Source organism: Pseudochaenichthys georgianus, chromosome 4, assembly GCF_902827115.2.
Source record: "Pseudochaenichthys georgianus chromosome 4, fPseGeo1.2, whole genome shotgun sequence".
NCBI lineage: Eukaryota > Metazoa > Chordata > Actinopteri > Perciformes > Channichthyidae > Pseudochaenichthys > Pseudochaenichthys georgianus.
In genome coordinates this window covers 22386350-22526484 of record NC_047506.1, presented here as the reverse complement: position 1 = coordinate 22526484, position 140135 = coordinate 22386350, and the positions used below count along the sequence as shown (strand labels likewise).

The window sequence follows — 140135 nt, the reverse complement described above, 5'->3', positions numbered from 1 at the left end:
CTAAAAAGCCCCAACAATTATAATAAAAGCTTACTACTACTGCTTTACTTTGCATTTGTGTATGTTATTATTGTTGCATTATCTTAACATGTGTATTCCTGCATGTGCTACTTCAAATGTTCCCAACTACAAAGAGTAAGGGCATTATCAGCAGTCTACCCAGCTCAGTGCTACCTCACCACTGAGACTCAATAAGGTTAGTTAGGCAACATAATAACCCTAACTAATTCAGCCTGCCTGGCCCTCAGTGGGTCTCAGTGGTCTTGCTGGGTGCTACAGACAGAGATCCCAGTCCCCCGTGGTCTAAGGCTGGGGACCCCGGGTATGTCTATGCTGGGGGCCAACCGGCGGCTCTGATGGATCAGCTGAGGGCCGATTATAGATGATCGAGCTAGGCCTGAGGGTTAAATATGTGGCGTGATGGATGGTAAACCCTGCAGAAAGACTCAGGGGAGATGGAGACAGAGGCCTGCACACATAACTGCATGTGGCAATACACAACATATACTGCAGACAACGTGAACAGGAGTGTGATCGCTGACGACATTGGAGCATCCTGGTTAAAACGAGTCACCTCCCCAAATGGATGTTGTACCATATTACTTTCTCTAATTTTTTTAAATGTCTCAGAGTCGTTCTCTTTTGACTCCAACATGATTGCACTAACAACATATATAAATAAAAAGGGAGGATGTGCACATGCACCTTTAAAGTATAACAATCTGTGGGGTGATTTTATGGAATGGTTTGGAGCAAGAGTTAAAACATAGCACAAGCATAATTCAGTTTAAAAGGATGTACAGAAACACTTTTTGGGAAAACTACGAGAATGAAGAGAGGTGATGGAAGATGAGAAATGATTGTAAATGTATGTATAAATATAAATGTAAGTAGGAATAACTTGCATAATGATTTAAAGGGCAATCATTGATCAAGTAAGAGGTGGTAATTAATAAGCATTTGCTTCCTCCTGCTCCCTTTCAGACACATATGATTTATTATTATTATTGTTAATATGAAGACTTTTCTTTTGTTGAATATATAAATATTATCATGAATGTGTATTTTAACAATACGGTATTCTGTTTTTGACATTTGTTATTTGATATTTTTTTAATCTGTTCGAAATAAAGATTGAAATGAAATGAAATGAAGGTTTGGGTCATAATAAACAACAATAAAAGGTAAATAAAAGGCAAATTAATAGTTATGTTTCTACTTGGGAAACAGCAGATGAGAAAATCACAAACACTTTTTGTGCATTTCTTTTTTTTTTTAGAAGACTGAAATGTTATTCTTAAAAGAATAATTGCTACACTGTTAAAAAAAAGTGTAAAATAACATCTTGGTCTCTTGATGATCAGCAGATTCTCTGTTGCACAATGCTGATGCCATTATTTACTCTTTACATTCTAACAAAGCATGCCACATGTTTATGCTTTCTAACCACCTTGCCTGCAGTGTTCTGTCAGCCAATTATATTACCTAAATATTGTATGGTTTGCAACTATCTAACTTTAAGCTCATGTGGACCTCTGTGAACAATGTCATGAATCCTGAAGAATGTTATAGTTACATTATCCCAGCCGTGTTCCTGTGTCAAAAACATAAATTATACATTAAAATGTTCAAAAATGTTTGGGTATTTTGCGTGACTAGCATTGTGGTTGGGTATATGTATGTGTATATCACAAGTAGCAGGAACCAATGCCATGGGCCTTTACAAAACAGCACAGCAAACAAACAATGATACAAATATGGTATGCATCTTAGATACTAAACTAAATAGATGGGGGCATCTTAATAGACTAAAACTAAAATGTATTCCACAATAAAACCATGCAAAATGTGGTTGGAGAAAACCAACATCTCTTCTAAAAATCACACCTTTAAGAGACAAAAGCAGATAGAAAATGGCTGAGCCCAGACTTATCTCTTCATGCTCTTAAACAGAACCAACAGGGGTCATCTAATGAAGTCCTAGACTGTGTGAAGGGCCAGACTTGGCCTGTGGACATCACTTTGGTTGGCCCTGGGCTCGAGGATGAGACCTGGGGAGAGTTGATATGAGGCTGTCACACTTCCCATAGATCAGTCATTATCACTAATCCAGTCACAGCACTGGGATCAGCACCAGGCCCATTCATCTAGAACCGTCATTAAAGAGCTAAATGAGAGCTGCCTCTGCTAATGAGGTAATGAGAAATTCTGTGCAAGTGTGTGTGAGTATGTGTGAGATCTGGGAGATAGTGAAAGAGAGAGCAGAAAGAGAGAGGCAGATAGAGAAAGACAGGACAGAAAATGAGAAGCTTAAAACAGTGGTTCCCAAAGTGGGGGGCGCGCCCCCCCTGGGCTGCGACAGGGGAAAAAACATTAAAAAAAAAAATCATAATTTGAAAAATTATTGATTGTGTGTGTGTGTGTGTGTGTGTGTGTGTGTGTGTGTGTGTGTGTGTGTGTGTGTGTGTGTGTGTGTGTGTGTGTGTGTGTGTGTGTGTGTGTGTGTGTGTGTGTGTGTGTGTGTGTGAAATGAGCAATTTTGTGTGCGTGCACGAGCGAGAGAGAGAGAGCGCACCGGTACCAGAGATCGTTGTTGTTAGCTTCTGGTGCTAGCGAGCTATGCTAACAGATATAAGGAGTTTTTTCAACAACAAAGTGGAGGAGAGTCCTCTCCTGTCAGACTGAGAGACTCAGTGAGCTAAAGGACTCTCTCAGTGTTATCTCAGTGGGTCTCAAATGTTTTGGTCACCATTAATATAAACAATTATTTCCGAAGCACACGTTTATATGATCATTATAGTTATAAAAAAATAAGAGAATAAATGAAAAACAGGTATGAAATACTATATGACAGTAAAAAAAGAATAAAGTTTAAAAGGGTGATTTGTAAAATATCCATAGAGAAAAAGTAAATCTGTTTACAGTTCTGTTTCATATGGGTGTTGAGAGAGGTATCCATAGATCTCTTAATTTTGCTCTCAAAATGCACCAGATTGATGCATTTAACTTAAATAAATCTTCCCGGGGGAGCTTGCCCCGGACCACCTATAAAAATAGCACTTTACCCCTGCTTACACCTATATGCCGTGAGCTGATTGTCGAGCCTTCATTGTAACTGTTGCGGGTACGTTGTGTATATGCGTGGGGAATGTTGCAGTAGAAAATTCCACTGTAGCGACCGGTACATTAATGGGAAACCCTAAATGTTTGAGCACCCTCTATGAAACGTCAAGCTACCCCACAGCACCCCCAAAATAAATCTCTGGCGCCGCCACTGAGCCTGACTTGTTGTTGGGGGGGCCCGACTTTTTTTTTTCTCCAAAGGGGGGGGCCTGACAGAAAAAGTTTGGGAACCACTGGCTTAAAAGATACATTTAAAATCACCCCAAAAAATACGCTCATACATAAAAACAGAGAGAGTAGCAGAGCGACATATCTATCTGAACCATATTGGCAAGAGAGCAAATCAATTTGCAGCTTCCCATCAGAGGGACTGGATCATTCACCCGGTTCTGTTTACTGCTTTCCCTTGCCACACGTAAACAAAAGCCAGAGTTGTACTTGTTTGCAATCGCTCTTTAATTCGACCCAGCCTCGAGTGCATTTATGCAGCCGTTTTCTTCTGTTAATTGCAATACCACCAGGGTAAACATTATTGTCCTCAGACATATTCCGGCCCAAAACAAAGCACCACTGAGGCTGTGTGAAGTGGGGTTGTCGTGCTTTGCCGTGTGACATAAATCAATTATGTATGGCTATGAAGCACCAAAATATTTATCTTGCCCATGGTATATATAGCCAAGGCCTCAGAAAACAAATAGATGTGTGTATAAAAGGAGCACGGGTGTAAACAGCAGAGTGGGAAGAAAATGTACGACCATCCGAGGAAGGTGGTGAAGTTTGGAGAGAAAGGTTTGTGAAAAGCCTGTCATTGATTGTAAAATGCACATCAAACAGAGAATACATTAGCCAATGCCTTACAGACCTGTTTGCACTCTCTGGCACTGACATCACACAGAGGCAAATGTAAATAGAGATCCTGGTCACATGTTCATATTTAAACTGATGGAGCAATAGTTAGATAACACAAAACATAAATTCAAATCACAAATAAGTTCTGACCAGGGGTGGTCCCAGACACATGTGGCCACAGGAACATCAAGAACATAGATTAGATGCCATTTGGATCAACTATGTAAACAGTTTAAACATGTTGTAGATATCCATTTGTGGAATACACACAAATCAAAGTGTTTGCAATATTCTCAAAAAGCTAGTTTTTAGGATGAATGAATTTATCCATTACTGTAGCCAGTTTGGCATTAGTATCCTGGTAACTAATTAAATAAACAAAACAAGGTATATTTCCTGGCACTACATTTTGCCCTGATGTATACGATGCAAAATAGATGCAGATAAACAAAATGTCTCGTACATACTGTAGAGCTCCCACCGGGCAATTCATTTAGTTCTCAGGTAACCCGTTACCTAGCAAAACGTTCACAGAATACTGGGAACAAATTTGAGTGAAATATGAAAATATATCCCTGAAAAATAAATTATTCAGTTAAAATTCAAGACAGACTATTCAACTGAAGATATATTTGTTTTTAATGAATGCACACACACACACACACACACACACACACACACACACACACACACACACACACACACACACACACACACACACACACACACACACACACACACACACACACACACACACACACACACACACACACACACACACACACACACACACACACACACACACACACACACACACACACACACACACACACACACACACACACACACACACACACACACACACACCCACCCATTCGCTCTCTGTCACTCACAGGGACTTCTTAGTATGTCAGACATGACGCCCCTGGGAATACAAACATGCTGGTCCAGGCAGGTTTGTCTTTCAGTGTTGAAGTGAGTCGTGTAAGACAAGAGGAGAGTAAACGGAGAAGGAGTGCAGTGACAATGATTTTCCACTAATCCGAGGATCAAACACACACAGCTTAATAGCCTCCTGTGTAGGGTTGGGTATCGTTTGAATTTCCACGATTCCGATTCCGATTCCGATTCTACTTTTCGATTCCGGTTCTTAACGGTTCTCGATTCCGATTCTTTGAGGGGCAGGGTAAACAAATGATACATGCTTCTTCCACCAAAAAAATTACATTTATTTGAGAAACTTTTACACAGGTTAGTTTAAAGTAATATTCACATTAATCAGTCTATTTATATTCACTGCTATGTAACTTTAACCTGAGAACCACTGAAGCTGCAACAGTCCAACTTTTAAAAACAGTTCTTGTTGAGAAAAACAAGCATATCTGCCTCTCAGGCATACCGGGAAGAAATGTTTGAACATTTTGAAGTAAAATGCTTCAATCTGGTGCACACGCAGAATTACTAGAGACTAGATCTTAGGGGGTACAACTCTAAACACCCATATGAAAAAGATCAGTTTACATTTTAATAATTAAATAACAAATAGCCTACATGTAATGCATTTTATTTTTGTTGTTCATTCATATCTTATTTTACTGTTTTATTTATGCATATCTTTTTATCTCTCCAGTTTAAAACGATATGTCTGGTTTACTGTCCTATAGTATACATTGGAATGATTTCAAACCTGTTTTATCCCAATAATTATAAAGGAGAGCCTTGGAAATATGTGTTTACATAAATTGTGATCAAAACGTTTGAGACCCACTGAGATAACTTAGACTAAAGTGAACTATCTAAACCCTCAGAGTCCTTTACCTCACTGAGCTGAAGTTATCAGCCTCTCAGTCTGACTGGAGAGGACTCTCCCTCCACATCATTGTAGAAACATCTTCTTCTTCCGTCAGAGCAGCTAGCACCAGATGCTAATAACAACAGCGCCGGTTCCAGTGCACCCTCCCTTTCTCCCTCGCTCACGCGCACTTTGGCTGTGAGCTGCGGTTGCCAGATAAGCCAACATCCCCCATTTTCATCACTTGCAGCGCCCATCGTACAGGGCAAATGAAAAGTGTAACCGGGGTGAAAAGGGTGTTACATTTACTTAATTATGAATGTTGTTACATCAAGGCCGAAAATTAGGATGAGCACCAACGGTCAAAACATTTATTTTTTCTCCCAGAGCTGTCAGCGCAGCGCCTCCACAGATCTGGCGCCCTAGGCGAACATTTATAATGCCAGTGCGACGGGCCGGCCCTGGTCTCAGGTTACACTGTAGGAAATGTAGATACAACGCTACATTTCCCGCCCCGCCGCAGTCATGCAGCAGGCTACGGAGACCGGCGAGAAACATTTCCTCAGGAATCGAAAAGCGGAACCGAAATTCACATTTCTAAATGATACCGTTGGAATCGAAATGTTGGAACCGGTTCCGAACCGGAACCGGTTCTCGGTACCCAACCCTACTCCTGTGTCTCTTGCTAGCACCAATAGCAAACATGTGCACGCTCTTATGCCAGCAGAAACAGGCAAATAGGCAATAAACTGTTCCTGAAGAACTGACTAGAAAGTATCCTTTAAGTTGATAACTTGATTTTCACAGGAAAGTGGCTGCAACATTTACGTTAAAACAAAAGATACAAAGGATTCAAGTCAGGATGCTTTCTGTTGCTCCTCTGTAAAGATGTTGACAGGGGGATTTTGCCATGTTGGTCTTGATTACTGGCTACCTACTATGTGGAGACTCGGATCGTTTGAAAATGCTTATCTCTGAGTCCAATCCAAAGTAAATATAGGAAGAAGCCTTCTTGTACCCGGGCTGAGAAACATTGCATTATTTATTTTTACTTTAGGTTTCTAAAGAAAGCTTACACTAACTTGGTTGCCTCAGAGCATGTAGGCCCACAATGAGCATCAATGACCGTGCAGCATCACCCCTTCACCTTCCTCCTGCCGTCTCACATATAAGTCCACGCTGAAGGGGGGCGTGATATAGTGCCTCATCACCATGCTAAGTGTTTACAAATTGTTTTGGTCCTGTTCGTGTGGGGGTTGCATTTGGGATTGGCTGCCCTACGAAGGCTGTTGATCTCTGCATGACACGCCGCCCTTATGGTGTTGCACATGGCCCTCCATTAATAAACAAATGAAGGGCTCACCCTGGAGGTCAGGGAGCTCAGCTGGCCCATTTGCCACGGACGATCTCTCGGCTCACGGGGATCCAAAATGGCCACCCGCCGCGTCTTCCTGTCAGACGGCTGCTAACCTTGTCTTTGGTGATGGGCAGGAGGGCAGGAGAGGGGGGGGGGCTGTAGGGTGGGGACACACAAAGGGGTCCATGAGTTGCCCTCCCCTTCGCTGATTAGTGTGAGTGACAAAGTGGAGCAGAGAGTCCACTCAGGCCTTCATAATAAATCTATCAGGGAGTAATAGAATTCCATCAATCCTCGCTCTTCAGTCTCCCTGCCCTCCCTCCTGCTCCCCACCCCTCAGGGGGTCACCATGTCGGGGTGTGTGTCTGTATGGTGGTGGTGGTGGGAATGTGGGGAGGGGGGGGGGGGTCCAATCCTCTGGGATTGTACAACTGTTATTATTCAATTACGCTCCCTTTTCTTCTCAGTTAAAAGACCATGATATCATTATCACTTAATGAATATATATAATTGGATCTTGGCTGCCGCTTCCCCTGGTCTGATGAATACCACTCACTATTCATTCGGCCCCTGCTCATCCTCCTTTACCCAGCATCCATTTCACCAGGCTGTGGAGCTGAAGAGGATGATGGCGATGATGATGCTGTCAATAAAGGGAATTTAAAGTAATCTCAGTGCTCATTCAAGGTTAAGGTAAACAAAAAGTGTATTTAAATGAAACAAGTTCCCGAACAAGTTGTTGTATTTATTTATGTATTTTATTGGAAAAGAGGGGAGGGGGTTTCAACAACCTTAGTTTTCAAAGGCAATATACAGAACCAGAATCAAGTTAAAATTACATTACTGAATAATCGATAACAAAAGGCTGGTTTCTGGCTTCTTTGCACTCTGGTTATCACCAAACACATGTTTAACTTAACGAACAAGGGTTTTATTGCTGAAACAATACCTGCATTCTATTTTGAAATGTCCATGTTTTGTTTAATAACCCCATGGCAATTGACAGTGCAATCGTTTGCAGAAACTCATTAAGACCACAGATAGGATCTGGATGACATCTTCTTCTCCATGATGGCTTCACATGAAAAAAAATTGCTTAGGAAAATCCTCCAGCATTCATGCAAAATAGATGGAGGATGGAGAGAGTTCTACAATAGCTCCACCATCACAGACTGTTCCTATTTAAATGTGTCTCCTGGTTGGCGTGAGTGTGGACAAACTCCCAGAGGACATTAAGAGAAGAAGGGGGACACCTTGAGAGCCGCAATTGTGACAGTCATGGCCATCAATACCTTCTCAATCTGCCAAGAAACAATGAGAGAGGGGGGGATAAAGACGGTGATGAGCAACACTAAAAACATTGATTTAGCATTTGTCCACTTCATTTGAAGTGAGACAAGGGGGCGACAGGGAAGGGGGGGGGGCTTTGAAGAGGCAAAATCGGGGAGTGTTTAGCCTCCCATTCAGATGTCGCCCTCTTGTTGGAAAGCAAAAGCAACCGTCCCTCCCCTCCGCATTGTTGAGGGTAAATGTGCCATGGCGGGGGTTGATCATGTCTGTGTAAATCAGACAGGGCGAGAGCGTGTGAGGCGGTGGGAGTGTGTGCATGTGTGTACGGACACGCTCGTGTGTGAGGGAGGCCTGCAAGCTCAAGGATGGGTATGGGGCGTACATCGTCATTAATCCTGCTTAAAGAAGACAGTGTTGGCAAAGTGGCAGCGCCCCGATCCAGCTGCTCCCCCCACAGAGACATTCAGACACCCTATCTGACCCCCCCCTCAAACACACCCCCTCATGTCTTTCCACCCGTCACCCCCTCACCCCTCCATCCCCATCAACTCAGCCTTCTCCACCTTAGTCCCAATTTCCCATCACTTACCCACCGCACACCGCCCAAAACCCAGAACCCCACTCTCGTTCACTCACCCATTCCTGCCATACATCACTCCAAATTAAATTTACATTAGACCCTCCTCTATCAAAGAAGCCAAAAGAGAGGCAGGGAGGGAATGAGATAGAGGGGCTGACATCATTACCCGGCAGCAGAGCACATGACCGTCATCTATTAAACCCTTTTATACACATGTCTCAGGATTTTACCAAAGTTCATGCATACCTAAGTGCAAGTTTGTGTTAAAAATTAAAAGCTCTTTTAGGAGGACAAAGGAGTTTCTGAACTGTTGACTTTGAGAGGGGCTTTATTACCCCCAACCATGGATGTCTGGTATCGCTATAGACAGCCCCCGACCCTTCCTCTCTCCCCTGAGTTTTTTCTCTTCCTTCTACCTCTGGCTCCCACTAGCTATTCTCTCATCTTTGGGCACCATTGGGTGGACTGTCTAAGTATGAGACAGAATATTGAAATGCTATGCTAGAGTAAAATACTAACTCTGAGCCAGAATGATTGGGGTTGTGGATGGTTTTCTGTGGTTTTTGCCGTCAAATATTGAATATTTACATACACCACATACACTATTGACCTCATATATGTCCGAACAAGAGATGTGTTTGTCCTCCATAGCATTAACTGCAACTTAACTGTGCAGGAATTTGTACTTTTGTTTTATCATGTGGTATTGTGCCATGTAGGGCTTGATGATGTAATACAAGACCTGTGTTTTTTTCTTTCATGTTCCCATACCCTTGATTCTCAGGATAATTCTGATGGTATTTATATTTATCTTAAGAAGTACCTTTGAATGGCCAAAAACAACACGTTGATCCTTCTAGCTATTATTGTCTACGTAGTCAATGCCTGTTCTAGCTTATTTGTTGGTGCCCTTGACTTCCATTGCGGTCCAAAAATGATAAATGAACCAAACAATTCCAAGTTCGCGACTCAGCAATGTATGATTTACCAAAACAGCTTGGCTAAGAGATGAGACACAAACCAGAGAAAAGGTAGGCTCAAAAGAAGTTGAGAGATAGACAAATGGCAGGGTCATACTATTGAATAACTGATTCGAACAACAGTCTCTTCTTGAAGATCTTTGCGGTATTACTCTTGGTTGTTAAAAACTTGAAAATATACTCAAACCCGGGCTACTTTTCACAAATGTGCTTAGCTGGCCAATCATGTGTGAGGTGGGTGTGAATGTCGGATGGTCATTTCGGCAGGTTACAGAAATGGTCGGGCACTGGACATTGATGCCAGCTTCCAACAGTTCTCATTCATAACACTCCGTTCGATGTCTCACTATGGGATGCGCTTCATCGCGGAGCAAACAGAAGCATCAATCTCATTACGCCAATCCTGATTGGCTGGTGATCTTGACGTCAACGTCAGGGAATCACCCCCTATAAGTAGCTTGCGCCACGACGCATGCGTCATTCAAACAACTCTTCTCGCTTCAGAGCACATCTCTACAGTAGCCGGACAAGCTTAACTGTCCACAGACTGAACCCAAATCCAAAACATTTCGGTCGACGGGCGCTCGCCGGCTACTCCTTCTGCTTCGCAAGAAGACGGTAATACTAACGCCAGTTAGTATTAAAATCGACCTCGCCGTTTCTTTCCCCGGAAAGTAAGGTAAGGTTTTGATTTTTCTTAAACTAGCTACGCACCTGTTGCGAGCTAGCTTCCCCTTACTACCGACACCACGGTAGCGAGGACGCTTCTCTCTCACGGAGGAGAAAAGGATTAGAAGTATATTGACACACCAGTCAATATTCTTTGAGAACAAAGGACCCACACTGTCCCTTTTTCTCCGGATTAAGGACGGGTTGGTAACACTTTTCTCTCAACGACGTACCTGTTACGAGCGGGTCCTCTCCACGCCACGAGGCGAACAAGATGGGCGCCTCTCCCCCTCACACCAGAGGAGTCAGGGACTCGGAGGCTCGGTCATGCGGCTGCGGGTTGAAGATAGCAGGCACAGACTCACACCAGGTGTGCTCGTCCTGCCTCGGGCTGGAACACGCCCAGGAGGCTATCTACAACCCCGGCTCGTGCGGGCATTGTGCCCGTTTCACCCGAAAGAGCCTCCACCGACGGCTAGCAGACCAAGCTAGCTTGTTCGAACAGGACTCCCTCATGTCCACTGATTCGCCGTTTGGCAATCAAGACACAGGGGCATCCGCCGCAGAGACTGAGCCCCTCACTGTGTCGGTCTGGGGCTCACTAACAGCGGCAGCTGCGGAACCGGGATCCCACGCCGTGTCAGGCCGGGACCCGGTGGCGGCAAGAGACGCGGGAACGGAGCCCCACGCCTCACCATGGTCTCGCCCGCGGATGATGTCCTGGAATTAGACTACATGGAGGACGAAGAGGACACCTCTGAGTCCCTCCTGTCTGATTCGGATGAGCAAGAAGAAGATATCTTCATGTCATCGGCTCAAACGGCCAGGTCCCGTTACGAGGGGAAACATTCTCTCCAAGCAACGAGGACAAGGAGGCAACTCCTCCCGGTCTTCCCGGAGATGTTGGATGAGGTGTCGGTCTCGTGGAGGGACCGACCCTTTAGCAACAAGGCCCCAATCCAGGGTGCCTCCTCCCTAGACTGTGACGGTATGGAGAGGCTCGGCCTGCTCCCAGTTGACCATGACTGAACGGTCCTACAGAGCCGCAGCGTTGTCCGCCAGGGCTCTGAACGTTTCCTCACTGCTAACCGCATACCAAGCGGAGCTCTGTGAGGATATGTCGAGTAATCCTGGACCGGCCGTTCTGGACGAGTTGGCCGCGGTCACAGACATTTGTCTCCGTGTCCAACGCTGCGCCGTCCAGGCCACGGGCAAAACAATGGGGATCATGGTGGTGCAGGAAAGAGCTAGATGGCTCAACCTCACCAACCTCCCAGACCGGGAAAAGGAGGATGTGCTTGACATGCCCATCGTTCCCGAGGGGATTTTCGGCTCCGCTCTTGCCTCCATGCAGAGGAGATGCGAGTCGAAAAAGAAGGAGGACGAGGCCCTCTACCTCTGCCTCCCTCGAAGGGCCCAGCCGCTGCCTTCGCAGCGGCAGCCCTTCGTCCAAGCTGCCCCGAACCCTGCTCGGTTCAAAATACCGAAAACGCAGAGGTCGCAGTCCGCCCCGAGTCCCCAGCCCAGGCAGGGGACGAGGGCGAGCTGGCCTAGAAAATCTCCGGTTCCGGTTGCAGCCCAGGCGCAGCCAACCCAGAATTTCGGCCAGCAGTCGAGGAAGAAGAAGCGAGCGGCGTGACAGCCCCCCCTTCTCCCCTCTGTGACAGAGCTGGAAGTCTACGGTTCCCCAGCTCTAAATGTGTTCCCGCCGCCTCGAGAGATGCCTCAACACCATCCTCAAGTCCGCATAAACACATGTCACACACTTATTGATTTTTCTGTCATAAAACATTTTCCGCTGATGCATCCAGGCTTCGAGCCAAGGGCGCAGCTCGGAAAAATGAAAAGAAAAACAATAAAAACAATAAACAGTCCGTCAACTGTTCCCCTTCTGAGAGCAGCTACGGCCTCTCTCAAAGGGCGGACAATTGACGGGTCTCTGAAGGCACCACCGTCACGCGCATGCGCAGTGCCGGCTGGGGCTGTAAGGGCACCACCGTCACGCGCATGCGCAGTGCCGGCTGGGCTTGTGAAGGCACCACCGTCACGCGCATGCGCAGTGCCGGCTGGAGCCGTAAGGGCACCACCACCACACGCATGCGCTGTGTCGGTGGGGATTGTCGAAATGGGGCACCACAGTGCTCAGACACTGGAGGGCCCCATAACACAACAAATGGAGACTCAAAGGGGAAGAGACGTGACATCTCAGCTGGCTCTAAGGAGCATACAGCGGGAGATGCTCACGACATCTGCTTGGGTTTCTCAAGACAGTTACACGGAGCTACAGACTCCAAGTCACCGTCACCCCCCCCTCGCTTCTCGGGCTATCTGTATTCACAAGCCCGGGGAGAGTCAACCCATATTCTGGAGAGAGAGATCCTCTCACTCCTAGAAAGGAGGGTTTTATCTATAATGCCCGCTGAGCAGAGTCAGATTACGCAGACAAATGTCCTCGTAAAGCACCTGCTCAAGATGGGTCTCATAATAAAACTAAACCCCGTGCGCCATGGCGTGCGGTGACTGTAAGTGGAGGGTGTTTGAGGAGTGGTGCCTTCAAGAAGGACACATCTCCTTTCAATGTCCTGTCGGGGTGATTTTATCATTTCTTCAGGACTTGATCGATAAACACAGAGCTTTCTCCACGATCAAGGTGTACCTGGCTGCTATTGCTGCATGCCATGTGGGCTTTGAGGGTAAGACGGCAAGCCAACATCCTTTGGTCTGCCGTTTTATGAAGGGAGCTTGCAGGCTCCTCCCTGTCTCCAGGTCACTGGTGCCCTTATGGGACTTGGCAGTGGTTTTAAATGGGCTCAGAATGACCCCATTTGAACCCCTGGAAGGAGCTGACATGAAACATCTGTCACTCAAGACAGTGCTGTTACTGGCCCTGGCATCCGCCAAGCGGGTCAGTGATATTCATGCGCTGTCTGTACATCCTTCATGCACTCAGTTCGCCCCAGGGCAAACGAGAGTGTTGTTGAAGCCCAACTCTGCCTTTACACCAAAGGTGGTTGGTTCGTGTACCCCAATTGACATTGAGGCATTTCCTCCGCCGCTGGTTTCCTCCGGGGAACACCAGCAGGATCTGTTGTGTCCAGTCCATGCTTTATGCACATATATGGACAGATCAAAAGAGCTTCGTCTTAATGACCAACTCTTTGTGTCCTGGGCTAACCCTCACAAGGGCAAGCCTGTTAATAAGCAACGGCTCTCCCACTGGATTGTGGAGGCAATTGCTTTGGCCTATACGAGTCAGAGTTTGCTAGCACCTTCGGGTATGCGGGCTCACTCGACTCGGGGCCTGGCTACATCCTGGGCTTTGTTCAAGGGTGTTTCCATCCAAGACATCTGTGCAGCGGCGAGCTGGTCCTCGCCGCTCACTTTTGTCTGCTTTTACAGGCTAGACGTCTCCGCTCCAAGTGTGGCCCGAGCAGTGCTGGGCACCTTGTTGAGTCGGGACTCTACCTGTTAAGTTCTGGTTGGTTGGTGATTTTCGAGATAAGCTCGTCTGGCAATACGGGAGCTACAATATCCCATAGTGAGACATCGAACGGAGTGTTATGAATGAGAACTATAGGTTACTTACGTAACCCCACTACTCAGAGTAACATGAAGTGGTGAAGCGAGAAGAGGTGCTTATTTTGAATGACGCATGCGTCGTGACGCAAGCTACTTATAGGGGGTGATTCCCTGACGTTGACGTCAAGATCACCAGCCAATCAGGATTGGCATAATGAGATTGTTGCTTCTGTTTGCTCCGCGATGAGGCGCATCCCATAGTGAGACATCTCACTTCATGTTACTCCGAGGGCTGGGGTTACGTAAGTAACCTATAGTTTTCAACACTCTCTGTGGACAGATTTGATTTGGTAGCAAAATACATATTTTGATATGATGACTAGCTTTAGTTGTATTGTGCAACTTCCTCATGTTTAATGTTGCATCATAATTGTCTGCATCATCCTTCAAATTGTTGCATCGTGTTGTGTTATCTTTTAGATGCCTAATGTTCTGCTGCACCATCATGTGTTGTGTTGTTTTCTTGTGCTAGCTTGTAGTCTCTCATGGCGTGTTGTGCTATCTGGTCGTGTGTCAGATTGTGTTGTACCGTGTCACGTTGCATTATGCTGCAGCATGTCGTGTTGTGCTCTCTCCTCTCAGTCTTTATCAGTGATGTATTAGGACAGAGGGTTACCTCCCCTCACCGTTGGGGATATATTTGCATTGGAGCGTCTGAAAGCAGCTGGAGTGAACCAGCTCAGTAAAGGCACCTGAGTGCTGAGCGCTTACTCTTTAATTGCTTCATTATCGTCTGTGCTAATCCCTCTCCAATTTCGACACTCTCATTTTCCACACTAATTTGTCCCGGTCCCTCTCCGGCTCTCTGCTCACACAGTCCGCAGCGCTATGGCACCTATTTGCTTTCCAAGGCAATGATAACAATTAATGCAGCAGTCGGCGGCGCTTGTTTCATATAAACCTGTTTTCAGCCAACTAAACAAGGGGCTGCTGATAAACAGACTCCGGAGCCAAGGCGGCGCAGAGCTTCACAGCACCATTTGTCTCTCTAATTATGCTTTAATTACAACTGTGTATGCTAATACACTAAACATTTGCATAGAACATTCACACAACTTTCTGCTTTCTCTTTAGGAGTGTAGCAGAAGGAGGAGAGATAAATAGCTCCGGTGCTTATTGAAAGAGGCCTGCACCGTGTTAAATTACATGTGGGAATTGTTTAGAATTAAAAACAATGCCACAGTGCTTCCTTACAAACGGTTTACTTTATATTGTTAGGTAACAGCAAACAAAGTCGGAGTGATTAAAGAATTAGGTGGAAATTCATTTCTTAACTGCAAAACATTGTGGTACATCTTACAGTAATAGAAGTGATCATAAGCTCTCTTGACAAAGATACGTGGTGATGTTTTCTCAAATTAACTTAAGTGCAGAAGATTGATGTCATACCCCAACCGTAGCAACACAATGTATTAAATGTACAGTTTATTATCGCTATGTTAGCCACCCTTCGCTCCATGTGTTGTCATTTGCTAAGGGTATAACTATCAACACTTCTGCATTTAGAGGTGGTTGGATACTCTTATGACCTTTAATATACACCTAGCATGTCACAATAGTGTTCTTCGGTAATTAAACAACTGATCATATTTTGGCTCTTGCTACTGGCATTTACTTGACATTTTTTGCTACTTGGCTTTCTCAGGGTCAGCCTCCCACTAAAGCCTATTGCATTTTTCCAAATCTACAAGTATGCAAGATCTGCTAGATCCGTGTGAGCCATTTGTTGTCCTCATAGGGTGCATAAATAGACTTTGTGCAGACCACCACATACTTCAAATGTGTTGAGAAAGGCAACAACTACAAGACACAAAAGGGCTCTAATTCAGAAGGTGGTATACACAGAACACTATAAACTCTTAAGTAGTGTTGATTACATTTTTAAATATCTCAAAAGATCACCAGACTTTTCTTCATCTTAACACTATTTCATCACCTTGTGAATTGCAGTTGACCAAACAATTTCACCTCAAGGTCCATTAAGCATCCGCTTTGTAACTTTTGGCAGATGGAGGATGCCCAGTGTTCACGGAAATACAGATGTTCACATTTCTATTTGATGTTGCGAATTAAGCATTTAAACTATCTATAAAAAAATCCATCTGTTGGCGGCGATCGGTTGATTTGATCAGAAAATAACAGCTACTAAAATTACCTTGAGGTAAGATTGCTTTGTCAACCAATTTATATTTTGTGTGCTTGGTGTTATATATTATCCTCCTTTGCCTTTTACTCACCTTTGTTCTTTTCTATTTTATTCTATGCCTTTCTCTGCACTGCCCCACTTTTTGCTCCAGCGAGGCGTTCAGCTACACACCTAACTTAACTACATGTCATTGAGTCATTAACATACAAATGACCTGCAGTTATCCTGTGATCGGGGCCCTCAAATGCCACCAAATGCTAAGGAACCACCATTTACAGATAAGTAACCCAGCCAGCTCTGGTAAGTAATTCCTCGCCTTGCCGTTTTGGCTAAAATCAAGGCATTTAATTGGCCATTAAGATATAGGCATCTGACAGTTAAGGTTAGTGGTAGAGGTGATGATGACAGTGGTAGTAGATGGGTGTAAGATGGAGGCATAGACTATGAGGAAACACATATTCACGCGCTGCAGTGGTAAATACGACACATAGCCCACTCCTTTGTAATTGGGGTGATGATCCGTCTCTATAGGATGCTCTCATAGCCGATGACTGACTCAGTCCACCCTCAACAACAGTCACATGACTGCCTCTGTCACTATTTCTGGGAAGAAAAAGTACTTTCCCTACATGACAGCCATGTAGCTCGCAACTTACCGGAAATCTATTATGATTTTATTTTTTATTAAGAGTTTTAGAGATTTAGCCTTTATCTTAAATGTATGACTCTATTCAAAAATATAAATTGTTACTTTATCATTAAACACTATATTTCTTTTCTAGGTTTACCACCATAAAAACAATAATAAATCATCTTTAAAGATTGACAAAACAATATTATATCTTAAATGATGTTCCTCAGCAGATGAAGTCTTCATATTTTCAACTGAAGTGTAAATGTTAGAATTGTAATTTATCTGAATACTTAAGTTTCGTCAATAGTTTACAAGTGGCGATTGAAATCTCGATCTGGCCCTGGAAACTTGAATTTGAACACATAGATTAACGACAGCAACAAGAAGTTCATGTGATATGATTGAAAGCCACAAAAAAGCTCCATGTCAAAGATAAATAATGAATGTGGTCAGATGTTTTAGTCAATTCAACATTCTATAATATTATATGTTCATTTTGTATTAAACCAATGAACGTGGTTTAAAAAGTATTTTTGCAGTTTTGTATGATTGCAAAAACCTGTGATAATATTATGTTTGTGACAACACTATTATTATAATAGTATAGTAATTGAACAACATCACAATGAAAAACGTTCAAAGAGCTTGTGATCCCGAGAGCTACACTTAAAAACAAGCATTTACATTGAAAACAATGAAGGCCGTAGCATCACTGCTGTTGACAATAAACCAGGACGGATTGCAGGTTCTGCCTCTTGTCTTTTATTGCATTTTTTGAAAACAGTTCCCCACACTCAGTGCTCAAAGGGACATTGTGTGTGAGAGTTGGATCAATATATATGTGGTGACCTAACCCCTCTGTCTGTCCAAGCAGGAAACCTAACAGCTATGAAGTATTTCATCTGGACAGAGCCGTAACCTATAACCCTGAGTGCAGCTAAGCCCTCCTCTCTCCACCAGGCACAGTGGAAGTTGTTGCACACTAGTCTCAAAGTTAGTGCCAATTGAGGCCTATGTCTTATTCCGCCCTTCGTCTTCGTCTTTTGCAATAGCACAAACACATTGCACACATCAAACGTCAGGATCAAACTTGCAGACATTTTAAAGCAGATTTAAGCTAAAGTAAGTTGCACTGCAACAGATGTTATCATTGCAATGTACTTGTGTCCCAACATACAGTTTGGATGTATCATTTTTGTAGATAGAAGTCTATGGGATTTGTAGCAATGGATATGTAACGTAAATGGAATTTCACTAATGCTTAACTATTGGCTTTGATTCACTTTACTGATGTGGATTGGTTTCAGTTGCAAAATCTAAAAATAATCCAGGACGTTTAGCACACTAAAATGTTGCACAGCTGGCTGTTCTAAAATAGCCTACAATGAAAATCACCATCTATGACCCCCTCATTCTAAATTGTAACTGAAATGTATTCATCCAAGAGCTGCAGCAGTACAGCAAACATTTAAGCGAGTCTTCTTTTTTGGCTTCATCTCTCGTTTCTGTCATCAAAATTGAGATAGCAACTCAGAGGAGGACAAGACAAAATCAACTGTGAAAACGGAACAAATAATATTTCCCTCGCACATCATCTATCTGACCGAAGGCAGCAAAAGGAAAGGAGAAAAGGGGGAGAAAACAGGAAAAATCTTGGCCTGCCCGCCAATCTTTCATTCTCTCTGTGCTCATCCATCCTGAGTGCACCTCTTAATTTGGTCCTGCCACAGACTGGGCAACAGAGACCTTCAGCCATTGGAAACAAATGATCTGGCCAGGGAGGGCCAACAACTCACGGCCGGCGGGCGCTGCAACACTACTCAGCTGCTGGGATTTACTTTGTATTACTGGAGTGGTTTTTTGGGACATTGTTGTTTTCAAGATAATTTATCCAATGATCAAAAACAAGCTTTCTGGGATATTGTGTATTCCAACAAAAGATACATCCTTACATAAAAGTAACCATGACTAAATAAAAATGAAGATGTATTGTATATGAATAGTTGCTTTCAAGATTTAAAGTAGATTGTATATACAGGTATAATTTAGCTTTTTGATTGTAACAATTTTTTTTCATTTGAATTAGGAAGTCTATTGGTGATAATTAGCGTTGGTGACAGTCATAAATTAATTTGATACTTTTAACAAAACAGGTGGTCACAGCATCAAATAGAACAGTCACACTACACAAAGATCATTCAAGTTAACAATGAAAACATAAAACAGATGCATGAATGTTTGTCTGATGACACATACTAATTAAACACACACTAAGATGAAAAGAGAGTGGGCTCAGACACGTCTCTGTTCAGTGAGTTCTGTGTATTGTCGTGAATTGCTGGGTGGCCACATGGTGACACTTGTGACTCTATCGATGTCAACCTAATTTTACAGTGAAACCAGAAGCCTCGTGTCATCCTCATGTGAGAGTTGAGTAAGAGTCCTAGAATACACTGGGTAGATGATACCACACAGACACACAGACATATGCAAGTACACACACATGCGGAAAAAATCATAACACAGACGCTTGCACAGTGTGACGCTTTTACACAAGGTGCAAAAGAATAGTAACTTTACTCTGTATACAAACAAACACATGGTGACCGATATTTCTCCTGGGATTACAATGGCATGGAGCGTGACAAACGCCAGACGGACACTAGCACAGGGTGAACTTTGTGACTCTGAGGGATCATGGGACAGATGCCAGCTGAATGGACCATGTCAGTGCGACCAGTGTAAGGACATACAAGTCCCCAGTGCACTTCTACTTTAAGTGAACCAGACATTTGCCTTGATGCAAGGTGGCAAAAAGCTACTGTGGGTGGAATACACTCTGTGGAACTCAAACCGATGGCAAAAAGTTTGATACTAAAGACAATTCATACAGTTTGGGATTGGTATTTCCTTTATTCTCTCTATAAAGAAAGACTTTGCATATTTTGGAACCAAGAAAAGCAAGAGGTCCTTCTTCTCATTACCAACACTTTTATCAGATCAATTTACAAATCTGGAGGACATTATACACACATCTGTAATCCCCCTTTTGCTGGTTTAATATTGTACCACAGACACTTGAAAATGCAATGATTTTTATTGTACAATGCCATGTCTTTTTATGCTGCTGCAATGCAAACATTTCCCAAATTGGGATCAATAAAGTACTATATTAGCCCTCTTATCTCATCTTATCAACCCACTTTACAAAAAAGAGAACAACCTAGACATGTCAATAATGAACAACTATATATATCAAACCTCCTATCTTTTAAGCAATGTTATTAAAAAAGTAAACTAATTATTGCCACTAAACAAATAGTTTGATGTTATTTAATGACATCAACTTAAACACATTCATTGGTAGAATTTCAGTCTTGGTATCATTAGATCTTAGTGATGCGTTCGACACGGTGGACAACAACATATTGCTTGACTAACTAGAAAACTGGGTGGGCCTTTCTGGCACAGTAATCAACTGGTTTGAATCCTACTTAAAGGACAGGGACTAATTTGTGGCTATGAGTAGTCACACATTTGAGCTAATATGACTTGCAGAGTTCCTCAAGGCTCCATCCTGGGGCCTCTTCTCTTAAACGCTTTCACTGGCTCAGATTTAGAACAAAAACCAAAATATGTTGCCAAACACACTAATGAATATATCCTTATCACTCTGGGACTATGGTCCTATTCAGGCACCAAGTAAGTGTATTGCATGGAAGCCAGAAGAGGAATGATTATAAATCAGCGTTCAGCTCTAATTGGCAGTGTTAAAACTCACAGGACAAGCCAGAAATCTGAGTGTAGTCAAAAGTCAAAGTCAGCTTTATTGTCAAGAATTCTACATGTTGTACATCCAGAAATATCGAAATATCGTTTCTCGAGGTCCTACAGTGTGACATATATACATCAAACAACAACAACAAAAACAAAAAGGGCCTATATAACCGGGGTATACAGTTTAAAATGTTAATAATATGTTAAAGTGTTCAGCGGAGATGGCAGAAAAGTGACTGGTGCTGGATGAGGGAGGTTGTGTGTGTGTGTGTGTGTGTGTGTGTGTGTGTGTGTGTGTGTGTGTGTGTGTGTGTGCGTGCGTGCGTGCGTGCGTGCGTGCGTGCGTGCGTGCGTGCGTGTGTGTGTGTGTGTGTGCGTGTAGTCATGGACCCACACCTGAACTTAAAGGTGGGGTAGGTAACTTTCAGAAACCGGCTCGAGTGCACTAACATTTGAAAGTACACAGCCGAAAAGAATCCGCCCCTTCCTTCAGACTTCCTTACAGAGCACCTCCTCCAACACACATGAACGCGCACATGATGTCAGCAGACTGGTGAAAGTGGCCGCCTGTTGCTGGCGAGTCATTGAAGTACTGCTGCAATGCACGCCCAATGACGGCACGCCCAATGAGGGCACGAGATACATGTGTGCGTGCACGAGATGGAAGGCTGACAGACAATCCAATCTGTTTAGACGGGCCGGCTAAACGGATTGGTTGTACTTTTTACAGTATTACGGCTTCCACAGATGACATTTTTTTTAATGGATTTTTTGTCAAAGCACTTAAGATATTCATTGCTATCGGGATGTTAAGAGCATTCCATGGAATATAACAAAAAGTGTATCTCGAGCCGGTTTCTCAAACTTACCTACCCCACCTTTAAGCAGCTACGATAATACAATTATAAAAGTTAGCCTACTATAAACTTGGGAAAATAAAGCATTAAAGGACTTATGTCTCAGAAAGTTTTGCTTTTTACATCTAGAAAAAAAACCTCCCGGATACTGCGGGTTCGGCTGAAACCCTCAATTCTTTTAAATCAAGGTTGAAGTATTTCCTGAATGCCTTTTGTTAAATCAAATCATTATTAAATACACACATAATAGTAGTGTTATGCTTTTAAACAGATTGGCAAGGTAACATTAGCAGTTAGCTCAAAGCATCAGCACCTATACATAACATATAGAATATTGTTGCACGTTAACGTCCTTCCACTTCACATGTCTCTTCCTTTTCAATTGAATTTCAACTTCAACTGAAGTTCCAACCCAGTCTCATAAAAAAACGTGTAATATCTACGTTGGTCCACAACGTAGGACGTAGTATTTCTATGAAAACGCCTCTGAAATTGTAAAATGCCTACGTTTTTTTTCACCACTCATTCCAATGGCTGGCGTCTATGTCACGTGATCTTCACATTTCTCCCTGCAGAAAAAAAAAACATGGCCGACATTCGTTTTATTCTTGGTGGAAAATGCCTATTTTAAGGTTAGTTTGGCCATTAAAATGCCCTTTGATGTCATTTGATGCGAGAAATATGAGTTGTTATTTCAGATTATGTGTGCAGTGGATGTACATGATCTTTAGTTTGCTAGTTATTACGAAGATTACTTCAAGAAATTGTGTCTATACAACGTTTTCATTGTTACCAAGGTGGTTGCTAGGGACGCTGCTATCGATATTATTTCTGTTATGTTGGGTAAAATGGTGTTATCTTTATTGCTACCCCCTTCCCCGTCAATGTATAGTGTTGGTCCACAGTGCAAACGTATTAGTTTAACAAAATCCGCATCTAAAATTGTGGCATAGTGTGGTGCCGAGAGATGGGAGTCGGAGGCGGGGTATCAAAGGTACAAGCTAAACTTTTATTTAGCATCTCAAAACACATGTAAACAGCTTCATGCCGGCAGACCGGCGGAGACAGGAAGTCCGGCTCACTAAAATGTCCGTGCAGAACAATACCCTAACCCATAGATCCGTGGGTGAATAATGTCAATCACCGCAATAGATACGTTATTTTCCCCTGTGCAATTCTCCATTTACTCAACAATAACACATAATTATCCTTGTGTTTATTTATTTCTTTGATTAATAAACACAAGTTGGAGTCCGTCAGGACCGAGGGTCGGAGCAGCTCATTTGCTTTACAGAATATTACACCCGGAAGTAAGTATTCTCTCCGCTTCGCTTGACAAACCCCCGTGATAGTCCTCAAGCTCTGTGATTGGAGAGTATGCAGAGCGTCGAACAGCACTTGAAATGGGAAGGAACCACGGCAGACTGTCCAAAACTGGATTTGAACGGGTCCACCGCGCCCCCCCCCTCCCCCACCCCGTCCCCAGAACTACACATGCTGGCTATTGTGTGTTTCGCAACATGTTCTCTATCTATGGCACGTCTCTACTGGGAGTTGTAGTTTTAAAAGACGTTTTCATATTTCCCATAATAAGAAGTTGCCAGTATTAAACTGTGTACATCCTTGGAGGTTTAGGGGATAGGAAACACTCAAATTTAAAACATATAATTAATAAATGGGTGAAAATTGCTTGTGCCCATAATGGGCAGCATTAATATATACCCACACGACAGCTAAGGTCAGAAGAGCTTTATTTAACAGCTGGTCTTATGTGTGTGACCCCTCCTGTTGTTCATTGATGAGCCTGAAACATGCACTTGTCAAGGTTCAGAGGCACATTGTGCAAATATGGCAGTAGCCATCGATCATCTTAAGATAAGATATACTTTATTGATCCCAAGTTGGAAACATTTGCGTTACATCAGCATGTGTATAGTTGTAAATATGCAGTGGTGTTTATTTGTAAATCATTTAGTATAATCACACAAATTCTGTGTTTTATATTTAATAATTCTGTGTTCTTTATTTATTGATTGTTCAATACCTGACAAGGCCGGAGATGAAAAACTTTGGTCACAGGTTCCTCAACAGTGCATCACAAGACATCTTTCAATATGTGTATCTCCACCATTAAACTGTCGTATTCTGCACATTTCTTATACTATCTACATACATCTACATACAAGAGTATAATACATATGTATAATATCAGTTAAAATAAGTGCTTCAACATAGTTAACATTGCTGGAGGTATGCACAAATATTGATAGATGTTTTGTAATGCACTGTTGAGGAACCTGCAACCCAAGTTTTTCATTCAGTGCAGAACTACACCACAGTTGTGTAGGCCTATATGATATGTCAATAAACCTTAGAAAATCTTGAAATCTTGAAAGGGATGTGCAAAATAGTCATTATATACAATCTTTACTTAACTATTAGTAGAGAATAACGAGTAATGAATATACTTTATAGGGATTCTATTAATATCTAATAATAAAAATAATGAAATTCAATAACATGCTTTAACCACTAGGTGTCCCTTTATATCAGCTGTGCACCTTTATGGTGTAAATACAGCCTATCTACCAATTGGATCAAATATAAAAGTCCGCCGAATTAGTGTTGATACTGCAAGGAGACGCATTGTGTGAAAAGAAATGTAAGATGTTGTTTAATTGTTGATATATTTATGATTCACGTCACGTTTCCAGTGTTGGTGGCAGTTCCTCATGTTTGTCTATAGGTCTTCTCATCAGGGCTCTATAAATACTGAACTACGGCAGATATGTAATATTGAATGCAGCCGAACCGTGTATTACAATGCCGTTATGTGATGACTTTCAAAGAGAAAAGCAAGTACACTCGGAATAAAGTGTTTTCGGTCTGTTTCCGGTATTTGTTAATGACGATGTGATTGTGTACTGGAATTGTACAGGGGAAAATAACGTTTCTGCACCATTTTAGATGCGGATTTTGTTAAACTAATACGTTTGCGCTGTGGACCAACACTATACTTTGACGGGGAAGGGGGTATCAATAAAGATAACACCATTAAACAGTTACACAACATAACAGAAATAATATCGATAGCAGCGTCCCTAGCAACCACCTTGGTAACAATTAAAACGTTGTATAGACACCATTTCCTGAAGTAATCTTCGTAATAACTAGCAAACTAAAGATCATGTACATCCACTGCACACATAATCTGAAATAACAACTCATATTTCTCGCATCAAATGACATCAAAACGCATTTTAATGGCCAAAGTAACTTTAAATAGGCATTTTACACCGAGAATAAAACGAAGTTCGGCCATGTTTTTTTTTTTCTGCAGGGAGAAATGTGAAGATCACGTGACATAGACGCCAGCCATTGGAATGAATGGTGAAAAAAAACGTAGGGATCTTACATAGGGATCGTAGGGATCCTACGTTGTGGACCAACGTAGTTATTACACGTTTTTTTGTGAGACTGGGTTGGAAGTTCAGCTACTTAATCTGAATGCTTTTTAGATTAACTGAAACTTGCAAAAAGAAATAAATTATCCTGAAACCTGAAGTGTTGCTTACACAGCTGTTATTTCAAATGTGGCCTCAGTGAGTGTAATGACATTTACTTTACTGCTTAGTAGGGCTGTACCCGAATATCCGAATATTTGTTCGTTGGAGTACTATTCGGGTTTCAATTTCGTAATTCGGATATTCTTTTTAATTTTTATTTATTTGTATTGAAATCTCCAATGTCAACGTAAGAGCTTGTGCCTCTTCGGGGGGTGCTAACACTTAACCATAAACGTTATTGTTTACTTTCTCCGTCTTTATATGTAGATATGACTTTTTCTCCTTTAATCTCCGTCACGTTGTTTCCATAGCAACAACAACAACAACAACAACAACAACAACAACAACTATGTAATGTATTATTGCAAAAGGCCACTGCAAACACAACAGGCTTTCAATCATGTGAGATGATAATGGTCAGCAGCTCACCTCTCAGATGCTTTTGATCGTAGAGTTGTGTTTGGACGACAGCAGCAGCCTTAGAGGAATTCCTGTCAGATGACTTTGGTTTCAGGCAAATACAATTTAAGTTAAGTGGAACCGTCTTTGAAATAAATCAAATGTTTACAGAGCGATTAATGGGCTAAATTGAGAGGAATCTTGGGACAATAACCAAGGGTCATGGAAGTTTACGCTCACTATGTCCACTGTAAACTACGTGGCCCACAGTTGTTTGATGTAGGTCAACACTAAGTTACAGAAGTGATCCCAGCAAGATAAATGAGTAGCATTCGACTCTCACTTTGAGCTTCTTGAACTTGCTGGACTGACATGTTGTAAAGTAAACTGCTGTGTCCTGTACAGTATGTTTAATCTGTCTTTGGTCTGTGAGATTTGTATGTTATTGATTAACTGAGTAAACATTTGACTGCACACACATTTTCAAGAAAGTGCGAATTACAGTGGCCCTGAGAGCTCAGTCGACTGCAAGTTAAATAAACAAATGCAAGCGGACAAAATACAATCAAAAGGAAGAAAACCTTCCCAACACAGTTACAAAATTGAAGTTGAAAAATAAAAAATGGTAAAACACAAGAAAATACTGAGAAAATTCAAATGTTTTAGTTTGAAAATCAATAAACAGACATTTTCAAACATTTACTTCTGTAACCCAGCAACAACATAAAACATCATTACTTATCAATCAACATCCTATATTTGATTGGATCCCTGAGACTATTTGCAGACAGTTCTCATTAGATTTTTATGTTTTATAAAAATCCTTTTTGCATGACAAATAAAAAACACACTGTGTGCTGAAGACTAAGTTACAGATAAGGAATAGAAAACACATTCATTACTTAAATGAACCAATAAGATATGTTCATGTACTATTCCAATACAGAACTGATGAATTATCAACAGGGCAACCGGTTGGCTTGAATCCGATTTTTCTCTTTATTATTCATTGTTAATTGTTTGCTGTGGATAGAGAGCTCTCTTAGTTTCCCTCTCTTTCTATTCAGTTTACATTCCTGATGGGGAAAATCCAGAATTCGTAATGAAGAGCAAAACATTACATATGCATGCAGACATTTTGGATCGCTTGCAGCTATAGTCTTTCAATGTTCCCGCTGCATGAATCTGCACCAACAACTACTGTAAGGGCCAAAAGAGCACGGAACAGAAATGACATATGTTACAAAGTTCAAAATGTATGTAACTTCCTCAATATTATCCTTGACTGGCTTGCTTTGTTTCAAATGTGTTTCCAAACCATGTACACAGATGAGTGACCTAACAGAGGAATTCCTTCTGCAGCTCAATGAAATGACTTATGCGGGGCCAATGTAATATGTGGTTTTGCCCAGACAATACCGGGGTTTGAGCAGATCTGCTATGCCCTGGAGCTGGGTGATGAAGAAGAGCAACACAGAGAAGAATGGGGCCGTTGTGAGCCTCTGAAAGTTTGATGGCCCCTTTGCAGGATGCAGAAAAACCTAAAAACCCAGGAGGACGTGTTTCCCTCTGTAGGGGAAATAAGACGGGGAGCATTGCAGAAGTGCAATAGAAAAACACATTAAAGAGTAAGTTTGCGAAACTCATACTGCTCTATCATTTCACTAAAATTCGCACAAATTGATAGAAAGTCATATAACATGAAAGAAGGACGTGGCTTTGGCAAATGACTACAATTTGAAAGAAGATTTAGAATAAAGTCACAGACATTGTTGCACATGAATCTACTTCAACAAATTGAAAACAAAAATGTTTCACAGTCTTAAGACAAGTCACAAGTCATTTATTTTACAGCACATAAAACTTGTAATTCACTTTGCAAAACACAACAAAATGTGTTATGGAGATTTAAAAGGTTTGCAAAATAATTGTCATTGGGAACTCCATCGCCAACAATGTGGTTGCTTTTGATAATGTGTAGAGCCACATAGAAGTTAAGAATAGGATGACATTATGTTGTTTGGCCTGTTTAGGCAACCTTTGATTTAATGTTCGTTACCAATACTGCATCCCTAAACTATACCCCATGGAAGCTCAGCGCCTGCACACAGTAACCAGTCGATTCTCTGATTGCATTTTAGCACATTAAGCTCTTTTGTAAACATTTGATAACATTCAAAGAAGGTGTAAGGCTGCTCCAAATGACATTAGGTCCACTAACACAAGTCATCTGACAGGAATACCTCTAATTTCTAGTATAGATTGTTTTCATGCTGAATTCTAACATGATAATTACATTTGCTGTTCTAAGTTGCTTTCTCAAGTCCAGTCACATGTTCCCATTAGCCGTTTAGCTTCCCCTTTAGTTCTTGCGTTGAGACATTACATGCCGACACGAGGCAAGCCAAGTGACTATAAACCGCAGCACTTTGATGATTTTGAAACATGTTTAAATTATATAATTAGCTTAATTCCCCACAAGCTCCTTCAGTGAACCAAATGCCACGGGCTGAATCAAAGTCAGATGTTTTGTTTGCAATCAGTATAATAAGTAAAAATAGTACAAATTTAAAGTTTATCCAGCAGTTTCTTTGATCTTTTTGATTATTAAGATTTAAACTCAGGTGGATAAGACTAATCTAAGTGTGGTTAATACACAACTTGGTGATTGATAAATTGTTTATAATGAAGCATATTATATTGATGTATTTTGTGTACATTTTCCATTGGCTGCTTCTGCATGTGGGTTTAAATTGTATATAAAAGATTAAGAATGCATTATTTGTGAACATGCCCAAGGCTGCCAAATATGACTTTAGCAAATTTAGATTTGCATCATGGATCACAGATAAGCAAGGAATGTTTCTTGATCATTTTATCAGAAAAAAACATGTGCAGGTCAAAAACAAAGCCATGAGGTACACACACACACACACACACACACACACACACACACACACACACACACTCACACACACACACACACACACACACACACACACACACACACACACACACACACACACACACACACACACACACACACACACACACACACACACACACACACACACACACACACACACACACACACACACACACACACACACACACAGTCACACACACACACACACACACACACACACACACACACACACACACACACACACACACACACACACACACACACACACACACACACACACACACACACACACACACACACACACACACACACACACACAGTCACACACACACACACACACACACACACACACACCCTTGAACTCTCACTGTAAAAAAAAAATCAATCTACGGTTCTATCAGTTACGAGATGTTAGCCCCTTTAAAAGGGAAATCCTCACTGAATTAACTACCGCCTGCAGCGCTGCACGTCCCTGGATGTGTGCACAGTATGCCAATGTTGAGTTGACCAAGTGACCAGCAGAAAGATATTCAGTGTGAGCCCGCTGCCAGGTGCCATTACACTTCTCCGTCCAGCAGAGAAAAGCAGTCCCACAACCCACCATCTGTTCCCCGAATGCCCTCAGCAGCTCACCGCAGTGTCCTTTCTATTTTATTTTGTCATCATAATTAAGGGACTTTTGGTTTGGGTGTGTATACCAAAATCGTGTTGCCATCTTCTGAATAAAATCTTATGTGTGTGGCAAAGTACTTGTGCAAAACAGTCTGACTGATGCAAAAATATGAGACGTTTACTCCAAAAACACTTGTTCTTGTGTCCTAGGAAGAATGCAAAAGGCTACTTACAGATGCACATTTCACATTTACTGTAATGCATTCAGAGGTATAAAAAGGCCTTAGATTACCATTTTAAATTGTCAATGCACAACAGGTCACAGTCGTGCATGCAGAGGGTTCATTTTTGACACTGATTCATATGCAAAGACTGTCTGGGTTTTTATTTTAAAATCCCACAACACTCTGAGCATTGTGGTCACTGTGAAACATATTCCAAACAACCGCCTCCGTCACTTTTCATGCCAACTCTGAGTCATCCTGACTTACACATCCAAGCAACAAGGACCCCCCCCAAAACCGCCCCATCCCTCCTCCGTTTCCTCTGACAACAATATCTGCTTATGATCTTCCTTATGGACAAGCACACAGTCCTCACACAGTCACAGAGCGTGATTTACAACGCAGCCTCAATGTGTGGCGGTAGTGAAAGCCCCCCCACCTCCATCAAAGGCGCTTCCTCCGGCAACCGTGGCAGAGCCCACTGCCTCTGGAGCCCCTCATTATTACATGCGAGGGGGGACTTGTGATCTTTTTAATTATTCTGCACTTCATTTCTATCCCACCATTCAAAACGCAACATGAGAATTGATTGCCTCAAATATCCATCTTTATAATCTCCCCCAGGCCCATAAATTATCCGACTTTGGGGCAGGGCGGACGAGCCGTGCAGGCACAAGCAGATCCCTTTCAGAGCCGAGCAGAGCCTCGTCCCTGCAGTGTGCGGGGGGGGGGGGGGGGGGGGGGGGGGGGGGGCTGCTCTTTGGCTCGCTGAAAACGGGAGGGAAAAAAAGTACACTTGTTATCTTGTGAACCCTCAAACATGTAAGATAGGAATCTCTTGAATGTCAGCGACAGAAATGGAATTAACAAGAGATCTTTTTATTGTCACAGAAGGTCATTAGGCTGCCAATCGGGGTAATTATGGAAATGATCTCCCCAGCTCTTTGGAATGTTTTCCTGCTTCCATAAGGACTTGAAAGTGTTCAATCAGCCTCTCTCGTGGGAAAGTTCAGCCATAACTGCAAGTGTACCAGCAAAATCAAATTAAGCAAAGAGATTTCATTAGTATTTATAGCCCCGAGGCATTTGTAAAAGTATGGAGCAGCAGAGTAATGTGGGACTGTGGAGGAGAGAATTATTGCTTAATGACAAAGGCCATACCTAGAAGACATACACATAGATAATGAATAGGAGGCATTGATTGCATCTTTAAAGAGGATTCTTGAGGGAATGTAAAATATTGATGCTTGTATGGCTGACTTTGGACTTGGCATGGGTGTGAAGGATGTAACTTTGTTAACACTGTTTGGTTGTTAAGTTTATTATTAAATCATGTTTCGTTTCCTATTTCAAAGTATGACTAAACCCTGGAATATGAGCAAAATCACCTAAATCAAAGTTTGAGTTTATATATATAGCACCTGACTACATTTACTCAGAATGTGCTTAAGTATACATTTGAGGTACATATATTAGATTTCCAAATATTTTATGTTTTCAGCCTCTTAAGTTTGTATTTGCTGTTTTCTTCTATTAAATTACACTGAACTGAATCTTTTTGAGGATTTGACTTATTTGACTGTTCACACTGTTAATCTGACTGAGACCAAACATGCTCAAAGTAGATCTGAAATTAGTCATGAATGTTTTCAGAAAAAAAACAAGAACATGCTTATGAAATATATCTGTCAGTAACAGAGAGGGACATTTAAATTGAAATTAAAAGTGTAAATGATAACATTTGCAACTATTTTCACTAGTATATTTTGAATATGAAAATAACTCCTGGATAAATAGAATGTGTTACTGATAGATACCAATATGAAAACGTCACTATGACTGGCAGTCATTTTTTGGTATCACACATTTTCTTAGATTTTATGTTATATATGCAAATCAGCCACTATTCAGTGCTATTTTTGGTTCATTTAGGATAAACGTAGACACAAATAGACAAAACACGTACACATAAACACCTAAATGTGTATTTCAGATGTTTGTTTCTCCGCTTCTATGAAAGAAGACGTATCACAGAAGCAAAATAGTCCAGAATTGACCAGTGCATAAAAAACTAGGATTTGCCTGGGGTGCATGTCTTGCTATAAAAACCCAATGTTAAAAGATAACACCAACCCAGGGAAAAATAACACTTTTGTAAAGCTAACCTCATATTGTGTCTGTTATTGACCAGATGTTTGACCCTGCAGTTTTTGGACAGAATGATGTTGAGTGTAAGAACATTATTTGAATCTTGAAGAATAAAAGTCTATTGAGTTTTAAAATAAATTATCTTATTTAGTATATATACAACAATGGATTAGGTGAGATCAAATATACACCTTTATATTTCCCTTTGTCTAATAAATCACGTCATTGTCTGCATTAGAGATTCAAGACTAACTGAAATGAAGTCAGAGAGCTATGTGCACTAAATTGCAACACCTGATTTGAATCATTGGGTCTATTCAGTCCACTTAACCTCAGCGTAATTGACAATTTAAAGGTGCAATCCTTAATTTCAAGAGACAGCACAACGACTTTGATTAGATTGTGGGATATGCACTTCCCCTCTGGATTAACAGACAAGGGCACTTTTTATTAAGCAAATAAGGGGATGTAGCTACACATTAGAGGAAAAACATGGTTTTAAGATGAATTAGATAATGTGCGATAACATCAGGCCTTCATGAGAATAAAGCACATTATAGACTAAGAGTAATGTTCATTTGAAATCTTTAGGATATATTGTAAAATATGACCTTTTTAAACATCTTGACAGATTATGTGAAGGAATATTATTATGGGCAGGGCCAACACATCCTCACTCCCAGGTCGGTCTATGTTGACGTTATGTCACTGTGCAGTTAGGAAATCACATCCCAGTGCAGGCAGGGATGTAGGAGGTAATTTAGTGTGATGTTACATATATATGCATCAATAGGCAAGGGGATATTGAGTTCAGGGGTCATACTGGCTGAGACTTTCCTTTAGATGTCAATGATGTGAAAAGCTGCTTAGATTAGTGCAGGGGGAGTCACAACATGAATCAAATTGGACACCTTTTATGAAAACCATGCAGGATTTTATTGTGGATATGTTTTTTGTAGACAAGTTATAAGGTTTCCTGTTGGATAGATAGAGTGATAGGTAACATACAAGATTTCCTGAAAGCGATTTTTAGATAATTTCAATCGACTTTTGTTGGATTTGTCTCCATTTATTAAACACCACCACTAACACCCTTGGCAGTATTAGCATTGTTTACTATCGTTTTATGCAGACAAAGACGTGGTGCAAAACCAGGCTGCCTGTGTTTTGACACGTGCTAAATGCCTGCTAGTGGGCCAATTTGCACAGTTTACAACATGAATCGCTACCCTCTCACAACACGGTGATACTGATGTGCATTTTTCCAGCCTCAATCTGAATGACAAAAAGCTTACAAACTGGGTGACATTGCAAGTACTTAACAAGTACACATTGGCATGGTAATCCGGCTGCATTTAGCGGGAGGTGTCAATTTCCCACCAGCACCCGCGAGCAGCCGCAGCCTCCCTGGGGGCCTCCAGCTGACGGACAGCCGGAGGAGAGGCGAGGCGGCCGGGTGGAGGGGCTGCGAGGGGACGGTGCAGTGATTTCAGGGATTTGCGGATTTGGGCAAACAATTATTATTTTTTATTAATTCTGAGTAAAATATGTGTTTGTACCGTCTTGCAAAAATATTCACCTGTGATTTAATAATTGTTTACCTTATTCTGAGCTTGTTTTTACGTTTGATAAGATTGTATACAATTATTGTTACAAACTAATTATATTTAAATAATCTACCTTTACAAAATTATTTACCTTAGATTCTCCATTATATTTACCCTAATGATAGATGGGATTTGATATGTGACCATTTGTGTAATATCTTGTTGTTAATGTATTAGTGTACTTATCATAAATCTCCACATTATAAATCCAGAAGTTTGTTTATAGACAGCCATCATAATCATTCATTATAATCTAAAACAATTAGGGAAATGTACAGAACAACATACAAGGCGCAAACGAGCCTGGAAATGTATTTTAGGCCCTACTGCCCATCCAAATATTGAATATGAATATTCAATATAGACAACCACTGACCCAAGTGTCCAGTTGTTCTCTGATTCTGTTAACTCTGTCCGTTTCTGAAATAAGTTATATATTTGTTCTGCAGCTGCTACAGCAGAAACACCTGCAGACAAGAAGGTTAATCAACTTACTTTCTTCAATTTAAACTTGCTTTATTTTTCAAAGCTCATCATAATATAATTGATCTCTTCCCAAAAATATGAACAAAACGAAGAAAATCTAAAAAGTGTGTTAAAACGTGAGGTCTTATCACCTGCTGCAATCTGCTGCATGCATAGTGTCTTTACAGACGCGTCAAATAGATGTGACTTCAGACAACAGGAAATCAGACTCGTGGATCAGTGTCGTGTTTTGGGGCTCTTTGTGCTCTGTTGTGTAGGAGAGATGTGCTCCGGCTGATCCTGCAGGTTAAAAATGGGCTCCATCATTTTGTTTGACAGACGCTCGCAGGTTGATAGAGTGGATTCCTTGAGAAGAGCTGAAAATGGTGATTTCCAAAAAAACGAATCAGTCTTCCTTCTAGGGTTTTTCACGATCCACACGATCAACCATGAAACATTAAATTCTAGGAAAATATTTAAATAATTTGATTGTTTCCCAGCTGACTGAAGTGTGGTTCACAGATATGTGAATTGTTTTAATTTTTGGAGAACATCTTGTCTTTATTAAATCTGACAAGGTGAGGAGTTGGTTACATGGTGTAACATAATTAACATAATGGTCGTGATTACAGGCGCGCTAACAATGCCATTAATTTATCATATCGTTTTACTAGCTGCTGCCCCCAACTGCCCTCTCACCTAATTAATTAAACGAGTTGCTTTCAGAAATCTGCTTTTACAAACAGCTGATTTCGATGCAAGAGACAGTGTTTTCGAATTGTAATTATTTCTGGCATCACTTATCATATGAAGATATGATGTAAAATATCATGTTTGTGTTATCTGAATTCATGGACGCTTTGATAACACCGAGTATTTGATTAAAATGTATTTTAATGACTAATCATTCAATTCTACTTTTTTTTTTTTGATTGAAATTACAGTTTAAATATTCTATGGTTGACATGAGAGATATTCCTAATCTAAATGAGTACCTCAGTGCAGAAGAAATCCAAAGATTAAAGTCCCATATTTATACTTTTTACATTTGGTCTTAATTCTTATATTAATTCACAATATAACGTGCCCTTCCCAAGTAATCATGTGGTTGCATAGAAGGAGAATAAAAAAAATGGATTTATAGAGTAAAAAACGTAACAATAATCTCACTATTTTCAAATGTCCTCAAAGATATATCAATATTTTGATCATTTAAACTGCCACTTTGATTCTTGTCTGCAACCCTCACCTTGCTGAAGTGTCTTTGAGCAAACCCTCGCCCTCTTATGCAGGTGACCCTGACCTCTGACCCCTGAGAGACATGATGAGTACACAGGGGGGACAGAGAGAGAAAAAGCCTCGCTCTCAGGAATCAGCAGAGCGTCACATTATTATGATCACAATTATTTGTTCGGTGACCTTGCAGGTAGTTTGCAGGGATCACATGTGGAGACTGTTTCCTCTCCATCACCTGAGCTGCTGCTGCCTCCTCTCTTCTCTCGGTCCCTCTAATGGTTTCATGCAGGAGCGAGTTGGCTTATTATACTAAAAGGTTTTGTCGCGCTAAGCCGTGCATGTGTGCTTAAAACGTACATTTCATTAACAAACTGCGGAGGTATAAAAGCGGATTTATGAGGCTTCAAAAGATCACAGGAAGGACGGGTTTGAAACCCCCTCTCGGTGCTGTTGCAGGCAGGTTATATCAGCAGTTACGCCGCCTTTCACACAACACTGCGACTCAGAGATTTCTTTTTAAAGGAGGCTGGCAGCACCTGTGTCAGCGCGCGCGCGCACACACACACACACACACACACACACACACACACACACACACACACACACACACACACACACACACACACACACACACACGCACGCACACACACACACACACACGCACACACACACACACACACGCGCACAGGGAAAGAGGTGTGTAAAAAACAGTGGCTATAACCTTCGCATTCCTAAAAAAATCCTTCAAATTAGGAGACATGCATGGGCCATAAAGCTCTTTTACTTTGCAGCTTACAATTCTGCGTTTTGTATATGCACCCACAATGAGGGTTTCGCTACATAAGGTAGAAATAGACTTCTATTGCCCAACAGGAATGCATGATATGTGTCCAATCAGAAAAGGAAAGCAACTTTTCGTTTAGAACTAAATCCTCTCAAACAAACAACCTTGAAAAGGGGGATTTCTCTCCGATTAATGAGCCTGAAAAAGCAAGAAAGATAAACCTGCCTAAACTCACACGCGCCCTGCGGATAAGCAGGATAAAAGTTGATGTAGACTCTGGTTTCATCTGCTAAGTAGTCCGTATTGACGGACCTGCGGATCACACAGGTCACCGAGAGATTAACAAAAGGAGAGTCTATTCGCAGGACACGTTTTCCTCCTCTGACCCATACGCGCATTATTAATGATAGCGTTTGATTAAACCCACTTTCAACCGGAGAGCAGAGGTGGCGGAGGTTGCGCGTGAAGCAGCACCTCTGTGCACTGCTAAAGGCAATTGATTGGCACTCCCCAAACTGCAAGACACAAGAATACAATTGAAGGGATTTTAAAGCAAAAATATATAAATACATTTAAGAAAATGTGCTTTAAATAAATACACATTCGATTTTCTTCATGTGAGAAAAGTAATTACTTTTAATTATGGCATAAAAAGTTGACGTGTGAATTATTTAAATGTGATAATATCAATAATAATATTAATACTAGGATACTTCCTAAATTATAATCTTCTCTGCCATGGTGTCTTAATTGGACATAAATGACCATAGGAAAAATAATCGTTAATACAACCTAATTTGCAATAGTTATATTTTAATGTATTCAAATAAAGCTATTTCACAAATAACTGCTTTGTGCTGATTATAGATATGTTCATTAACCTGCTACAAGACTTCCGATAAAAATCAATTGAACGTTTAAATTGCTTTTGTCACATCGGAATATCTCTGCATTTAATGTATTGTTAATTTAGGGCACAGTCTTCAGTCGCTTTGAACGTTAGCTGAAATACGAACTCTTCTCTTAGCCCTCCCAAAGGTTCTCACGCAGCGGAGAGAGCCTCTGTGTCCTCTCCCCGATCCCCACTCACCTTCATGCTTTGAATAAATGCTCTCTTTGCATTCACCCGCTGACCGCATTTCCTACTTTTTTCAAATGTAAAATCGGACCATGATTGGGGTCGTTAGCACCTCTTCCAAACTCTTAAGGAAATGCTGTATTCTCTCCTTTCATTGTGCTGCCGCATGCTGCTGCCGCTGCTGCTCAATATTCTTCCCACCTTCTGCTAATCCTGCGGGAATAAATAGACTTGAATTCATGCTTTGCATTTGCAGCTTGGATCTGAACGGCGAGCAGTGAAGCTCAAAATCAATGCATGCATGCACCAAAAAAAGTAAATAAAAATGGTAAACGCTTACGCATTGACAAAGTCTCCAAAAACACTGACATGCACGGGGAATGGTTTAGAATTAGTATAAACACACTCACAAATGCACAATGTCACAGTTTAAAAAGCAAATACAAAACATAAACTAAGGGCTCAGAGAACTTAGCTGTCGTCGTCTCCTTTCTGCAGCTTTCAACAGAGTTTGTATTAGCAAAGTTAAAGGTTTGGATTGTTTTTACGCAGCCACGTTAATGCGCATCAGATCTTTCAATCATGCAGGCCAATTTCCTCTCCCCCTCCTCCTCCTCCCTCTGCCCCCGTTAAATGGTCTATGACGGACGAACACAAAAATCAACGGAAAGCAGCATTGCTGATGTCCCATTGTTGACAAATCCATGAAACAACTCCAGTTTGCATGGTTTAACAGAGAGGAGAGGAGGGTGGAGGGAGGGACGAGAGGAGAGGAGAGGGGGCGTCTGTCGTCACCAAACCACGTGTCCTCCACTGATAGTATATCTTATACTGGGAAAAGTAATCTATCAGACAGTCCTTTTAAAAGCTCGGGCCTTTAAAAGCAGCATGTGTCATCTCGACTTGGTTCTCCAAATATCACTCCTGTAGGAAATATACGCACCGAGAAGGGACGTCGGAGCGCGAGACATCTCCAAACAACTTCGAGGCAAGACGCGCAGCTTTACACAGGCCTGCTCACTTACCGAGTGGAGAAATATTTGAAGAAGTTGAAGTTTCGTTTGCTTGACTGGCTTGCTGCCGGTCGTTTAGATTATTTTGGAGACACCGGATCTCTTGACAGGGGCGAACAGAAGTCCAGCAGACCCGCCGTGTGTGCGCACTGCCCGCGCTGCTCTCACCTACAACTTCACACCCGGCTGCTCGGCTGTTTTGGCTCCGCTCGACTTTAGTGTGAGGAAGCCGTGAGATGACCCTGTCTGGAGGCAGCGAAAGAGCCAGCGACATGTCCGGCCAAACTGTGCTCACAGCGGAGGACGTGGATATCGACGTGGTGGGCGAGGGAGACGAGGACTGCATGGAGAGGGGGGACAGCGACTGCGACAGCCCGGTGGGAGGCATCCTGCACGACCTCCGAGGAGAAGCGGGCGACGAGGACATGGAAGATGAAATTGAGGTGGAGAAGGAGGAGACGGGGTCTGGTGGAGGGAGTCCGTGCTGCGAGAGCTCCGGGGAGGGAGAGACGGGCACTAAGGGAGAGGGTCAGGACCAGAGCTCCACGGGAGGAGGGATCCAGAAGCCCAAAAACAGCCTGGTAAAGCCGCCTTATTCCTACATCGCCCTCATCACCATGTCCATCCTGCAGAGCCCCCAGAAGAAGCTCACCCTCAGCGGCATCTGCGAGTTCATCAGCAGCCGCTTCCCCTATTATCGGGAGAAGTTCCCGGCGTGGCAAAACTCCATTCGCCACAACTTGTCACTCAACGACTGCTTCGTGAAAATCCCCCGGGAGCCCGGCAACCCCGGCAAGGGCAACTACTGGACCCTGGACCCGGCTTCTGAGGACATGTTTGACAACGGCAGCTTCCTCAGGAGGAGGAAAAGGTTCAAGAGAGTTCAGCCGGACATGCTCAGGGACCAGACCGCGCTCATGATGCAGAGTTTCGGTGCGTACAGCCTCGGGGGCCCCTACGGGAGGCACTATGGCATCCACCCGGCTTATGCCCATCCGGCTATGCAGTACCAGTACATGCCGCCTATGGGTCACATGCTGCCCCCGGGTGTCCCTCTGATGTCCTCCGCGGAGCTGAACAGAAAAGCGTTCAACTCCCAGCTCAGCCCGAGTCTGCAGCTCCAGCTCAACAGCCTGAGCACGGCGTCCATGATCAAATCTGAGCCTTCGAACAGACCGTCTTTCAGTATAGAGAACATCATCGGGGTGTCCAGCGCCTCCTCGGTGTCCCCGGCCTTCCTGCGGCCTCCGGTCTCCGTGCAGTCGGCCCTGCTGAGCGCGCAGTCCCTCTCTCTGTCCCGGACCTCCGCCGGGCTCTCTCCCATCCTCAGCGTGCCGTCAAATCTCCTCTCTGGACATGTTTTACCCTCAGCAGCGGCGGTGTCCAAGTGGCCTTCACATTGACTTTAAAGCCAGATAAATAGACTCTTATTATTTTTATATAGAGACATTATTACGGGGGGAGTGTGATCAGCACAAATCAATAACACTGGACTCGGTAGCAAAGACTGTTGAAACAGAGACTAAAAGAAAAAGAAGATTTTTCTGTACAGGTAATATTTGTAAATATTTGTAAAAAGAAGAATGATTGTACCTGTCTTTTTTTGGTTGCTGTTGGAGATCTGTGATAATTATTTTACATTTTTCTTTTTTGTAGCGTATCAGAGCTCAACTGGATACAATTGTGTTTCGTTTTCATACAAGACACAAACAAGCTCTGAAAAACAGTCTGTTTATAATTAAAAAACAAATATATGTAATTCTATGTAGCTATATTGTGTTGTAAACTGAATTTATTTGTAAATAAATCTAAGACAGAATTAAAACCATTTTTTCATTATTAACATTCATGAATCGTTTGATGGCAGACTTATTTCTAGAAAAACAATATTGTTTTAAAACCCTCTCATAAAGACACAGTAAAATAATATGAAAGTCCATTTTAATTTGACATGAAGGATAGTTATTTTTAAATATTCTTATCCAGTGCATATTGTGTGATTACATGTACGAATACAAATCAATTTCAGGCTTAATAATCAACCTATTAATATCATCCAATTGTAACGATGTTTAAAGTCTGTTTTTGTAAAGTTACATTTTAATATTTGTAGTAATTATACAATTCTAAATAATTGTCTGGAGTAACACGAGACATTGAATTATGTTTGAACCTTTTCAGTATTCAATGTTTTCCAAGCTTAGAATTGCCGCTTTATTATAAGATCTACAAATTATTTTTAGACAAACAAACAAAGAAAAAATTAAAGGAACAAAAAGGACTCAGATGTATAGTCTGTCTATATGGATTCAACATTTTAAATTGATGTTACAAGAGGGGATCATCGTATAAAAGGGAAGTCGTTATACATCCTGAGATTTAGTGCAAATAAAGTGTGTGTCTCTCAAGACAGGCTTTTTGAAGAGAGGTTACGTATTTAATACAACATCATATTTTTAAATAAAAATATATACACTTATAGGCCCGATAAGACAACCTAATTGTTTAAAAAATATATATTTACGGTTGTTTTCTTAGTAATGATCTCTGACTGGAGGTCAGGCTTTAATCCACCATTACATCACTGCTGGTGTCGTTTTACAGGATATTCTGCGGCTTGGCTTCTATAAAGGTAACAGCTTCGCAGTTGTGTCTGGCTAATCACTTTTACACAAACAGCAAATGGTGATCGGGTTGGTGCGTGTGTGTACGTGTGTGTTTGAGGGGGGGTTACAGGCGCTATATTTATCTGATCCCCATGAGAAAGAGAAAGGAGCCTCTCTGCTTCAATTCACTTTCAGACACCGAAGAAGGTGCTGATGATGCAAAAGGCTGCTCCAATGTCACCATGGCATTTCTTTCATTCATTCTCATTATTACTGGGCTATTATTATTGCCCTCATTCTATTATCAACAGAAGCATATATAGCCTGAAGTATTTATTGTATGACATAATTCGTTTTAATGCAAAACCAAACTCGTTTCACACATAAATAAAACGAAATACAGATGTAAAAATCATCTTAGCCATTACCATGTTTTCCCAAATTTTAAATCAAGGAGGTATTAAATATCAACACTCATACAGTTTAAGGAGACATGAACATGACGTCCAGGCACCAGGGATCTCAGTGTGCAGAATATAATTCAGATTAAAAGGTGTATAGAAAGCAATGTGGAATTTGGTCTTTTTGGGGAAGTATAGGCTATCGAAAAATAAATCCCCCCAAAAATGTACCAAAGTAAATAAAAAATAAAACTTGATTATCTTGTTTATAATTGTCATTTAAATGCTGTCTCTGTTTTATTTGCTTCCTGTGTGAAGTAACGGTTTCAGCCTATAAACTCTCATGCTCTCATGCGTTAGAGAGCCCGCGGTAAACTGCAGTGTGATGTCTCTGTGTGTTTGCATGATGCTGCACCGGGAGCACGGTGAGGCCGCAGGCTGACACCTCCAGCCCCGCGAGGAGAGGACAGCCGCCAGGGGGCGTTCACTGACCCGCAGGGCTTTTCATCAGGGGTATCAAAAATCTGAGAAATATTTAGGAAGACACATCAACCTGAAAAGATGAAGGATAAACCTTCCCATACATTACATCTTTAATTTTTAATTTTGTCTAATAATTACGATGGTGTAAACCTTATAAACATATTTAAATAAGAATTTGCAGAATTGAAGGGATACTGAGTTCAGTTGTTTCTTTTAGTTATTATTTTAATATGATGATGATCGAAATACATTTGGTAAATATTTGTATCTGCCCGTCTCAGTAATCACAGTACCTCTAATGCCTTATCCTGGTGAAGACCGATTTCAGATGTAATTTATCTTTGAGTAGGGCCACTGAAGATGTTAATGTTAATAAGGTTGATAAGGTTTCAGTTACAGATGATGTTATACAACGTTCAAATATACCAGATTACACGTGACTTCAATTGGAAAACATTATTCTTCAACCGAAATAGTGTTACAATATGTAATACAGGGGAAAACTACATATTAAAATAATATTTGCATTTATGTTAATATTTACCCATTACTTTAGTTTGTGTTTGTTTAAATCAATTGAACCACTGCTCTTATTAATTAACCCGTTATTAAAAGTAATCGAAACAAAAGCAGTTTTTGGTGTTTCACGTATTCATTTCGCAAACAAAACAAAATGCCGATTTGATGAATGTGCTCTTTTGCAGAACAAACATTAGACTGACCCTCTCGATATTGACCCATGCAGCTGCACCACCTTGTGCACAGGTGTATGGAGTCTGGCCTGTGTTCCCACAGCTCCAGCAGACAGGCTATATTAGTCTCTAGCAACAGTCTTTCATAAATAAAGTCCACTTTGTGGGTTTGGTTGTCCACTTTTTAAACCAACAGAGCGAGCTTTAGTAAATGAGCCACAGTTGAATCAACAGTTAATACACGTTCATTTAGATAGTTAAGATAATGTTACATTGGTTTGAGTGCAAGATAAGTAAGGGTTATGGTTATGATGTGTGTCTTTAAGTGGTTTACACACCATATCAATCAGATCTTCAAGTGGGAGAAACGTAATCTAAACCTTAGAAACTACAGATCCATAGAAACTCGCTACATACTACAGTTAAAATGTTCCAAGGACACTTCAGTGAAAACTACAATATCTTGGGTATTGGGTTTCTCTCAAACCCTACAGAAAAAAATATGTTCAAATGTTTTGGAGCTTTTGTTTAGTTAAAAGGACATTTGCGAAAGTTTTGGATAGATGAAAATACATAGAGCCAAAAATATAATAGAATACACTTGTTTTCAGTATAGTAAGGGGATGATCAAAAATGACCTCTACGAAGGTTATAATTTGTAAGGAAATACAAATATACCTGAAAAAAGTATAGCATTTCTATCGGGAATGTAATGCAGTAAAAAAAATACAGACAAACACACGTTTTTAGGAACTGCCTGAACACTGCTTTGACACTGGAGTGGTATAAAGAGTTCAGATGTGAGTCAAACACGCGCACAGAGGAAGTATGTGTCCATGTAATCATAAGCTTACAACTTTACTGTATGTAATGCTTATTCCACAGTGTGGCATGTCGGAGTGACTCAAGTGCAGCTAATCTACTGATACTGTACGTCTCACTGAGCCATTTTCCAATGAATTGGAGTTTGTAGTCATAGAAAGATATATTTTACTATATTCATTTCAGTCTTAACTTTTAAGCCAACATGGATGAGAATATATTATCAATTGATTTTTACTAGTTACTTTGTTTCTAATGTCAAAAATACTCTTTTAAAAGATAATTTCCCCCTATTTTCTGTGTTAAAACTGTGAAATAAAACAACATCCAAGAGAATAACATGACAACTCATCGATCAAAGGTATCGCTTGTTTCAGAAAAGATCCACCAAGCTTTTGTAAAATGAATCCTATGCAGGACCTTGGATCACATCGTGTGAAGATGGAGGGACCAGCTATTATGAAGCCGAGCAGTCCCATTTCACATGTTCAATGCTGGATTGTAAACATCCTGGTGATAACCCACATTAATGTGTTATCTTTGACCTTTACATCAGAGAGGACATGTTGAGTGTCAGTGAAAAAGACTGACACAAAACACTGTGATAGGGAGTTTAGGGAGGCTATAAAAGGCCCAGACAGACATTACATTCCTGTAAATGCACACCATGTATACTGGTGAATTTTCTAAACAATTAATTGATGATGCAAATTAGAGCATATTTGTAGTGAAGAAGGACTGCCAGGACTTCTTAACACTTCACAGACACACTTACCCCTGGACTTTTAGAGTCACTGTAATGTGAATGTGTATTTCTTTTTAACAAAATAGTGAGTTTTGTATTATGGGTTGCATTGTTCTTATGTGACAAAACATCAGAAAAGACGTGTGACTTGCTTTAGCAAAATGTGACTTATCATATGATAGAGTACAATGGCATTGGCAAGCAAGGCCTAGGCCTCCATAATAACTAGGTCATCTTCCACCACAAGCTATAGCCTTCTCCAAGGCGGAGATCACAGACAGTAAATGTAGGTATGCAGTTACTGAATATTTAAAAAGGCATAGAGATGAAGCAATAAATGACAAAGTAAAGCTGGCGTGGCTAGGCATTAATAACTAATAGGTACCGCTGAGTTATAGGCTGCTGCCTTTGTAATGAAAGTGTCATTGCAAATCAGCAGTTGTCCGAGGTTATTATTATTTATGCATAATTGATGCAGGAACCACAAGGAACATGTCTCACCCAACAAATCCCAACACCTTGGGAACAAAGACGATGGTGTCAACAGAAGGAAAGGTCACAGAGGAGAATACACCCCTGGGCGGAGATTTACATTGTGAAGGGAGGCTTGCATTTGATATACACATATCTGCACACAGAAGGGCACAACAAACTAGTTATAAAAGAGACAACTGATCCTCTATTGCTCCACATGAGGAGGATGATCCCATGCCAGGATGTTGCAATGGAGTTTAAAATAGATGACATGTAGTTATATTTCTAAGATGTCTCAAATTATGGTTATACTTTTTATAACATCAAAGGCTTGCTGTCTGCATAGTAGTCATAGCAATGAGTTAAATAATCACATGCAGAAATGGTCTGGCTTAATGACCCTGATATAATTATTTTGAGATGTACTATCAGTGATTGGAAAAAGGGGAAATCGATTGTCATTAAATAATTTATAATTTTGTTCCACAGCCTGTTTTATGTTATTTGCTTACTTGGTAATTACATTATTGGAAATGCTTATGTACTGCTCGATAAAAGACACTTATTCAAATTCCGACCTCTAAGTTTAACACAGGGTATAAGTTATTATTGAGTTAAGAGTGGACAAATAGACCTTTAATAATGCACAATATCAATCAATCCATCATAAATCTCATCTAAACCGATGTGGCATTTATATTACTAGGAATTTTGCATCTTCAAATCAAATTGGTAGCAATACCGATTCAGTCACTAGTGATGTAACCATATTTTTAAGGGAAAGTAAAACTACATATCTATCTGCCATAGCTACAATTAAAACTCGTTTAATAAAGTTATTCTAGCTTAAGTTATGTAGCGATGTTTCGAATAACGATAATATCGTCTTTTTCTGGGGGTTCCTGAACGCCTCATGTCTTTCAGAGCTACGTCACCCGGCAGTGCCCAATGAGAACTCGCAACGAAGTCTTGATTGATGACGTATACAGGAAATGTAGACATATTACAAAAGCAGACAGATATTTTAGCTTTTATTTCTCCTATTTAAGATAATTTAACCGGACGAGGTTATGCAAACGTGGAGTCTCGTATCACTTTGTGTGTTGCTCGGTCTTGTTGTAAGATGGGGCGTTTCGTTAAACTCATATTCAGGTAGGAAATGTGAAGTTTACCGTTTACATGCTGCACCACTGAGTGCTCAATGCTACACAGCTGATTATTTGAGTGGATATAGCGTTTTCTTTACTCATATCAGGGTGGTGCTTTTGGCTGCGTTTGGTTTGCTGTCAGTTCGTGATGTAAGTCGGGTTCCCATTAATCAGACTAAAAGCTTTTTCTCCTCCAGGGGCGGGGAAAACTCCCATGTTTGGCGACTACGAGGCTCAAAGGCACTGGCAAGAAGTGACATACAACCTCCCTGTGCAGGAATGGTCAGTCTGAGTTTGGACTGGACATATTGTAGTGATCGCACTTAAAACACTAATGTAAATTAAATGATGGGAGCAGATTCTGTGAGTCACCTACCTACAATACCAGTAGTATGGGATGAATACAAATCCAGAGGATAACCAGAAAAGTGAACCCATTAAAGCTGAAAATGCACGTATATCAGTTATATGGCTGTACAAGTGAATGCAACTTAGGATATCATATCTATATCTATAAGCAATTCAGATGTCTACCTTATACTTGTGGATAATGCCATTTTGAATACTATTTAACATTGGATATAACACCAAAAACAGATTTAGATTCAGAATTATTACTATAAGTGAATGATTACCAAAACACATACAAATAGAGAGACATATCAATACAAATAAGCCACTAGGGGTTTGTTATTATGCTATTAGACTGTCTGCAACATCAGACACTTCCACATTGTCAGAATAAATATATCTGACATTTTTACTTATCCAGGTACTTCAACACCACTAAGAATGACTTGAACTACTGGGGTCTTGACTACCCTCCTCTGACTGCCTACCACAGCCTGATCTGTGCTTTTGTGTAAGTATGTTTTTATTTGAGAGTTTACATGACATCTCTGCTTTCATTTTTATAATGTTTATTCATGAACATATTTGGATATTCCATGTTTTGTCAGTTATAAAATGCCACAAATGTTCTACTTACTTGTCCATTCTATGTACCCATGGGTAACTCTAAAGCCATCCTGTCATTTAAGCATTATAAATACCTTCATTTATATACTATAAATATATTTACATGCAGAGCTAAGACCATAAACCCTGAGTGGGTGGATCTTCACAAATCCAGAGGTTATGAAAGTCCAGCGCACAAGTTGTTCATGAGAGCTACAGGTACAGTAACTACCAGAAAATAAAGTAAAATGCTTCATTGATCCATATTAACCTCAACCTTAAAATAACAGTTTATTTAATTACAAAGAAGATTTATAAAATAATACGGTTCTATGTTCTGTTTCAGTCCTGGTGGCAGATTTGTTGATATACATCCCTGCTGTGGTTTTATACTGTTTGTATCTGACTGAGGGATCCTCTAAGAAAAAGGTAACACACTTACCCGGTATGAGATGAAATCTAATCATTTTTTCAACTAAAGATGAAAATAAGCCACCTTTTTGGCTACAGTGAAATATTGTGGTATGAGGAAGTTATTATTGCAATAGAAATTATGCCATTATATTTTCCAGGAAGTTATGAATGTATAAATGCATTTCCAGTACAGTCCATTAAAGTGGATGTTTTGTAATATATCTTAATGAAGCAAACATTACAGGATCAACACGAGAACAATTCCCAGCATACATTGTACAGCGCAACATGGGACAGGCTATTATTACCTTAGGATTCCAAGAATGAATAAGGAAATACTGAGAAGAAAAAACGATTAATTTGTTTAGACGTCTCTTTCACACACAAAGTTTGCAAATTAATGTAATGTGATTCAAATTACATTGACTGCCTCATTGTATAATAATGACCAGTCGACTGTAGTTCATTTTTAGTTACGTTTGACCCTTCAACAACTAATAAATGCTCCTTTTCTCCAGGTTTCCACTCTGCTCTGCTTCCTTTTATACCCTGGCCTCATTCTTGTTGACTATGGCCATTTCCAGTATCCTTTATGTACAAGTGCATTTCTACTATTTATTTACTCTGATATCATTATTGTAATTTGCCTGTTACCATCTCTTAAGGCTTTGGTCCTAATCCTAATAGATTACATTAACACATGTATATTATATAAGTTATATTTTCTTGTATCCTTTAAAGCACTTACAATAGTGAGGGTTTATTAACTATGTGAAAAATAGAATTGAAGACATTTTAGCAGAATATAATCGTTAACCGAATCAGGTACAATGGAGTGAGTCTGGGCTTTGCCCTGTGGGGGGTTCTGGCTCTGGGTCTGGGCTGGGATGCTTTGGGCTCTGTGGCTTTTTGCCTGGCTCTCAACTACAAACAGATGGAGCTGTACCACGCTCTGCCCTTCTTCTGCTACCTGCTGGGGAAGAGTGTCAAACTGGGCCTGATGGGGCGAGGGTGAGTCTGTATCTTTGTCTTTTGTATCGTCTATCTTCTGCACTTAACATTGTGTTCCGTATATTTCAACAGTTTGTTTTGTTATCTACAGCATTTATTTCCATTGCATTATGTCCAACGTTCTCTCACACTCTCTCTCTCTCTCTCCTCTCTCTCTCTCTCTCTCTCTCTCTCTCTCTCTCTCTCTCTCTCTCTCTCTCTCTCTCTCTCTCTCTCTCTCTCTCTCTCTCTCACACACACACACATTCAGATGGGCTCAAGAACCCTTAATCATATCCCTTAACATTATATATATCCTGCACACCATTCTTCCCCAACTACTACCAAGTAACAGCATATTACACACATATAAAAACATGTACAATAATAATGACCTGTCAGCTTTATAATTATACAAAATATCCTTTCATGGCCTTAATTTATCCAATTATTTTCCAAAGAGTGTACTGAAGGAGTCTGCACTACATGTTCTAGAAGTGTGTTACCTGCACAAAGCGTGACAGTTGTTTTACTTTTACAAAAATGTATGTTTAAACCATTCATCCATTACATTCTTTGGTTGTCAAACAACTGTTATTGTTGTCAAATATTAGTAATTATGTTCATGTTTTATTGTCCTCCTAAAAACAGATATGCAGATATCGTTTACCACCAAGTCATTATTTGAGTGCTATATTTAAATATTTGTTTTAGCTATTCCCTCGTCTTTTCATGCACTCTTGTAACTCCAGAAAATGGTCAAAGTTCAGGCTACAGTGCACCGACAGTACAGTGTGACCAAATCATTTCTCATGTGAGAGATGTATGGAAAGGGATGGGGGAAAAAGAGCTACAAAGTGATTCGTCATTCCATGTCTGCCTTCTTAAAATAAAAAATGAAGGGACAGTCCAACATCCAAGTATACTATTTATAGTTTGTAAAGAACACAACTTACTGTATGTCTCAGTAAAGCAAAAACTGGTATAGAGGTTTATTATAAAGATTATGTTTGTGTCCGTGAAGACATCATTTCTTTATATAGGTTTTTTCTGTAATGCATAGATATGTCAGCTGAGTGTTTGAAGCAGATACGTAGTGTGAGTCTATAAGTGAGCAGTGTCCTCAGGAGAGCCTCAGAATGACTGAGGTAATCAGATTGGATGCTGTTACTAGTGTGTCCAGTGTCTGTTTATCTAGTAACAATGTACCAAGGGCATTTAGTAGCAAATGGAGAGCTGGATTAGAAGAGCCGGGGGGGCTGGGGAGGAGATATGTCCAGATGTCTCTCTCGCCATGCCCAAACTCTTCAGCTATGCCGCGTGTGCAACTTAACCAGCAGCTTCACAGTTACAGCTGACGAGATAGTCTGACCTACACAGGAGACTTTCAGCTGATGCATTGCTTTCACTGCATTCCTCATCACAAGGGTCAAATCCCAAATGTAGGACTTGCGGACAGCATGTTCTAATTGTTTGAGGAATGGCAATAAATGATGACAAACTTAAATGTCAACATTTGTATTTTTGAGTAAATTACTTTAACAAACAATGTCAAAATATTGTGCCTATGTTTCCATTTTATCTCCGTACCTTCTGACACGATGCTTGTCTCCCTGTGTGCCCCCCCCCCCTCCTCTAGGCTTTTCCTGTTGGTGAGAATTGCTTTGACAGTGTTGGTGACTTTTGCCCTGTGCTGGCTGCCCTTCCTGTCTGACCCCGGTCAGGCCATGCAGGTGGTCAGGAGGATCTTTCCCGTGGCCCGCGGTCTGTTTGAGGTACAGTAGTGTTTTTTCAGTGAAAAGTCAGCCTAGAAAACCACATCGATCATTACATTACATTTAGCTGACGCTTTTATCCAAAGCGACTTACAATAAGTGCGTTCGACCAACAAAATACAAACTTGAAGAAAACAGAATCATATAAGTACATCAGGTTTCATAGAGCAAAATCATTTCAAGTGCTACTCAACTGGCTTTATATAAGCCAGCCCTTTATTAGTATATAAGTGCTTTGTTAATAGTTCTACCGCTCGAAGTGGAGTCGAAAGAGATGAGTTTTCAGTCTGCGCCGGAAGGTGTGTAAGCTTTCTGCTGTCCTGATTTCAATGGGGAGCTCATTCCACCATTTTGGAGCCAGGATAGCAAACCCACGTGTTTTTGCTGATGGGAACTTGGGTCCCCTTCGCAGCGATGGTGCAGCGAGCCGTTGCAGAGCGGAGTGCACGTGCTGGGGTGTACGGTTTAACCATGTCCTGGATGTAGGAAGGGCCAGATCCATTCGCAGCATGGTACGCAAGTACCATTGTCTGTGGATTCTAGCAGTTACCGGAAGCCAGTGGAGGGAGCGGAGGAGCGGCGTGGTGTGGGAGAATTTAGGAAGGCTGAAGACCAGACGAGCAGCTGCATTCTGGATGAGCTGCAGAGGTCGGATGGCACATGCAGGTAGACAGGATCATGCCTTTGAGACTCTTAGTTTTATCAAAAAAAGCACTTGTGCTCTTGTCATGCAAGCTATCTAAGAATAGCCACAGACAACCCCAAAATATATTTTAAAAACACAAGTGGAGGAGGATAATATCCCTTCTTTTATCTTAAGATAAGATGATCCACACAGGTCACATGAACATTTCCTGTGGCAGTTCTCTTTGAAGTCTTAGTTGTCCTTGAGCTGGTGCAGATGTTTAACCTCGTCGCTACCCTGTTCCAATGTATGCATGAGAACGTGTATCCCAAGGAAGTTCAGCAATTTCTGAGTAAATGTGATGTGTCCTGAAATTCCTCCAAAAATCCAATAGCACAAAAACAGTCCATCGGCAAACAGGCTTTATCAGAGAATTATGGACATATTCTAACTAAGTGTAATGAACAGAAGACAGTCGTTTTACTCAAACATCGGTACTACTTTACAATAAGACTACCCTTATAAAGGGTTTACGAATAGTTTGTAATTCATTTATTAATTAAGTTGTGAAAACTTTATAAATCATTAATAAGCTTTTATAAGACATGAGATAAACAGGGCAACTGTGACCGGTTGCTTGCCAAATAGTGAGCCCACATGTATCTGTACTGCTAAGCCTTATTAGAAACGGTAGTAACTCATTAATAAATGGGAATGTGTTTAACACTTTACAATAAGGCTCCCTTTTGGCAGTTATAAATGTTAGTAACTTGTAAATAAATGGTCATAAAGGTATACTAAGAAACATCAAGATGGAAGGGGGGGAATCAACTCAGTGAACAAGAGATACCAAGGATGCTGGCTGATGAAGAAGACGAAGTAAGCTAGGTAGCCAATATAAGGCTTAGTCATCTTGCCAAATAGTGAGCCTGTGTTGACGTATGAAAACTGTTAGAACTGGTTTATAAATGGTTCTTAATGATTAATAAAGTGTTTACAACCTAATGAATAACCTAATTATTAACCCTTTATAAATCCTTTATAAGGGTAGTCTTATTGTAAAGTCGTACCCAAACATCAAATGAATGGTCAGTCATGTGGAGGGTGATTGTTTTTTTAGAAGAGAGAAGTCTGATGTTTCTGGGAGAGCAAATAAGGGGTCTTTTTCTTACCTCTACGTAAACTTATTATGTAGTTGCAATAACTGTTTCATTAGCTCTTTTATAAAGGGGCGCATTTCAAGAATCTTCTGTGCTTGTTGTACAAATATATTATTTTGGTATTTTTAGGCTATAGAAAATGTCTTCTTAGACATAATAAATAATATTGGATATTCACCCAACTCCTCATTCTCTTAATATTTTCATATAGTCCTTAAGGGATAAATGGAAGCACAAGGCTGTGACCAGTGCATGAAAGTCAAACACCGGTCATGCCCTACACACGGCTCCATACACCCAGCATGGTGAACACCCTTCCACCCCGCAGTGCTTAGCCGGCGGGAAATGGATATCCTGTAGGATCAAAGAAAACAGAGGAATAAAACAGGGAAAGGTCAGGAGATCAGTGTCACTCTATCTCTGGGAGGTGTTGGGGTCGGGGACGTACAGTAGGAGGATATCGATAAATCGTACTAATTTATGGCCTGGGTGTTTTCAGCACTTCATAGCAGAGCCATGTTCTAGCCGTATGAACTGATGAGTGGGGCAAATGCTACATTTAAAGCCGTATCGGAGCACATCCGACAACTGTTGCCTGCTACCGACTTTATCTTGGGAAAGCATATAAGTATGATGGACTGTTTCATAGCATGCACATACTCAGACACACACACATTTGTATGCTGTGGTAAGTCAGTAATTGCCTCTGAGAGACAAAGAGGCACAGCACTATGATATTAAGTTAAAAATAATAGTGCGATAGTTTACAGAGAGTACTCCAAAGACTTCAACTGGCAGCGTTGAAAGCTGTCACTGAAGGAGCAGCGCTAAAGTAACTGTGTTGCTGTGCTTGCTGTGTGACTGACAGCTCAGAGGCCAAGGTTTTTGCAGCTCTCATTTCTAAAACCCCCGTATCCTTCATCTTGTCCCGGTCCCTGAGGTGGCAAGGTCTCGCGGATGTGAGAAGTAATTGAACATTTTTAACAGGGGAGCAGATGGCACTGTGCGCTGTGGCAGTATTTGTTCAATGAAATGATGCAAACATAATACACAGGGTGTGAGAGACACTATCCTCTCCTGTGACGACAGCATGAGAGGCTGTGGGGGTCGCGTCGTCCTGAACTAATTGTGAAATTGTGCACGTAAGCAGAAGCTTTGGACAAGGGGACAGGGGTGAGAAGGAGGGTGCTGGTGACTGGTGGTCGTGGCAGCTTCTGGGCGGGAGCAGTTGTAAGTTTACCCACTGAGCTGCATTCTGGCGTCTCACGTTGCTGCCTGCTCACAAAAATGGCACCAAATGCTTCTCCCTGTGAAATTCCATGCTGGCTTATAGGTGAAGGTGCCGCGCTGCTCTTGCTCCCCTTTCATTTGCCGATGGAACCCCCTGATTTTCATATGTTGCTTTTCGGCTGCTTCCAGGAAACTTCCCGTAGTGGTTATTTGGAGCGGGGAGGAAAAGAGAAAGGGGCTTAGACAACACAAACGCTGGACGGCCCATGCTGCCATTAATATAAGATCCACACAGCTGTGCTGCGAGCAGCTGTAGCACAGAGCAGAGAGAGGAGGCCAGAAATAGTTTCTCGAGACTGGGCCACACTGAAACCACTCACTAAGGAATCATAAAGGTGATCTCGGCACGCTGTCTCTGTGACGTGTGATATCATAGTGCAGAGTGGCGGCTCGGGCTTCAATATCATCTGATCCCCGCACAACTGCTTAAGCACTTAAATCGACTGAATCTCACAGCAACGCCCTACTCATGTCGTATAAAACACAAATACTTGTATTAGGGCTGTAACATAGCTTCCATATTATTTAGATATCATTTTACAAGTTATCTACAAAAACAACACAACATTGATTGATACAGTATGAGAGAAAAAGCAATGACATTTGTCTTTGGAGCTTCAATGGTTAGTTAATTAATGAATTTGTTAATTAATGAATTTGTTCATAGACATAACATTTATCAGCAACTATTTAGAACATGTATTTATAATTTGTCTTACAAAAATACCACCCTCTCCACATGTGATTTTTTTCTGCTTTTTTCATATCATTTAAAATCTATATGTAGGTTACAAATTGAGGTGCTAGATCTGTGAATTTGTGGTATACACTTACAAAAAAAATAAAATGTTTAAATTTAAAAATAGATTGCTTGTATGTATGTTTCATTAGTTGTCTGTGGTTGGTCTGTATCTGCTGGTTATGCAAAAACTACTTTTACATTTGACATGTGTGCCCAAGTTTACAAATAAGTCCCATGCTTTTTCTGACAGGGGAGTCAATTTATGGAGGAGGGTTACGCATTTATGCCCCTCTGGAATGCCCTGGGGTATTTTTATTGCACTTTCAGTTGGGAAATTATTACTTAAAGCCATGTCACCTATTTGCTCTTCAAAATGGAACTCTGAATGAGTTATTTACAAAGGCATCAAGGAATGGGTTTAATTTAAAAATGACTGTTTGTTTGTTTGTGTGTGTGTACAGGATAAGGTGGCCAACACATGGTGCAGCTTGAACGTCCTGATGAAGATCAGATCCATTCTGTCCAGTGACTCCCAGATGTACCTCAGGTAATCCCTCTGTCTGAAGATTCCACTTCTACTCCCCTATCTTTTGCTGAATCGTTGTGTCTCTTCTTCTTCTGTACCTAGTTTTTGCTTCTTTCATTTCTTGGGAAAGTAAGGCTTACCCAAGGGAATGAAAAGTGTGATACAGCGGGGTGGAAGCAAGAACATCCCTTAAGAAAAGATCTTGAGAGGAAAGTCTAATGTCACGGCTGTCTTTGACATTTTTTGACAAGATATTGAACTGCCCAGGGAGCTATGGAAATGTTTCTTTTCAGAAATGTTACAGATTACGTGTTTTATTAGATGATTAAAGTGTGTGAAAGACAAATAATCATGCTATCAGGGGAGACCACGTTGTGAACACTGAGTGCTCATTACATTTAACTTGAGTTTCTCTCCAGACTACCCCACAGAGCATCCAAGGGAAGTATTAGGATTATCTATTTTGACTAAAAGCTGAGAACCTGTTGGATCACAATGGGAACACAGTTGTGTCATGGTGAAGCCTGCTTAAATAACCCAGCATGCTAAATTTAGAAGTCTTGTGTTCGCATCGTGGACACGTTTCTGCCAGACTGCTAAGTCCGGGGATCAAGTTGGACTTCTTGAGTGAAGTGCATTTCAAACGAATGAAAAACACTCTTGTCTTTTTGGCACGGGGGCAAATTGCTTAACGCTCTGGCGTGGGCGTGCTGTGTACATATAATGAATCAGCTGTGAAAAGTGATCCATGTCCTTCCGGACCGCAAAACCCTGCCCAGCACATAACACACCCGCTGTCACACACACTAAATACCCACTTACTGCTCCTTCACTACTCTCCATCTACCACTATCATTATCTCTGTCCCTCTATCTATTTCCTAGTAAAACACATTGTTGCCCTCACGCCTTGAACTGACTCGCTGCCCGACCTCTAAGCACATTCACACACATAGTCACTCTCTTCCGGTGCCTCCACCCCCAGCAGGTGACAATTGAAGGGTTAAACCAATGCCTGCTAACCCTGAGAAGGGGCCAGTATTTGGTCATTTCCTACATAGCGGAAGTCTTAGTTGGTAGAGCAGGCGGTATCTAAAAAAAAACAGCGAGATGGATCCTCAGTTGGATTCTGGTTCGTCCTGTTGGTTGTTTGCTTTTGACCTCAAAACCAGATCATCTAGTGCAGGGCTGGGGAACCTTTTTCCTCTCAAGGGCCATTTCAATTTTTACAACATCCTTCGAGGGCCGTACAAATTATTGAACTCAACCTCTGCTTAAAAAAACTAAAATCACAGCCCATTCATTTCGCCTTTCTTTCATGCTGTGCAAAGAAAAAGCAACCTCTTAATCCAGATATCTTACCATGACTCGCGCATGCGTGTGCACGGTTGTGGCATGACCACCAAAACAGAAAGATATGGACACAAGATGTGTGCAAATATATTTTGTGTCCTATCCATGTGAACAGGGACGTGCACAGATACGGCTAATGTTGCCCGGGCAACAGCCCGTTTGCCATTTTTGTCTGACCTCTCTCTTGTTTTTTTTCTTCTATTGTGGCCGAATCAACATGATAAGCCCAAAATTAGTATTGTAGCGTCTCGCTGCGGGAAACACACCTTGTCAGCGCTGTCATCTGCCCCCAGTCACGTGACTTTGTTTACAATCTGACAGCTGGAAGCAAAGGAAAGCCCTCCGGCTTCATATGGCTATGGTGATCATACCAAATGCCTGCCTGGCGTTAGAGTATAGGGGACAAACCAGGGGACTTTACTTCCTCTTGACACCGTCGGTTATTTACAAAAAAAACACCTAAATATACTTGTTATTGTGCTTCTGTCTTTCTGTGTCTTTTACTCTGCTCCGTAAACTCCCTCGACGAGGCTGCTCGCTCTCTTTTCTTCATCGACCTCTCACATACGGGAGAACACTTCACTGTCTCGCCTCATTGTAGGATATCAGCCATGTCTCTACCACTTTAGTTTGACCATCTCTGTTATTAAGTTATGGAATACTAAATAAATAAGTAATTAGATACCTTACCGTTACTGCGCTCATAAAGAATGATAAGAATAATGCGTATTGAACTGGTTTCATTAATTAGTGATTTTATTTAAGGTAATTAGTTAGAAGCCCTATTTTATCAGTATGTCTGCACAGCAGTTACAATGGTCAAACTATATTAAAACAGGATTGTCCCCATTTTTTCTGTAATAGTTACTAACATTAGATATTTTAATGAGACTAAAAATGTGCCTGAATAACGAATTTAGCAGTGTACATAAGTGTCACTTGCAATGACAGTGTTGTGTTTTTCTTTTTTAACCTTTTACATTAAAAACAAGTTAGAATTTTCAAAAGGTCTTTTTTCGGGGGGGGGGTCTTTTTTCGGGAGAGGGGGGTCCTTTTTCGGGGGGGGGGGGTCATTTTTCCAGTTTAGAGCAATAGCCCCTCCAAATGTCTGTGCACGTCCATGCATCTGAACATGGTTTAAGTGGGAGGTGGACCTAACCTCCTCTAGGGCGGTCCTCATCTCCTCTAGGGGGGTCCGGGGCATGCTCCCCCGGGAAGATTTTTTTTTAAATGTTGAAGTTAAATGCATCAGTCTGGTGCACTTATGGTGCATTTCCACTACAGCGCGGAGCTCGCTTTAAGCGTGCCGTGCCGTGCCCAGCCTGTTTTTGGTTGCGTTTCCAGTTGGCGTAGTTCCGGCTAGCGGGTACTATTTCACAGTTTTTCTCGCCCCATAAAATCGAGGCTGAGTATGCTAAACTAAAGAGAGAATCGCTGGCAAGGGGGCTACAACAAAATGAACTTATTTGACCGTGATTTAATTGTAATACACGTTTCAAAATGATGCCGAAGTAACAACATACTGATACCGGTTAGTAAAAACCATGAATTAATGCTTTGACAAGTCTGCAGACAAGACGGCAGGCGAAAAACCTTTTAAAATGCGTGTTTTCTAAAAGGAGATCGGCTAAGCTAACGCAGTGTATGCTCCGACCGTCCACACTCACAACAACGGCCTATACAGACATAAATAAACCAGTGACTGTATTCTCCATGACACAGACAGTCTGTGGGTTGTACTTGTTTAACTTTTGTCTAGTTTCTGAACAGACAGTTTCTGGGACGGGTGGCGCAGTGGTCTGTGCATCTGATCATCAGATCAAGGGGGGTGCTGGGGAACTCCAGTTCGAAACCCGCTCCTGCCGCCACTGCGTCAGGCCGTTGTGTCTTTGGGCAAGACACTTCCCCCGGATTTGCTCCTGTGGGTATTGTCCACAGTACATGTATAATATCAATGTGTACTTTGAGGCGTGAAGATGGACGGTGTGGCGCAGTGTGCTGTGCAATGATCATCAGATCAAGGGGTGAAACCCGCCGCTGCTGCGTCTGTAAAGCCGTTGTGTCCTTGGGCAAGACACTTCACCTGAACTTGCTCCTGTGGGTATTGTCCACAGTGACCATTGCATGTATAACAAATATGTGTAATGTGTGTATCTGTAAAGCGCTTTGAGCACTGGAAAAGCGCTATAATAAATGCAAGGAATTATTATCATTAATTATTATTATTATTAGATATGAGTAGCTGTGAGCTTGAGTGCTAACAGCTAACGGCTGATGTTGTTTTTCTGTGGTTCTCATTGAAGATGACATCACGGCTCCGCCTACACTGAGTTACTATAGTTACTGCCCCAGCTACTAAACTGTAACGGAGAGTCCACACTATACAGCTTCAAAAAAAGCTTGGAGCTGGGCGTGTCTGAAGCTTGGGGATTTTATTCGAGCAACGCGACCAACAACCAATCACATGAATCTCCCGCCCCCGACATACAAAGCAAAAAAACCCGGGGATTTTATGCAAGCAATATATATATATAAACTTCCCAAACAGGCGAAAACCTACCAGTTTCACCCACTGTCTCTGCCACATCCCTCCATGACTGGTTCTTCCGGTTTGTATCCCGGTAGGTGAAGAGGGTCTGGTCATACAAAACAGGGTGATTTGCTACGACGATAATTAGTTTCTCCGCCATCTTTTTTTGAAATATAGAAATGAATGGCGGGATATCTCTCCCAGCTTAGACGTGGTTTGATTGGCTAGGGCTTGAGCTGTCAGATTTTCAGAAACAGGATTTGGCTGGCTGGCTGGCGCTGGCTGGCGCTGGCTGGCACTGGCTACTCCGGCATCTCCGGTGGAGACGAACCGCTATGCTACCCACAATTCAGTTCGGCGAAAAAGCGAGGCAACGTGACGTCACCCCATTCAAAGTGAATGGGCAGATTGAAGCTGTCGACGCTGTAGTGTGGACGGGCCGTAATGGAAACGCAGCATAAAGTGAGCCATTCCTAACAAGGCCTAAAGGCCCTGACACACCTACCCGATGTTGGGAGCCAGAGGCCGTCAGAGGCAGTCGGGCATTCGCGGCGCCCTACTCAGGTGTGTCCCGCACCGTCGTTGCTTTACGGCACATTTTCACACCTCCCGCGGCCGATTTAACATGTTGAATCGGCCAAAGAAAGTCGGCCAAAGAAATCACTCTGATTGGCTGTTGCCTCTTTTGAATGATGAATACACACTACCGCTGCGTGCTGGTAAGGGTGGAGGAAACTTCTGTGTAGCAATGCAGTGGGAGTCACCGACTCATGAAGGAGACACGGGATGAGCAGGAGCTTTGATGTCAAACACTGATGGTTTATTTGGAGTTTCGGCCGGAGAGTTGACAAGACAGGTGGTGTGTCACGAGTTGACACAGCGGTTGCCAAACCAATTCTGAAGAACACTTTCTGTAGCTCGAGGTTATAACTAGTTCGGAGTGTAATAATCAGAGATGTTCACAAGTCTTTTTTTGCAAGTCCAAGTCAAGTCTCAAGTCTTTGGTCACGAGTCCAAGTCAAGTCTCAAGTCTTTGTGGGGTGAGACTTGATCAAGTCTTTGGTCACGAGTCCAAGTCAAGTCTCAAGTCTCTAAAAAAATAAAAGTCTCATGTCTCTTCTGGTTGTAATAAGCCTTCTATTGTCTGCTGCTATCCAGTCTGTTAAGAATACTGCACAGCTATATCTAAGAAATTCAAAGCATTTACTGTGTTATTATCACTCCTATATCTATTAGCATACAGTATCAGTACTGATTAATTGTTTGTTATATGATCACTTTAAACAGGCTATTGCAATGCAATATGAGGACAAACATCACACTTTAGCTAAATGCAAACAACTTATAAGCAAAACACTTCAGAATCAGAAATCAGTTAACATTACATAGCTGATGCTGAGCTAAACATGTTTGCTAACCGTCCATATGCGTTAATGTGACTGACCTCTCCGGGTGAGTTTTCAAGTGCCTGATGAAATTCGACGTTGTTGCGCCAGCATCCTTGATTTTGATATTGCAGACTTTGCAGTGTGCGCTCCTTTTGTTGGTGCCGCCGGCGTTTTGTTCGAAGTTTTTGTAGTTGAACCTAATTACAAGCGGTACAGCTGCAGGTGTGCCGCCGGTCGCCATTGTGTTATTACGAGGTAGTAACAGAGGCGCGCACGTCTGCGTAATGAGCCCGGCTAAAATAACTGGATGGCCTACCTGCCTGTCAGCCTTCCATCTGGGCACAAACTTATCTCGTGCCCTTATTGGTCATGTGCACGTTCGTGTGTGTTGGAGGCGGCGGGCTCTATAAGGAAGTAGCAGCTTCTAGCAGATTATCTCCGGTTGTGTATTTTCAAATTCTAGCGATCTCGAGCCGGTTTCTCTCAAATTTAGCTACCCCACCTTTAATACGCCAAAAATAGAAAACACAATGATTGTTCACGAGTCCCAACACACGAGTCCAAGTCGAGTCTGAAGTCTTTTGGTCACGAGTCCAAGTCAAGTCTGAAGTCTCTGTGTGTGCGACTTAAGTGCGACTCGAGTCCGAGTCGCAGACTCGAGTCCCCATCTCTGGTAATAATCAACATTCTTCATCAGTGAGACTGAACAAATATGGACCCTGAATCTAACTAGAGCTCTCGTCCATTAAAAAGAATGCGCGCTAGGGAACCTTCGTCCCTGAACAGTAAACTACCTCATGGCGGCTTGTGCTCTGTCATAAACTGGCAACAACAATGCGCCCAAGCTGCTCCTCCTTAAAAGAGATGGCAGCTATACTCAAGGCCTTAGACCAGTGCTTCTCAAAGTGTGGTCCGCTGACCACTGGTGGTCCGTGAGCGCCCCCTAGTGGTCCGTGAGTATATTGGTAAAATTTCACATTTTAAATAAATAAATTAAAGTTTTCCGCATTCTCGCGGGAATATCTCCACAATGGAGCGAGCTTAAGTTTCACTTTCGATTGCATGATATAGCCCAGCGCAACACCTTCATCACACATGTTGCCACTTGTTTGTACCATTTGCAGGCGATTTGTAATTTTATCTGTAGAAAAACGATGTGTTTTTGGATATTTTTGGAGTTAGGTGGTCCGCGAGTGTTTTTTTTATTGGTTAAGTGGTCCTTGGTATGAAAAAGTTTGAGAAACACTGCCTTAGACCTCTGCCATGGGAAAGGAGACAATGAGAGGAGAAAATGATGAACTGTGTCAAAGGTTGAATACCTAGGCAAATTATTCCCTAACAGTAAGGACATTTATTGCCACTCGTCGACTGAAGTCTTTGCGGTATGTTCGTAGGTGGGCGCCTTAGCCGGCGTAGCGGACGTAAAAGTCGGGACGCCTTCAGTACGCGTTCTTTGGTCTCCGGTTGGTGTGTAGCAGCATTAACGAGGCATAGCCATACCGAGCGAGGCCCTGTAGTGGAAATGCGCCATTAGAGACCAAAATTAAGAGATCTATGGATATATCTCTCAACACCCATATGAAACAGAACTGTAAGCAGATTTTCTTTTTCTTTATGGATATTTTACAAATCACTCTCCTTTTAAACTGTATTCTTGTTTATTAATTTGTAAGCCTGGAATGATTTCATATTGACAGCAATTCGATTAAATACTCTACATGTCTTCTGTTGAACAATAATTGTTACTTGCTGAAGAGACTTCATCTTCCTCTGTGGGTTTTCAGATGTGTTTATGCATGTTTCCACAGTGCTGATGTGATTTAATCTGAACCATTGTTTGTAATGTTTTTCAGTTTTGCCTGCACTCTTCTGGCGGTCTTGCCTTCCTGCATAAGACTTCTAACGAAGCCCACCTTCTGGCAGTTTAAACTGGCATTGGTGAGTGACCTCTAACTGACGTCAAAACGCATGTCCTCAAACTGTTTATTTAATGGTCATTTAGAGACTAAAATATTAGTTATTTAATTATTACAAATGTAGGACTTTCTGCACTTCATCTCCTTTATAATAATTACTACATAAAGTTAATTGATACCTCCTTTTATCCATAATTTGTAATAATTTAAAAAGTATGCTTTGCTGTATTATTGTTCATTATATTCAACATATTTTCTATATAGTATGTCTATTTTATTTATATGTATAGTAAGTCTTTATATTTTAAACACACACTTTATCTTTAATTTTATCAGCACCACGTCACTATTATTTATTTATATGTACAATTTTAGCAAGTTTTTATATTGTCCTGTTCCTGTAAGCCAGTACAACGAAATGTTGTTTTAATAATACACTCCGTGTCTTGTTGAAATGACAATAAAGTATGTCTAAGTCTAATTAACAGTCGTTTTTGTACCAACACCCTCGGATTTTCCCTTTTTAGGCTAATTCCTCTCTGGCGTTCTTTCTCTTCTCCTATCAAGTCCACGAGAAGTCTATCCTCTTAGCTGCTTTGTAAGTACAGAGGTAATATTTCACCACATGCAACAGCACAGCAGCTGTGGTAACAAACAGTAATTGTACTTTTTCTATCTTGTAGCGATACCTCAAATATTCATGAGTATAGATTTAATTTCTGCTCACAAGGAGCCATTCGCCTGTTACCCCGCTTCAGATCTCAGTTTATGTCCTGCAGATTGTTAATGAGTTGAAGACGTGCGCACTTTGTAAAAATGACATCGCCCTCCTTCTGTTTTCACACAGTTGCAGAGGAAAAATCTATTTACGTACAGACTTGCTACTGAGGGCTTACTCACCTCTGTCACCATACTCTGCACCACACAGACACAAAAGCAGCCTCTCAGCTTCCATTGTCCTTAATGTGAGTAAAAGCACTGCTTTCATACATGAGCATAAAGATGTGCATGTGTGCGATTCATTAAAATGTACCCCCATATGTTTAAAGCTGTGTAGGTACAGAGTGAAGTGGCATAGATTTGACTTGAGCAAGGGATCCATGATCTGGTCTCATCTATTAATCTAGATTAGGGTAGATTGTTTCTTTATTAACTATTGAGTTATATCTCCCACCTGTCCCCCTGAATCAATCAGTAATGCATGTCCAGGGATTAGGAAAGAATGGCAGGCAGCAGCTCAGGGCGTTGTTTGCGCAGGATCAATTATTGGGCTGTAACAGGATCGCCAAAGAGCACTGGCTGTAATTATGGGCTCAGGGGCCGGAGGAAAGTGCCCCCCTCGGAGCACAGTGTTCAACTAGCACTGGCTCACAATGACGCAGGCAACCAGGTTCAACACACAACAGGCCTTTGCTACACAGACACATATATATGTGTCCAGAAGAGATAACTTCAACTTCTTTGCAACTCATTTTAGGTATTTCATGTTGAAATGTTATAAGTAATTAAGTTGTATTTTTGTATGAACATACATGCCAGTGCAGATTCAGTGAAAAAGCATATACAGATAAACATAATTGTGCTACAACCAACACTTGACTGCCTTGTGACTGTGAATAATGGATTAATGTGGATGTCAGTTGCTTTAATATTATACACGCATGACATCGGTTCACATCCAGCTGCGACCTAACATGGCCTTACTTCCTTTCTGACTGTAAAATGATATTAAATGGTGCTTACTGTAGAGTGTGTTCAACAGGGAGTTTATGCAACCGTTATCTGTTCTAGGCCTGCCTGCCTCCTGCTGAATGACCTCCCCTTGATGGCTATTTGGTTCCTGCATGCCTCTACATTCAGGTAAGACTGTGTGGAGGAAAGCCTCCTGTCAAAGCACAACACATGGTCTACACACGATAGGTAGTAGATGGATTCAAGCTGGCTCTAATTATTGTCTATTCTTTAAATCAGAGGTAATTTACGGAGCTTTTAAACCTTGCATAAGCTAATAAATGAACATTTAATATGTTTTGCTTTTGCATTGGACCTTTACAAACCTAATTAGTATTAAACTTTATTTCAAGCCATTAATAAAGATGTTTTATATGATGTATATGTTGCTGTTATTTTTATAATCAATAAAGAAGCCATTGCTAGCTAGATTAGCATCACCAGGTTAGCAAAGGGAAACGGTTTTCCTGAATCTGTCCTTTTAGAGTTAGCTAAATACCAGGTCATTATATGGTGTTTGTTTATGTGAAGATACAAATATTTAAGAAGAAAAGTACTGTCAAAAGGCAGAATTTGTTTTATTGGAGCTTGCACAACTTTTTTAGCTAATGTTTGCTAAATTAAGATACATATTGCTTTATAATTGACACCACTGAGTAAGGTCAGTAATTCTATACATCTTTAAATGTGCCAATGTTACATAATTTTTTTTTCTAATTGACCCTTATTCAATACTGTCCCTGTCACTTGAAGCCCCAGTGTTCATTGTTCAGCAAAAGTTATGTGATTGGACTTTGGGATGTCCTGGCAGCTAAGTAGTCTGGTTCCACATAACTGTAATGTTACGGATGGAGTCTTACATCTCTCTTTATTTCTCACTAGTGCCAAATATCAAATGAAGAACACCGTAGAAATAAGCTTGAAAAGCGATATTGATCTACTGTGTGGGTTGAGCTGAGGACCGTGAATGGAAAAGCCAAGTAGTGCTGCAAACACTCTGTCTAACTTTCACCAGCTGTTGTTAAATTCTTCCGGCAGCACTAATTGTTGTGTGTGTGGTTTAGTATAAGGATATCTGGGGATTACACGGCATAGTCTGCATGCTTGCCTTCTAAGTGTGCGTTGTGTAGGGACAGGAGGTCATTCTGTCTCTGCTACTCAGTACAGTCTGACTGGGACTTTCACATTATCCACATCCTCTACAATTTAAAGAAATACAGCTTTTGTTGGCGTAATTGGCTTAATGGATGTTCAGCTATAGCAATTGTAAGAGGAAATAATGCAGCTTGTCTCAATAAATTGACCACGTATGTATTTCCAAATTGTTAAACATTTATCTGATGAATGGTGCCATTTTTTTGTCGCAGTAAAAACCAGAATGAGCAGTTTGTTTTCAGTGAATGGGTTTTTACAAGCCAGGGTGATGTGCGATGTACTATAAGACAACTGTTGTTCTTGTCCGTGCCCTTCTGCTAAACTAAGATAAGCTTTGCACGAATGTCAGAGCCATCTCATCCCAGGAGACGGACTGTTTGTGCAGGCCTGCTGGAAAAAAGCTATGTGGTTTACTCTTGCCCTGTTCGAAGCAAACATGATACTGAACATAGTGATGTACTGTTGGAAGCAAACAAATTACTTGAATATACCATTGTAGAAGTGTATATCAAAGCTTCACTTTGAGTCATTGTACATAACTCCAGACGTTCTAAACTTGAAATGTACCATTGTCCCTCTGTGCAGCATGCTGCCTCTGTTTCTGAAGGACGGTCTGCTGGTGCCCTTTGTCGTGACCTCGCTGGGCTTCCTGTACTTCAGCATCTATCTGCTGTCTGCACTGGAGCGCTGCTCAGAGGAAGAGCTGAGACTGGGAGCCTACCACAAGCTGCTGTTCTGCCTACCCAAACTGGACCTAGCATGGATTGTAAGATGGAAGGTCAGTATGGGGCAAGCCCCCCCCCCCCCCCCCCCCCCCCGGTGTTATGACAAAAACTGCATCATCATCACTGATTCTGTTCAATTTAAATGCAAAACATGCAATGTTGCAGCAACATAGGGGTCTCTCAATAAAAACAAAAGCAAAAGACGGAGTTTGGTGGTGTACACAACTCAACCAAATATTATATAACGGTTGATTTAGTCATTCTTAGACATTTTAATGTGGAACAATTATATATCTTGAACAATCTGAGTAGCATGGCTTCGTTTAAAAATGTAGAAGGTATATTTAGTAGGGAAAACTAAGTTATTACACAATTTTCCCCAATGGTGTGTCCCCAGTCATGCTTAAGTCAACAAAATGTTGTACTTTCAGGGGACAAAGACTACAAATGTATTTTCCCGGTTTGTAACAGGTAAATGTTGTAGGTCAAGCTACAGAGGTGGCAATCTAGTGTCCCAGAGATGTGTACAGGAAGAGGTAACAACTGTCATGGTGGTTGTGGCAGTTCTAATTAACTGCCAATACAATCAATGACATGCAAATGACTTAATATCCATTAACACAGGTAGGGAAGGCAGTATTGTAGGACTTCATCTATTGTGTTAATCACATCAAACTGATTGCGCATTAGAAGGGGCTGATTTCAGGATCCCAGGTTGCCCGTACTTTGAAAGCAGCACTAGATCTAAATTGCAGCCGTGTGAGAAGATATACCCAACTGTATAAATAAAGATCATGTGCCGCTGTAAGTTGTGTAAGCTGTCCAGGGATGAAAGCCACTGACAGCCCCAGGAATTATTTATCACTTATTTAAGTTTCCACAGCGTCTGAAGTGGCTGCACCGCCAGCCCCTTAGCGACAGGGGCTCCGGTAGGGTGTCAGAGATTAAGAGAAGGTGTCTTTTTATAGCACGTGTCATTAACACAGGTTTGCCTAGATATATTTATTTACACAAGCAGCATAAATAGCGAGCTCAGATGATGGGCGATAAGGTTTCATAGGTTTAGGGTGGCGGGGAGAGGTGTGGGCATGGGGTGTTTCCTCCATCTTAGTCACCGACTTATCTCTGGCTCATAAAGCTCAAATAGACACATGAACGATCTCAGGCTCAGTTCTGTTTGCAACTCTGTTACAAGGAAAAAGTAGGCCTTAATTAAATTGGCTATTCTGCAGAGTGATACTAAATCAGAGGTTGGTGTAAAAAATAAAGTGACACTTTATCAAGGGAAAAGCTGACCGTATTCTCTTACCCTGAGGTGTCTAGGCTTTTTTATTTTTACGACAGATTTGAAATATCAATTTAGTTAATACACAAAAAGGGCATCGGGGGCTCCAGTGCATATACACTTCCTCTTATCATGTGACAGAGGTGCCATATTAAGGTTACATGGTGGAAGATAAACCATCTCCAAGATATCTGAGCAATGACAGTTATATGTAGTTGAAAGATTTAAGAAAAGCCAATGAGTAGACCTGAATTTGAGATCTTTTTGTCAAAATAATGTTTCTAAAAAAGCTCTTGAGTTATTTCAGCCTAACTTTGTGAAGTTCTTTAGTCCTTTAATTTTGCAGTCATCATACTTTATGATCCTGTGTCCCTGTTTTCATGTGAATCGGTTGATAACCAAGGCCTAAAAACGCATCTTTTTAGAATAGCCTTTAACTAGATTTTTAAATCCCCCACATTATGTCATGCGGGCATGAATGTCACAGCTTTTATTATGTTGTTTTAATTGTTTTTTTATTGTTGTTTTGTTTCACCCTTTTTAATTTTTAATTTTGTAGCACTTTGAGTTTTGTTTACGCAAATGAAAAGTGCGCTTATAAATAAAATATATTATTATTATTAACCACGCTGTTTCTCTGTCTGTGTTACAGTTCTACGTCAGCGTCTCCGTGATGGCCGGTCTGAGCATTGCTGCTGTAGCTCTGGCTCCTCCACCACATCTACCCGACTTGTTTCCTGTGCTGGTGTCTATCGCTTCTTTTAGTCACTTCTTGGGAACATTTATATATTTCAACATTGTCCAGTTCAGCGAGCCGCCCAGCAGAAAGAGCCAGAAGAAGAACAACTGAATGATGCCTAAGGCAGTGATGTACATGGCAACATATCGTTTAGCATACTGCTGCTAAATGCTTCAGGGAAGCCAGTGTTACATTAAGAGGCATTTAAACATGCCATAATGTCCCCTGTGGAAGAAGCATTAATGTATAGCTGCAATTATCGGTCTATAAGAAACATTATTGATACCTATTTTGATGATCAATTAAGTCATTTTTGAGCAAAAATGCAAAACATTTGATATTTCCAGCCAGACAAATATGAGAGGTTTTTCAGTTCCTCTTGTGTTATAGTAAATTGAATATCTATGGGGTTTGATGCTATTGCTCAGACACAAATGAGATTTGATGGCATCACCTTTAGCTCTAAGAAATTATGACAGGCACTTTCACAGCTTTCTGAACTTTTATAGACCAAATATTGTATTGAGTAGATAATCTGCAAACAAATTGTTAAGGAAATAATCATTTGTTGTAGCCATAAACAAAGGGTACTGAATAGGATTTAGCAGACTTCAAAATCACTATGCTACAAAATCAGAGGACCTATGATATCAGTACAAAGTAGACGGTAGTGATATTTTTCCAGTTTGGACCAAATGAATTCAAGAAATTATCCCCCCTTGTGCGGACCTCTTGCATATTTTTTTGTATTGGACTAAACACTATTGCTAGCTAATCAATCAAGTACCAATAGACATGCCGTGTGCAGCCCATTTGACTCCAGCGAGCTCTGTGCCTGGATGCTTAAGCTACGGGGATGGCCACAATACCAGGAACACCTGTTGTAATGTTCAGTAATTGTAAAGACCAACATGGGGAAAGGTGTTTAATTTTCCAGTAACTCTTTAAGCCATGGTGTTGCTAGCCTTAATGGTATTGTAAGGTGTTTCTCTTATTTTGTCTACCCTCAGTTCCTCCTCTGGGTATTGTGATTTAAACACATTCCTGGCGCGACTGGACTCCGGTCTAGCAGGAACTGTTAAACATTATTCATGTGAACTTATTCTTTACGGTTTTTCTATTGTATATTTTCATCTATCATTGAAGTACTTTTGTACAAACTTCGTTTTTGTGAAAATAAATAACATTTCACAATGACCTAAAGTGAACATCCGTTTTATTGCCCCATTGTTAAAATGATTTAATTTTTGAGCAGCTTCACATAAACTGTCTACATTTACCAAGTAGTCCGCTAAATCACCCCTAACAGTCTGGCAGAGACAGAGCCAATAATTGGACAGAAATTATATCTTTCAAAGCTTTTACTCAACATCATTAAATATTCATTACAAGTCCAAGATACTTCAAGGGTCCTGCACCAAAGACCTGTTCATTTAAAACAAAGCCAGTGACGGGAGAGGCCTTAAAAAGAGATGATGGAAGGTGACATATCTGAACATAATGCCATAAAGTTGAAATACCACAGAAAGAAAGGTACAAGCAATTTCTTTCTCCAATCTCTGAGCTAGTTAATGACGGGCATAAAAAAATCCATTACAACTATAAATGTTATCAGGTCAGTGAGGGTTGCCCGTGCATCTGAGGCTCTAGGCTGGCTGCCAATATGAGCCGCTGGGACAAATAGGAGCCCAAGATCTGAGTTAACTGTTACTACAATGGGACAGGGACACAGGGGGCCAATTAGAGGAGGGGGAAATACATGTTTGTATAAAGGTATGCCAATATATTTGGAAGCTGCAAGGACATATGGGAATTCATCTTCCCACATTCTGAAATGCAAAATATGGAAAGATTAAATAGTTTAATAATCAATGAAAATAACAGTTCATTTATATGATTCTGGGGAATAGGAATTCTGATTTGAGTAAACTAAACTCTAAATTATTTGGTTAAGGCTTTACGATTATGAAGATTTGAAATTATTTTAATGTAATATATATGGGTATCAATTGATTGGATAAAAATGACACTTTAGTTAAAAACCTTTAGGCAATTTGAAACTTCTTTATGACATTTGGTATAGACTTTATACAATTATGAAAATATAATTGGCAAATGGAATAAGCATGAATAGTATTATAATATATTATAAATCAATTAAGGAAAACCTATATAATAACCAGACCAACAAAGGGAATACACTGTAGTATGTGACAATGTGACAAACTCCTAGTCACATCAAAGAATAATAATAAACCTTCACAATATTACACGCAATAAAGCAAGTCACTTTGTCCGGTTGCACCAACACTGATTTGGTGATTTGACGGTTTAGGTTTGCAATTGGAAACTCAGATATATAAAATATTCTGATAAAATATCAAGTTAATGTGTTTCCTATGTTGGAAGAAAATTCCCACAGTGACAATAAGGCTTGTGTCACCCCCTCTTTCTGACTAGTTATACAGCATGCATTTCCCCAGTTTCTTTGGCTCTTATCCCTCAGACTTGAGGCAGGCAGAGGAAGTAGATACTGTACCCTATTGGCTACATGGAGGACGAAGAAAATCTCCCAAAGAGACCCCAGATAATTAATATTTTTACTAGAAGGAATAAGAAGAGGTAACAGTTTTGGATCCCAATCTATTGCGAAAACTGCTGGCATAGTTAAGAGATTGTTTTGATGTACCTGGTGGTAAGGGGGCCGTTAAGAGCACCACAGATCCTTCTATCAATCTCCAAAGGGGCCAGTATCCAAACATTAGTTTTGTTTATGAGCGTGCTGGCTTTGTCCTTCACGTGGCCTCTAAGGGTGATAAAGTGAGAGTTACACGATCCACCTTAGGCAGAAATAGGAAATGTTGCTGTGAACACCAGCTGTTGCTTTGGTCGACTCGGGCAGTGAGAGGCCTCGGCCTTCCCAGGCACTGCCAAATAAAGAGGCTACTGTGTTGTGCAAGACTGTTTGCCCCCCCACATTTACTTTTTCAAAGGTGTTAAACTGCACAGGTGGGGAGGATCGCATAGTTTCAGCCATAAAGGGGATACGGGTTGCCATCTGAAAGAACATTATTTGCACAGCGTTGCAGCATTGTGGTTAATGTAGAGTCAACATTTGTCAGCTGCCAGGCAGAGTAGACCGGGTCTAACATGTCAGAGGATTCGCTTGCAGCGTTTCAGACACTTCTCCCGCACATGATGAATGACGGATTCCAAGACATCTCAGCCTCTCAACTGACAGCACATATTCCACATTTATTTCCTGCCTTATCTCCGCGGGATCATACGCAAAAGAGGTGAGGAGCACTTCTATTAGCTGTCAACAGCTGAGATGCCTTGCTAACAAAAACCTGGGGAATATGGGAGAGGAAAACATGATTGTAACCCCACTGGCACCCAGTGATATTACACACAGCACCATCACTGTCAGGACTGAATGTTCATAAAGAAGAGAGTTAACACGAGGGATGTTTTCCATAAACCAAGATTCATGGAAATGAATTTCTGCCAGTGTTGATAATAAATTCAATAATTCAAAATTAACAATAGCCCATCATGGACTTCAGAAATATATAGAAACCACATGTATTCAGAAAACACAAACAATATATATAATATATTTTAAAAAGTGTGTAGTTAAAAATATTAATGTCAATTATTGTGATAGTGATAATTAAGGCAACAGACGTGTCAAGTAAGTGCAAAAAAAAATGTAAAGCCAAAAGATTTGAACAAATTTGAGCAAGAAGTAATTTAATGAAAACTCAACTTCAATCTTTAAATCTCATCCTTTAATAATTCTAATACGTTTTTCATTCAACCTTCAACTACATCTTGAAATAAATAAATATATATGTGCTTGCTATGTTAATATTTCAAAGAAACATGGAAGTAGATTTGTTGCACACCAAGATAAAATGCAATCACTAAATCAGAAATCACGCCTGAAAAGATTGAAAACTCTGCAGCCCACGGTGTCGATCGAAGACCAGCGGCTTCTCTTGGACCAAAACAGTCTAATATACAACTCCCCCCTTTAATTGCAACCATGTGTTCAATCAGAAAGCATAAAACTCCCGGTGGGTAGGTGGCATCTGTCCGTGAGGCCAGCTAGGATTGATGTGCCAGAGTCTGGGAGCCGCCTGGGCCGGGGGCCCGCCACCTGCGACATGGCCCCATCACTTTTATGACATCTTAAGGAATTATCTTTTTAATACAGCCCATTACTGCTGACATACAAATCTTCCCCATCGTGGCCCCCATCTATGGCCTGATCAATTTTTACACTGCTGAGCCGTCCCCTTTCTCCTCATTTTGTCATCTCAAAATTCATATAATATAGGATTTTCTTATGATAAAACTGCAATAAAAATATGTTGCCACCCTGAAGATGTGCACAAGTCAGTACGTGGCTGTTACTAAAAAGCTTTAGAGAAAATAAAATGTGTTTCTGCGGTAAGCAGAACTGTTTAAATGTTATTTATTTTTATGTTCCTAAGAAAATATATTGTGAAGTGCAGCATTGATTTAGAACATAACCATGTCTCGATACGGGTTGGAGGGGCTGAATTTATGAATCCTTTGCACAACTCCTTTAATTGAATTTTCCAAATCTCTCACCGCACACAAATAATCAATACCCACTGCTGAGGGAAACTTGCCTCAGAATTATTAGGGCCTTTCTTTTTCAATTTTGTAGTCATCAGCACATACAGGCGCTCTGGGTATTTGTAATGCCGCCACTATACCCAGAGGATTTATGCTCGCCCCAAGCCTGATTGCTCACAAAGAGTGACTTCTTTTTACTGAAACTTCTGTTAACCTTAAAGGACGGTCGTAAGCGCTTCTTAAAACTGCACTCTCACTCTGAGGGAAAACGTAGTTTTAACTATCACAGCATAAGGTGGAAAAAAGGGGATGACAAGGAAAGTACAAGGGGAAAAATAAGACATAGGAGGAGAAGCAGGATTGGAGGATTGACCTTCAAGGTTAAAATGTCCTTGTGGATTTACTCAGCTGCCTGGGTGGGGTGGAGGTCATGGGGGGGCTCGGCTTGGCACCTCAGAGAGGAGAGTCAGGGGTCCGGAGGCTGAACATGCAAAGGGCTCTTCCTGGTGGCTGCCATGAAAGATGTATTTAACCATACTTGTAAGTGCAGACAAAACTCAAGGATCCAAAATGTACTGTGTTTAAAGTGAGACTCATGAAAGATGAAATCATGTAAAGTATTAAGTCAAACACTTGAGACTTTGAGAAACACAGGAGCCTTACAGCTACAGCTTCTGGTGTGACCAACAGTCTATGTTAACAAGCAGATGTTGCTGTTTAACCAGACATTCTGGGTGAGATGCTGACATTGTGAATCTTCTCATTTGTTACCATCATCCATTATCCTATTATGAATGGGTTGTATGTTTGTTAGGGGATAAACATATTTTTTAAAACAAACAACAGATTGTTTCCTCGTGTGTAGCGGAAAAAAACAAGTACTGCAAATGAGTGCAATCTGTGTATTTAAAAAAAATATTTGCCCAAAAATAAAAACTAGGTGCTGGATAGAAGAACAGATTGGTTCGAGTCCCACTGATCTTATCTATTCCTTCCTCCAAACCAATTGCCCTTTCAGCATGCCTCAGGTAATGTGGGCTTGAAATCATAAAAGGGCCTCAGTCGCTCCACATGCTTATATGTTAAGCAAATTAACTTCTGAGCGCTCACGTTAAGTTGAGTTTTTTCATAAAGTATGTAGAGGGAGTGTAAAATATGCATCTCTTTGGGTATTGAGTCTATAAGTGGAAAACAGTTCATTACAAATTATCTATAAATCAATCACTACTTAGCACCTCTAAGAAACCTCTGCTATGGTGGGAAATTATGAAAAACTACTGTATATTCTCGTGATTCACTGTAGTATATCGTGTATGATAAATCTTGTTTTTTTTGTACTTGTCTTCATATTAATAGCTTTGATACACAATAATGCAATATGATTTCCTTGTAATTCAAGATAAGAGAACCACCAGCACATAATAGTACATTCCCATGACTTCATAAAGCACACAGCCTTGTTCAAAGGGTTTCACATATACCCAAAGCCTTAACGCCATAGCTGCAACTCTAAACAAACATTTTACACTAGTGCAAGATCATGCTTAAAGATACCATCAACGTCATCTGTCTGGATTTCACGCTCCCAGCTGATATAGGCCAGAACTCTTCGGCAGCTTTGAATAACAGTTTGTTTACTTAAAATGTGTGTCTCAATGCACATAGAGGGCCGATTCAATCCCACATCTATCTGCCCTGACATTGTGAAGTCTGTTGTTGTAAGGAGGCTTATGCAAAACTGATACATTTCACGGATCCACCATGTGACAAAAATGTGACATTCCTGGGGTGTGGATCCACAATGCATCATGTATGTTCAGCTCCCTTACTGGAACTAATTAAAATAATTTCTGACAACCTTATCGGAAAACAAGCTCGCCTCCTAACAATACCCTCCATTCATATTCCACAAGTCACCATTGTATGATTGGATCACAAGAATTGCTCTGCTGCCGGCATAATATGTGCCTAAAATAATCCAATTAATTGTATCCCTAGGAAATCTACTCATTGACTTGTTTGTGTATCCATAACAAAATGTTGTTTTTCTGCAAGGGTCGCAAAGCACACGATAGTCTGGACAAATGAAACAGGCATCCATTGATGCTGTTAATGTTAAGTAGCAAAGAAGATGCAGGGAGAAGCTAATCGAATGGTGAAATAGTAGCAGAGGGGATTGTCCTTGGGAAATGAAATGGCCTCGTGACTACACTTGTTATTATGCTCAACTTGAAAATCAACCAAACAATTGGCACTTAAATGTTTCACAACACTAAAAAGACCTAGAGATAAGGTCAATTGACTACATGGTGCCATTCGTAAAGATGTCATTAAAACATATTGTGAACAAAAACAGTCTTTATATAAGCAAAAAGGTAAGCTGCACATATTTGTACTTGCATTATCCCCTATAACATTTACAAACGTTATGTTCAAAACGTCCAACAGACCCACAATGTGGCCTTAAATTAAATACTGTAAGTGTGGAATATTTACATGCATCTTCAAACATGCATGAGAGCTTTAATCTTCAGTAAATCTTGTGATATTGATCAACCCTCAGCTCTGCTTGCATGCAGCCATAAAGCCTTTCACTGATCAATGTAATACAATTCCAGTTATGTGGAGTAGGTGTGTTTATCTTGATGACATAGAGCATAATATCACATGAATGTTAAACAATAAAGGATTGTTGGATACTCAAACATTGTTGTAGGTTTATTACCAGATACAAATGCCATTTAAAAATGTTGAGTAATATAGAAAGCATAACCCAAAACGAGTGCCTTCTATTTGATGCCATAAATAACCACAGAATATATTTCACAACTTGTTCATGTATTTCAGATCCAGGCGGGTCAGTAAAATGAACCTTTCTGACTGACTTTCATATTCAACATTGTACTCACTCTGCTCTCCGTGTCGCTCTTGCTCAGTCTTCAGGTCTGTTGTAGATCTAAGAAACGTCCTTGTTCACTGCTGCCCTCTGCTGACAATCAAAAATAAAGGATCAATGGGATCAAATGGAAAGACCAGAAAAGAAAAACAGAAATGGTGGAATAAGGCAAACGAAAGCTGTAAATTAATGAGCTAAAGATTAAAAAAAAAAAGCAGATGTATTGTGAAAGGAAAAGCCATGTCAGAAGTGAATATTCAGTAAGTAATAAAAAACCCATCAGCTCTCAGTCTCTAGATATGATAGAGTCAGAGACATTTCCGCCTATTGCAGAGATTTAAGACCAAAGAAAATGTCTTTCTCACAAGAATTTCCTCCAGCTCTTTCCTGGATTTGATGAATCCATCCACCCATGGTTCCAGTTTAGATCGCAAGGAGTCCAATCTGGTCAAAGCAAAAGAGATTGGGAATGAGGAAGGCACAATGACATGTTCAGAAGTATACATATTAAATTCTCACAGTGTGATTTTATAAATAAATACATAACTGCTTTTAATATTGAAACCTTAAACATAGATGACTTTTTAAAGGTCTACACATAACTACTCATATTGACTTGTTCTATATGTTGGCTATCATACAGTTCATTGATCAGTTACTAGTGGATTAAAAGCAGTTAGGTGGTGGTGCCTGAATGAGGCCGAAGACGATTAAAAAACACATGGAATAACAGATACAATCCAAGACCCAAACATTGAAAAACGTATTCATCCCGAATTGTTGTTATGGACCAAACAATTGCCTATAATTAGCATTAGCGTTGCTTATCTAAAATACCCTGGTGTCAACGTTATTTCTTTAACTATTGTATTGTATAGTTTATTTCAATTTTTTGTTTTTTGACATACTTTTGTGTTTCATGGGTTGGAAGTTTATCTGTTTTTGTTCTGGCGATCTTTTTTAAATTCACTTTTCCTCTCCAAGCACAATTAAACTTGTTTTGAAATGAACAATAAATTAAAACACTGCTATGCCTCAAATGACCCTAATATGACATAACCAAGTGAGTATTATGAATGTACTGTAAATCGAGCTCATGTAACGCATTAGTGACAGCACTATAAAATTAAAAACTAATGCTTGTCTTGATGGATGTGCCAGACACCAAATGTCTGCCTTGACTAAGGAAATGGTTCTTGTGTTAAGTGACTCTTATACAACTATTTTTAGTGCTATGTAAATCACTGATAATTTGGCCAGTGATGGATCTCCGTCATCCCGCGTCTCCTGTCATTAAATTCTGATATGTCACTATGACCATCAGGAAAGTGTGGCAATTGAAATATAGCAACTCGTAAAAGGGAGTTCTCTGTAACCCTTTAACTCTGTGCTCTACTTTGGGTCTATGGATATTGATTGTTGGCAGTAACAAATAAATAATAATGTGCAGCCTACAGTATAACCAATTGATGAAATAAATAGTATGGGAATTCACTTTTCAATCTCTGTAGGAAGCACCACATCCTTAGTTACACAATCTAGAGTACATTGGCAGATTTGCATGTTACTGACTGGCCATGGAACAGTACAAAAAAAACGGATTACAATAAGCGTGATATGAGTTAAAGTAAATTACTACATACTTGTGGTGGAAACTTCTGAAGCAATTGGAAACAGGACTCAGAGAGACACGAGGAGAGCTGGAGCTTTGATGGCAAACACTGACGGTTTATTTGGAGCTTCGGCCGGAGAATTCACAAGACAAGTCACGGGCCACGGTTTGACCATACGGTAGAGATGCCACAATCAATTCTGAAGAACCCTCCTGTAGTTCCAGGTTTTAACTAGTTCAGAGTGTAATAATCAACATTCTTCAATAGATAGACTAAACAGCTGAGGACAATGAATCACATTTTTGTCTCTTATGGCTCGGGGTCATCTACACCCGAGAAGGATGTGTTCCAGGTGTCCCACAACAATAACTATCTCTCACCGAGAGTTGCCCGGTCATAAACTGGTAACAACAACAACAACTTGCTAGGGCAGCCCCTCCTTAAGGGAGATAACGGCTGATCAAGGTTGGTCAGCTGCATCAGAGGGCAAAAAGGTAAACATGCAGGGCGAAATTATTCCCTGACAATACTCAATCAGTATGTACTGCATACTGAACAAACAATTAAGTATGATTATACCTGCTGTAAGGCCACATAGGCTTTTCTCACAGCAGAATTCTTGACTTAAGGAAAAGCACAGGTGTCACTAATAACACTAACGAGAGCTCTGTTCTATTCAACTGTTCCAGCCAGCCAGCATGTACAATACCTGGAGCCTGAAACCAAAGAAGCTAAATAGAATTTGGCCACTATTTCATTTTCACCTGTGCTGTTTCTACTGTGACAACTCAAAATGTCCTCTGTGAAAGAGGCATTTAACGTTAAGATTGCCCTTTTCAGATAGGACATTCTTAATCCAACCAATAAGCCAACTAATGTAAATAGACTGAGCACTATGACCAAGCATGGATACAACAGTTATGTTTCATCTGTAGCTCATGCCTATAATATAACATAAAGGTACAATAAAGGAAAGTTGTGTTAAACTTCAGCAATAAAACATAATCAATATCATGCAGCAAAATGTCCTTTCACTAGGCCTATTTTGTCTCATTTACATATTATCATGATAATGAATAAGAAACAGGTAAACTTTCAGTGAAATTCCCATTTCAATACCAGAAAGAAATTGTTATTATTGGGGGGGGAATTGAAGCCAAGAAAAACATGTAAAACATATGTATGGGGTCACAGCAAACCCTTGGAATTAAAGGCACCCAGTCCTCAGTCTTGGAGTAGAGTACTACAGAAGTCAGACACAAACTAACTATGAAGCTTATGTCAACAGTCTGTGATGTAAGTGTTTGTCAGGGAGAACTCTGTTGTTGGTGTCATGTAGAAACTTAATTATCATGAAACATATAATAAAGAATACAGTAAAATATACTCACGGTATTTAAACTGTAGTTTCAAATGTGTGCATCTGGCTCTATTGTTACACTCAAACAGCTCGGGTAAAACATAGAATGTCCTACATATAGTTCCGCGCGTCTCTTCATTGCAAAAACGATTCAAACAACCCAATACACATTCTAAATGCAATATAAATCCGTATTTTATATTTCAAACATTATTTGTATCTGTATCATATCAAATGGTCTAATATAGAATGACATTCAGTTTTAGCAGGAACGTGGAAAATAAATGGTGTTTCTTCCGAGTCGTTTTAGGTGAACACCGATGAGTTATTGTTTACCTAGCAACATACAGCAGGATAGCATAGCAACGGTGTTTGGCAAATGTCAATGCTCAACGCAATATCTTGCATGGAATCAGTTGAGTGTTACGGTGTGATGACAATGTAAAGCTAATAGCATTGCAGTTAGCTGCAATCTCTCGCTATCTTACGGTTTTCAAGCTGCAGAGTGCTAAATTAGCTAGCTAAAGGTGACATCTCTTCTCCCAAAGATGTCTTTCCAGGAGACGCCTGTTCCTTCTGATGAAGATGAGGCTTTCTACGTGCATTGCAGAGCCGCATATCTAGCTGTATTTAGATCAAGTTTGACAAATATCTCTTCGAAACAGCAGTTATGTCGTGGTAAGCTAACTTTATAATATTAACTATACTACTTAGCATAATGTTAGCTAGATAAACACCTCTGAAAAGGTATCAGTAGATGAAATCAAGTATTGTTGCTCCAATTTCCAGCTGAAAGAGAAAGTAGTTTTAGGGTTGATTACTCTTGTAACTCTTAAACCCAAGTGACCTGTTGGTGTATCATTCAGGAGACACAAACAGTAAAAGTGTAATTTTGTAGTTACATTACATGTTACGACGCTTTTATCCAAAGTTGGCACGGTTGTTACATTGTGCACTAAAGAAACTAATTGTGAGGGATTTTATATTTTTTGAATTGCATACATATCATTTAAAAGGAATGTCAGAAAGCTGTAAAAACATAAACAGTCTTTGTACTATTGTTGGTTGTCCTCAGCCTTTGATACTTAAGTTGTTGTTTCAATATTATTTCCAATTGATCCTTTTCAGCTCTTCAGCAGGCTGGTAGAAACCCAACACACGCAACTCTCAATAAATACTGGACCCCGAGAACCTCCAAACTGAACTTTGATGAATTCTTTGAGATTCTTAAAAGCGAGAAGAAAACTGAAGAAACTGAGCTAATGAGAGCCTTTAAAAAGATGGATGTTAACAGTGATGGCTACATCTCACACAGTGAACTGGAGAAAGCCCTTACCACGGTGAGTACACTCAAATATTTGAACTACTGATTTAATTTAATAATATATAATTAGCCAACTGAGCTAGCTCAGCAACAATTGACCCAATAATGTTTTATTTTTGATGAACTCTGCCTTACCATAAACGGCTTAAAATCTATAATTGACTCACGTTAAAATGAAAAAGAAAATGTCGTTACTACTAAAGAAAATGTGTTGAATCTTCCAGAGAGGTGAGAAAATGACCACTGAAGAGGTGAATGCTATTTTCTCAATGGCTGACATAAACAAAGATGGCAAACTGGACTATGCAGAAGTAAGTTTGAACTAGAACGTTGATTATAATGCTGTTGCCACTGCTGTGTAACACAATTGTCCAATTCAGTAGTATAAGGAACAAAAGCACAGTGTTTCCCCTATATACAAATAGCGGCGTTGCAGCTCCACGCTCACATTTTGCTGGGCCCGCGTGCCTTAGCACCGCTGCTATGACTCCATCCTAGGGGAAACACTGAAGCAGTATAGGATTTGATCCAATATTGTCTCTATTTAGTGTCATATTGTAACCTCCATCTAAGATATACAGTATCTCTGACCCTGCATCTTACTTTAGAATGTCCTCATGTATCATCCCCTCACTTCTGCTTTCCTCTTGCTGCCAGTTCTGCAGATTGCTTGTGTCTACTGTAGAGCAGTGTCAGATGGCTGCTTTGGAGAGGCTCGAGGCTAATGCCAAGCTGAAGAGACAAAACTTTGGCAGTCAGTCATACAGCCCTCCAAAGAGCTCAGTGTCATCAGCAGCAGCAACTCTCCCTCAGCCTCCAGAAACACCCCGGGCAGAATCAGACACCACACTTAAGAAAGGTACTGGTGCTTCCCAGAATAATGTAACATAAAATGAACCACCACTGAATTGTGACAGACATGTTTGAATAGTTCGGTATGGTGGTTTTTTTACGTTAAATACATGAAGCAATTCCTTTTTACTTTAAAAGTGCTCTTCTTCCCGCCCAAAACACTTTCACAGACACTGTTACATATTTATATCTACGTTTTTGACATATTCAAATCTAATATCTTTATATTTAACTTCTGACTATATCTCATAGAATTCCCTTCCTGATTTAAATATCAACATCCCTAATCTGGATTTCTCACCTGAATTAAATGACAAAAAGGTAAAGGGACACTACTAAAAGAACACATACAAAGCAAAGCAAAGATTAATATTAATAATAATAATAAAACAAAATCTGTTTTTATCACTAGTAGACATTATTCTTCTCAGTGTCCAGGTAGTGATCAAAGTATATCCAGCAGACTCATGGAATATCTTAATGGTGTATGACTCCATAACATAATGGCGATTTGTGCAACACAATCTACAGGTCCAATGTAGTAGCCAATGGCTAAAGCACATCATGTATACTCCAGGTCCCAATTCATAGTTGCGCACCCATACACACTGCCTGCCCCAATACGCCTCACCGATTAGATTTGATGAATAAATAATAGCTCTCTGTTATTGATCGATTTTTCACTCCCCTGTGACAAATCACCTCATTAAGACAGTCCATACATCATAATAGCCACACAATTAGGGCCGCTTGTTTGGTAGGAGGAGACTGTAAAGCGTTGTGATTTGGGTAATCACTTCTGCCATTAGGAGATTGACAAAAGCTCCATATGCTGATATATATGATGCCTTTCAACTATGGTTTTGGAGTTAGAACTATTGTCCAAAAACAAAAATTGCTTAAACAAACAAGGACTTGCATCAATTCAGCTTCTCTATTCCACAACTGTTGATGATAAACCTACAGAGTGTTTTTTAAAGACAGCCCAATCAGCCAGTTGAAGGTGTATGTAGAAGTCTGGCCTTATTGCCAGTTTTCCAGGGCAAAGGGAGGAACAGGGATTCTGGATGAGCGAGCCAGGGACAGGCCCACAGTGGGAAGATAGATGGGGTTGATTTAAGTGGTCAGTCCATGTTCATGTTATTGATTTGGAGGATTCCACCACTTCTCACTGGGGAGATGATGAGGGATTAGACGGTGGTCGAGAGGAGGGCCCAGTCTACCACCGCTGCAAAAACAAATGAGCTCCCACATAGTAGTTGGGATTATCACATTACTGTGCCTCTCCCATGTATTGATCTATACCCGCTACATTTTAACACGGCCCTAACACCAGCTGCGACGTGATCACACATGTTGAATGGGTTATTCTTGGAGCTCAAAAACTGTTTTGACTGTTCATTTGCACCAACATTTGTCAGGTATAAACCCATAAAACATTGAGAATTGTGTTATAAATATATGGAAGATGGGTTTTTGTTGGCTATTTGTTATGCAAATAATTGATTAGATACAGATTAATTAGCAGGTATAACCACATCAGGTGTAAGGTATCAAACAGGTTTTGGAAAACAGACAGAACAATTGATGAATTGTCGTGGTGGTCCTCCGATAATTGGTCTGCTTTCAATATCAAGTTCAATATTTGCAGTTTTCAGTGCCAGTAGCCACTAGGGCTAACACAACATACTCACATTCAGTATAAACTCACATTGAAGCTTTTGTTGGCCCATGTTTCTTTGCATCTTTGTCCACATTCACACAACAGCTACACTTTGCTCCTCTAGATTAAAATACTGCCATCAATACAAAATAGATCCATCACAAATACCATGACAGTGGGTCTATTTATTTCTCTGCTGCGATAATTTGCTTCTAAACCAATCACATTACTTCGGCTTGGAAACAATCAGAGCCCTCATTAGAGAATTGATATTTTCTGGCTTCAATTAGAGTTTAGGGGGAAAAGTTGTGCGAGATAATGGATATGAGGCGTTGCTGTTATGCCATTTGTGATTTAAAAGGTCTCCATAATTAATTAAAAGGGATTTTCACTTGAGATCACACTTTTTCACAAACTAAATGCAAAGTAGCCATCTTTACTTGAACTTGGGACAGACTTTATGAGAAGACTGATTACAGTGTCCATTATCTTACGCACCTCATCTCTCTTTTAAACGTGTGTTTACTGTTTGCAGAGAGGAGGGCTGTACTTATCTGCCAGTCAGTCTGTTCTGTTGCATCATCTTGATTTATTTAGCATTATTTAGGGTCTTTTTTTTGCATCTGTTTTTGTGTCAGCATTTAACTATGTGAGTGTTTATGTTTGTGTGTGTCTCAGACAGCCGATCATCCTCCCGTCCTTCTTCCGCTCGCAGCAGACGGTCATCCTTGTCAAACTCCATCACTATGACATCCAGCACAAATAAGGCCAGCAAAATACCAGAGCCTTCAGGCTTACAGGTAACCCCCCCTTCATAGTTATAAGTATGTCTTGTATTCATGCTACAGTCCGATCTACAACCAAAGAATATCTTCATTTTAAATCCATCCGTCAATTAAATGTAAGATTAATTGACTATAATTTTTTTAAATGTAGCAGAAGATAGCGGTTTTGAGTTTTGCTTAAGCCCTCCAGCCTTTCTATATTTCTAAACTCATGTTTTTCCAGCCATGAAAGACCAAATATAACAACATCTCTCTTAATCTATTGCTTTTTTTGTCTTTCATCCTCCATTTGGCACAGAAAAATGTAGATATGGTGGAAAAAGGGGTATGAAAACAGCTTTATTATTTGAAAAAAATGTATATTACTTGGTTTTTATCAATGGTGTTGGATGACATGTGACATGTTGTGTAAGATTAACTAGATTGTGGCATCACTATATAAACATGAACATGAACATGTTAGTATGTTGAGTCCAGTGAGAGGCTCTATAGCAGGGACCATGTTACCCAGTGTTTGTGATGGGCACATTTAGCCCAGGGTGGAAAGATATACACTGTATCGATCCCACGCTCTTTGTTTTCACTCTTTTTGGCTTAACCTCGGCTGGTTTGCTTTACAGCAAGAAAAATAATTAAATAAAAATAACAGCCTCCTGCTCCATCTCTGAGGTCCAGGCACTGTGTTGAGATTGGAAAGGGCCAAACATCACGGAGGAAAAAGAATGTGTGTCCAGAGATTACCTCTGAGGGAACTTCTGCTTTATTGGCTGCTATATTGCCACAGGCTGATAATTGGGGGGGGGGGGGGGGGGGTAGTGGAGGGTAGGCAGTGATTTGTTGTGGTTGTGTATGTGTGACTTGTGGGATGCAAATCTGTCGTCATGATTACACAAATAACCAGAGAGGACTATTCTTAATTCCAAGGATTTGTTTTACACATAGGTTAGCATTATAAAAAAGGAAGGTGAACGTCATGGTTTAAATGTGAGAGTGTTTTTGTGTCTGGTTTGGTGACCCTCTGCGTCGCAGTAAATCAAAGCTGTGGCTGGAGCTGGTGACAGCGGCTGTATTAGTCTGCAGGCTGGCCCTCTCTCTATGGGGGCATTCATTCTGATGTCTTTAAGCAGTTGATGGGTGCCCATGGCAATTTCCCTCATTTAATATTGTCTGGACAAACCACTGAAGTGTTATGGTTTGATCTTGTATGCCTCAGCCCAAGATAAATACTTTGAGGAAATGGCTTTTCTTTAAGGGAGTGACATGCTCCGTCTTTATTGTACTTTCTTTGTTTAACTTGGTGATTTATGTGTCCACTAAAAGGAAATACAGCCTGTTCCAGACCCATTCGGCCCTCGGTGCCCTCTTACTGTGTGTCCACACCAACTGTGTTTTCATTTAATGTGTCTCCAATGAGTGGAAGGAAAACTTCCTTGTTTTGATGTTCCTGTTCAATTTCAATTTATTACCTCATTTCAGTTGTGCTGCCAGAGAAAGGAACAACAAGATTTCAAAATGAGAGGAATGTTAGGGTTCATAAATATTGCCAAAGTAGCCTCTTGATGATTTGGAATGACCGTGGGCCAAAGATTGAAAAGGCTGTATTTATAAAAGTTAAATGGACTCTAATTTGCCATATCAGGTCCTACAGGGAGATTTACTTCATTCTCCAGCAGAAGCACAGTGTGACACTCCTGCCCTCCTCTGGATCAGCAGGAGTATAACAAGTGTTGTGACGTGAACTGTGTTATAATGAATATGCCCCCTGAAGGTTGGAGTGGTAATTATTACAATGGCAGTTTCTGTTAATCATTGAGCAACCTCACTGTAATGATTGACTGCTTAATTTGCTTTTTCATGCCAAAATATACTTCCCCTGTCACAAGATCAATCCTTCTTTTAATAGGAACTGCAAATTAGTTTTGGTTTCCGTTCAATGAATAGATGCATTTGGTTGTCAAGCAGCAAAACAGTTTGTTGGGGTTGTGTCAAGTACTAATCAGAGACCACACTAAACAAGAATATATTAGGCTACGCATAACATGATATACTGTGTCTGTAATACTTCAAAGGGCTTAAAAAAACTGGGTCTGGGAAATCATTATTTTCCTACTTTACTTGCTAGAATATATTTGTTTGTTTGGATTCACTCGGGCTGTTGTTAAGCAGAAATGTAATAAATGTTTCCAGGACTGGCATCACAGTTACATGAAGGGCTGTTTCTTCCTTGAGGATGATGGGAGTATCAGCTCTCTGCAGTACCAGCTCCACCTTCCCCAGACAACCACCGTCTACCTAACCATCCAACCACTCAGCCTCAGCCATGGACTCGGTACTGCCACTGTTTTCTATCACACTTAAACAAGAAAAAAAGCATTAAATGGTTAAAAAGTTAATACTGTATTGTTATTAAAGCTATCTTAAATGTTTCAATCAGAAAGGAATACTTAAGCCTGCATACAAGTGGCCTCTTTGTTTGTCCTATAGGTTATATAAAAAGGTTTGTATATAGTGTTTATTGATGTATTGAGTGGTTATGTTTTCTTCGATCCACTTAGTAGGCAAAACGTTTTTGTTTTTTATGATCTAGTCAAAGCCTTTAAATCTTGTGTTATTTTTCAGACTTGCCTTCTTCATGGATGACAGTGGACACAGCTCTTTTCGTCACGTCAGCTGGTGAAACCAAAGAGGACTCAACTTTAGTGTGTTTCACCGAGACGAAAGAGAAAGAGGTATGTGTGTGTGTGTGTGTGTGTGTGTGTGTGTGTGTGTGTGTGTGTGTGTGTACATGGACTAAACATTTACTTATATTCATAATGACGCTTCATTCTGAGTTTGTGTGTTGAAACTTGAAACTTAGTGTGTCTAACTTTGCTACTCCTTTGTTCCCACAGAAGTATGTTTGGAAAGGAGAATTGGATGCTGGGACATACTACCTGCTTCCCTTCACTAGTGGCTGCAGACTAAAGAAAAGAAGTAAGAAAAGCCTTTCTATTAAACCTATAGAGCTCGTCTACAGGACTGACACAGGAGAACTAGACCTCACCAGGGAACTCAGGTGAGTGTTTGCGCAATCTAAAATATCAATATAAAAACACTGCAAAGTTTGATTCCAAAATCAACAAAAATGTAGATACCTGAAAATGATCTTCAGCATAGAAAGACGAAGTTTAGTCTGTGACTTAAAGCACCCATGTGTATCCAGGCCTGTAGAAAAGGTTCAGAGTGGTGCAAAGGATACATAAATGGATGAATAAATGGAGAGATACATTATTTGAGAAAATGGACAGGTGAATAATGTCGTCTGTCTGGGTGATTTAAGAAATGTTTCTGTGTTTCTCCCTTTGTGCCACAGGGAGGTGCTGTCCGACATCTTTGAGGTGATAGACTTGGATGGAAATGGTTTGCTTAGTTTGGAAGAGTACAATTTCTTTGAGTTGAGGACCAGTGGAGAGAAATGTGACAAGGATTCCTGGGCTGTCTGTAAAGGTAATTATTCTCAGCATGGCACTGATACACAGTATGGCCAGGGTAACGTGAAATGAACGTTAAAACGATTATTTTGCACTTGGGCAAAATTTCGTTATTTCTGTTGGGGCTGGCAGAGAACTTCGATATGAGGAAGAACCAGCTGACGCGCCAGGGTTTTATGGAGCTGAACCTGATGGAGGCCACAGAGAAAGATGGAGACCCCGCAGACCTGTGGGTCACTCTGGAGGCCATGGGCTACAACCGAATGCTGGAGCTAGTAGAGGCAAGTTTAAATGGCTGCTCTCGCTTAAAACAATCACAGATTTCAATCGGTTTTGATATGAAATGACTTGATAATGTTCTAATGTGCTCTAATTCAGGGCTTACATTTGAAAGTTGTTAAGAAAATAAATGTCAACATTCAATGAGCCATTCTACACAACTAGCTGCTGAATTGATTTCCATGACCAAAGCTTCAGCGTGCAGACGCTTGATACTAGCAAAGGCAGTGGTTGTAATACGCATTCAAGATTTTTTATTTTAATATTTAAGTTGTATTTTTAGATTATTATTGTCCTTTACACTATAAACATGTTGCAATTTGTTTAATATACAGATAATATACCTTTTTTAAGCGCTTTGAGCACCAGGAAAAGCGCTATATAAATGTAATGTATTATTATTATTATTTTATTCCAAGGCTTTAAAAGACATTTGCACTACTGACTTTAAAATCAAGCCCTCTTTTTATAAGGTTGGAGTTGCTAGTTTAATCATTACATTTATCAATTTTGATTGTAATCCTTTGATTACATTTTGTTTTGTGCTGCATTATACAATGACTTATAGTTTGTCGAAAGAAAATGAGCTTGAATTAAATTAGTAAACTTTATTTTTCTGTAGGAAAATGAATCGTTTAGTTTAACTGACTGATCAGTAAAGCTAGTTTTCACTAATGACATTGTTTTAAGTGGCAGCTTTACTATATGGAGAAACACGGCCAGGCTTTTAATATCTCACTTATATCTACTCACATATTGAATCCACTCTTCTACCTCCCACTCTATCAGGCATGCCCAGTCCAGTTGGATGTTCACTGTGAAGGCACTCAGCCGGCGATCCAGCCCCTCAGTTTGGACTCAGGGCCCAAGCTTCTAATCCAGGCCCTCCAGAAGTCCATCACAGCAAAGACAGGGGCCAAAGCACTGAGGGGACAAGACAACGTCTTCATCTACACTTACAGAGGAGAACACAGGATCTCCTCCCTTATAGCCAACAAGGTAGACCACACAATGTGTGTGAATATGTATTGTATGTATGTGCTTTCCATCAAAAGAAGGGGGTTGTATACATTTTGTCTACAGTGAATGGCTGCAAAGACCATTCAGGCTGTTTGTAATTTATATGCAGCCATCGTATTGATTCTCATAGCAACAGGAGCTACTCAGAAAGAATGACCTGGTGATACAGAGGAACCACTAAACTGGGGAAGTGGTTACATTTATGCAGTTTTTCCCCTTCATGAATGTGTCGATTTGTCCATTGTTTTGTTTTATGTTTCCCCATTCCCTTACAAATCATCAACTGTGAGACTAGTAGCTTTTTAGGGTTTATGAGTGGGGAGTAGAATAGTACAATTATTTTTTCATTAAAATGTGTGTCACTCATGATCATTCACATAGATCCCCTTTTATGCAAAACCACATTTTTACTATTGATTCTTAATTATGTTTTTCAACACTATTCGTCTATCTGTCCAATTCGGCATATTCTGTGATTTCAAGCTGATCAGTGAAGTGACCCGTCCTCTTTGTTTCTCCTTGTGTTGCAGGCCAACCAAAAAGTGACTGTCCATGTAAACAATGAGCAGAGCAGGAACTGCTGCAGCAGCAGAGGCATGAGTGTGTTTGCTGTCGAGGTGCCAGCCAGGACTAAGCTGGTACAAACTCTTCCTGATATTTCTGTTGTGGTTAATATAACAAATCATTCATTATTTTACAATTGTTCCATAAAAGGAACACTGGAGAAAATTAGAGGCATAGTTTTCTTGTTTTTTCTAGATCGTTTTTTCTAGATATAAAAATCATTTATTATTTTTTATATAATCCAATGTAAAGGAATGCACATATGGTGTTTTGGATACTAATACAAATATATTTCCTGTCTTTTAGGTGTGCCAACATACCCTGCCCATTAATGAGAGACAGGAATGGACCTACAACTGTGTAGAGAGCATGCTCCCCGGCACGTAAAGCTGTATCATCAACAATCATCTACTCTACTCTAATAGCTTAGCTTGTTTTGTAAAGCCTTAATTGTTAGACACCACAATTTAAGAACTTCTGGCTTGTGGCAAAATAGTTGTTTTAGAAGCTCAGTGACTTGATAAATCCATGGTCCTAATGGCAGCAAGAGGTAGTCTCTGTATTTCATAAAGTATGGTAATAGTTTTGCAACTATTGTTGTGCCTTTGAATGTGAACATGTTTCTGTTAATGAAGAGAGAAATGTAATTTACCATTATAACACAACTATTTTATTCATAATGTATCCTTTAAATATCGGTGATTGTCATAGTGAATTCAACCACAATTACATTGGAGATTATTGTGACAGTTTTTGAATGTTAAAGTCATGTAATCGTAGAGACAAAAACAAACTTTCTACGATTTTATTTTCTTGTGTTTTAAAAGATTGACTTTGTAAATGTATTATTTTACTCATGTAGATATAATTATTAGTCATTAAAATATTCCCATCGTGGATTTTCCTTTACTGATATCTGTTTGTTTTACTCTTTTAATGCAACCCTGGATTATGTTTCCTTGATACTTAAAATCCCTGTGATCAGACAGGAAACGGCTCTCCTCAAAACAATGCAAGATGTTTTGGATAAAAAGAAACAATGGTGGATTGAACATCTACTTGATATGCTATTCTACAATGATGGTCGAGAATCCAATTTTTAGACATTTGATGACATAATAATATTAATAACTTTAATTTATATAGTGCCTTTCATCAACCCAAGGTCGCTTAACAAAGAAACATATAAGGACAAGACATAAAACAGGTGGCAGAAATGGAAGTGTTACATTGCAGGGGGGGGAAGAGTGAGTTAATGTTGGGCTTTGTTGAACAGATGAGTTTTCAGGGTTGATTTGAAGATGTTCAGAGAAGGGGCGTTACGGATTTCAGCAGGGAGGGAGTTCCAGAGGGTGGGGGCAGCGACACATAACATAATATATTTGGTTCAATGTTATCTTATGTCTGACGAGAGAGACTAAACTTTGCCCTAAGACTTTATTGCACATTAAACTCTTAACTATTTAACGGCTGTTGAAAAAGCAGTTAAATGGTCAAAGACATCTTTTGACCTTTTATTTAGATTAATGCATACATCATTTTTATTTTGAAATGATCAATCATGCTTTTTTCCCTTTACTTAACGAGACACGGCAGGCAAAAACATCGTTTTTCAAGTACTGGTCAATTTTGAGATTTTGTGCTATTTTGATTCTATAACATGTTTTCTTTCAGGCTTTTGGAAGGAAAACGTACAACATACACATTTAAGTGTTTTTAATTTTACTATAGTTTGTCTATTTGCGTCTGTAGATGTCTCCTAAATTCACCAAAAGTTAGCATTCCAACATAACATAAAGTACCGCGACCGCTGTGTGCATCATGTCAACAGAGATATCGTTAGAAAGCTGTGTCTCTCCTGCACAATCTCATCGGATCCAAATATGGTCATTTCCTTTGTATCAGCAAACAATCGTGAAAGTACAAAGGGGTCTTAAACCAAGAAACGAAATCTCATTGGCTGGTGTACATTTCTGACAACGCGATTCGTTCAGATGCGTCACGTGGTGTGCTAAAACACTTCCTGGTTAGCTTTCCGCTAGAAATTGAAATCTCAAAATGGCAAAAGAACGGCGAAAAAACGTTCACAGAGAAGACGACAACAATTGTCACTTGCACGAAGCAAGGTTATACAAAAAACAAATGACCCCGAACATGAAATACCTTCACGGAGTGCGTCGATGCGCAAGCTGTCATCCAAAGAACAGGAGGGTTTAGCTAGCGCCTCACAGCAATCTTTAAAGGTCGTTTTCTCAAAATGAGTTTTTTCTCCTACTCTGAGTTCGAAATTTCAACTTCTGTAGCACGTAGATACACCAAACCTTCCAGTTAGATTCCTATCAATATTATGAAGGCTTTTACAGAAGGGTTTGTTCATATATAATTCATAGCCTGAATTATACAACATTGTATACCTAAAAACATGTCGAAAATTGATATTTTAGGGCTGTTGACAGTATTTTCTGATTTATGGAGTGATAACAAGAGATATCCAATATCCCTTCTGTAAAAGCCTTAGATACTAATATGACTAAAAAATTAAACAAGAATTTTGAACCTGGCTTTATCCAAAGTTCAGATTTCGATTCCTGAAGCTGCCACTCGCCACTCGAGCTGCCACTCGCCTTCCGTGGCAAATGCAGCTATTTAAACCCGTATTTATCGTGTAAAATGTCGCTGTTTAGGCATGACTTTATCGAACTGATCTGTACACAGGACTGATGTGCGATCTCTATTTTTCAAAAAGATTATACATTATCATTTCTATTCAATTTTACTTGGAGCATGGTTTTCTAAAATAAACAAACGTGCTATATTTATGATGAAATATTGGCGAGTGAGGGTTGCAACGCCCTTGGCGATTATCGCTTCTTGAGGGGAGTTTCCACTGCTTGCTACGATAAACCAGGTGTATGACTAGTAAAGACAAATAATTAAGAAATAAATATCTGTATTGACACAGCAACATGTACACTGGTGTTATTAGACTTGGCTACAGACGTAGGGCAGCTGTAACTGATTGCAATTGCCACTGCTAGTGAGATGCTAAGGTTTACTTTATAAATTAGGCAAAGGACTTATATTTTCCCCATGCCTTCAGCAGCAGCAGGCCATTCACTTTGATTTGATCCAGTTATGAAAGGTCATCATTTCGACAATAAATAAATGCTACATAAACGTTATCTTGCACGTTTTATCGAACCATCTCCGTTCTCATTCATAACACTCCGTTCGATGTCTCACTATGGGATGCGCCTCATCGCAGAGCAAACAGAAGCATCAATCTCATTACGCCAATCCTGATTGGCTGGTGATCTTGACGTCAGCGTCAGGGAATTCACCCCCTATAAGTAGCTTGCGCCACGACGCATGCGTCATTCAAACACCTCTTCTCGCTTCAGAGCACATCTCTATAGTAGCCGGACAAGCTTAACAGTCCACAGACTGAACCCAAATACCCATTTCAGTCGACGGGCGCTCGCCGGCTACTGCTTCTGCTTCGCAGGAAGACGGTAATACTAACGCCAGTTAGTATTAAAATCGACCTCGCCCTTCTCTTCCCGGGAAAGTAAGGTAGGTCTGATTTTGTTCCCTCTCTATCGACACCACGGTAGCGAGGACGTTTTTTCTTTTCTCTTCTCCACGGAGGAAGAAAGGATTAAAGGAGTATACTGTCACACCAGTCAGTATTCTCCGGGAATAAAAGACCCACACCGTCCTTTTCTCCGGATTAAGGACAGGGTGGTAACATCTTTTTTCTCCCATCTTACCTGTCGAGAGTGGACCCTCTCCATGCCACGAGGCGAACAAGATGGACGCCCCTCTCCCTCACACCAGAGGAGTCAGGGACTCAGTGGCTCGACTCTGCGGCTGCAGGTTGAAGATCTCGGGCGATCTTCAACCCGCACGCCCGAGGCGCTATCGACAACCCCGGCTCATGCGGACATTGTGTCCGCTTCACCGTAAAGAGCCTCCGCCGACGGTTAGCACGACAAGCTAGCATGTCAGAGCAGGACCCCCCCATGTACACTGACCCGCCGGCCGGCAGTCAAGACACAGGGGCGTCCGCCGCAGAGAGTGAACCCCTCTCCGTGTCGGTCTGGGGCTCATTATCTGCGATGGCTACAGAACCGGAATCCCGCTCCCCTGGCAGGCCGGGACCCAGTGACGGCAAGACACGCGGGAACGGGTCCCCACGCTTTACCAAGCTGGGGCTCCCGGTCAGACCTCACCATAGTCTCACCCGCGGAGGATGTCCTCGAGCTGGACTACGAGGAGGACGAAGAGGACGCCTTGGCGTTCCTGCTGTCCGAGTCAGATGAACAGGAAGAGGACACCTTCATGTCATCGGTTCAGGCTGCAAAGCCTGGAGCGAGGGCTGCTCTCCCGGGCGATAGCACACCAGCTTCGCCCTGTCTGAGCATGGACCTGCAGGCTGTGTGTAAACGCGCTGCAGCCAGACTCGACATCCCGTGGCCTGAAATGGCGAAGGAGACCTCCAGGTCCCGCTACGAAGGGAAACATTTTCCCCAAGCAGCGCGGACAAAGAGGCAACTCCTTCCGGTCTTCCCGGAGATGTTGGATGAGGTGTCAGTCTCGTGGAGAGACCGACCCTTCAGCAACAAGGTCCAAATCCAGGGTGTCTCCTACCTAGACTGTGACGGAATGGAGAAGCTCGGCCTGCTCCGCATACCGCCCATGGAACCGCTGGTAGCGGCCCACCTCCTACCGAGGGTGGGCCCGTCACCAAGCAGGAACCCCACGCTGCCAGCAAAGTCGGACCGATTTCAGTCGACAATGACTGAAAGGTCCTACAAAGTTGCAGCGTTGTCCGCCAGGGCCCTGAATCAACACACTCTCACTCCCTAAGCGTCCAATAGCGACGTTTGGTCAGTGTCCGTGGCGTCCAATTGTGACGCTCCTAGGCTCCTTCAGCGTCATAAAGAGACGCAAATAGCTTTCAACTGATTGCAATGTATTCCCATCTGCGTCGGGATTTGACGCTCATGGAAGCACGGCATTCGTTTATGTCGGCTGCCCTTAAAGGTAATGTGAGCGTCCATTCCCAGGAGTAAAGGATGGCAGAAGACACTACACTACCCAGAATCCCCAGCTATCGTTTGGACTACACCATGTGCTCTTGACAAACCCCGTGATAGTCCTCAAGCTCTGTGATTGGAGAGTGTGCTCCGAGGGTTAAGCCGATTCTCGAACAGCACTTGAAATGGGATGGAACCACGGCAGACTGTCCAAAACTGGATTTGAACGGGTCCACCGCGTCCCCCCTCCCCCACCCCGTCCCCAGAACTACACATGCTGGCTATTCTGTTTCGCAACATGTTCTCTATGGCACGTCTCTACTGGGAGTTGTAGTTTTAAAAGACGTTTTCGTATTTCCCATAATAAGAAGTTGCCAGTATTAAACTGTGTACATCCCTGGAGGTTTAGGGGACAGGAAACACTCACATTTAAAACATATAATTAATAAATGGGTGAAAATTGCTTGTGCCCATTATGGGCAGTATTACTATATATACCCACATGCCAGCTAAGGTCAGAAGAGCTTTATTTAACAGCTGGTCTTATGTGTGTGACCCCTGTGATAACATTACATTACATTAATTGATAAGCCTGAAACATGCACTTGTCAAGGTTCAGAGGCACATTGTGCAAATATGGCAGTAGCCATCGATCAGCTTAAGATAAGATATACTTTATTGATCCCAAGTTGGAACATTTGCGTTACATCAGCATGTGTAACAGTTAAATATGCAGTTGTGTTTATTTGAAAATCATTTAGTATAATCACATAAATTCTGTGTTTTATATTCAACAATTCTGTGTTCTTTATTTATTGATTGTTCAATACCTGACAAGGCCGGAGATGAAATATCTACATACATCTATAAGAGTATAATACATTATGTATAATATCAGTTAAAAATAAGTGCTTCAACATAGTTAACATTGCTGGAGGTATGCACAAATATTAATAGATGTCTTGTAATGCACTATTGAGGAACCTGCAACCCAAGTTTTTTTCATTCAGTGCAGAACTACACCACAGTTGTGTAGGCCTATTATGATATGTCAATAAACCTTAGAAAATCTTGAAAGGGATGTGCAAAATAGTCATTACATACAGTCTTTAATTAATAATTAGTAGAGAATAACGAGTAATGAATATACTTTATAGGGATCGTATTAATATCTAATAATAAAAATATTGAAATTCAATAACATGCTTTAACCACCAGGTGTCCTATCTACCAATTGGATCAAATATAAAAGTGAGCCGAATTAGTGTTGATACTGCAAGGAGACGCATTGTGTGAAAAGAAATGTAAGATGTTGTTTAATGGCTGATATATTTATGATCCACGTCACGTTTTCAGTTCCTCATGTTTGTCTTCTCATCAGGGCTCTATAAATACAGAACTACGGCAGATATGTAATATGTAATGCAGCCGAACCGTGTATTACAATGCCGTTATGTGATGACTTTCAAAGAGAAAAGCAAGCACACTCGGAATAAGGTATTATTATTATTTCGGTCTGTTTCCGGTATTTGTTAATGACGGTGTGCTCTGAGATGTGAGACTGGAATTGCACAGGGGGGAAATAACGTAGGCTATCTTTAGATGCGGATTTTGTTAAACTAATATGTTTAGGCTGTGGACCAACACTATACATTGACGGGGAAGGGGGTAGCAATAAAGATAACACCATTAAACAGTTACACAACATAACAGAAATAATATCGATAGCAGCGTCCCTAGCAACCACCTTGGTAACAATGAAAACGTCGCGATTTCCTGAAGTAATCTTCGTAATAACTAGCAAACTAAAGATCATGTACATCCACTGCACACATAATCTGAAATAACAACTCATATTTCTCGCATCAAATGACATCAAAACGCATTTTAATGGCCAAACTAACTTTAAAATAGGCATTTTACACCTAGAATAAAACGAAGTTCGGCCATGTTTTCTTTTTCTGCAGGGAGACATTTGAAGATCACGTGACATAGACGCCAGTCATCGGAATGAATGGTGAAAAAAACGGGGTTTGTCAAACAGAGCACATGGTGTAGGCCAAACGATAGCTGGGGATTCTGGGTAGTGTAGTGTCTTCTGCCATCCTTTACTCAGAAAACATATTTGTTTCTCCGAATCGAAGGGGAAAAATACAAAAGCATTGTACACAATTTAAACCAATCAATGTTGTGTAATTAGGGATAATCTGGTGTTTTTTAGTCGATGAGTAGTGCAGATATCACTGTAAAATCAATCGACAGTAAGAGGAGTACTTACTTCCGGGTGTAAAATGCTCCGTTATCCAATGGGAATGGATGCTCACATTGCCTTTAAGGGCAGCCGGCATAAACGAATGCCGTGCTTCCATGAGTGTCAAATCCCGACGCAGATGGGAATATATTGCAATCAGTTGAAAGCTATTTGCGTCCCTTTATGACGCTGAAGGAGCCTAGGAGCGTCACAATTGGACGCCACGGACACTGACCAAACGTCGCTATTGGACGCTTAGGGAGTGAGAGTGTGTTGCCTGAATGTGTCCTCGCTGCTAACCGCTTACCAAGCGAAGCTCTGCGAGGACCTGTCGGGTAACCCGGGGGCAGCCATTCTGGACGAGATGGCAGCGGTCACGAACATTTGTCTCCGTGTCCAACGCTGCGCCGTCCAGGCCATGGGCAAGGCAATGGGGATCATGGTGGTGCAGGAAAGAGCGAGATGGCTCAACCTCCCAGACCGGGAAAAGGAGGATGTGCTGGATATACCCATCGTTCCGGAGGGAATTTTCGGCTCCGCTCTCGCCTCCATGCAAAGGAGGTGTGAGTCGAAAAAGAAGGAGGACGAGGCACTCCACGCAGCAGCAGTCCTTCGCAGCAGCAGTCCTTCGCCCAAGCTGCCTCGAACTCTGCTCGGTTTAAAGCACCGAAGACGCAAAGGTCGCAGCCCGCCCCGAGTCCCCAGCCCAGGCTGGAGACAAGGGCGAGCTGGCCTAGAAAATCTCCGGTTCCGGCTGCAGCTCAGGCGCAGCCAACCCAGAATTTCGGCCAGCAGTCAAGGAAGAAGAAGCGAGCGGCGTGACAGCCCCTCCTTCTCCCCTCTGTGACAGAGCTGGAAGTCCACGGTTCCCCAGCTCTGAATGTGTTCCCGCCGCCTCGAGAGATGCCTCAACACCATCCTCAAGTCCGCACAAACACATGTCACACATTGGTTGATTTTTCTGTCATAAAACATTTGCCGCTGACGCATCCAGGCTTCAGGCCGAGGGCGCAGCTCAAAAAAATGAAAAGAAAAACAATAAAACCAATAAACAGCCCGTCAACTGTTCCCCTTCTGAGAGCAGCTACGGCATCTCTCAAAAGGCGGATTACAGGCGGGTCTGTGAAGGCACCACCGCCACGCGCATGCGCAGTGCCGGCTGGGGCTTTAAGGGCACCACCGTCACGCGCATGCGCAGTGCCGGCAGGAGTCGTGAAGACACCACTGTCATGCGCATGCGCAGTGCCGGCTGGGGCTTTAAGGGCACCACCGCCACGCGCATGCGCAGTGCCGGCTGGGGTTGTGAAGGCACCACCGTCATGCGCAGTGTCGGTGGGGATTGTCGAAAAGGGGAACCACTGTGTTCAGACACTAGAGGGCCCCATAACACAACAAATAGAGACTCAGAGGGGAAGAGATGTGACATCTCCACTGGCTCTAAGGAGCATGCAGTGGAAGATGCTCACATCATCTGCTTGGGTTTTCAAGACAGTACCACGGGGCTACAGACTCCAATTCGCTGTCACCCCCCCTCGCTTCTCGGGCATTCTGCATTTGCAGGCCCTAGGAGAGTCAGCCCTCATTCTGGAGAGAGAGATTCTCTCACTCCTAGAAAAGAGTGCTATATCTATTGTACCCGCCGAGCAGAGTCAGGGCGGCTTCTATTCCAAGTACTTCCTCGTTCCCAAACGGAGAGGGAACGGAATTCGGCCAATACTTGATTTGAGGGCTCTGAACAAATATCTTAAAAGATATAAGTTCAGAATACTCACTCCAACACACTCTCACTCCCTAAGCGTCGAATAGCGACGTTTGGTCAGTGTCTGTGGCGTCCAATTGTGACGCTCCTAGGCTCCTTCAGCGTCATAAAGGGACGCAAATAGCTTTCAACTGATTGCAATGTATTCCCATCTGCGTCGGGATTTGACGCTCATGGAAGCACGGCATTCGTTTGTGTCGGCTGCCCTTAAAGGTAATGTGAGCGTCCATTCCCATTGGATAACGGAGAATTGTACACCCGGATGTAAGTATTCCTCTTACTGTTGATTGATTTTACAGTGATATCTGCACTACTCATCGACTAAAAAACACCAGATTATCCTTGTTAATTACACAACATTGATTGGCTTAAATTGTGTGCAATGCTTTTGTATTTTTCCCCTTCGATTCGGAGAAACAAATATTTGTTCTGAGTAAAAGATGGCAGAAGACACAACACTACCCAGAATCCCCAGCTATCGTTTGGACTACACCATGTGCTCTGTTTGACAAACCCCGTGATAGTCCTCAAGCTCTGTGATTGGAGAGTGTGCTCCAAGGGTTAAGCCGATTCTCGAACAGCACTTGAAATGGGATGGAACCACGGCAGACTGTCCAAAACTGGATTTGAACGGGTCCACCGCGTCCCCCCTCCCCCACCCCGTCCCCAGAACTACACATGCTGGCTATTCTGTTTCGCAACATGTTCTCTATGGCATGTCTCTACTGGGAGTTGTAGTTTTAAAAGACGTTTTCGTATTTCCCATAATAAGAAGTTGCCAGTATTAAACTGTGTACATCCCTGGAGGTTTAGGGGACAGGAAACACTCACATTTAAAACATATAATTAATAAATGGGTGAAAATTGCTTGTGCCCATTATGGGCAGTATTAATATATATACCCACATGCCAGCTAAGGTCAGAAGAGCTTTATTTAACAGCTGGTCTTATGTGTGTGACCCCTGTGATAACATTACATTACATTAATTGATAAGCCTGAAACATGCACTTGTCAAGGTTCAGAGGCACATTTTGAAAATATGGCAGTAGCCATCGATCAGCTTAAGATAAGATATACTTTATTGATCCCAAGTTGGAACATTTGCGTTACATCAGCATGTGTAACAGTTAAATATGCAGTTGTGTTTATTTGAAAATCATTTAGTATAATCACACAAATTCTGTGTTTTATATTCAACAATTCTGTGTTCTTTATTTATTGATTGTTCAATACCTGACAAGGCCGGAGATGAAATATCTACATACATCTTATAAGAGTATAATACATTATGTATAATATCAGTTAAAATAAGTGTTTCAACATAGTTAACATTGCTGGAGGTATGCACAAATATTGATAGATGTCTTGTAATGCACTATTGAGGAACCTGCAACCCAAGTTTTTCATTCAGTGCAGAACTACACCACAGTTGTGTAGGCCTATATGATATGTCAATAAACCTTAGAAAATCTTGAAATCTTGAAAGGGATGTGCAAAATAGTCATTACATACAGTCTTTAATTAACTATTAGTAGAGAATAACGAGTAATGAATATACTTTATAGGGATCATATTAATATCTAATAATAAAAATAATTAAATTCAATAACATGCTTTAACCACCAGGTGTCCCTTTATATCAGCTGTGCACCTTTATGGTGTAAATACAGCCTATCTACCAATTGGATCAAATATAAAAGTGAGCCGAATTAGTGTTGATACTGCAAGGAGACGTATTGTGCGAAAAGAAATGTAAGATGTTGTTTAATGGCTGATATATTTATGATCCACGTCACGTTTTCAGTTCCTCATGTTTGTCTAGAGGTCTTCTCATCAGGGCTCTATAAATACAGAACTACGGCAGATATGTAATATGTAATGCAGCCGAACCGTGTATTACAATGCCGTTATGTGATGACTTTCAAAGAGAAAAGCAAGCACACTCGGAATAAAGTATTATTATTTTTTTTATTTTTTAAATGTTTTCGGTCTGTTTCCGGTATTTGTTAATGACGATGTGCTGTGAGATGTGAGACTGGAATTGCACAGGGGAAAATAACGAAGGCTATCTTTAGATGCGGATTTTGTTAAACTAATATGTTTAGGCTGTGGACCAACACTATACATTGACGGGGAAGGGGGTAGCAATAAAGATAACACCATTAAACAGTTACACAACATAACAGAAATAATATCGATAGCAGCGTCCCTAGCAACCACCTTGGTAACAATGAAAACGTCGCGATTTCCTGAAGTAATCTTCGTAATAACTAGCAAACTAAAGATCATGGACATCCACTGCACACATAATCTGAAATAACAACTCATATTTCTCGCATCAAATGACATCAAAACGCATTTTAATGGCCAAATTAACTTTAAAATAGGCATTTTACACCGAGAATAAAACGAAGTTCGGCCATGTTTTCTTTTTCTGCAGGGAGAAATTTGAAGATCATGTGACATAGACGCCAGCCATCGGAATGAATGGTGAAAAAAACGGGGTTTGTCAAACAGAGCACATGGTGTAGTCCAAACGATAGCTGGGGATTCTGGGTAGTGTAGTGTCTTCTGCCATCCTTTACTCAGAAAAAACATTTGTTTCTCCGAATCGAAGGGGAAAAATACAAAAGCATTGCACACAATTTAAACCAATCAATGTTGTGTAATTAACAAGGATAATCTGGTGTTTTTTAGTCGATGAGTAGTGCAGATATCACTGTAAAATCAATCGACAGTAAGAGGAATACTTACTTCCGGGTGTACAATTCTCCATTATCCAATGGGAATGGACGCTCACATTGCCTTTAAGGGCAGCCGACATAAACGAATGCCGCGCTTCCATGAGCGTCAAATCCCGACGCAGATGGGAATACATTGCAATCAGTTGAAAGCTATTTGCGTCCCTTTATGACGCTGAAGGAGCCTAGGAGCGTCACAATTGGACGCCACGGACACTGACCAAACGTCGCTATTGGACGCTTAGGGAGTGAGAGTATGTTGCTCACTCACACATCTCTGCTGCGGCTCGTGCGACAAAACGACTGGTTTACATCAGTCGACCTGAAAGATGCGTATTTTCACATCCCAGTATATTACCCAGACAGGAAATATCTGAGATTCGCATTTCAGGGGATCTGTTATGAATACAGAGTACTCCCCTTCGGTCTGTCTCTCAGTCCAAGGGTGTTTGTACGATGTACGGAAGCCGCGATAACCCCGTTAAGACAACAGGGTATTCGCCTGGCGACCTACCTGGACGACTGGCTGCTTCTCGCACAGTCGGAGCAGGAGGCTGTTACGCAGACAAATGTCCTCGTAAAGCACCTGCTCAACCTGGGTTTCATAATAAACACAGAGAAGAGCATGTTGTGCCCCGCGCAGACTATACTCTTCCTGGGCTTACGCCTGAACTCGGTGCCCTTTTCAGCTTGCTTTTCAGCGGAAAGAGTGAAAGCTTTCAGAGCTTGTCTCGCTCTTTTCCAGCTGCGCAAACATGTTCTCTTCAGATCATGCCTGCGATTGCTGGGGCTCATGGTGTCAGACCTACAGTGGGCGCACATAAATTACCTGGAGCTTTTAGCGGTGTTTCTCACCCTAAAACGCTTTCTGCCTTTCCTCAGGGGACATCACGTCCTCGTGAGGACAGACAATAAGACCACAATATCGTATATTAACCGCCAAGGGGGCTTGCGTTCTCTCCAGTTACACACACTGGCGCGCAAACTTATCCTATGGAGAGGTAGACGTCTCCTCTCTCTGAGAGCGACGCACGTACCGGGAGTGATGAACCTCGGGGCTGACCTAATGTCCAGAGGTACACCACTTTATGAAGACTGGACTCTACATCTAAGGATTGTGAGCCAGCTGTGGGTGCGTTACGGCAGAGCCGCGGTGGATCTGTTCGCATCGAAAGACAACGCTCAGTGTCAGCTGTTCTTTTCGATGCATGATCTAAATGCACCGCTAGGCGTGGATGCACTCGCGCACGATTGGCCCCCGGGCCTTCTGTACGCGTTCCCACCCCTGGCTCTGATACCTCCAACTCTGGCCAGAGTGAGAGAGCAACGCCACACACTTATTCTGATAGCTCCGCACTGGCCAGCTATGTACTGGCTAGCGGAGATATATCAGCTGCCGTGCGGGCAGCCATGGCAGCTCCCACTACGCAGGGACATACTGTCCCAAGCGGGGGGGGCGATCTTTCATCCACACCCAGAGCGCTTGGCTCTATGGGCCTGGCCCGTGAGTGGTACAATCTGAATACAGTGTGACATGAAGCTCACCCTGGCAGCTGCCAAGCGAGCCAGTGGCACTCATGCGCTATCTGTACAGTCTTCAGGCACTCGGTTCGCCCCAGGGCAAACAGAGTGTGGTTGAAGCCCAACCCTGCCTTTATTTTAAGGCGGTTGGTTCAGGTACCATATTTGACATTGAGGCATCCTCCCCGACACTGTATTCCTCCGGGGAACAGCGGCCGGATTTGCCGTGTCCAGCTCGTGCTTTACGCACGTACAGGGACAGATCAAGGGTGCTTCGTCATAATGACCAAACCCCTTGTGTCCTGGGCTAACCCTTATAAGGGCAAGCCTGTTACTAAGCAACGACTCTCCCACTGGTTTGTGGAAGCAATTGCTTTGGGGCCCATACGAGTCAGAGTTCGCAGGCACCCTCGGGTCCGCGAGCTCTTTTGACTCAGGGTCTGGCTGCATCCTGGGCTCTGTCCAGGATGTCTCCCATCCAAGACATTGGTGCAAGCGGCGAGCTGGTCCTCACCGCTCACTTTTGTCCGCCTCTTAACAGTCTGGACGTTCTACTCCCAGTGTGACTCAAGCAGTGCTGGGCACCTTGTTGAGTCAGAGCTCTACCTGTTAAAGTTCTGGTTGGTTTGGTGATTTTCGAGATAAGCTCGTCTGGCAATACGGGAGCTACAATTTCCCATAGTGAGACATCGAACAGAGTGTTATGAATGAGAACTATAGGTTACTCACTTAACCCCAGTCTCAGAGTAACATGAAGTGAGATGTCTCACCAGACGGCCCTCCTTGCTATGGTGAAGCGAGAAGAGGTGCTTATTTTGAATGACGCATGCGTTGTGGCGCAAGCTACTTATAGGGGGTGAATTCCCTGACGCTGACGTCAAGATCACCAGCCAATCAGGATTGGCATAATGAGATTGATGCTTCTGTTTGCTCCGCGATGAGGCGCATCCCATAGTGAGACATCTCACTTCATGTTACTCTGACAACTGGGGTTACGTAAGTAACCTATAGTTTCTAACTTTCAATATATTTAAAAAGAGATCTCTCTCTCATCTGCGTGCGGGGGCGGGGCCTCACAGACATGCTGCTGCGCTGTGCACACAGTTCTGCCGGTAATGAATATTAGGATACATTTTGTGAGGAAACTTTTCCACCAATAATTCCAATAAGTATTCCAAAATGTATTCACTTCAGGTTTACGAAAGTAACTGTATTCGGATTAGTTGTTTTTCAAATGTAACGCAAGCTGAATACAGTTAGGCTACTTGGTTTTTGTATTCTGATTACGTAACGCCGTATGTATTCCGTTACAACCCAACCCTGTGTACAGATCATCAGTCCTGTGTACAGATCAGTTCGATAAAGTCATGCCAAAACAGCGACATTTTACACGATAAACACAAAATGACCCAGGCCCTACTGTAAACATTTGCATATTTAATGAGATAATGGATAATTTGCATATTCAAACATGCTATTTCAGAAAACTTGTAATACAAAAAACAATTGCCTTATTGTAAGTAAGTAACTGGAGAAATGTCTAGCTGATACCTTTAAGTTAAAAAAAATACCCTATTCACCTGGGGTGTCTCGCCTTAACAGTCTGTATCAGCCTGCATATTACTGTGTAGCTTTTGGTTATTACTACTCTCCAAACTGTTAATACAGTATGGGTCTCTGAGGATTTGGGGCTGGCAATGAAATGCATTCCTTTGCATTGCGCTCAGGTCTAAACTTTATTTGGCCTTTCCAGTTGAGTGCAGTCTTGACCTCCTATTTATATCTCGAAGTCCATTATTTGCCCTTTGACTTTCTCTTCTGAAACAGTAGAGCCGGCTAACTAAATGTCACATGACATATGAGATGTATTTAATGTTTGAAGCCCTGTGTGCTCTGCCTTTCCCAACACAGGTTTAGTAACACTCGACTGCTCAGGGAAGTTGGGGTTAGGGGGTTTTAACCAATATGTCATGTCTGTTGATTTGTCTGTTTTTTTTTTCATGCGCCAGGTATGTACTTATATACTTTTCTCTTAATAGTATTCAGAGATGAATATACTGTTTAAACAGCTACATATCCTGGTTGAAGAAAAACCTCCACACATAAACACACCCTCCGTTCATGATGACAGGTCTGACGATAAACTTTGTTCTGCTTATGATGAAACACAGTGAGGCAACAGGCAAACAACAGTGACCTGAAGTAGACTATTTCACAATATAAGTCCTGAGAAATTCACCCTTTTACTTAAATAGAGTGTTGTATAATAATATATTTCTCCCTGCAAAATTGTATGGGTACCTTTAAATCATTGAAATGTATTGACTCATTATTCATTTGACTTTTTTGCAGATTTCTTATAGTGTCAAGTTCTACAAAACATGCCTCAGAGTCATCAACCTTTCTGTATTGGAGTTGAACTCTAAGGTACAAAAGTCCACTCAAGCACTCATCCTTCATTAGGAAAATGCTGTTTTTTTCTCTGGCATTTCTTTATTAAGGTTAAGATTGCAATATCACAAAGTGAAGTAGATTGTCAGGGGCACATCAGCAGAGATGCTGTATGCTTACACAAGTCTTGAAGTTGGGGCATCTTTTTGGGAAAGGAAGGCCACAGCTACCAGGACATTGTCCTGTCTTTTTAGTTGTGTGCATTTTGAATGTTGAAACCTTGAATAACTGGAATTCTACAGTTCATCACTTACACATAAGGAGTTTACAGACTGATTCTATGAATTTTAGGGTCAATGTGTTTGCATTTTTTCCACTTTTAGGCCAATCATAATGTCTCTAATGTCATAAGCAAAAGTTTCAATATGTATCTTCAGAATGTTTAACCCTATTTTTTTAAACACTATGTCAACCTTAATGTTGAGAAACGTAATGTTGTTGAAACCAAAGTTAAACAGCTAACTGAATGGATGAAATAACATGCATATCAAAAAGTCAGAAACTAATATTATCTGTATAATGTGGTGGGGTGTCACAGAGGGTACATGACCGGTAAACATACTTCAGGAATGTTATATATTTATTTAATAACATTACCAAAGTATGCTAAAAACTACTGTAAACTACAATGATCAGTGCAGCCATCATGTTGTTTGGCAAATCCTGCATGGCCTCTCCTTGCCCTTTAAACGGAGAAGGCGGGTCTGTGAGGGGGGAGTTGCCCGGTGTGTACGTGTGGCTGCTCAGCCACTGCAGTCGCCTCCTCATCAGGACATATTGCGGATCACACGGGGCGACCACAGGTGCTAACTGGGGGTCAACAATGGTGAAAGTAACGACAGTGAAGACCAATCCGTATACGGACCAGAAGCCCGGGACGAGCGGCCTCAGGAAGAGGGTGACGGTGTTTCAGCAGAACCAGCACTATGCGGAAAACTTCATCCAGAGCATTATCTCTGTCATCGAGCCTGCCGAGCGCCAGGCTGCCACTGTGGTGGTGGGAGGAGATGGGAGGTTTTTCATGAAAGAAGCGATTCAGTTGATCGTTCAGATTTCTGCTGCCAACGGGGTCAGTAGGAGAAGGAGTTTTGTTCACCTTGGCTGCCCCTACTGTGTGTGTGCAACGCTAGCATGCTAAGTTAGCTAAAACACCTACTGGCATACAGAGCCCGAATGAATAAGCATGTAAGCTATGGGCAGCTAGCAAGTGGACGTCAACGTAACTTGACAGGTTGCAACCGTACCTCAGTCTTCAGTACATCTCCTATTTTATTTACTCAACTAAATTATTGAACTGTGGCATGCTGTTGGCTATTTTAGCGTGCGTTAGCTACATTACCAGGAGAGGTGGACGGACTTTTTTTGCTAACGGTACCAATGTTTGTAATGACAGTTATGCAAATGTATCACTATATTACAATGTATCGTAATTGTCGGTGTAAGATAACGTTACTCCAGTTATGTGGTCACAGAGGTAGGGAACGTTACAACAATTCAAGATGTAGCTATGGGATCAAGTGTTACATAAGTTGGCCTCCAGGGAACTAACTAACTAATGTTGAATTATTTTGCAAATCACCCAATTCCTTGGCCCGAAAAATAAACACTGCATAGATGACATACCTACCATAGATTTGCATGTTTTTTTATTTTATTTTTTGCCATAATGTGACAAAATACTCATCTCATAAGGTCCAGTCTATGGACACTAGTTTGAAAAACAGGTGTCATCAACTCCCATCTGTGTTTCTCCGATGCCAGTCTGACCGTGTTGACCTTTTGTAGAAAGTGCATGAAGGAAGCCACTTAAATATCAAACTATTATTACCTTTGACATTTGATGCTATATAAAGTTACTGACTCTTGACGGCCACCTCTTTGCATTTGCATAAAGCATTGCAACATGACTTGCAAAATGAATGAGCAACAGCATGTTTGATTGTTGTTTCAAAATGAAGCATGGCCGTTGTGTGGTTTCATAAGGAGCTGTGCAGAGATGCCACTGTCAGCCTTCACTCTGATGATGTTACTGGAACGATTTTAGCCAAGAGGGGGCGTCATTTGAAACGTGCAGACAGTCACGTTGCCCTGCAAACCTCTATAGCAATAGCACAGATGGGAATAAAGTACATTGAGTACGTTTGGGTTTTATTTAAGATGTTTGCAGTTTTACTTCCAAAGTGTAGTACATATTATTGCGAGCATAAGGATGCCTTGTTATATTTTTACAAGACGTCTTTGCTTTCTTGAGATGGCCCCTCTCTTGTGCAGCTAATGCAAAGAGAGGATTAGCAATGTTTGTCACTGAGGCCAGTAGGTTGAAGTTGCATGAAGTGGTCTGATATTTCTCCAGAAGTGGTAGATGTTAGAAAATGAGGCAGTGGAGAAACTCTGATTGCCACAGGAGCTCTTCTGTTTCAAATGTTTACACAAAGCAAACCTTTGTATGTTTAAATAGGGATTCCTTGACTGAGATATTTACCTTTTTTTTTAAATAATCATATACAAGATATACTTATTCTCTTATAATATAACAGTTTGGCCTTTCTACTATTTGCCCTAGAGTTAAGTAGTAGCTGCATAGATCATTTGAGTGAGGATTGATTAATTAATCAATCCTCACTCAAATGATCTAATGGCATCATTTAAAAGGATTTTGACAGTGATTGCAATGACATAATTATTAAAGGTTAACAGGTTATTGTGTAAGTATGTCTATTCTAGCTTGCATGATATACAAGGAATAAGACTCTTGCATACCCAAAACTGAAACAAAAAGGGAGATGCTCAGATCAATAACCCCACAATTTAGCCATTGCTTTCCTGGTTCTCACCTGTTTGTGTATACATGTGTGTATAATCTGTGTGTCCGTGTATTTTGTATTACTTTCTGCAGATTGGCCATCTGGTTATCGGTCAGGATGGCATCATGTCCACTCCAGCAGTCTCCTGTGTGATCCGCAAGGTGAAGGCAGTGGGGGGTATTATCCTCACAGCCAGTCACAACCCAGGGGGCCCAAATGGAGACTTTGGCATCAAGTACAACATCTCCAGTGGGGGTGAGTGGAGACTGCATTGTGCAGCGTATACCATTTAGTTATCACATGTATTTACACACCTAAGGATCCTCTGCCTACTATGTTGCATTACAAGCATTAACCACAGTATATTAGTCGGTTCATCATTTCTAACCAGCTTTTTACTTTATCCGCAGGACCTGCTCCAGAGGGCATCACAAACAAAATATATGAGATCAGCAAAACCCTGCAGGAGTATCACATCTGCCCAGAGCTGAAAGTGGATATTTCCAAGATAGGCAAACAGACTTTTGAAGTGGACACTTTCAAGCCCTTCACAGGTAAAATGACATCAAGGGCACAGTCCTTATCTCACATGAACGATTATTTATTTAATGGTTAATTCATGATCTTGCTGTCAACGTTGAAAATGAATAGCGACCTTCGATGTGGCAAATGTTGTTTTGTTTCGTTTTCAGACAGCATCTTCACAACTCTTAAACATATGGTAATCTTCATAATGATTGAATGAAGTTGGTCAGTTGTGAAATCTAACAAAACATCCGTCATGGTTATGAGGAAAGTTACCTAGCCTGCCAAAGTCTTTATCTTGACATCTGCTGCTATCTTAATCCTAATTTGTGCTCTGTTTCCTCTTCATTTGTTTCAGTGGAGATAGTGGACTCGGTGGAAGCCTATGCTGAGATGCTAAGGGACATCTTTGACTTTGCTGCCCTAAAGGAGCTTCTCTCTGGAGCCAATCAAATTCATCTCCGCCTGGATGCTATGCACGGAGGTAGGAAACCGCACAGCACAAATTCAAACTTGCAAGAAATTGCAAAGACTGGTTTTGGGCCAAAAAAACGATGGAATCTGGGTTTATATATTAAAATAAATTACATATTCTCAGGAGGTACTTATTAAGAAATAGCACAAATACATTCAAACAAACACAGTTACAGTTGTTGTCGATTGTTTAGGCACAACCAATTTTGTAGAGGAGTGTGTGTATATTTAGCCAAGTGTATGGGTCTAGTTAAATAACTCTGTCTTTCTTTCTAGTGGTTGGTCCTTATGTGAAGAAGATAGTCTGTGACGAGCTGGGTTCTCCTGCCAGCTCAGCAGTTAACTGTGTGCCCAAGGAGGACTTTGGAGGCCACCACCCTGACCCCAACCTGACATACGCTTCCGAACTGGTCAACGCCATGAAAGGAGGAGAATATGATTTGGGCGCAGCCTTTGATGGTGATGGTGTAAGACCATTTTTTTTGCAGCAGCAGCAGCAGTTTAATAACATTTAATTGGGGAGAGGTGAGAGCAGAATTTTGAGATTATTGAAGTGGATTGGAATCCATGATGTCAGCAGACATAAAGTTAAACACATTCTGGTCTTTTAAGTTTTTTATAGAAAGTCAAAAATAATGGGCCCTAGAATGAGTGATTGAATTAAACTAATTTTAACTTTGGCACAACACTTTATTAGGACAGTAAATGTTTTTTTTTTAGCAGTTTTCTTTCAGCTCTACATATGATAAAAAATGCTGAAATCATTATGCCATACACGGTCAACTATTCATCCTTCTCCTGCCTTTGAAACTCATAATGAAATGTAAGAAAAATGTTCGTATGGCATTTTTATTTCGGTTATTGAGATACCTTTTTGAGTGTCACAAATAACCTCTACATGGAATCGGGTGTAAAACATTATCAATAGGGATTAAATATAATCCCAAGAAAGCTTCAGATGGGTTGTTGTTCAATTTCCAGGATCCAACTGTCCATGCAACTAACTACTAAATGTCAGAAATCCTGTCAGATTTGTACGACTGTTGATCCCTTTTTGTTTTAACTTTTGTCTCTATTTGCAGGACCGTAACATGGTTCTGGGAAAACATGGCTTTTTCGTGAACCCTTCAGACTCCGTGGCTGTCATCGCTGCCAATACTACCAGCATCCCTTACTTCCAGAAGACTGGTGTCAAAGGACTGGCCCGCAGCATGCCCACTAGTGGAGCCCTTGACAAGTAAAAAAAACGCAACAGCCAATCTTAAATTGTCCTTCTATGGTAAAGTGCTGCTGTTCCAGATCAGTTCCAGATCAGTTTGTTCTAGTGTGGTTTATTGTGTGTTCCAGTGTGGCTAAGGCTCTCCAGATGCCGCTGTACGAGACTCCAACTGGCTGGAAGTTCTTCGGTAATCTGATGGATGCCGGAAAACTTTCACTATGTGGAGAGGAGAGCTTCGGCACAGGTGAGTGAATGTTATCAGATTTATGTACCCAGAACTCCAGGAAATGAAAGGACTACCCCTCGTTCACTCAATCACTCACTCCCTCTTCTCTCCCTCTGCTAACCGACCAGGCTCAGATCACATCCGTGAGAAGGACGGCTTATGGGCCGTGCTCGCATGGTTGTCAATCTTAGCCACCAGGAAACAGAGCGTGGAAGATATCATGAAAGATCACTGGCAGAAGTTTGGCAGGAACTTCTTCACCAGGTCAGTAATGATTCCTTTTTGAATAGATTACAAAATGGTGGGCTTGGGTTTTTCAGTATTGTTTTTTATTTGAATTATTGTTCAGCAGTTGTAAGAACTCATACTGTGGAAACAACTGATGTAGGTTTCTTAAATGATTATCTGGCACCTTCTATTGGTGAATTAGAGAACTGCAGCACTCAAAAGCCCAGAAACAGCCAATTCATAATAAAGTGGTCTTACGATTCTTTTTTTCAGTTTTCTCTTGTCTCTTTTTAACTATTTTATTATTAAAGAAAATAATATAAAATAAAAACTTGCGGATACTCTTAAACCCATCATTTTATTTACTGCAAAACCAAGGCAAAGTCGTTTTCAGATACGAGTTGAACACCAGATTATGACTTCATGTCCAGGTACGACTATGAGGAGGTCGACTCTGATGCTGCCAACAAGATGATCACGGGTCTGGAGACAGTAATGTTCGACCCATCCTTCGTAGGAAAGAAGTTCTCATCGGGTGATAAGACTTACGATGTAGCTCTCTCTGACAACTTTGCCTACACAGACCCTGTGGACGGAAGTGTGTCCAAAAACCAGGTGAGAGGCCGCAAGACAGGGAACACACATCTATAACCAATCAAAAGGTTATCAAGCAATTATTCATAGTTTAGTATAAGTAATACAAGTATTTTAACTGTATCAATCTAATTTTGTGTGTAATGAAGTCGTATAGAACATATTATGGCAAAGGAATGTCTACCAACATGCAGCAAGGCGATTTAAAGTAAAGGCAATTTAAAGTAAAGTAAGTTATACAAATTAAAGCCAACAGGTGATAAATACTATAAAAGAGACATTGCACTGTAGTAACTTAATAATTATTTGATTTATTAAAAGGCAATGGCAAACCGAAAATAGTTTTTAGTTTTAGTTTGTTGTAAATATATGCAGCATAACAACTAAACACTGGTTCTCCATGTTTAGATCTTACTCAGGATAGAAAGCAAACCGCTCACCTGAGATATCTGGATGTTTAATAATGTAGCAGAAGTAATTCAATGTTATTTTGGCACTGAACCATTCAGTGCTTTATGAACCAACATTAGTATTTTTGAAATAAATTATTTGACAGACAGGAAGCTGTTTTATCGCACCCCATCCTTTCTAACTCGACTTGTTTTTCAGCTGCTGTGCATGTTCATGAATCATAGCCTCTTCCTGTCTTTATCTGCCTCCCTCTCACTCCACCAGGGCCTGAGGATCATCTTCTCTGACGGTTCTAGGATTATTTTCCGTCTCAGCGGTACAGGCAGCGCGGGAGCAACCATCAGGCTCTACATAGACAGCTATGAGAAGGACCCCCAGAAGATTTACCAGGACCCCCAGGTCAGGACAATAAGGAGTCTTTCCAGACAGCTGGAACCAGAGAGAGAAAGAGATTAGATAATAAAGTAATCAGATGAAAAATAAATATTTGAACAAATGAAAAATCACAGAGAAAAAAAGAGAGAAGAAAGGATATTAATATAGTTTGGCACCCCAGCTAGGTTACAGCGGCCACATGTTAACTCACAAGGGCTCCAGCACCCTTCAGGCCAGTCAGAATGATCTTCAAACTGCAGAGCAGCCAGCTTATTTTGGGTGGAGCCCCCCAGAAATGATTTCCAGATCCTTTATGCAACGTATGAGATGATGATGGAGATGTTTGGCAAAGTCTTGAGTTATGGCAGTTTATCAGGGCCCCAAGGAAGAGAGGATAACATAGCACAAGGGAAACATTACATGTATGAGCTCCAACTAGACACTTCATAAAGTTGTTTTGACTAGTGAGGACAGGGAGGGGATGTAGAACAAGAAATCAAGAAAAAAGTCAAATGAAAGAGCCCTTTATCCTCTTCAGTGTGTAAACACCACAAGCAAACAGATGAAACAGAAACATATTGCTTCAGAAACTTGACGGATTAAAGGCCAGCGGAATCACGGCTCAGTTGGCTGAATGGGTAGGTTTGATTTACACACCAAGACGGATGACTTAAGATACAAGCCGGTTTGGAAGGAAAGAGGAAGCATCTTACTACAACTTATCACATGTCTCCTAAAATCAGTTTTTTTCTGGATCCAAAGTATTCTGCTTGCTACTACTCGTGAAAACTCTCTCAAAGTTGAAAATAGCTATCAGAAAATTATTTTATTCTGGCGGAAATCATATTGGGCGTTGATAGATGACATTTGTGCTCAAAGCGTAATATTCATTTAAGCATCCAGCTCAAAGGAAATGCATGACGAGCTTTTGGTTACATCATTTATATAAAGCAGTTTAATGAGAAGTACTTTGGCAATCTTAAACTCTCATGTTTGTATGGTGCATTTGAAACTGCAGCCACCAGCAATTTACTTAGTTATGCATTAGGACTAGAGGAAAAAGTTAGCCTGGCTCTGTGTAAAAGGCATCAAAGTTCGCCACCCATCACCTCAAAAGCTACTGTCTTTTTGGGCAATCTGTACAAATGCTATGTTAAAGTGTTAGAAAGTCATATTGGGGTGTACTGGGGGGGTTAACTGCTTGACTATTTCTTCTACAAGTAAAGCAACGTTGCAGTGTCTCCATCCATCTGGAACTTAGTGTGCCCGAAAAATAGATTATTTTACGCTTCTTGTACGGATCACACTCACAAGATTATGTCAATTCAAAATGTGTTGATAGGTGAGATTGTGTTATCTCTGAAGGCCTAGAGCTATTTCCCCCAGTCTTTATGCTAAGCTAACTAGTTGCTGGCACTTGCTTCATATTTAGCATACAAACATGGGAGCTTTATCATTTGTGAATTACTGTATTCCATACAAATTCAAACGGTACTTTAAATTGCAACAATATAAAGTGTGTGTGTGTGTGTGTGTGTGTGTGTGTGTGTGTGTGTGTGTGTGTGTGTGTGTGTGTGTGTGTGTGTGTGTGTGTGTGTGTGTGTGTGTGTGTGTGTGTGTGTGTGTGTGTGTGTGTGTGTGTGTGTGTGTGTGTGTGTGTGTGTGTGTGTGTGTGTGTGTGTGTGTGTGTGTGTGTGTGTGTGTGTGTGTGTGTGTGTGTGTGTGTGTGTGTGTGTGTGTGTGTGTGATCTTTATTTCAGACTCAAGATCCATATCAATAAATAAGATTAAGAAGCTAAATACAAAACCAAAAAAACAAACAGATAAAAAACATAAAATCAGTCCAATCACAGCTAGCCACATGCTCATGTGTGTGTATTGTGTCTTTGTGCAGGTGATGCTGGCTCCCCTGGTTGACATTGCCCTGAAGGTCTCTCAGCTCCAAGAGAAGACTGGACGCGCTGCCCCCACTGTGATCACATGATTCCTCTGCCACACTGCCTCCCCTCTCCCCCTCAGCAACAGGATACCTCCGCTCTCACGGGGGTGAAGCTGCCCTTGAATGCTGTCTTGGCTTCCTGGTCCTCTTAGAAACAGAGCTGGATGACAAAGACAAAAAAGGGAAAAAACATGAGGAGCTCTTGATTTACTTGCACTAAATTGAATCTGCTGTTTTCCTAAAATAAGTGAGAAGTGTCAGATCATTTGTTTTGACACGTCATTATGTGCTGCCAGACAGACATTGGTTTGTCACACATTAATACTTTAATAATGTGATTTAAGGAAAACAACATTTAAAGATTCAAAAGTAGACTGAAATATGTGAATGGAGTGTGCTTCGTGTAATTTCTGGAACCGTGTTTGATCATTTTATTGTCCAGATCTGTTCCTGAACCATAGCATTAAATGGAAACACTGCCAAACTGGCAACAAAAATTATCAGCAATTTTGAGCAACCTCACCCCCAGTCCCCTTATTGACCTTGTACCTTCCTGTCCCAGTGTTCTCCAAAAGACCGTATCCTAAAGCCTTGAAAACTAACACCATTAATAAAATACATAAAAGACACACTGTGGTTTTGAATCAGTTTCTTTTGTTTGTCTTTTTTAATTTCTGGTTGCTCAATATTTTTGTTAAATCAAGTTAATACCTATGTGTCTGTCATGGGCACACAATTATTTATAGATTGTGTACCTTCCCTTCAAGAAACCAGCTGTTGCTTGACTACGTTTTTGGGCCAGCTGTAATTGCTTTAGCAGACCTACATTTATGTAGCTGAGCATTCAGGGTCTGTGGGGTGATATTAATGATACTTTCTTTTCAGCTGGGAAATTATTCTAGATAAACGCAAAGATCCTGCAGTAGTTAGCCAAGTCGTATAGGACAAGCCTCCAGGAGAATAAAGTGCTTCCTAAAAGTGAACTCCTCTCCAAACACATTCCTGTTGGAAGCGGAGTAGCATCACCTGATGAATTGTCTCCCTCCCTCACAAGTCTTCTTGTATAATGAGACTGTAATGCTGAATAACGATTAGAGTTATGAAGTGCCAGGAGGTCCCACAGGATATATCTAGACTCTAGAGTTAACAGAATCCGATTTTATGAATTTTTGTCAAATGTAGTTTATCACAAGGGATATAAGTGAGTCATGTATAAGTCCCAATAGTTACTGTATTGGTGTCAACTTTTTCCTCACACAACTCCCTTATCTTGACGTAAATTGGCTACAATTTAGTTAATAGTAGTGAGGGTGGGAAATCAGGTGCACCCACGCACAGCACAGGGAGCGACTGACGTTTCTTTCCCACGAAAGGGAAAATTGGCCTCAATCACAGATGGCACATTTTCCGCCAATTTCGGTATCAGTTCTACCTGTTTGCACTAATACCCCCCAAACATATGGTAAAACCCTGAGCTGGCGCTAATCGACCATTCATGTTGTATCTTCCAACACAGAGGTGCCCAGTGGGGGCAATGCGAGTCATTCATTAAAATAAAAAAAATAAAGCTCCGTTAAAATAGACAAAACAGGTTTTGATCCCTCCTCCCTTGTCCTCCCTGCCACTTAATTCCAATAGAGTCTGTCTGCAGACCGCAGCAAGGAGGCGTTTCCTATAGGGCGTTCCCTATAGGGGCGTTTCCTATAGTGAACGACGGGAGCCGGCTCTCGCCCGCGAACGAGTTTTGTTTTTGCGGAGGGATCTAGATCGGCATGAAGGCACATTATGCAATGTGCAATGTGGACATTATCCCGCTTATTACACACGGCCACATTCTCAACAAAGTAACGACATGACTCCCAATAATAATTGAAATGCTTTTATGGATTTAGAAAAAGATTTTATTGATTTAAAAATAGTTTTTTGTATTGATTTAAATTGACATGCATCCGCTAAGAAAAGTAGTCCGTTGTTACTGTTTGAACTAACGTAACAACGGCAGGAACTGCTTCTATAGTGTTTTTGAGGAGCTTTTTGATTACAGATTTGAAAACATCGTTGCTTGCTTTAAAAGTAGCACAATTCATTATGTCAAACCTTGAAAGATATCCCTGCCCTAATGCCAAAAGTAACTGGCAACTATGTCGCCGTAGCTATGATGTCTATGTCTGGACCGCTGCGTAAAAAGGAGGGTTTCTTATGGAGTTAGATTTGGGTCAATATTCTAGCGCGTAAAACAAGCTACTCACGAGCGGAAAATGTGCTTTTACACGCGCATAAAATGACCCTCGCGCGCAGATTAAACCCCCGCGAGCGGCTCTGCGCCCGCGAGTGGCTCTGCGCTCGCTCGTGAGAGAGACAGCCTTCTTGCTCGCTCGCGGGAGTGTCAGCCTCGCGGAGTCTGTCTACGCGCGCGTGAAAAGTTTCTGGCACTTTGGGGCGGAGCCACTGGACTTTGATTGACAGCTGCAAGGAAACCCGGGGTTGCCAGGTTTGATAAATGCCTGAACTACCAAGAGCCGAGGAGAGACGGCAGCAAAATCAGTTGGACGAGATTGAATGGTAAAGTTGTCCATATGTGTATATATAATTGTTGCATTTAAGTGATATATTGGTTGTAAAAATGTATTTGCTTGATACAAAAGGACATTCTTTATAACCAATTGCTTTATTATCACGCATTTGTAATATTTGTATGCTAGAACTTTTTGTATTCTTTTTGAAAAATAAAAAATAAATAGCTCACTTGTCATTCATTTTAATCCTTAATTATCCATCCAACACTGAAAAGGTGGTCCTTGTGAAGAGTCTCATCACTATATTCCCTCAGCTGAAAGTCATTTACAACAATAGTTTGCTGAAGATTAAGTTTGTTTTAACCAAGGTATAAGGTTTTTTTAGGTGTGATTTTATGAATGATCTATTCTGTCAACATTTGATGAATTAGAAAAATATTAATGTTTTTAAATGTTAACAATTATTTTCTTAATGACATATTGTGCTAATGAAATCCTTGTAAATAAATGTCCAATGAATTTATTCTTGCATTGAATTGTTTTGAATAAAAACCATATCCACCACCTGGTACTTCCAGTAATCGTCATTGACACACAATGTGCAGATATAACACAATCAAATGTTAATTCTGGTTAAAGAAATATAACACAAAATGTGCAGAAATAACAAATGAGTGTGTTCATCTTGGTTACACATTTATGACACACAATGTGTAAAATGTGCACATTGTGTGTTAGGGGCATGTAACACATTTTGTGTGTAAAAATGATTTACACATAAATAAACACAACACGTGTTGTCCCTGAGCACACTCTGTAGGTGTGTTGAAATTCAACACATGTTGTGTCATATTTGACACATCCCTTCTAAGAGTGTACAGCAGACAGTAGCTAGCAATTTTCGACAGATACAGCCCACTCAAAAATATATTGTTTTATATAAAATACATTTTTATATATATATATATATATATATATATTAGCTGTACACTTTACGAATATAATAGTTTTTTATTGACAATTTTACCATTCAATCTCGTCCAACTGATTTTGCTGCCGTCACTCCTCGGCTCTTGGTAGTGCAGGCATTTATCAAACCTGGCAACTCCGGGTTTTCTTGCAGCTGTCAATCAAAGTCCAGTGGCTCCGGTCCAAAATCCCAGACATTTTTCACGCGCGCGTAGACAGACTCCGCGAGGCTGACACTCCCGCGAGCGAGCAAGAAGGCTGTCTCTCTCACGAGCGAGCGCAGAGCCACTCACGGGCGCAGAGCCGCTCGCGGGGGTTTAATCTGCGCGCGAGGGTCATTTTATGCGCGTGTAAAAGCACATTTTCCGCTCGTGAGTAGCTTGTTTTACGCGCTAGAATATTGACCCAAATCTAACTCCATACTCAGCCTCGCGGAGTCTGTCTACGCGCGCGTGAAAAATTTCTGGGATTTTGGAGCGGAGCCACTGGATTTTGATTGACAGCTGCAAGAAAACCCGAAGTTGCCAGGTTTGATAAATGCCTGCACTACCAAGAGCCGAGGAGTGACGGCAGCAAAATCAGTTGGACGAGATTGAATGGTAAAATTGTCCATAAAAAACTATTATATTCGTAAAGTGTACAGCTAATATATATATATATATATATATATATAACAATTTATTTTATATAAAACAATATATTTTTGAGTGGGCTGTATCTGTCGAAAATTGCTAGCTACTGTCTGCTGTACACTCTTAGAAGGGATGTGTCAAATATGACACAACATGTGTTGAATTTCAACACACCTACAGAGTGTGCTCAGGGACAACACGTGTTGTGTTTATTTATGTGTAAATCATTTTTACACACAAAATGTGTTACATGCCCCTAACACACAATGTGCACATTTTACACATTGTGTGTCATAAATGTGTAACCAAGATGAACACACTCATTTGTTATTTCTGCACATTTTGTGTTATATTTCTTTAACCAGAATTAACATTTGATTGTGTTATATCTGCACATTGTGTGTCAATGACGATTACTGGAAGTACCAGGTGGTGGATATGGTTTTTATTCAAAAAAATTGAATGCAAGAATAAATTCATTGGACATTTATTTACAAGGATTTCATTAGCACAATATGTCATTAAGAAAATAATTGTTAACATTTAAAAACATTAATATTTTTCTAATTCATCAAATGTTGACAGAATAGATCATTCATAAAATCACACCTAAAAAAACCTTATACCTTGGTTAAAACAAACTTAATCTTCAGCAAACTATTGTTGTAAATGACTTTCAGCTGAGGGAATATAGTGATGAGACTCTTCACAAGGACCACCTTTTCAGTGTTGGATGGATAATTAAGGATTAAAATGAATGACAAGTGAGCTATTTATTTTTTATTTTTCAAAAAGAATACAAAAAGTTCTAGCATACAAATATTACAAATGCGTGATAATAAAGCAATTGGTTATAAAGAATGTCCTTTTGTATCAAGCAAATAATTTTTTACAACCAATATATCACTTAAATGCAACACTTATATATACACATATGGACCACTTTACCATTCAATCTCGTCCAACTGATTTTGCTGCCGTCTCTCCTCGGCTCTTGGTAGTTCAGGCATTTATCAAACCTGGCAACCCCGGGTTTCCTTGCAGCTGTCAATCAAAGTCCAGTGGCTCCGCCCCAAAGTGCCAGAAACTTTTCACGCGCGCGTAGACAGACTCCGCGAGGCTGACACTCCCGCGAGCGAGCAAGAAGGCTGTTTCTCTCGCGAGCGAGCGCAGAGCCACTCGCGGGCGCAGAGCCGCTCGCGGGGGTTTAATCTGCGCGCGAGGGTCATTTTATGCGCGTGTAAAAGCACATTTTCAGCTCGTGAGTAGCTTGTTTTACGCGCTAGAATATTGACCCAAATCTGACTCCATAGTTTCTGACCCATTACTTCTCTTCCTACTTTTTGTCCCCCTCTTCTCCCCGCTGCAGCCTAGCAGTTGATCTCAAAGCACGCTCCCCTCTCCTGCAGGGAGAAAAACTATATTTATATACTTTATATAGGTTGATACAGTAGCCCCTTTTTTTAAATAGTTTTTATAGGTGTTGCCATCTGTTTTGTGTAGCGTGGTTCTACAAGCAAGTCAATGCATTAATTGGGTGGTATCAGAGAGTTACACGGGTCTGTAAATGCAATGAAAACAATTGGCCACAGCAAATAATTTATATTAAACATGTAATTTTTACTTTTGAATACTTTAGTACAAAGGATTTCTTGAATAATTTAAGTGATATATGTGTACACATATAAATAATTAGTCAAAACAGCGCTACATTTGATTTAATTAAAAGGTATAATATGTGGTAAACTGAAGAGCCCTTTGGGAGCCGAAAGAGCCGGCTCTTCTTGGTGAGCCAAATGATCCGGCTCAGCAAGAAGAGCCGGAATTCCCATCACGAGAACAATGACTTCTTCTGCGAGGATTTATAAAAGCAGCTGGATAAAAAAAGTTAGGAAACGCCCCTATAGGAAACGCCTCCTTGCTGCGGTCTGCAGACAGACCCATAGATATATATAAACACTAGATGGCTCACACGCGCTGCTGGCCAATGGAGACCGACGTTGCCACTTGGCCGCCATCTTGCTACAGGCAGTGCTCTCATTCATAACATTATGGTTTACTATTTAAATAACCATAGCTTGCTCAATTTTCAACCGATTTTCAAACGGTTTGGTTTTTTATAAACATCACAGATGTAGTTATGATACTGCATACTTATAATCATGGACTTTCATATGAAAATAACATTAATCAGATAAAGCAATAGCTATACACACACACAAGGTATTTCTATTAAATATTTGCCGGTGTATATATTTCCATTTATTTTTATTATATTGTCAATATTTAAAATAAATTATAAAATTAAAATACATTTATATTTTATATATAAAAATCGGTCTCATGTTACCACTCTGTAAACCAAGAGTTGTTAATTGATCAATGCCTTAGCTTGAAGAACAGGGACACAACTAATGACAATAGCATATGTTGGTATATTATTTAGATATTCACACCTTTATCAGAAGAACCAAACCAACATAAAATGTGCTCACAGACAGGCCAGTTCTGTCTAATTTATCACAATTATTTTTTACATGAGATCTTCATATCATCCTAGTTTTGTATTTAGTTTCTAGATTTGTAAACAAATCCAGAACCTTTGAAATATGTTATTGAAAAAAGACCAAGAATAATATAAACTGTACCATGTGTCCTTTTGTAGTCCATTTGTGGTTTGTCTTGACTCACCCCGGCTGATATATCACAAAATCCACTGTTTAAATTGTTCCCTATATTGCCCCTATGCCCCTGTAAGGTGTCCTTGGGTGTTATGAAAGGCGGCCCCCCAACATAAATGTATTATTATTATTAAGAAGAACAACTTGGTGTGGTGTGGATGTAGGAAGCAGGAGCAGGTGGGGAGAGATGGGGCTTCATGGTTCAAGGTTATTTGTTTTAAATGTGTCTTGCACACAATAAAATAAAATACAGTATACCACAAAACCAATAAGACACACAGTGACACACGGCACACTAACAATCAATCATCGTCCAGCCTCAGCTTTGGTATTCTTTCACAACCATGTTATGGGTTTATTAGACTGAGCAAACATAAACATATGTGGTGATCCCACGGGTTCTTGTTTGCAGACAGCGGCGATTGGACATCCGTAGGCTGCACAAAAGTCCGGCATAGTCAGGTACTTCTGTAAACACAAAGCCAGCAAATTCCTGTATCATAATGCAAGATGTTTTTAACAAGCCAAACCACTTGGAAGAAATCATGTGTAACTTAAGTTATGTTGAAAAGAAAGAGCAGTTCTGCCTCTCCCACTGGTGTAAAGTTGCTGGGTGAACTTTGTAATACTAGGTCTCACTGACAGCCTCTTGTTATTAGCCAGCTAATAAATACAACCACATACACAAAGAAAAGCTGCAATTTCAACATGTCCAAGCATCCTGTATCATAGCCATGCTAATAATGTTTATAATAAACCAAACCGTTTGTAAATGAGTCAAGATTTCAGCGAGTTAAGAGTATTTTTGTGCAGATCACTCACCTTACAACAGCTACCATAACGCGAATCAGAGTAACTGTTGACTGTAGCAAGATGGCGGCCAGTCAGCTACGCTGGAAAATCTCCCATGAGCCATCTAGTGTTTATATATATCTATGGACAGACCCATCTCCTTAATTCAGGAGTTTACTTGATTGACAGAAAAAGCGACCTATCGCTTTCCAGTCTGTTAACCCAGAATGCAAAGCGATATAACATCAGTCAAGTGCCGGGTAGTGATGGGAATTCCGGCTCTTCTTGGTGAGCCGGATCATTTGGCTCGGCTCACCAAGAAGAGCCGGCTCTTTCGGCTCCCAAAGGGCTCTTCAGTTTACCACATATTATACCTTTTATAATTAAATCAAATGCCATGCCTCATTTCGCTCCATTTGCTCTTTCCAGCGCTGTTTTTGCAAGGGGCTGATTCTGTGAGCTGCAGCTGACCACGCCCCCCTGCAGGAGAGGGGAGCGTGCTCTGAGATCAGCTGCTAGGCTGCAGCAATTGTGCTACTTTGTGCACATTGTGCAAGCAACGATGTTTTAAAATCTGTAATCAAAAAGCTCCTCAAAAACACTATAGAAGCAGTTCCTGCCTTTGTTACGTTAGTTCAAACAGTAACAACGGACTACTTTTCTTAGCGGATGCATGTCCATTTAAATCAATACATAAAACTATTTTTTAAATCAATAAAATCATTTTCTAAATCCATAAAAGCATTTCAATTATTATTGGGAGTCATGTCGTTACTTTGTTGAGAATGTGGCCATGTGTAATAAGCGGGATAATGTCCACATTGCACATTGCATAATGTGCCTTCATGCCGATCTAGATCCCTCCGCAAAAACAAAACAAAAAAACGGCTCGTTCGCGGGCGAGAGCCGGCTCCCGTCGTTCACTTAAAAGAGCCGGCTCATTGTGTGTGTGTGTGTGTGTGTGTGTGTGTGTGTGTGTGTGTGTGTGTGTGTGTGTGGTGTGTGTGTGTGTGTGTGTGTGTGTGTGTGTGTGTGTGTGTGTGTGTGTGTTGTGTGTTGTGTGTGTGTGTGTGTGTGTGTGAGAGAGAGAGCGAGAGAGAGAGAGAGCGAGAGAGAGAGAGAGAGAGCGATCGGCGCGCGCTCGCGCGCGAGCTGAGCCGCGCGCGAATATATTGGACCTATGTATATCTCATTATAACTTTGAGAGACTGTTCATAGGACCCATTTGAGTCTGGTGTCTAAGTTGACTGTGCTACTCGTTTATTGTATTCCTTGTACTTATATTTGTGTTTTATGTTTAAGATTTCAGGACATGGAGAGTGGTTTCTTAGCCTGCTTGTTATGTGTTTCTTAACAGAGAAATAGAGAGGTTAACATGCCATTTTAGTTTTATGTATTCATGTATTTGTTTCTGTTCAAGAACCCAAATAGCGTTGTTGTAGTTATCCCATGTATACATAACACGTGTTATTCAGCTCCTTGCAATTTGGGATTTTATTTTTGGTTGGTAGACCTCGGTGAGCTGGTCATTTCAAAAGTAGCCCACCGGCCCAAAAAGTGTGGGCACCCCTGTTCTAACACATCTCTAAAGTATGACGAAGTTACATTTCCTGTGATTTCAGAAATTGTTAGATACATATTTTAAATAGCATTCTCTGCTTTTATGAGCTAAATCTGAATGAACATTTCCCATGTTTGATCTGTGTTTACATTCAGATTAAGGATTAGGCTTTGAGGGTTTATAGCCAGCCTTCAATGCGATATCTGTGGCATTTGGGATGTATAAATGCCCTAAACAGTTCCTCTCCAGTCCCTTAGGAGTCCCATTAACCGGGTGGAAACTTTTTCATGTTGCACTGTTCAGACCCTGTCAGGCTGACACAGTGCAATCCTGCAGCACATAATGTGTTCCCCTTGCTTGGCTCATAATGGCTTGCAGGCTGTATTTGGATTGGCTGTCATTACATCAGGTAATCACAAAAGGCTTACATTAAACTGGCCTGGACCACAGCTATTAGATGTCCAAATGGCTTTCTCTGGAGCTGGCATGGAGCCGCCTTGTGTTTTTAGAGTGGCCTGTTCATTGCTCCCCTGCAGGAAGAGGGACAACGCAGTGGACCATAGGCTATGGTGTCTGCACTGCAATCAGAGTTTACTTCTTTGGTTCTTGTAGTCATTCTGTCCTTACAATTCACTTATGCCCCATTTAAAGAAAACAAATGTCAGGTTTAATAATTCCTTGTCAGTCTCTTCCATAACTTATAATGCAATGCCCATTTAATGTCATTGTGGAATAACCTAAATGGCCATAAGAATGATGCCAATGGGGATTGTACACTATGTGAGCAAGACTAAAATAATATTTTTAAGAAGGTATGATATGATGTATGTCCCTGAAACTGAATCTACACATGTTGTGAGTTATCCCAAAAAGAATCAGAAATTAGGCCCGTATGCCACTCATTTGAAACGACATAACTGCAAATGTTTTTGCACTCTCCATGTGCAAAGAACATATTTATAAATGATATATCTGAGATAGAAAAAATAAGAACTCAAACAGGCGTGTCTTGTTTTGATAAGCTAAAGCTTTTAGCTTTAGCTTATCAAAATGATGTAAAGAAGCTATGACAGGGTGTGTGAAGTTGAAGTCTCAGACAACAGCCCCTATTAAAAATAAACCTGACATCAATAGATGCAGAGGCTCCACATGAGTCACCAGCATCTTATCACTCAATGTTCAGTTTCTGGAGCTGAAGAAGTGTCCAGGATGAAGTGTGAGGCCATAAAAATTCTTCAGCAACAGGATGAGATGACTGTGAACATTTCTGACCACACAGTTGGACTGAGCAGTGGGGAGTAGTGGCTGGCTTGTGTCCACACACCACTCCATAGAAACCTTTGTGATCTAGGATTTGAGATCAAGAAGAAACCGGATTTTGAACCATTAAAACTCTACATGGTATAATCTATTGAATACTTTAGGTAGGCAATAGTGCAATCAGTTTTTTCTCTCGAAACCTGATTTCATTTTAAAAAACAAAAATCTACTCTATTCATCTTCTTTCCATATGTGCTGCACTAAAAATACAAACAAAGGAAGTACAATCTAGTACACACGTGTTTGACTTCAAGCAATTATTGTTCTGCTGCACAATACTTCAGATATATCTGGAGGCGCCAGGAATAATTGGAGAATATACAGTAAAGTTGCCTCAGTGTATACAATTACCTATTTTCTTACCTAAGGAAAGGATTGGAAATGTGATGCTTTTGAAGTGTTTATTGTCCTGTAAACTATCTGTAATGAGTGTAAGATTTCCCTTTCCCAGGGAAACGAAGGTATTGGGCTGTAAATGGTCCCTCCATTCTTCATTTATTGCAGCACTGGCTGCAGTATGTTCCAAAAGGCCCCATTGGGAATAGTGCAACAGACATTCGAAAGGTAAGCCCGTACAAATGCAATATGTACAGATAATCTCTGATTTGACTGCAATGGGGGTTTAAAAGGGGGATTCAAAGGATGAAGAGAGGCCAATATTGTCTGTCAGCCATTAAATGATGTCTAACCAAGGACGGAAACTGTCTTGAGTTATCCGTTGATTGAAGAATGCGCAAAATGCTAGCACATTATCAGACCATGGTAAGGAAAATCTGATTTAAACACAAATTATTAGAGTCATCTGAGGATGTGATGGAAAACCGATGCAGGGAAAGTTTTGGAGAAACATGGAAATGATGGCAGGGAAGCCACCACCACCCTCATCCTTTGATTTAATTGTATTGACATCAGTGCCAACTATGTAACAAAGGGCCTCCCTGTCCATGTGCTGGGGCCACTGAAGAAACCCTTAGGGATCCGCTCTTCAAACAGACCTTCAGAACCCTAATCCGCTCCACCATGAAGGTTAGATTACTTTCACCAAGCATGGTTGCAATTTTAATAATCATATCCTACTTTGGCAAAATGAGGTTGATAAACATCAAGAAGGGAAAATAGGCCAGTGTCAGAAATAATTTCTCTACTTGATCGGACCAGTGGTGAGGTCTTTCCCCCTCTGAAAACCCCCACTCCTCGGAGGTATCTATCACAACCTAAACACAGCGTAGGTTAAATTCATTTGGCTGCTTAAACAGGTTAAAAAGGGTTCCTCTGTAAGAATCACAACTGACATGTGAGGAACATCGCCTTACACGTTTCTCCAAACTGCAATCAGTCATGACCAATTTCAATTGGTTTGACAGTTACAGAGTTGCTTTGTTTATATTACCTCTGCGCGTGATATCACTGAAGCTCAATAGCTCTTTGTTGTGTTAATTGAAATTGTATGTGAAACTATTGCCATGTCACGCCCGCACATGCAACCTCACACGCATACACTTTAGGTATGCCTATTTATTTTTGCGGTCCAAAATAATCTTGGATCACTAGCAGTATGCTCTCCACCCACTCAAAGTCCTTCAAGTTGAAGACTGAAGTTTTAAGAAGTAAGAGCTACTGTACAGAGTGCATAATTCACTGTTAGGTCTCCTTAGTCTTGCTGGGAGACTTCAACGCACATGTGGGCAATGATGGAGACACTTGGAGGGGCGTGATTGGGAGGAACGGCCCCCCTGATCTGAACCGGAGTGGTGGTTTGTTACTGGACTTCTGTGCTAGTCATGGATTGGCCATAACAAACACCATGTTCGAACATAAGGATGCTCATAAGTGTACGTGGTACCAGAGCACCCTAGGCAGAAGGTCCATGATCGATTTCGTTATCGTATCATCGGACCTGAGGCCGTATGTTTTGGACACTCGGGTAAAGAGAGGGGCGGAGTTGTCAACTGATCACCATCTGGTGGTGAGTTGGGTCGAGTGGCGGGGGAAGCCTCTGGATAGACCTGGTAAGCCCAAACGTGTAGTTCGGGTGAACTGGGAACGTCTGGAGGAGGCCCAAGTTCAGGAGGCCTTCAACTCACACCTCCGGCGGAGCTTTTCGGGCATTCCTGTGGAGGTTGGGGACATTGAACCAGAGTGGTCGGTGTTCAAAGCCTCTATTGCCGAAGCCGCGGCGGGGAGCTGTGGTCTCAAGGTCCTAGGTGCCTCAAGGGGCGGTAACCCTCGAACCTCCTGGTGGACACCGGTGGTCAGGGAAGCCGTCCGACTGAAGAAAGAGGCCTTCAGGGATTTGTTATCCCGGGGGACTCCCGAGGCAGTTGCAAGGTACCGACAGGCCCGAAGGGCAGCAGCCTCATCCGTGGCCGAGGCAAAGCAGCGGGTGTGGGAGAAGTTTGGAGAAGACATGGAGAAGGACTTTCGGGCGGCACCAAAGTTGTTCTGGAAAACTGTCCGACACCTCAGGAGGGGGAAGCAGGGAACCATCCAAGCTGTGTACAGTAAGGATGGGACGTTGTTGACCTCAACTGATGGAGTGTTGGGACGTTGGAAGGAACACTTTGAGGAACTCCTGAACCCGACAACTCCGCCCTCTATGTTAGAGGCAGAGCTGGAGTATGACGGGGGATCAACACCAATCTCCCGGGGGGAGGTCACTGAGGTCGTCAAACAACTCCACAGTGGCAAAGCCCCGGGGGTGGATGAGATCCGCACGGAAATGCTGAAGGCTCTGGGTGTTGAGGGACTGTCATGGTGGACACGTCTCATCAACGTTGCGTGGAAGTCGGAAACAGTACCGAAGGAGTGGCAGACCGGGGTGGTGGTCCCCCTTTTCAAAAAGGGGGATCAGAGGGTGTGTGCCAATTACAGAGGCATCACACTACTCAGCCTCCCCGGGAAAGTTTACTCCAAGGTACTTGAAAGGAGGGTCAGGCCGATTGTCGAACCTCAGATTGAGGAGGAACAATGCGGATTCCGTCCTGGTCGTGGAACGACGGATCAGCTTTTTACTCTCGCAAGGATCCTGGAGGGGGCCTGGGAGTACGCTTATCCGGTCTACATGTGTTTTGTAGACTTGGAGAAGGCGTATGACCGGGTTCCCAGGGAGTTACTGTGGGAGGTGCTGCGGGAGTATGGGGTGAGGGGGTCTCTACTCAGGGCCATCCAATCTCTGTACTCCCAAAGCGAGAGCTGTGTCCGGGTCCTCGGCAGTAAGTCGGACCCATTTCCGGTGAGGGTTGGCCTCCGCCAGGGCTGCGCTTTGTCACCAATCCTGTTTGTAATATACATGGATCGGATTTCGAGGCGTAGTCGTGGGGGGGGGGGGGTCTGCAGTTCGGTGGACTAAGGATTGCACCACTGCTTTTTGCAGATGATGTGGTTCTGATGGCTTCATCGGTCTGCGACCTTCAGCACTCACTGGATCGGTTCGCAACCGAGTGTGAAGCGGCTGGGATGAGGATCAGCACCTCCAAATCTGAGGCCATGGTTCTCAGCAGGAAACCGATGGACTGTCCACTCCAAGTAGGGAATGAGTCCTTACCCCAAGTGAAGGAGTTCAAGTATCTCGGGGTCTTGTTCTCGAGTGAGGGAACAATGGAGCGTGAGATGGGCCGGAGAATCGGAGCAGCGGGAGCGGTATTGCAGTCGCTTTACCGCACCGTTGTGACGAAAAGGGAGTTGAGCCAGAAGGCAAAGCTCTCTGTCTACCGGGCCATTTTCGTTCCTACCCTCACCTATGGTCATGAAGGATGGGTCATGACCGAAAGAACGAGATCGCGGATACAAGCGGCCGAGATGGGTTTCCTCCGCCGGGTGGCTGGTGTCTCCCTTAGAGATAAGGTGAGAAATTCAGTCATCAGGGAGGGACTCGGAGTTGAGCCGCTCCTCCTTCGCGTCGAAAGAAGCCAGTTGAGGTGGTTCGGGCACCCAGTTAGGATGCCACCTGGGCGCCTCCCTAGGGAGGTGTTCCAGGCACGTCCAGCTGGGAAGAGACCAAGGGGTAGACCTAGGACCAGGTGGAGGGATTATATCTCTTCGCTGGCCTGGGAGCGTCTTGGGATCCCCCAGTCAGAGCTGGTTGATGTCGCCAGGGAAAAGAAAGTTTGGGGCTCTCTGCTGGAACTGCTACCCCCGCGACCCGACCACGGATAAGCGGGAGAAGATGGATGGATGGATGGATGGTCCATTTTCACTCACAATTTAATTAAATCAAGAACAATTATACACTTTGCGCCCTTTGGCATGACATAATTGTTATGTCCAACCCACTAAAGGGAATCTGAACCCTTAATCATCATTAGCAAATGAGCTGCAGTTTCTACTCAAATGTGGAAGTGCTTGAATTGAACGCAGCCCTGGTTTGGATCAGAGTTTTGGCAGATGTGGCAAACTACTGCTTATGAACTCTCATAATTGCTATTTTCTTAATTTCCTCATCCACCTATGGTGGACCAGGCATGCTGCGAATAAGTGTTGTCTTACAGTATACAGGAATACAGGAAGCTTGTGCTGTATTATCTCTAAACTCTGGTTAGCAGCCTGTATCTCCAGAGATGACTGAGGAGAGGACGGTTTTGATTATGAGTCCTAAGGAGGGAGACCCTGTCCTGGACCCCTGGGCCTGACAAGGGATTTCAGAGGTGAAGCCCTGATGCTTGTGAGCAGCCCGCTGCACCCTCTCTCAGATCTTCAATCGAATAATAATCCAGTCTTAAAGCATTATTCATACATGTTCTCTGTAACAGTTAAATCGAAACACACTCCAGAGAGGATGATATTTCCCTCTAATGAGCAGGGGTAGGTCACAGTATAGCAGAACCGGAGATGCTAAATTGCTACCATTCTTTTCCTGCCCCGGTATTAATCTGTCAAAGCGCTCTGTGTGTGCAGACACACATGCAGAGACAAAGTATGTGTCAAAATCCAGAAGGGAGCCGAGTAAAATGAAACAAGGTGTGGAGTTATAGAGGAGAAGGTGAAGTGGGTTTATAATAATGTAAGGCTCTGGAATTAATAATTGTATGAATGTTGGTGAATGTGATGTGTTGTAGTTAACATTTCTGAAGAAGGCACAAGAGACTTCTCTACACACGCTGGCTTTTCTTTATTAATCTTTCTATCTGTCTGTATTTTAGTCAAATGAGAATGTGTGTAGTTGAAGACAGGCCTATTTTCATATGCTCAGGTGAGCTGTCACAGATAGCAGCACATACGTTCAACCCAATGACATGAGATGGTTTTGCTAAACAAATTAGATATTATATGGAAAAATCTGATCATTTTCTGACCCGTACAATTATTTACTGCCTGTGGAATATTATCTGAAGTATATGAGCATAAAGAAGCATATAAGGCTGAATTCACCTTTCACATTCTCTTGATTCATTATTAGTATATTTTACAGATTTTTTTATTGGAGAATATTTTCCTCCTTGTAAATACTGGTCCTTGTAAATCATGTGTGCTAGAGACAGCCTGAACAAAAGTGGTCGTTTAGACTTTAGAGCCCCTCAGCCTGCAGGGGACTGAGAAGCATTCTGTGGTTTACATAGTACTATTCATTCATCCAAAGATACACTACCTGAGTTTGTCATCGTGTCAATAACATACCTCAAGATTCAATCTTAGCTTCATAACTAAATCTTAAGTTTGTTTCCATCCTTTTTTGTGCTTTGTGCTCATCATATATCTTTTATAAAATGTGCTGTCATTTTTATTTAGTCTTCATTACTTTTTGTCTTTAAGCCATATCAAGTGTTTGTGGTTAAATATTTCTGTGAACAGTTGCACATTGCTAAATATTTTTATTTGGCAAAAAAATTGCACCATAATGTTATTGAGTGTATGTTCTGACACTTTCAATTGACTTTGGAATTATGTTGTAGTGTTTCACAGCAATTAAATAAAGCATTAATTTAGTACTAGTTCTTTATCTTAACATCACTTTTTGTCGCCCTAAAATGACGCTTTATTGTCAGACAATTGCATTTAAATGCCTCTTCCTGTCCTCTTGCAGTTCCTATAGTAAACACAGGGTGGCGACACATGGCTAATGAGAGCCATGTGGCTGGTGCGACCCATGGTGCGGCCACAGCCTCTCCAGAGAAGTTTGTAGGAAGGAGTGCGCTCAGTTGAAGAGAGAGTCAGAGAGGGGGAAAGTGTGCTGGGCTCCAGCGAGGAGGAAAGAGACAGAAACCAGGAGAGACAACTTTCTTCCACACACTCTTATTTTTTTACCGAGAGGTGCGCTTTGAGAGAGCTGCTGCAGACAGTGCATAAGTTATCAAGGCACCGTACATGTTTTTGGAGGGGCTCGAAAATAACAATTTGAGTGAAGTGGATGTGATAAGCGGACAAAGGTTTGACACAGAGCCGGAGGAATGTATCCAACTCGGGCAGCGGCGAGCCAGCCTCCTCTGGGATGTCCAGCCCGCGCGCTGTGGGTCGCCCTGCTGCTCCAGAGCGTCCTGGAGCTGAGCGCCTCTGGTGAGTCTCCACTTTATTTCCCCTTTTCTCTCTGCGGTTCATCCCAACATGCGCCAATTCATTCAACCATGTCATATGTCCCCACCTTGACGAAAATTGCTCCGCTGTTACCATAGCTGTATTGTTGCTTTTACTTTAAAGTCAGTTTAAGTCATTGTGTTTATAAAGGGCAGCATGGTTTATTTGTTAGCACCGCTTTGTTTGTTATTCGCTCCTGAAATTATGCCACTAATGTCCTCTGACTGTTGTATTAAGCAGAGCTGTTTTCCATCATTGAGCCTCCACTCTCATGTAAATGATCTTTGGTTTTTAGATGATCGTCCTATTGTCATTCTGAAGCCTCAGCACGGGGAGAGCCCTGACTCCATTGGCAGACAATAGGGGGGCTCTTAACGAGTCAGCTGGATAGCTATTGTGAGCCCAACCACCCCCTCTGTGATTTAGCTGAATATATAGATAAGGGATGAATAACATTTTATTTAAAGGCAAACATGATTTAAACATAGAGGGTTGATTAAGTAGTGGCTATTTCAGGCAGTAAGATGAGAATAAATAGACAACTTGTGAAAACCTAGGCCTGTGGAAACAGTCCAAATGGCCTCTCACAAAACACCCAAACAATCCTGGTAATTATTCAGGTTTTTCCTCTTTGGTTAACAATAAAGCTATACAATTTTTGGCCTATTCAAATGTGTAAATGACAACATTTACACTGCCTTTAACAGACGACCGAGTGTGTGGTATTAACATGTTAAAGAACGTATCTGATGTTATCTGTAACCAGCTTTTGGTTCAGTTTGAATTCAATTTATATTGTCTATGAAACCGCTTGTGGAGTGCGATTATTTTTTTCTGGCCGCATAGTGTATACAACAATCTCCCCCTCCCTGATGGGAAATGATGTATTCCCTCTCTGAATGTTTATTGGGGTTCGTTTGGATTATCTCTGTCCTCCCTAAATGCTTGTGGTTGTTATTTTTAGTTTTTTAAAAAGTGGCGTTCAGAATATGCAGCACTGAGCGTAATGCTTACTGCTAGCCTTCTCTGGTCATCCCTTCTTCATTTTTCCTGGCCCTCTTTTTTCTTGAGGCAGGAAGGAATGTTAATCCACATTACTTAACTGGATGATTTAGCTATACCTTCTTCAGATGGAGTTTCATGATCGAATATGGAATGGAGATTCAAGGCCCCTACTTTATATCTGAAAATGGACTGAATAGTTGAAATGACTGACGTAGTTGAAAGGGAACATCTACATTTCATACAGATAATACTGTTTTTCATAGAGAAAGAAATGTCCTCCTAATGCTGGACACCATAAAACGATTGAAAAGCTCTTAGAGATTATGTAGCTGCACGCTATAAGGATTTAGACTTTTTCTACAGATACAGATTTATTTGCAGGTCTCACGTTTATTGATCATTCTGTGAGTGTCCAGTCAACAGGTCAGAGGTCAGTGGTCTGTCTCTGTGCGTGGTTAAAATACCAACATCTCCAGGAACAACAGGGGCTTCCCCTCTCCACAGCAAGGGAATTTCATTACATGTACATGACAGACATGACTAAGGATTATAAACCAACAATATATATATATATATATATATATATATATGCATGCATGGTTTTTATTCTGAAGAACTGCATCTTCTCACAGCCACCTACAATAACTCACAAAAATCCATCCATATTACATTTAACAAAAAGTGTATCTGTGCCAACTCAGTCAGGATGTGACATATCTTCTTAAATAGTCATTATATCTCTCAGCCCCTGCCCTTTAGCTTCAAAGTAATAATCAGTGACATGTTCATAAAAATAAATGGACTGCAATGTTTTCAAGCTATATAAACGGTGTAAATGTTTCTGAACACGGGACATTCACCTCTAAACATAAAAGGTCCTGTGCAGGGCAGAGACTATGTGAAAACAGTTTTAGAATTGCATTTAGCCTTTTAATAACACTCAGGCAGGCTATAAATCATGTTTGGTGGAACTGCCTCGCTGCCGTTTTCAACAGAACACACTGTTGACACTAAAGGCACTTCACCCCTGGAAAGAAATCCTCGGTGCTACAGACTCGGTGTGTAAGAGCTTGTCCTGCTCTGCCTGCTCCTGAGATGTCTGTCTGTACTGTTATATTTCCTCTGGTATTTTCTCAGTCTCTTATTAAGGGAGTCGTTTGCAAGGAGGTGAAAAAGATGTTCGAGGTTATGGTAGCTCTTTCTTTATGCACTCAAATAACTGCATATCGTGGCCTCTCCCTTTTGAGATTTTAAGTCTGCTCTGTGCTTTTTATCATCGCAATATTGTCTCCTTTATATGTCACAATATTCAGTTTATCTATATTTTATCCAGATGTTCTGGGAATCGTCGGGCTCATTCTTGGTCTGAGTGGTCTTCCATCTCTTTCAGATGGATAGCTCTGGTGTGTTAACTCCCACTCTGCACAGTGCACACTAACTCAGGCATCAAGTGGTGTTCATCCCTAAAAGCTTTTGGCAGACATAGAAGAATGTGGCAGGGACTGTATGTGTGAAACAGATGTATGGTCTTTTTTCTGGTGGGAGGGGGACCTATTTTTTTCGACAGTTTGACTCCATTTTGAGCGTGTGAAATGTGAAGAAAGTCGAGGACATTAATATAATCAGGACATAGCCATAAATCAAACGCTTGGACTCTGTTTAATGTCACTGATTTAAAACATCGGTGTGTAAACCACGTCGTGCACTGGCAATTACCTACTTCCCACTTGTTATTAAGCACATGTGTTTGCCAAGGCTCGGTGTGCCTCAGTGTTGCCATAGGGGCAAACTGTTTGCAGAATATTGTGTGTTAATTGTTTGACTGATGTTCTGCCAGCAGGCAATTTGCTTTAACATTATATATAAAGCATCAAATAACTTTAAATGCTTTTTGCCCCGGACTTTCTCGATGTCGTTTCCCAAGCAGGACTACCTCATTGATGAGAATACATGAGATATGAAGTTTCCTTATGATGTGTGATGCCTGTAAATGGTGCAGTTGTTTGTCCTGATAAAATGTCGTCGATGCTCGGTTGACAGAGGAATTTAGGAAGGAGAGGCTGATCTTAGGTTTTTCCTTTTTTGTGGATCTGCACTTTGCCATGTCAGGCAAAACTCTTTTTCCGAATGGTAAGAAGTGAAAATGTCTCTGGATCCGCATTATATTGACAGGAAAAATGCTCTTCTTTCCACAAAACACACTCTGTGGAGCATGCTTGTTTTTTAGTGGTCAGACTTCCTCCGAGAGGCATCGTTTAATCAGAGGCTGAGAAGTGTTCACTCAGATCCTTCGTTGGAGGCGTTTGATAAAGTTTCTGCCACTGCAAACTGTAGCCAAGCGTGAAAACCCTTTTCTTGCCGTTTACTGTCTGCACAGGAGGTCAGTCTGTTGGAGAGAGAACACTCTGCAGGGTTCAGGGAAATGCAGTGGTGGATTAACAAAAGGAACAGAAAACATTGGTTCAGGTTGTAGTGTTGCAGCTGAGAAGCCGTGTGTAAATGACATTGTGGCACTTCAATGATTTTAACAGTCAGGCCTGCGTTGGTAAATAAACTGTAGCATTCATTTTTGTCAAAATAGTGCGGTAAATAATAGACACAGATTATATTTGTGCCTGCTCTGTATGTCAGACTACAAATTAAGTAGCCTTCTCTACATTCTATTCAATACCATGTTGATGATTTTCGACTGCATGCTGTCTGGATGACAAATTACGGACGCCACATAAAAAATGTTCTCTGCTGTACTTTAAACACACACAATACAAAGAGTTCTTTGCTGCAGTTGTTAAGCAAGCAGTAAGTGCGAGAGCGTGCTGAAGACAAAGTGACACTTGAATGAGTCTAATGGAATAAGCCACACATACTGCATATCAATTTCCCATATGGACTTGGCATAGTTTAATGTGGAGGACTGTGGGGATACCTCTGGCTTAAAGAGCTCTACATTTGATTGAGACCACTCTTCATTGCAGTTTTATCAAATTACTGCTCTGCTCGCGTCCTTCCAGCTATGCCCGGGATTAATATGTGGAGCTCATGCTACATTGTATTTAATAGGGGTTAGGATGAAACATGGCTTTTTAAATTCCCCTATATGTGTCAGAGTAAATCTGTTTAAGCCCTGTTTGCATAGCATTAAGGACTTCAGAAACCCCCACTGCAAACAGAAGGGCAGATCCCCGTCCAGCCACAATTAGGTCTTTGTACGACACCACACTCCTACCAAGGTATTAAATACCGCAACCTTATGGGCTTCTCTGCCAAAAATATCATTATTTATTTTCCCCAAAAATATGTGCATGTTATCAGTCAATAGAGAAATGTTCCACTTTATCAGCTTTGCTCCCCAAAGATGTGTTTTTGCCACATTTCAGTGCATATGGAACAAGCTTCTTTTTTAAAAGATGTTTCCAGCTGCACATTTATGTATGCACATTATAAGTGAGTTCTTTAAGTGTCTGGTGAATTGTCACTCATACAGACACTGTTATGAAAACCATGCATTATGGATACAAATGATGTGTTCTTTAGAAAAGTTCTTCAGATATTCTTGCCTGAAAGTATGTTGCTGGTTGTACACACGAGCGTACCTTCTCCCTGCTAGAGGATGAGAGAATAATCAACCCCTCCATCACCCCACCCACATCAGCATGACTTCAAAACTCCTTGGCCCTCCTCTTATCTTACTGTCATGGGGGAAATGTTGGCACTCTCTCCCAGGTTTTATTTTCTTCCCCGTTTTTGCTCTCTTTCTTGGCTGTGTGTTTTCTTTCACACACACTGTCCCATTCCCTCTCTGTCTGTACAGTTAATTTTGGCCGTTGAGTGTCTCCTCCACTTGGCCCTTCTTGCCTGGCTGACTGACATGCTGCTCTTGGCTTCGCTGTGTGTGTTTACTCAACAATAACTGAGAGCGGGGTGGCTCCACACCAGCTCCTGCTCTCTTAAGAGACGCAATCATAACGACTTTGGTAATGCTTTGTCAGCATTTAACATCTTTGACTCGAGCGTAAAACATATCTTGTGATGCCAGCTGTTGCACACAAGCTTTAGTTCATTCATTACAGTAATGTGCTGATTGTGCGACGGATGTTTAGTCATAACTTGGCTTCCTCAATATCAGACTAGATATGTCTTTGTGGCTCCACGCTGGCTCTTTCGCCCACGTGGTGCTGTGGTTTCGCTGCGAAACCATTGGACCATCAGTTCCACTTAGACTTTCGTATAAACTTATCACTCTGCAGTTATTAATACAACAGATCATCACATGTATTTTCTTCACAGTTTTGTCCTTCCCAAATGATTCTTGGCAGCTCCCTCATACAAATCTTTATTTTTCTTTGTTTTTGTGCCATTTTTCTTTTTCACATCTCTAACCTACACACTGAAATAATGTAAGTAGCACATTTTCTGTAGTACGTAATGTGGAAAATGCTAACTAAATACAAACCACTGTCTGCATGTGGAATTATTAAAGCAGAGATGTTTCGAATTTTTTGGGGAATCTAATGATTTGTGTTCAGTTCAAGTTAACTGACCCCCTGTGAATGTGTTTGTATAGATATAGTGTTGGATTTGCTTCTGGGGGCTCAGAACTGATTTGTGGTACACCCTCTGATTTAGTCATTCAGGAAGTTTTGCTGTTTGTTTAACATATAGAGAGAAAGTGTGTTTGGCTCTTTCTGGTCTTATATTGCTTTGTAATTACAATCAGTAGCGATAGAAACTTTAATCCTGAAGTAGAGGAATTCTGCCTTTTGAAGATTAGTAATGGGTTTTTAGTCTTAGTCTTTTTTTGGCCACCAAATACATTAGCAAATCTGCTGAAGTAATAACAACAAGGTGAATGTATAAGCCTTTTCCATTTCATTGGTTTCAGTGGGGGATTTAAAGTTAAGATGTTTCATGAGCTCATTGAACCTGCATACTGATCTCTTTTGTTTAAAGTGTGTGCCTAATGTAGGTTTTTACTTTATCAAAAAAACCTTTTTATTGTACTGTGTTTAGAAGTCTGCCTTCAGCGCAAAGACCTGCATGTGTGAATTATTGTTGCCTTCGCAGGACAAAAACGAAGTTCGCAATAAAGAGCCTAAAATTATCAAAACCTTCAACTAAAATCTCTGCTTCGTATGGTTGTGTTTGTTGGTATTCTACTGAAAATAATTAACCACAATTGTATTAAATTGGGACTTCATCTTCAATTACCGGTAGCTTTAAATTGAACAGTGTTTCCTGCGCTGCTACACTGCAGCCATTGATCAAATGTCTACATGTTGTTGCTTGCTATGTCGTCTAGGTCATAAATCTAAATCTACGACAACAACTAGACTGTGTGATCGGCTATGCATGAATTCAAAGTAAACACAAGGTAAAGCTGTCTTTTTAAAAAGACTCCCTTTTTGGCCGTGATGACCATTTGGACATAAGGCTGAAAAAGGAAAATTATACATTTTTGGACTTGGTCGGGTTAGTGTTGACTTTGTCTTAAACAGTGTTTTAAATTGATCTGTAAGAGTGTGTAGACATGGCCTTAACGTGTTTGGTTAACCGAAGGCTTTGTTCTCTAAGCAAGCTCCCCATTAACCAGCAGCTAGTGTTTACCCAGCCACTTCATCCACACACAGAAGAGTTAAGAGGGGCTGTCTGGAATGGGTGTCAAAGGATCTCAAACTTTCACATTAGGGAGACGGGTACTGCTTATTGACGGGACTGCTCAGCTTTGGAGCAGCTATGCTTTAATTTGCCAGTATGACTGCTGAAAACAACATCTAATTCAATGTCCAGCAGGGCTGTAATTAGTGATAATAACTGACAGGGACAATATAAACAAATAGTGATTTAGCACAAATAAAAAAAACACAAGACCATGAGAAATTTGACTTGTATGGAAATTCCCCTTTTATCCATTGTAATCCTGTCGACCACACTGACCAAGGATTCCGGAGTTAAAGGTCTCACTGGTTCTAAGTCTGAAGTACCGTGAGTTTAATGCCAATCTACCAAACCACTGCTGGCTAGCCATCTGGCTTGTTCTGCAGCATCCAGGAACTCATTGCCCCTGTGTGACATTATACACCGCCTCAGTAATCAGACTTTTAGGCAAAAAACGTCAGTGATCAGGTCAGTTTCTTGACGAAAGTTGGTAGAACTGCTTCTTCCAGTTCCATTTCTCAAGATTCTAGCCTAAGATGAACAAATCCTATTTTTTTTGTTTCAGAAACTTAAGCTGTCAGTATAAAAGTCCCAATAACCAACTTTTTGGCAAACCCTCAAAGCCCTCTTCACGGTCTTGGGGAAACGCTGTTGCCATACCCACAGAGTCGCTGGTGCCTCTTAAATCCATTTTGGCTTGATGGACTCACCATACGGCGTCTTCTTTCAAAGGCAAAGTTATTGACTTCTGTGTAGTCCAACTATCCAGATTGTGGGTCTGTTTTAAACGGAAACAAGCGAGTGAAAAGAATAGCAGGATGGAAGGACACAGTCATACATTTTACGCTGCTGACTGTCCAGATGGGTTAACCAGAGGCTCGTAGAAACACTGAGGGAGTCCTGCGTTTGATGTCCCAGCGGCTGTGGGTTTTTGTGGGGAATGGTAATGTAATGTTGTGGTATAGTCATAGCAGGCATCTTTCTTTCTGTAACTGACACATTCATGCTATCTTCTTCATCTCTGTCTCATTCACTCAGAGACTTTAGCTCATTCAGAACACTGAATTTATCCCGGGGCGGGCGGAAAGGAATCTTGTCAACTGGGACGCTCCCGCCCAGGAATTCATACATTTATCCTGCGGGATGCCGCTAATGCCCTCCGCAGAATCTCTCTCTCTCTCGCTAAGGCAAAACAAAAAAAACAACAATAAGGAGTGTTGAGGGGAAAATTGAGTTTGCCCGTTAAAGCAGCCTCCTGTTTTTTATATTTCCACTTCGAGCCGTTTAATTTCCCTGTAAAGGGTTATGAAAGCTGACACTGACTTGGACCCAAGTCAAGTTTACTTACTAGTGTGGTTGTGTCCTGCATGCCAACAGTCCTCTCACACCTCACTCTTGTTTTGCTGTCCCTCTATATATCTGTCTCTCCCGGCTCTCTCCCCACTCCCCCTCCTTCCTTCAGAAAGCATTGATTTCAGCAAGGCAGGAAATGAAACTGCATTGCACTGCGACTCCCAGCAGGAGAGGGAGACCCGGGGGAGGAAGAGGTTCATTGAACAAAAGTACTTGCTTTTGAGTAAGGGATGAAAAGATGGATAGTGAGTGAGGACTGGGATGGGCCTGGCTCGGTTAAGAGAAAGCCTAGAGGAATGATATTGAGATGAGAAAATGTTTTCATAGAGACGTTTGACTGACAGCTACTCTCAGCAAATCATATCAATGAAAGAGCTGAAACATTGTGAAAACACAATAGAAAAGCTTAACAGAAATAAGCAGCCATTGATAGACATGTAGAAATAAGCATATAGGAATGGTGGCCCCTTGATCTTTGACAACTCCTGACCTTCATCCCCCTATCAGAAGTCAATGATCTTCTCCTCAGAGGGGCCTGTATAAGAGGCTTAGGCCCGCGTGATCCCACTGCCTGTTTGCTTAACCTCTGCGTGGCTGCCTCAGCCATGCTAAGCTTTGCCCACAAGAGCTCATTACCTCTCAGCCCTCCGTCTCTCACACTATTTTTCTATCCAGCAGTTTTAGCGAGTGGAACATGGGTTTAAGGGCCATTGATCATATACCCTTCATAGTCAAATATGATGTGAACTGTGAAAAATATGCTTACAAAATAAGTGAAAGTAATCGTGTCAACGCTCAACATGTCCTACAAATGTAAATATTTTCATGTTTGCATTTGGAAATGCTAAGCAATGCATGCATGCTATGTTGTTTTCAAACGGAAGAAAAGAGATTCCCGCATTAAACTACCCCAGAGTAATCTTTAATGGAATGTAAAACCTGTCATGCCATTACAGCCATGATTGGGGTAAAGCAGGGATGGCACAGCGTCAGCATCTTTTCCAGACATTTAGCCACAGCTCCACTGCACTTAACTGGAATATTTATTGAGCTTTTCATTGAGATGAACAACTGTTTATACTGTTGCATGCATTGGGTAATGATGTTTTGCAAGAAGGCTGGGCTCGTCCCTGTAGATGTATGTAGCCTGAAGGGTCCTGCTGCAGTGAAACTGTAAAAGAAGAGAAACAAATCTGGTTGAGGGTATTGTGGATTATTATTCCTGACATGCTCTGGTGAAGCTCTGATTCAGAATGGGCTGGTTCTGATTATTCGGAGCGAAACGGATCGTTTTTTGATTCATGAGTGTTTGAGTGGGAGTTCAAGCAATACGTTTCCCCTGCTGGTACCGTTCTCCAAATACGGCAATGTCTTGTGGTAAAGGTTGGCAGTTTGTCTGAGCTTTCCTACTTACTTCTACTTTTTCTCCAACCCTTTTTTACCTACTGTCCATCTCCTCCTCTTTCTTCTCATCTTCGGATTTGTTCTGTTTCTGCTCTCTGTTATTGCAGCTTCTTATTTGTCTGTATCCACGACCAGACAGCAGTGACCCGTTGTCCCCGACTGCCCTCGCTCTGCACCCCAGGCTTAAACAGTCTATTTACTCTTTAATTTAAAATGTAATTTAATTCCAGCCAGCTGGCTCCAACCTCTACTCAAGGTGGACAAAGATGCGCTTCAACTTGAAATGAACAATTTCCCAGCAAGGACGTTCTTTTTAGAATCGCTAAACATACATAGTACCAACAATTCACACGCTTTCTGTTCAGGAAACGGTAACAAGGGTCATGTGCTTTGTGGTCAAATGAGTGACCAAGATGGCAGCAATGAAACATCCTATATATTTATTTTGCATCTTCCCGGCTAGGTTTTCTTTATTAGACAACAAGTGAAAAAACATGGAAGTTCTCCACATGTGATTTTAGGTTTTATTTCCATGAGATATTTGGTAGATGTTATAGTTCAGGATGTTTGCATTGGCACTGTGGGGGAAGGAAAGATAATTTTGGAAAAAAGCATGGAACATAGATCCTCTTCAGTACAGAAGAGCCACCCGAAGCTCCTTTACTTTAAATGTGAAAACATTGCATTCTTTTAACGCAAGCTACATGGGCTTCCCTGGCCCAAAGGTAGTACAACTGAAAGAAAAGCAGTAGTTAAGATGTGCCCAGACAATAGCAGAGAAGTGTTTTACAGCTGGGTTGGTGGCAGATAGCAGCCTTCACGTTTCCCCCCCCCCCCCCCCCAAGTCTGTGCTTACACAGTAATGCAGCCACTGATTGGTGGTATGCATTTGCAAATGTGCACGCCCCATGTCCCAGTGTTGGTGGTCTTGGAAGGCCACCAAGATCACTCGGCTGCACTGTAATGGGAAAGCAATTAGGAACCAGCGGTTTAACACAGTGCCGATATGTGTGGAATAACAAAAGGGAATGTAGGTCAGCGGTGAGCCATAGGTACAAAGTGTTTAATTATTCAAACTATTAAGACTTTGTAATGTACATGTTTAAGAAACATATTCAAAGCTCTTTCAGCAACAATACTTTTATGTGTTATTGGCCTATAACCATTGACAATACAATCCATCAGTAGATGAATTTGTCTATGTATACTACATTGGATTGTATCAAAGGGTGTTTTTCAACTTCAAGGAAAATTATTTTTAGATTCTTGGTCGGGTTCATATTCAAATTCCTGACGTAAATGGGTTTGTAGTGAGTTTAAACCCAGATTTATTCAGCTCCCCATAGATCTCTTTGATGTCTTCACCCTCCGTTTACTTCATCTGACATTCATTTTAATGAGACGGACATTCCCCCTGATAGAGATCTGACTGTGGCTTACACTGGACTACAGTAAAATACTACACACACACACACACACACACACACACACACACACACACACACACACACACACACACACACACACACACACACACACACACACACACACACACACACACACACACACACACACACACACACACACACACACACACACACACACACACACACACACAGGTTGGGTTGAGTTCACTGTGTGTGTTTACAGTGTGTGAGCAGGGTGCGTGCCCTCTGTCACAGCTGGCAGCTTGTGGTTTTTTCATGAACTGCTAAATGAGGGGGAAAATACTTCCAGCTGCCCTCAGGAAAACTCACCTGGTGTAGAGCCTTCCAAGTTCCTTGTTTCCTCTCTCACACACTTTCTGTCGCTCCAAACTCACCCTCTTCCACAAAACATGCAGAGAAACACTCTGAAACATCTTACTGTTTAAGCATTTTCCCCCATCTCTCTTACAACCCCTATCAGAAATTGAATGCCTTTTTGCCCCGGCTATGGTTTCAAATGCATTAAAACATGCACAAGTGACCGGGCCTGAAACATGACCATGCTCTTAAATAAGATTTTCTGTACTTGCGTCCTAGCATAACCTCAGAATTCAGATTAAGACGAGACATGATGGACAGTTTGGCAGGGCTACATACTTTGCGGGAGCAACCACAACCTCTTCACATGGTAAAGTCATTTTCACCTCAGCCGCTGTGGGAAGAGGAGGCCAGGAGCAACATCCCACCCCCTCCCACTCCTCACCTCAAACCTCCAGCCGGCATATTTCAGCTATCTGAATGAAGCAGAGATGGGCGGTATCAGCCCCGAGAGCTGAAAAGCAGCTTTTGTTTCGCGCAACCCTTCGAGTCCTGTGGCTGTCTGCTCAGTGCTCACCATATCATAAACTATACTGCACAACTAGAAACACAGGAAAGAGAGAGAGAACGCTGAGGGGAAG

The 140135-nt window shown here is 41.3% G+C and overlaps 5 protein-coding genes across 6 annotated transcripts in view; all 5 read left to right on the top strand.

Moving 5' to 3' along the window:
* The first annotated feature begins 37547 nt into the window (after positions 1-37547).
* foxd3 (forkhead box D3) lies at positions 37548-39540 on the top strand. The gene has a single exon (XM_034081534.1). The coding sequence runs from the start codon at positions 37928-37930 to the stop codon at positions 39092-39094; it is 1167 nt and encodes a 388-aa protein (XP_033937425.1). The 5' UTR covers positions 37548-37927; the 3' UTR covers positions 39095-39540.
* A 5350-nt stretch (positions 39541-44890) lies between these two features.
* alg6 (ALG6 alpha-1,3-glucosyltransferase) lies at positions 44891-67559 on the top strand. The gene is made up of 14 exons (XM_034081630.2): positions 44891-45066; positions 45260-45344; positions 45835-45924; positions 46150-46238; positions 46366-46448; positions 46952-47016; positions 47259-47444; positions 49063-49198; positions 53477-53562; positions 60665-60749; positions 61255-61325; positions 62519-62587; positions 64199-64391; positions 66276-67559. Exons 1-14 carry the CDS (start codon positions 44985-44987, stop codon positions 66471-66473), a joined length of 1518 nt encoding a protein of 505 aa, XP_033937521.1. The 5' UTR covers positions 44891-44984; the 3' UTR covers positions 66474-67559.
* Positions 67560-69587: 2028 nt separating this feature from the next.
* On the top strand, positions 69588-87705 carry efcab7 (EF-hand calcium binding domain 7). Of its 2 annotated transcripts, none has more exons than XM_034081129.2 (13): positions 69588-69658; positions 77968-78179; positions 78388-78474; positions 78821-79022; positions 81357-81478; positions 83651-83792; positions 84083-84192; positions 84355-84518; positions 84816-84949; positions 85066-85214; positions 86002-86211; positions 86763-86870; positions 87103-87705. In XM_034081129.2, the coding sequence occupies exons 2-13, from the start codon at positions 78102-78104 to the stop codon at positions 87181-87183; spliced, it is 1587 nt and encodes a 528-aa protein (XP_033937020.1). In that variant the 5' UTR covers positions 69588-69658; positions 77968-78101; the 3' UTR covers positions 87184-87705. The 2 variants fall into 2 exon arrangements, with proteins under 2 accessions (XP_033937020.1, XP_033937019.1); XM_034081128.1 differs by lacking the exon at positions 69588-69658 and adding an exon at positions 77166-77517.
* A 15593-nt stretch (positions 87706-103298) lies between these two features.
* pgm1 (phosphoglucomutase 1) lies at positions 103299-111983 on the top strand. The gene is made up of 11 exons (XM_034081142.2): positions 103299-103628; positions 105456-105618; positions 105774-105917; positions 106247-106372; positions 106639-106829; positions 107445-107599; positions 107710-107825; positions 107936-108071; positions 108467-108650; positions 109305-109439; positions 111310-111983. The coding sequence occupies exons 1-11, from the start codon at positions 103383-103385 to the stop codon at positions 111397-111399; spliced, it is 1686 nt and encodes a 561-aa protein (XP_033937033.1). The 5' UTR covers positions 103299-103382; the 3' UTR covers positions 111400-111983.
* A 15916-nt stretch (positions 111984-127899) lies between these two features.
* ror1 (receptor tyrosine kinase-like orphan receptor 1) overlaps positions 127900-140135 on the top strand; it is a 127019-nt gene continuing 114783 nt past the window's right edge. The window contains exon 1 of the mRNA XM_034080324.1: positions 127900-128314. Coding sequence (XP_033936215.1) covers positions 128209-128314 — 106 coding nt within the window. The 5' untranslated portion in view covers positions 127900-128208. The remainder of the gene's footprint in view (positions 128315-140135) is intronic.

What these genes read in the sequence shown, in the direction of transcription:
- foxd3 (XM_034081534.1), top strand. Translation starts at nt 37,928, where the DNA reads ATGACCCTGTCTGGAGGCAGCGAAAGAGCCAGCGACATGTCCGGCCAA.
- alg6 (XM_034081630.2), top strand. Translation starts at nt 44,985, where the DNA reads ATGCAAACGTGGAGTCTCGTATCACTTTGTGTGTTGCTCGGTCTTGTT. An exon ending in AGGGATCCTCTAAGAAAAAG is followed by an intron (nt 46,449 to 46,951) that starts GTAACACACTTA and finishes CCTTTTCTCCAG; the next exon opens with GTTTCCACTCTGCTCTGCTT. An exon ending in TGGCCCGCGGTCTGTTTGAG is followed by an intron (nt 49,199 to 53,476) that starts GTACAGTAGTGT and finishes GTGTGTGTACAG; the next exon opens with GATAAGGTGGCCAACACATG.
- efcab7 (XM_034081128.1), top strand. Translation starts at nt 77,388, where the DNA reads ATGTCTTTCCAGGAGACGCCTGTTCCTTCTGATGAAGATGAGGCTTTC. An exon ending in GAAACAGCAGTTATGTCGTG is followed by an intron (nt 77,518 to 77,967) that starts GTAAGCTAACTT and finishes GATCCTTTTCAG; the next exon opens with CTCTTCAGCAGGCTGGTAGA. An exon ending in CCTCCCTTATAGCCAACAAG is followed by an intron (nt 86,212 to 86,762) that starts GTAGACCACACA and finishes CTTGTGTTGCAG; the next exon opens with GCCAACCAAAAAGTGACTGT.
- pgm1 (XM_034081142.2), top strand. Translation starts at nt 103,383, where the DNA reads ATGGTGAAAGTAACGACAGTGAAGACCAATCCGTATACGGACCAGAAG. An exon ending in AGATTTCTGCTGCCAACGGG is followed by an intron (nt 103,629 to 105,455) that starts GTCAGTAGGAGA and finishes TACTTTCTGCAG; the next exon opens with ATTGGCCATCTGGTTATCGG. An exon ending in GGCAGGAACTTCTTCACCAG is followed by an intron (nt 108,072 to 108,466) that starts GTCAGTAATGAT and finishes CTTCATGTCCAG; the next exon opens with GTACGACTATGAGGAGGTCG.